The sequence below is a fragment of the Manacus vitellinus genome, unplaced genomic scaffold, assembly GCF_001715985.3.
Source record: "Manacus vitellinus isolate BGI_N305 unplaced genomic scaffold, ASM171598v3 scaffold_9_pilon, whole genome shotgun sequence".
NCBI lineage: Eukaryota > Metazoa > Chordata > Aves > Passeriformes > Pipridae > Manacus > Manacus vitellinus.
Window position 1 is genome coordinate 12,782,290 of NW_021940917.1, and position 144,179 is coordinate 12,926,468.

At 38.8% G+C, this 144,179-nt stretch overlaps 1 pseudogene; it reads right to left on the reverse strand.

Annotated features, from left to right (window-relative positions):
* Positions 1 to 31,387: 31,387 nt before the first annotated feature.
* LOC112841371 lies at positions 31,388 to 94,027 on the reverse strand (annotated as a pseudogene).
* Between the last annotated feature and the right edge of the window lie 50,152 nt (positions 94,028 to 144,179).

Below are 144,179 nucleotides of genomic sequence, written 5' to 3' on the forward strand. Positions count from 1 at the left end.
GACTCTATATTTACTAGCACAATTTAGAAAAAAAAAATAAAAATAAAAAAACAGGACCTGTCATGTAGCTAAATATTTATGAAAATTTTTGCAAAAGAGAAACCACTCAATTTCTGTTTGAACAGATGTCTGGATTCATAAGCATCTCTTTGCTCAGGTTCTTCCTCTAGTTTAGCAGAAATGACACATCTGCCATCTCTCTACTCCCAAGCCCAATAATTAGATACTAAAATTGCAAAGCCAGAAAGTCAAACCTAAGTAACAGAAACATATTTGCAAACAGACTTTCAGTGAGGCTTGTAACCTTTACCTACTCAGAAAGCACAAACAAAACTTTTCAGAGACTTATAATTCAATCATTTACACAGATGAGGGTCAGGATCAGGGAGCAGAGTAACATGGGTGTCATTGTCATGAATATCTGCTGTAGACCTCCTGACCAGGAAGATGAGGTAGAATAGGACTTCTTCAAACAGCTGGGTAAAGTCATATGGTTGCCGACTGAGATGCTCATGTGGAAATATAACTTTTTCTGATTTTAAGTAGTTTGTCTGTAGGGTGAGAGGAATCAGCTACTGACCTCTCCTAATGATAACACTTATTTCATACTGAAGCTACACCATATTGTCTGTAGCAAGGTGGTTGTTCTGGTTGTTGTAGTTTTTTTTGTAAATAGACCCTAATGTTAGTAACCCTGTGCGTGTTGGAGGCATGTGCTTAAATCAGGCTACCTCAGCCAAGATGCATTCTTCTGGAACAATTCCTTTGCTGAGGAAAATGACAAAGGGCCACTAATAGTTATTGTCCCTAAAGTGACTTAAAGCCTGTAGCTGGGATATAAAGGTTATAGCATGGACCAGCTAATGTTAGCGAAAGCAGAAAGAACGTGCAGACAGTAAGTTACTTGAAGTTTGCCCCTGAAAGGTACCTCCAGCAGGTAGCACATTTGTAATGATGCACAGCATCCTCAGTTAGCAGAGATGTAATTAGAAATTTTATTATTAATCGGGAAGCTAAGGGAATACCTTAACATATGGGTAATGTTTTTTGGAAAACTTCAGCAGTGCAGTTACGTGGCAGATAATACTAGTGTCTAGCAAGGCACTACATTTTTTTACAGACAAATATGGGAAGAAATATTTTAGAAAGTATTTTCAAGGCACTGAATGTGTTGATGCCTGGTCTGCCAGGTGGAGAACTGAAAGGTGCCACAAAATGAGAATATTCTGTCATTTCATTTCTCAGCTGAGGATTGGTAACATGGAGAGAGGGGAGAGGAAAAATGAAAGTATTGTAGATGTTCATTTTCCTAATGGCCAATTTGGGAATGTTTCAGGCAATTAGCAGGCAGTCTGCTGATTCAAGAACATATGAAAAATTGTTATACAGAATATGCTCATTTGGGATGCTGGAAAAAGTAAGTCCCTAAGTTATTAAATTTGAACATTTATACAAAGAACAGTAAACGCAATGCTGATAACAACTAGTCTCCTGGCTGGAAAGTTTCATTGAGTAAAATTTCTGCATTAATTTTAATGCTTTCAGAGAACAGTGCTGAGAGCGAGTGAAATATTTCATCCCTGATAAAGAACTGTAACAGCAGATGAGTCCAGCACACAGGATGCTCATATCAGTCACCTTCCCTTTTTACCCAGACTGATAACAACTTAAAACATAAAGGAGTCCCCTATCTAGATCTGTGCTAAAAAAAAATAAAATTGCAGCATAAAGGTTCTACATGTCTGTTCATTTTGATAAGTGGTGTTGCTCTATACTTAAACATTACAGACTTTTGTCTTGTTTATTAACAACGTTTATTTTGTAATTGGACGTATCCAAGTATGCCAGATACAAAATCTAAAATATTCTACTGCTGATAGATTTTGCTGCTTGATGATTACTCCCCATGTCCCATTTGCTGGGAAGAAACTATGTGTCCTCACTCTTTTTGTACTCTGAAATCTGTATCATAAAATATAGGTTTATTATTAATAAGACCAATTCTCTTTTTTTTTTAATATTTCCCTACTAAGAAAATATGCAATCCCATTCCATAATGTTCCTTGCATTACTCTGCATTTAGACTATAGGATACTTAAATATCTGACTTTTGAAATAGTCCCATTCTTCTGCCATACAACCAACTTGAACTACAGGTTTATTCTGTGTTAATACATTAGATTTTATGTTGGTGGTATTAGAGATTCATATTGTAAAATTTTTTCATGAGATAAGATACATTCTTGTAAAATAGATCCTGTTTCTTTAATCACTTTTACCTCATACCCTTTAATATTTTATTAGTCAAACAATCTAATCTGTAATTTGAGTATGGAAAAATAATTTTGAAAAGTCTTGAACCCTAGTAAAGAGAACTAAGACAAAATTAGGAATGTATATTCCACTTCCTGAAATTTATATACCAGTTAGCCACTGGCAAACTTTAATCTTGTAACTCACACAGCAGTGTCCAAAAGCACTTAGTTTTTCTAGGGAACTTAAGTTAAAAAGGTAAGAATTTTCCCTTGAGTAATAATACACATAGAAAAAAGAAAGAATGGAAAGTCAAAAGAATAAAGAAAGTTCAGATTATTTTTCTCTTCTGATTTTGTAGTAACAGGTTTATTTATTTATTTATTTATTGAGTTGTTGTCTCCATTTGTGCTGAAGCTGACTTTATCTATTAGTGGGATCCATAATATGAAGAATTCACTCATGAAGCAATGTTACAAAAAAATTATTTTATGCTGAACAAGCTGCATGTGGAGAGGATCATCTGGCTGTGGAAACCAAGTTGAACTGCAGTAATAAAAATCCTGTGGTGTGTAGAACTGCATTGCTGTATAATGCAGTAAAACTGTATTGATACCATGTATTACAGTTATGTTTTTTATTTCAGTTTATAAGATTGTACACTGCAGTTGTCAGTGAATTTCCTCGCTTCACAAGGGCTTCCTGAGCTGCAAGAATTTAATTCAATTTCAAGACTAGATTGTACAACATGTTGCTTATCCACAAAGCAGAAGACATTTCCTATTCTTCAGAGCTCACAAAACCAAGTGGATAAAGAATATAAGAAGTAATAAATCACCCCCATTTCACAGATGAGAAACTGAAACAGGGATTAAGGTTGCTCTGAGCACACCAGCCCCAGGAACTGAAGGACAGGCCTTATGGATAGACTGCTGTGATAGAACTACAAGTCACCTCTCTTCAAGTCTACCACATCATAGTTATAGTTATTTACAAAGAAAAAAGCCAAAAAACCTCCCAAGAGTTCAAGAAATATGGTCCTATAAAACTATCATCAAGGTCTTTTTCTATATCTTGAATATATAATCAGGGTTTCATTTCAATTATTTTATTTAGAGCTGTGAAATTTCTGAAGCCCATTGACCTGTGAAATGCAAATGGATTTCCCTATAAACTGTCCTTGAGAAACTGTTACTCTCCAAACAAAAATCAATTATTTCGTTTATGGCTTACTTATTTCTTGATGGTGACCCAAGAGTGCTTGCAACAGTATGAAATAAGAGATATAATTTTATCTGTAGGAAGTGTGACAATCTGTTCACGTTTTACCACTTAAGTGATAGTTAAGGGTAGGAATCATTCCATACCATTATTTTCTGTTTACAATATGCTAGGAAAGAATGCCAAGAGTGGATTTTGACTCACACTGGTATGCCCAGGTGCAGGTGAAAATACTGTGCTTTTTACTAGGAAAGTAGCAAGTATTCCAGTTGTAATCAGAATATATTTTTGTTGGAATTGAAAGATCTTCTGCATCCTCAGCAGCATACATGTAGGTAGGACGTCCTGTTTGCCACCACTATCCCCTTCATCAGGAGTTTTTCTAAATATGTCAGTGCTATAGCTCAGCACAGTTAAGGTGCTCTGAGGGGCAATTCAGTAGGCACATTAGGAACAGCTATAATAAACAAGTGACAGGTCCCAGGCATATTTGCTGTTCTTTGCTCCTGAGAGTTGTCCCTGAAAGAATAGTCTTCTGCTTCCAAGAAGTCAGACTAAGCATGGAACTAAATAAAAGGCAGCTAAACAGCAGAATGATAGCTCTGTACTAAATTCAGCCAGGCTTCCTGCAGAACTTACCAAACATTTCCAGCAGTACCTACTGTTATTTTGACACCAGAGAAATCAGAACAATGCTAAGGATGAGACTTAATTTTGCACAAGGCTTCACAGTATAATTAACACTTTTAAAACATAATAAGTCACTGCAAGAGGCCTGGTTACAGTGTGCTATTAAAAATAAAATTTTCCCGAGAATCTAACTGGGATAATGATTGAAAAATGTCTGTTACCCACAGGGCTCTGCTGAAGGACCAGTGGCATGCAAAAATACAGCTAGCTTGCAGCTCAGGCATTTGTAATCCTATCAGCTCAGACCTTTGTTTTCCTGTTCCATCGCCCTCACAGCCACCCACTACAAAGCATTAAACACATGATGAAAACTCCTCCACACCCCAAGACAAATACAACAACATGAAAACTATAGCCCAAAAAGAAAGATTTTTGGTCAAATGTAGGGTTTGATTCCCTAGGTTAGATTTTACTGACACTGGTACATTAAATTTGCTTGCCTGAATGGGGCATGATGTAAAGATACTTTTTCTAATAAGCAATTGTGACCACAACCTGGAACTTGTCATTCACAAAAGTTCATTTGCAAGCGAAATATCTGAAAGTAGAACATAAACCACACAAATCACAGAATTACTATGGGGAAATGTGCTATTTTTTTGTCTAAATTTGCCCCGTGGTTGTCTAGTCACTATGCCAGCATCTTTACATTCAGAATGTGGACCTTAAAGGCCTAAATTTGTACCAAAGCTATGACATTTCTCACCCTCGCAAGCTGTGAGTTTCTGCTGTTGGCAAAGATGCCAATCTCATTGTAAACGTTTATTTATTTGAAGGGAATGAGTTGCATGATCTGAGATTTACTGTAAATGCAACAATATTTGGCTTCATTTCAAATAAATAAATAAACATGGATTTAGTTAATTTAGAATGCTACACGCTACTTGCTGTTGAGTTTGGTCATCTTAGCAACAGCCCATGACATTACAATGAAGGGCATGTCGGTGTGTCCAACATAAAACTTGTTGTTTAGTACTCAACCAGAAAACCTCACTCTGCAGTGAAATGTAGTATATAAAGTGTTTGCCCTGTACATTTCCACTGATGTTTCATGTTTGGCTGTAGGTTTCTAACATGTAAAGCCCTGAAAATAAGAAATGTAACAATGGTGAGTGACAATTTTTATCATTTAGGAATATCTTATAGTCTGAAAGTCAACTGTGATAAACCCTATAGAAATATAGAGGAAACAGATGGTTTTCAATTAAATTCTCAGACCTTTTCACATGATAATGAACTTTTTTATAATCACCTTTTCTGTATTGGCTTATTACTAGGACATCCATTGTCTTTCTTCTTTATGGCAGTCATCCTTAGCAGCACTCTCATTGGTGAGAAATGTCTGTAGTACTTCATTTATTAACTAAGAGCAGCATCTGCTGAAGAGCAGGGCACATAAGTGACATATTCTAAATTTACTGGTAAATCTGCTACAGAAGGAAAGGAGAACAAAGGACATTTTTTTTTCTTTTGAGGACTTAAAAAATATATATAAGAGGGTGTTTTTTTCCTCTATGAATTTCTGCATGTTTGAAACTAGGTATAACAATTTGGGTTGACAATATCAGTTACTTTTTCCATAAGAAGGAAATAAGTCTATGATCTGAGCCAAGGTCAATGCGTAAAGGAAATGAACCTACTGTTCATCAAGAAGCTAAGGTTTTGTGGCATTTAATCATGCTTTTTAATGCTAAGTGGGAATTCTAGAATCTTGAAGAATCAGTGTTTAGAGAGAAGTGAGGCATGACTGCTTTTATCTATGTTACTGAATTAGGGATTTGTAAATAAGCTTTGATATGTGATTATAAAGGTTAATTTGCATTTCTTTCTATGTTTTTTTGAGCTATGTAATGTCTCTAGGGGTAACAATTTCCACACAGAAATATTTTGAGAGTGAAATTTACTGCTGTATAAATTTCTTTCATAATAACTAAAGTTGGAAATTTTAACTTCAAATTTCTTGGTCTCTCAATGAAAATGAAGAATTCTTGTATTAATTTTCCTTAGATATATTACGTGGGGAGTTTTCTGTATCTAAAAATAGATCTGAGATAGACACTGTAATTTTAAACTAGCAAAATAGATACCAGTTTTTTATATCTGGGCATTAAACCTTTGTAAAACATGTTTTAGTAGAAAACATAAAATGTTTCCTGATAAATTTCACAGAGGATTTTGCAATACTTCTATGTAACTCACATTTTAGTCACCAAGATCTCATTTGATTTTATCTTCAGCTCAGTACTCATAAAATGAAGGGTAAATCTTCTTCTTTCAGCACTATATAGTGTTCTCTCTTGCTTTCAGAGATTATCTTCATCTAATATAATCCCTCTACATATCTTTTAGCAAAATATCTGCCTTAGTTGCTTTGATAAGCGATGTGTTTTAAAGAGAATCTACAAGCATTTGTTAAAACCATAAGTATCTTTAAGAGGAAATTAGAAGATGTAGAAAGATGTTCTTCAAATAAATGTAAGTATAAAAGAGTGCAGCTTAAAGAGTGATAATTTATTTCCTTTAAAAATCAAGGTGATCTATGTATAAACTTATACTCAACCATAAAAAATAAATGGCACATTAGAGACTTGCTTACCCTCTGTGGCTCCCAGTAACTGACTAATTGCTCCTTTTGTCACCCACTACACTGATTTTTCTGAAGTTTATGGAGAAACTCCCAAGTCTGAGGTAGAGTAGCTTTAGACTGGCAAAAGGAACACTTATTTATTGTAATTCCCTATTTCAATGACAGATTCTGCTTTTCTGTCAGAGCTTTCCTCTCTTCAAACGAGTTTCCAGTCACTCTGTAAGTTTTCCCCAGTGTTTTGCAGTTTCCAGAATAAAAATATATCTTTTCAGCATAATGAATGTCACAGCATGACTTTTCAGCCAGGATTTCGCAGGGGAAATTAGAAGTGAGCTCACTGAAAGGAGAGACGTGTACCACCTATGGACTTAAAATTTACAATTTATTTATTAAGTAGGAGTATTGTAGTGGGTAGATAGAAATTTCAGTCTAGAGCTTTACACCTCTATTCTGTGACATTCACTGACTTCATGGTCACCCCAGTGCCTCACCTTCCCCTCTAGCTCCCACTAGAGCCATGGCCCCAGGTGACTGGGTGCTTGCTCTGACCTTCCAGCACCTTGGGGTTGTATGGAGTGAATTCTCTGTGGACTCGCAATTCTGCATGCTTCTGTGTGCGTATGGTCCCCGAGAGATGGACTGATACAGTGAAGGTCTCACTTACATGTTGCTTTTGTATAGTCTTTACTCCATGACAAAGGCAATAAATTCTTTTCAGGTTGGATAATCCCCATCTGCTGTTCTGAGGAACGATTCATCAGTTGTTACAATAGTAAAATAGACATGATGCATTGCAAGCAGGCTGCTTCCTTCCCACCCACCACAGCCCATTCCCCACGCTCCCTCCCCATAGGATCATCTTTGCTTTCCAAGGCTGAGAAGTTATCCTGTTGCAGTTGCTAAATCTTTTGCTTTGCAAGGGCCAGTGTCTTACCTTCAATTGTGAGAGAGGAACCTTCCCTTTAGGAACTCCAGCAGAAGTATGATAATGAGGCAGCAGCCTGCCAGACTAAACAAGCACATTTCTTACTGTTTACCTGAATCCCTCAGATTCTGGAATAAGCCGCATTCATTGCAGGAATTGGTATATGGGGTACCCCAGCTTCCCTTTTTTTTTCAAAACTGTTTGATTTCAAGTAACAGTCTTCTGAGGCAGCTTGAAATTCCACAAAGCTCTAAAATTATATATATCTAAGCTCTTTCTTTACTTCACGGAAAGTACCTGCTGCCCTCTAACTCAATATAAAGGGAGAGGATTAACACTTTGTAATTGCTTTTAATTACTTTTTGGTTGCTTCTTTTACTGGTCTTACTGGCAAGATAATTTCAATGCTTTGCTAAAACAGTGTGTGTATATTTTCCCCTGACAGTAAAAACACGATGAACCACAGACTGTTATTCAGTTGTCATGCAGACACAGTGCTTTCTGCAGCACATTGATTTGGTGGAGAGGCTGTCAGAAACATACCAGCTCGTATGCTATATTCACATAAGCAATGGCCTTGGTTCAGAAAGAACAAACTGGCTGGGCACAAGTCACACAGATACACTCAGGTGTTCATGGCTCCAGCTCTGCACAGCATTAGTGTCTATCATCTGGGGATTACTATACCTTGGTTTTCGTCATCTTTTTGTCTGAAAAACATATAATGACAATGGATTTATTACCATTACTCTAGCACTAACACAACCTACAATCCAGATACAATGAATTCCAGGTAGCATTAAGCAAATGGAAGCTATAAATCCTTCCTTGAGTTCACATTTTCATCGCACATATATGGTAGCTCTGCTAGTTCTGTACAATCACACTGTTGTGAAAAGTCTCTTGTGTGTCACTGAGATGTCAGTGTGTCTGCAAAGCATACAAAACTGTCCCCAGTGAATAGTGTGCAAAAGGTATTTCATACTTGGTTCACATAAAGAAAATTAACTGAAACCTAGGTAATATTTGACAAAAGATTGTGTACACACATGCACAAACATATATGACAGCTTGTCGTAGTTTGAACTCCCCAAAAATCCAATTTCCAAATCTCCCACAATTTTTCTCAATGTGAGGAAGTTTTCAGACATAACACAGCTAACAGCATGGGGAAATCATATTGAAATTTATTACTAACACAATACTATAATACATATATATACAACAATTTTAACTATTTCTCCTATGGTAAAGCAATATATATACATAGATCATTCTTCTTTCCCTCTATAAATGTCCAGAAGGAAAGAAGAAAAAGTATTTTCCACTTTCAGGGCAACACAGTCTCTCCTTTATCTTCGAGGCAGCAGTTTCGATTTGTCGTAGTTGGAAAATATCTCTCTCTCTCTCTCTTTTCATTACAGTGCAGGAGTTTTTCTCTCACTCCTTTCAGCCCTTCGGCTCCAAATGAAGGTCTCTCTCTCCCATGGACTGCAAAAGCAGGGACAAAGCTTGCTTCACCACAGTCATATCACAAACTACAAGGCATTCCATGAAAGTCCCTCTCAGGGGGTCAAGTTCCCCCGAGTCAGAATGGTTTAGGGGCTCTCAGTTCAGTTCTTGCCCCAAGCGTTCTAACAGAGCTCCTTTACTCCTTCTCAGTTACAAACGTGGCAGGGGAGGGCCACTTCCCCCACACTACTTGGTCTGATCGTCCTGGTCCAGCTCACAGGACGTCTCCGAGCTCTCAGCTCCTCTCTGTCTCTCTAGCTCCTGCTGCATTTTGGAACTCCCTTCAAATGGAAGCCCACCCCTCCTTCCGAGGAGGGTCTAAAGGTTTTGGGGATTTAATTTCAGTCTTACCCCAAAACAGTCTCTGCTGAGCTTTCTTTGCTCTGTTGCCGGCTCTCCCTCTCTGCAGGACATCTCTGCATCTCTCAGCCTGGCTCCATGCCATCCTGCTGCTCACCGGTTATCTTCTTGGCTTTCAGCCACAGCTCTCTATTCAGTGCTGCCTATGCTGCTGTTTTAGCGTCTTCTGCTGCCTACTCACAGTGGAGAAACTCCCCCAGCCTTTGGCCATGGCACCCAGTTCAGTTTTAACACTACACCAGGTCTCTCGTAGTCCCGGCCGGGGGGACCAGGGCCTTGGCCCCCAGCAGGGCTCGCTGGCCCCTCCGCTCTAATATGTGGTGTCTCAAGCCATGGCTGCCTCTCCTTCCAGCTACGTAATTCCAGGTCTCCTTTCCCGGTCTGTGTAATGTGTTAATTTCGCAGGGGCAGCCTGATTGGCTCAACACCAAGAACACCACTCCCTGGGGTTAACTACTTTCCAACTCCAGAGGGGAAGCTTTTTCAAACTAAGACACAGCTTATACTATGAACTGTTTAGTCTAAATGCTTAAGCGAGCAAAGATCATGTAAGTACATCATGTAAGTGAAGGAAGATTTTCTATAATGCTACTTGCAGTAACTTGCATCTGCATCCCAAGTGTCTCCAGAGGTAAGGCCTCTAAATGCTTCTGTATCAGCACTGATTTGGGAGACTCTATAGAGTTTTTTCCCTCCTTTAGAAATACTGATCCTAACCCAAACATTGGTTTTTCCTACTATTTCTGGTGTGTTGAATGCGAACAAAGAGAAATCTTTGTGCAATCACTAGTGACACTGTCCATTTGAAAAACTCCATCCTGAATCCTAGTAGTTCTGTCATAATTAATATTCACCCTCACTACCAAAATTCATATTAAAGTCTCATCCTTTACTAAGTCAGCCTTACACACTATGGCCTTGACAGAACAATACACTTTTACTAGTGTTTTTCACAAAATTATTGCATATTCCTCTTGATTCACCAAAATGACAGAAAGGGACCCTTTCTTCTTGCTATAGCTGTCTGTTGTGGTTTGATGCCAGCCAGCAACCAAGTACCACACGGCCACTCACTCACTCCCCCAACAGTGGGATCAGGAAGAACATCAGAAGGGTAAAAGGTAGAAAACATGTGGGTTAGATAAGAACAGTTTAATAGGGAAAGAAAAAGTTGCACATACAAACAAAGGAAAACAAGGAATTAATTCACTGCTTCCCATGGGCAGGTAGGTGTTCAGCAATCCCCAGGAAATCTGGGCTCCTTCATGTGTAATGGTGACTTGGGAAGTCAAATGCCATCACTTTGAAGGTCCCCCACTTTCTCCTTCTTCCCACCACTTTATATGCCCAGCATCATGTCATATTATACAGAATATTCCTTTGGTCAGTTTGGGGCCACCTGTCCCAACTGTGTCTCCTCCAACTTCCCGTGCACCCCCAGTCTCCTCACCACTGTGGCAGTACAAAAATCAGAAAAAACTTTGGCTCTGTATAAGCCCTGCTCAGCAGTAACTAAAATATCTCTATACTCTAAACACTGTTTTCAGCACAAACCCAAAACATATCACCATTCGAGCCACTGTGAAGGAAATTAACCCCAGCCAAAATCAATACACTGTCAGATGCAACTTCTCTGAGTCACCAGTCTCCTGTATGCCTCTTCACTCCAAGTCACAGCAGGATGCCATTCAGCCCTTGTTACCGCCAATCTGGTTCACCTTAAATGCTCTTTCTTGCAAATGCTTATAAACAAACATTTATTAATTTGCCTAAATATTTGTATTTAAAATGTTCCCTTTTTTGTTTCAAGTATCTTCTTTAATGGCAATTCTTTCAGCAGCCTACACAGTACAGCCAGGGGCTTAGTGAGGAAGAGACAATGACTATTTCTTAATTCCTGTTCCTGCCACCCCATGTTTCTTCATCATTTGAATATCAGTGGCTTGGATTTGGATGGTTTTTTGCTGTTTTGGATTTTGGGGTTTTTTTAATAGCTGTCTGTTTCTTTCAAAATGCAAAAATCTCCACAGGGACTTATAAGAGCTGGGATAGTTCATTATCCATGCTACACATTTGCTCTACTTTTCTCCTTTTGATTTTTCTCTATTGTTCAAGCACCAAGCACAGAAGACTATTTGGGTACATTATTCAACTATTATAAAGTGTACCACAGGAAAATTATCTGGTCTCTAAAGAGAATGAAAACATGTGTCATGGAAAATGTATAATATTTTTTTCTTCTTCTTACCATCTTTGACTTTGTCTAGCATTCTTTGACCTTTGGTAGCAGAGAAAAAGTTAGATAAAAATAGTTTCATTAAGTAATATTATATCACTTATCTTAAGTTACAAAAGGAATGAAGCAATCACAGCTTTCAAGGATGCATTAGAGTGGATTACTGTAATACCTGGAGGGTCAAGATAAACTTTAAATATCTTATCCCTTCCATCTCAGGAGCAAGCCTGAGGCATTATCTCTTACTCAGAAAACTTGACCTAAATTAGTGACAGAAAGAGACAGGCAAAAACTCCAGTAATCATGGATAATTGGCAGAACAATTCTTCAGCCTTTTGACTGAAGAGATACAAAATAGCATAATCATGGAATAGAAGCTAAACCACTAGAAAATATTTCTCATTATGTGAGTATCAAGCATTTATCTCTAACGTTGTCAAAAACTCAGCTTCTCCTGGACTACTACTCAGATAATTAAAGGGCATAATCTGAATTCTCCAGGCAGTTTTTTTGGCCAAAGTACAAATTTCTCCATTTGCAATTGATTCTGAAAGAAATTCCATCTGGGGTACATGTAAAGTCTCATCGTTGCCTAGTGGCATCTCCATTTCTGTTTTCAGGCTGTGTACAAGATAAAAATGCAGCTCCTTTGCTTCAATAGTAGAATTTTATGCTTTGATGTTTCAGATTTGCTGACTCAGACGTTAGTTTCTCATTTAGAGGATTTTAGGCACCAGATCAGTAATTATTGGGTCAGAACTACCTTGTGAGGAGTGTGTGGGTGTGTGGAGTGGGAAGGGATGGGTCAAACCCCAGGGAGGTGGGGTGGTGTCATATCCCTCATGGTAGCCCCTGGAGCCCACGTGGGAAGCCCTGGAGTAGCTGTCAGTCACAAACAACCCAGGGAAACTATAACACACCACAGCTCCTGGAGCCCCTAAGCCAACTCAGATTGGCAGAGACAGAGATAACACTGCCCCTCACCCTGGCCTGGAACCCCAGAGTGGCCAGGGAGTCAGAGGCCTCACCTGGAGGGTTTGGCCATAGGGACCAGAGCAGATAAAACCACAGACGTGTGTTTGCTTCATGTTGCAGCCCTGCCATTGAACTTGAGGGCTGGTCTTCTATAAAGTTGTGTTATCTGTCTCTCCCTCTTTCTCCTCCTCTCCTCTTGCTCCCTCTGCTTCTCTTTCTTTACTCCTTTCTTGATGCTTAGGGTGGCTTAGAGCTGGAGGGATTGGATCTTGACTTAAGAGTTGTGGATTTATTGGATCTTGACTTAAGGGTTGTGGATTGGTTGGATTTTGACATAAGGGCTGTGGGTTAATAGTATATGCTGACTCGGTATTGTGGAGGAACATTTTTGTCTAGCCTGCGTGATGTCCCTTTGAACTTTGGCCAGGTTCCCTTATTTACTCTCCTAAATTAATAAAGAAATGTCTTGGGAACAAGTCTGTGGTTTATTCTCTTGATGCAATCTTGAGATATTAAAGAACCCTACATATATAAAATAAAACTCCTAGCCAAGTCTGTGAGCCGGCAGCTTCTGGGACTGGAGTCTTACAGGGGGTTGTGATTTATATGAAAGCCTGTGCTCTGATAGGCTCTGGACATGTTAATTTATGTCACCAAAGCATTTTGGAAATCCTCTTTGTAATACTAGAAGGTTCATCATGGTGCACACATACACACACATGTTGGAACATAGACCTGGAGGCACAGCTGTGTGTTAAAGGGTTAACCTGTGAAACTGAAAGTCAGACTTTGCAATATATAATGTTACTATTTGAAACTTTTGCAAAAGCTTTTGCAGCAGTTTGCAGAGAGAAGAGTTCAAGGTCTCCACCACATTCAAATCTCAATCAACTCTTGTTTTTTAAAAGCATCTGAATGTCAGTATCTGGATTAATTACCTATGTTCGACAGACAAGATTTTACTACGTATTTGTATATTTAAAAATGAAGTGGTCAAAGTTTATATGACAATTTTAGAGGGCATGTATCATGATCCTTATAATGAAGAATTTTTGCCATGGGATTAAGGATAGAATTTTTAAAACAATTTCATTTTACATGTGAGTCTTTTGGATAATTCATTTAGTTGTGTCCTAAAGAAAACCCAATAGTGAAGAGGAACTCAGTAAAGTTGTACTAAGTAGTTTGTAAAATTACTGGTAACTGGTTACATCTTAAACAAAGACACATTATTTAGGTACATGCAATTCAGAGTCTCCCTTAAAGCTCCAGCATTCCTAGGGATGAAAAATATTGACTTCTTTTCTTCAAGAAAACTCTGTACAATATTTACTGGTTGATTTAAGATGGTAATTGACTACAGCAAAATAAAATTAGTAGAAAAACTTTCATTAAATGTTTCTGATAGTGGAACTTTCTGTGCCATAGGTAACTGCATTCTCAAGCATTTTAGAAGGAAATCTACAGCTCCATTGTCCAAATAATTTCTAATTTTGCTTTCATCAAATAGTGTTTTTAAGAGTGGGGAAAAAAAAAAAGAAAACAAAAGTGATCTCTCACCAAGGTGAGATTGCAGTACCATTGAGATCAATGGCAAAAGTCGCACTGATATCACAGGAATCATACCCTGTCTGCTGGTGATTTTTCTGTAGTACACAATGAATTGTTAGAGAATAAATACCCTCTCAGTGCATTAGAGAGGTACTTTAAAAGGCAGAAAATAATTTTGCCTTTGTTTTCTTTCAACTTCTACACTTCATTCCTGTTTCCTTCTTAGGGAAAATATAGCCAGTGCTCCTGGTGATGCAATGCTTTGTAGATAAGGTGAATATTCAGGCAAATATTCAGCTTGAAGTTCCACAGAACAGGCTCAGCTTCATCTGCTAATTTCAGAAAATCTCTTATTTGTCATTTGGAATAGGTCACTAGAAGACTTAATCCACTTCAGATTTAATTAACTTTTTTATTATTATTATTATTAGTTGGAATTTTAATAAGGCTTCCAGAAAGCCATGAGGAACTAGGCATTTTCCAAAGCAAATTTTGAGAGGACTTTTGCCTGAGAGAATTCCTTGTTGCTTATTGCACAGGAGATGGAATGGCTGAGTTACTGCGTAGCTCTTCATGAAGATGAAATATCTTCACCTTTCAAAAGCAAATTCCTCCCTAATATTTTCCTCACTGTCTACACCCAAACAGAGACCAAAAAATTGAGAAGGTGATATTACATGTCTTTATAACACTCCTGAGTCCTATTCTCGGGTACCACCTGCAGTCGCAAGTAATTTTTTTTTAAAAAGTCTCCTTAAAAATCCAGATACTAGACTGAATCCTGGTAAAGTTAAGGAACTCAATCTTTTTAACTGTTCAGAAGACTAAACCATGGTGACATACCTGCAGAAAGATCTTCAATCCATTGAAAAATGCAAAATAAAAATTCCTGGTCAAGTATTAAAGATGAACAATTTTAATTAAAAAAACAAATCACTAAGTTGTATCATTGCAGCAATGTGAACCCAGAAAATATTTGTCTTTATGTTTAGCCTTTTCCTCTAATTAGAAGATTAATTAAATTATAAATTGAAGGAAAGAATAAGTAGATGATAACTATTATTTGGTTATATAAAAGCCCATGCTAGATAATCTAATGATCCACTCTGGATTAAAAGAAAAAATAATCCATACATAATGTTAGCATTCATCAGCATGAAAAAAAAATATCTAGGTACTGCATGTTAATGGACTAGTGATAACATTCACATGGATATAAGTTCTGTCAGAATATATGAGTAGCCAACTTGAACAGCATGACAAATAAAAAAACAAACAAACAAGAAAAACCCTGCATGTTTATCACAATCAGGTTTAGATTTCCATATGTAGTTCTTCTTCTGTTTCTGCAAAGCTAAATTAAAGGTTAAGGTAAGTTTCTTTTTTAGTAAAATAAGTAAATTCTCAATTTCTGAAAATAGCCAAGTTCTAGTTATCAACCTGTGTCACTTCCTGATTTATTGAAATGGTCAACAAACTAAATATATTTTGGTCAATATGTTCAATTTTTATTCCTTTTTTTCCCTTTAATTATTTTAGGTTATTAAAAATGGTAGCATTAGAAAAATCTTATTTTCTTGTCACAGCTCTTCATGTCTGCTTTTTGTTAGATTACTGTCATTTGCTTAGTTTTTTTTCTTAGCAAGCAATTGTAGGGGTAACTAAAACTCATAGTCAGAAGAGCCGTATTTACATTTCCAAATATTTGGGGAAGCTTTACCTGGAAGGGTAACAGAGCTTCTCTGTCGTGGCTGGGCTTCTAATGTGGGTGGATGTATCACACACCCATATTCTGAGCAAAACCTGCCAATAAGCAGTCAGCTTATATCTGTCAGTCTTAGTACTTTCTTCCTTGTGTGCAGATCTTGTGCAGAGAAGGGCTGCTGAATCACTCCAACGTGCTGAGAACAAATCATCAGCATTTATTTTATTCTCTCTACTCTTCAAATTATCCTTATATCTGTAGCTTTCCTTCAAGACAGACTTTTCTTATGTACCAATAAATAAATATATCAAGTGGTTATCTCCTGCATTACGACTGGACAGAGACTGATTTTATTCAGGTGAAATTGAATCATGTGAACTGTGCTGAGGCATTTTAGTCCCTTTTGTTCACGGTCCGTGAAGCTACTGGTGATCTGAAAAACTGGCACTTACAGACTGGATGAATACCTTGAGATGCCATTTCTTCAGAAAATGAAACGAAATATGTGACAGGAAAGCACGTAAGATTCCGACAAATGAAAGAAAGGATGAAAAAGCTGAAATAGAAGAAAAAACCTCATGACAAAGGATCATCCTGAAAAAAAAAAGAAAGAAAAAATAAAACAAAATAAAAATTAAAAAAAAAATGACAACCCAACTATTAGAAAACTATCTGAAATGAATGAGGATTATGAGCAGGAGCAGACAGATATACACCCTCAAGGAGTTCAGCTGTCAAGGGAGCACTCTCGAAAATGTCCACATCATGGGCTAGACTGTGTCTCACTCATGCTGTGCCAGTACCTTCATGTCCCACAGGAGCACAGCAGCACAGAGGGTGAGGGAAGGCTGGGGAGTAATCTGCAGAAACTCTCAGGAGAGTAACGGAAATGACAAAAAAGGCACCACTTAGGAGGTACAACCAAGGGAGGGCTCACCCCACAGCAGAACCCAAGCCTCTGCTGCAGCTTTGCAGCATGCTTTATGAACACACAGGCAAGGCCCTAAGTTAATTTAAGGTGCTTGAAATGTTTCTACATATTGGACCAGCACATGTACAGTAAACAACCCTCCACCACAGTGCGGAGGCAGGTGGTTAAATCGGGGCTTCATGTCACATGCAGGTTGCTGAAGCGTCCAGCACACCCGGTGTCTTGTCTCCGCTCCCTCCTCACAGTGGCTAGCTTGCCCATGACCAACTCATAGCACAAAAAGTAACTTCAGACCTTTGTGTTTCAGCTCAGGGTTCTCTGTAAACTTCTTTTGTATCGTTTTGTTGGTCACAGTGCTGGATTTTGTCCTTGCTGTTTCAGCTGCAATACGTCTTCTGAAAATCTGAAGAATTTCATCGCTGGAGCACTTAATCACATTAGCATATGACAATGAGCACACTTATAATTTGTGGAAACCAAAAAAGCTCTTTGGGCTCCTCTGCCTGGGATTTGACCTTGTATGTTTCTGAATCTCCTTCTGAGTACTGAGGGTTTTTATAGCACAGAGCCCAGGGAAGCACCAACTTTGAAGTCTTCTGAGTACCTCAGTCACACTTCAGCTGTAAATAATTGCCTTCTCATCAGTATTTATGTTTGTCTGGAGTTTTAGTCACAGAGGTCATATTTTGCAGTCAGCAAGCAAACACTACTTGTCTTACACTAATTGTCTTATCTCTGTAGTAGGCAGAATCCCCCACAGGACCTCTAGCAGACAGTCAGGTAGGGAACAGGGATGAAGGAATAAAGGGTATAAATAATATGTCTTGGAGAACAGGGTCATTGTAGAAAAGCCATACATTAAAAAGGGTGTTTAATTGCATACAGTGCTTATGTAGGTCCTTTCATCCCATATAAATTTGGACAGTGCATGTGTACCAAGCTAGAATTCCCTATAAAAATATGCAAAACCACCTCGTTGTTTTTCTAAAGACATCTTCAGTTTATTTACCAGAATCTTGAAGATGGTGGACTTATAATAAGCAGAAAGTACTGCTGGCCACTTCAGTATATTTCATTTTTTTTTGTTATTTCTGTCAGGTATTTTTTGCAAACTGTCATCTATTGCATTATGCCTGGGCTTGTAATGTTTGGATGTTCAGATGTTATTAATGTTTTCTCAAATCCTGGACTCCTCAAGTAGCTAGTAAATTACAAATAACTAACATTATTGAGGAGTCATGTGACGTGCACTATCTGTTTCTTCAAAACTGAAGAAATAATTAATTTGTACTTCCTTTCAGTTTTTTTACTGCCTTTAGAGTGGTTTACAGATGCAAACTTACAATGAATGCTGTGACATGTACTAGTTTATACCAGGGTCTAGTTTTTTCTGTGCATGTTCAATTTTAAGCTGTTTTCATGCCGCTTTCAAAGTCAGAATCTGATCAAGAGCACATTTTTATTTCTGCAAAGTTCATTTATTTTGGCAGCTAGAGAATGTAATTTCCTTTAAAAATGGTTGAGAAGTCCCCTCCCCTCTTCCCCTGTCTCCTACACATTCAAAACATTCCAATTTTTTTTCCACAATTCCCTCTATAGAAAATATTATATTTGTACTCTTTGGCAGTGGTGTAGTCAAAATACTAATTTAAATAGAGACAGTAAAGTAAAAGCACATGGGAAGTTGGACTTATTGATTTTTTTCTCTTTAAATGAGACATTTTATGAGTCAAATGATTTTATTGAAAGTCCATATTATCTAGCTTAAGTGGCAGAGGAATTCTTGTTGGTACCAAAACACAAAATTAAATGTAATTTTTTATATTCCTTCCAAGCTGTAAATGTTGTTTTGTGTTTGTTATCAAGGTAAGACTCTTTTCCTCTAATAGCCATTCCATGCTCTTTTAATCCTAGAATCTTAAGGGGAGCTTCACTTTTGGCTGCTATTAATACTATCTGTTTTCCAGAACCAGATGGGATCTCTCCAGAGGGAGTTTAAATCCAAACCGCTGTGGATACTGCAGGAGCTGCCAAACCTCACAACCTCCAGGACCTGTGTGTCTGTGTGTTTGTTGACAATTTGCATGTAATTTGTTATTTCTTTTACACTTTTACCACATTTTTGGTCCTCAGACAAATAACAATGAACCAGCTGCTCTCAGATGGCTTATAGCTCTATATAAATAACTAAAAAAGGCAGACACTAGTGAAAGAAAAGGATTAAGATTATTCAGCTCTCTTATATTTTTACCAGTATTTCATCATTTGTCATGATCCTGAAAAAAATGAATGTGCATTTCAAAGTCTTTTAAAGAAACAAGCAAGAAAAACAGACTACAAAAGGGGCAGAACAGTTTGATTTTTAAACTGGTACTAAATCTCTTGTGTCAGGTCAGCTCAATAGTAAGATCCCTATGGATATTGTGTCACAGTGTCTGATGAGACCTGCATTTTTGTTTGGTTATGTTATTCACTGTGAGCCAGAGCCAGACTCTCTTTCTTCCCCTTTTGCATTATGTGGCTTGTCCAGGGGAGATTTTACAGACTCCAGAGAAGGCACAGTTCATACAGGAGATTTGGGTCCTGCAAAGCATCAGCACATCAGATTACCTGACAACAGCTTTCGTGAAGACAGTATAGCATCACAGCAAAACACAGCTTAGTGCTGAACCACTTCAGAACTTTGGGTAAGGAGGATTTGCTTTTTCAAGCAACTCACAATTAAGTAATTAAATAGTTCATCAATGTTTTCCTGTTGTAAAAATATGTATTCCTGATAAAACAAAATTTTTTGAACACACAGTAGGAAATTCAGTTATGAGGTAAAGAAATTACAAGCTAGGACAGAAAATAAGCAACACATTATGCTTTTGATGAGAGAGAAGATATGCTCTTTGGTAAATGTGACAGACTCTTACTTGTAAGTCAAGATAGCACTAAGTATACAAAATCTTCTGGGATTGCCCTCACAGTTTAAACCTCCTGGCTGTTCAGTTGGATGGAGGTGTCATGAAAACTACCAGCCATTTCAAACCCTCTAGCAGTCTCCTGCACACCTTCTGAATTGTGAGCAGAGGAAGAGGACAGGTAAACACGCCTCGTTTTCGTTTGGATACCAGACATATTCATCACAGGCAACATCTGCCTCCCAGATTGACTTGCTGGTAGGGACACAGCAGATGTGGATTTTGTTTTCTGGAGGGGTTCTTTCCCATGTAAGCAGAGCACAATTTTCTTTGTATGCATTTATTCTTACGCATTTTGTGCTTTGTGTGTCCTTTTTTGTGGTGGCACAATCTGCCTGTTTCAGGCAAAAAGGGTCTGATTGAAGAAGCAGGAATTTACACAGCTGTCCCACCACAGCAGAGACCTGCAGAGGCAGATGTGGCAACGGGAACATGCAGAGGGAAGGTGTGCACATTCAGGAAAACCCACTGATCTCTTTAGTTACTCTCCCATGTAGCTTGGGTAGTAAACTTAAAACCAGTGCACGAGTGGCAGATCTAAGAGAATCAAATTGTCACTGGCTGAATTCATGTCGCAGGGTAGTTGAAATGAAAGAAAAAGTATAACCATTTCCTAGAGTATTAGGCAATGAACAATTAGATATCCAGTTCAGGTCTCCATCTAATTCTAGTTGATGGGCTGTACTGGCCAGCGGAAATGCAGTATTTTTAAGGTATAATTTATTGTGATATACAACCCTTAAATCAGATGTTAATGGTAGATGAACTTTGTGACAGTTTTTATTTTATTTCTTCATCATGCTACATTTTTCTTGTTGTACAGACAGTGTTTTGATTTAAACAACATTTTTTTTACATTTAAAATCCTTAGATAAACGAACTAAGATTAAGCAGAATACAGAGAGTTGTCACCACTCAGTTCCTTGCTCTCTGAAACAGCGCAAACAAGTCTGGCAGATATTACCAGTGTCTTTGCACCTTTTTCATAGACCCTGCATTCAAACAACAGCAAACACAAGTTGCAACACACATCCAAAATTGAGCTAGGATGAAGAAAGTCTACAAGAGGAGAGCGGTTAGAAAAAGTAGTGAAAATGCAATCACACTTTTTCAAGTTTCAAAACAGAATATGGCTCACAGCTACTCCTCTTCATGGGAATCTCGATATTGAACATCTAATTATCTTAAAGTGTACATATGGCAGTGTGGTATGCAATGCTCAATTTTCTGATTATCCCAAAACGGCATTGTAAATTAAAAAAAATTAAACTGAATGGTTCGTTTAATAACAAGACTGGTACCCAGATGAGTTCTTTAATGAACTACATTATTTCTGTGTTCAAGTTCAATTTCACAAAGTGTTTTTTAAAATAAGTCTCACAGTGAGACTGATTTGGATTGTATACACATGCATCCAGAGAGTAAAAGGAATCTCAAAAAATTGTGTGAACTAAAAGATGGCAAAACAGGCTTTCCGTGCTTATTTTCTTTCATGATCTTTGCTATTCACTCATCTGTCCCCCTATTTTCAATATGTGACCATAAACATAAAAAATAAAGATTTTCTGATGTTTCTTTTTAGTTACAAAAAAATTAAAATTTCTGCTAATTCTTTCAGGTTTTGTGAAGTATTCACAGTAGCGTTACTGTGCTGCAGTATTAGCAGCCAGTCAAATGTGATTTTTAGGATTTGCTAAAATATGTCCTATGCATCCGTACTTTGGGATTTGTTTCTTCCAGATACAACTGCAGTTCTTTGCAATTATATTTTCTTTCTTCCTTCTTCTAGGTTTTGTTTATTGTAACCTAGAAATGAGTTGTCTTTGACAGGAAAGTAACTACAAAGGTTATTTCTTCTAAGCCTTTTGGTTTTGTTTTTTTCTTGGTCCTTTGACTAAATACAGGACAATGAGTAGTTTTTATTTTGAACCAAGGGGGAAAAATTGCTAAAATTGAATTTGCATCAAGCTAATATGGAATGGTCACCTGTCTCATTAGAATAAAAACCTTGATTTAACTGTGTAGGTAGCTGAATTCAAAATAAGATCATGAACTGAAAAATTTAAATAAGAAAACAGATCTCTTCTCTTAAAATAAGGACTACTATCTTCAAGGGAACAAAGAAAAAGGGGGAAGGTAGGGAAAGAAAGGGATTTTATTAATTTCTGGGGGGTTTAAAATATTTTTTTCTTTTCTTGACAAAAAGGATTCATCAGTTCTGTACAATTCAGCCATCCTTAAGCTAAGTTTTTTTAATTAAAGAGATTGTTCAAGAAAAAATTGTTTGCTTCCCGATGTCTGAGCCAGTCCTGCTTCCCTTGGAGAAATGTGGGTTTTGCTTTAAGTTTCAAGGAGCTTTGGATCAGTGTCTCAGATTATAAATTCATTACAGCAGGGATATCCCATGCCTTCTCTTTTCACCAATAATGACTCATGATAGTATTTTCTTTACGAAATAGTTATCTTACTGAGAAAAAAATCATCCATAGCTCACTGTTTAAACAAAAATGTTTCATTGAAAATCATTAAAGGTTTCACTGGAAATCATTCCGCATCATTGTTGGGTTGTGTCTGACAAGCACAGTATCAACAATAATGCAGATACATCTGTCAGGCTAGCTGTGGTTTTCTTCAAGTACAATTAAAAAGAAAAACAAACAAACAAAAAAACAACAAAAAAAACAGTAAAATAAAGCTACTCATGATAAGCTGGGGCACTTGACCTATCCCATAAGCAAAAGAACACACTTGTGAACCTCAAATCCCACCATGCCATGTCCCCAGAGATAATCAGCAAAAATCATTCCAGCCTCTGACAGATTGAGTGGAGCAGCCCGGATTTACATGCTCTTTTCTGGATCTCCCTAAATGCTACCATGCAAAACATTGATTGTTAAGTAATATTTTACTCTGTTTTCCACCTTCATCTCTGCGTGTTCACATCTGGCATTAGTGCCTGCCAGTCATTTTGCCAAGCTGTTTTGCCTACATGGGTCAAATGGTGACGGAGAGCCCCTTGTGCATGGGCCATTCGACACCATGTGGAGAAAGGAGACCCCCCTTATTTGAGAGCTGAGCAGTGTGCTTGGAGGAAAAAGGAAGGCTTTGGGAAGAATGAATGAAACCAGCAAAATTATGACGAGGTGCTTTTATTTCCACCTCCATATGCTTACTGAAAAAAAAATAAAGTTAGATATTTCTGATGGGAACCATAGGCATAAAATACAAGATTGATTTCACTGAAAGTCCACTGAGAGTTGTGCTGAACAAGAGGCTCACAGATGAAGAGGGGAGGAATCTTTATCATGCAGGCTCAGAGCTCATGCTGGTAGGAGCTCACTGACTCTGAGAAGGAAAGGAGTGCATGTAATGACCTTCTGAAGTGGGATCTTGCATGATATTTTGCTAACATTTCTCTGTAAGAGAAGAAATCACTTAGTGTGACTATTTACTGCTCAATGTTATGTAAAGGAGAGGCTGTTCCTAAAACAAAACTTTTTCTCTATGGAATTGTAGTTTGACAGTGAAATAAATGGCTTCTTATTAAGTGGTGCTCAAACAGCTTCAGTTTCTGAGGCCTGAACAGAATTTCTGAGACTAGAAATGCTTTGCAATTTTACCCTCTTTTTCTTTCTGTTGTAATCTCAGATGTCAGGTATGGACATGAAGAGATGTATTTTATTCGCACCGATTCTCAGAATAGTGTAATTCACAGAATGCACAGCCTGAGAAGCAGACTCTGAAATGAAAGAAGGCTTCTCATGTCATGATGAAATAAGATGAGGACATGGTCGTGTAATTTCTCTTCTGCACAGATAAGTTAGTTTCAGAGCCAATAAGTGACAAAGCTCCAGTTTCGCTGATTTTCCCCATAACCCCTCAGAGAATCATACAAATGAAAGCAGAACAGTCAGTCCCTGACATTTAGATAGATGGACTAGAGAACCAAAAGCAAGATAACTGGCATTATTTGCAGTACTAGAATATTTTGCAGCAGTGATCTGAAATGTTATATAGCAGCAAATGTGCAGCTATGTTCAAGCATCTTACCACAAATTATTATAGCCATTAGGAAAAGCATCATAAATCCTAACTTCCAAAGTAATAAAGACTTATTTGGTTGAGTAGTCAGTTCCAGTTCCCACCCTTTCTCCCATCTTCCTCCGAAAGTTTCAAACTCACTGACAAATTTCAGTCACAATTGATAGAGAGGGACAGAACTGAGAGAAACTGCAGTGCTGCAAGTTTCTGAGAAATGAAGGAAAAGATTCAAGTGAGTTTTTTCAACAGAAGGTTGACATCTGTGCCATATGTTCAGCTATGTTACCTAGCTAGAACCTATAAGAGATGGTGCCAGAGGAAATGAGGCCCTGAAAAATCTCTGCTTACTGTAGACATGTTTTTTAATGGTTTTTTAATGGTTTGGGTTGTTTTTTCCCCAGTGAAGAGGTATCTTCTTAGTAAAAGTGATAGAAAATTTTTTTTTCTTAAATGGTTTCATTTTCCTGGCTGTCTTGAACCAAGTTATTATAGTTACTATCATCGATTCCTCTTGTTGCTTACTGAAGATTGTCTCCCAAACTCACTCTTACCCCTTCAAAAGCTGAAAGCTGCTAGTATACAAAGTTATTCTTCTCTTGGGCATCTCTTTGTAAGCAATCAATAATTAATTAGGCTCTCACGTGAGGACAGAAGAAAATGTAAACACAACACTCTAATCAACAGAAGGGAGGGCTTTCAGAAGAAGCACCGGGGAATTCACTTTCTTCATCCATTTGGCTGTATTCAGAACACAGTGTGCAATTTCCAGTTCAAAGGGCCTTTATTTTATCAGCTAGACCAAGTCAAGTGACATGGCAAGAATTGTAGGGAGAAAATTCGTGTTCCCACAGCTCAACTGGTATTGAAGCTGAACAGAAACATGGGGGACAATAAAAAGAGTTTTTTCAAATACATTAATTGCAATAGGCAGTATAGAAATATCATTGGCCCATTACAGGTTGAGAATGGTCACCTCACAAAGAGGGACAGAGACAAGGCAGAGGTGTTTAATGTCTTCTTTGCCTCTGTCTTCAACATGGATGATGGACGGAGGGGGTCCATCATCACCATGACTGTGAAAATTATCAACTCCAAGTTGACCCTGAAGGTGTGAAAGATCTGTTGCTCCAACTGCATCCCTACAAATCTCTAGGCCTTGATGGGATTAATCCAAGAATCCTCAAAGAGCTGGTTGATGTCATTGCAAAACCTCTCACAATGATTTTTGAGAAGTCTTGGGAATCTGGAGATGTCCCAGCTGACTGGAAGATGGCAAACATTCCTGATTTTCAAGGGCAAGAAGGAGGACCCAGGAAACTACAGGCCTGTCAGTCTCACTTCAGTGCCTGGTAAAGTTATGGAAAAGATTATTCTGGGAGGTATTGAAAAACGCCTGAAAGACTGCACAGTCATTGGTCACAGCCAGCACAGCTTCATGACAGGAATGTCCTGCTTCCAACCTGGTTTCCTTTTATGACAAGGTAACCCACACAGCTGATCAAAGGAAGCCAGGTGATGTCACCTTTTTGGATTTCAGTAAAGCTTTCGACACTGTCTCTCCCAGAGTACTTCTGGAGAAACTCTCCAGTCCACAGCTGGATAAACACATCATGTGGTGGGTCAGCAATTGGCTCATGAGTGGAGCATAGAGGGTAATAGTGAATGGGGTGACATCAGACTGGTGACCTGTCACTGGTGGGGTTCCACAGGGCTCCATCTTGGGCCCTGTGCTCTCCAATACCTTCACAAATGACTTGGATACAGGACTGGAAGGGATATTAAGCAAGTTTGCAGACAACACAAAACTGTGAGGAGCTGTTGACTCCCTCAAAGACAGGGAGGTCCTGCAGAGAGACCTCGACAAATTAGAGAGCTGGGCAATACCTACCATATCAAGTTCAACAAGGGGAAGTGAGGGATTCTGCACCTGGGACAGACAGAATAGGGAATGAGATGCTGGAAAGCAGTGCTAGAAAAGAGATCGGGGGGGGTCCTGATTGACAGCAAGTTGAATGTGAGTCAGCAGTGCCCTGGCAGCCAGGAGGGTCAACCCTGTCCTGGGGGGCATCAGGCAAAGCATCACCAGATGGTGGAGGGAGGAGATTGTCCTGCTCTGCTCTGCTCTGCTCTGCGCTGGGGTGTCCTCACCTTGAACATTGTGGCAGTTTGGGGCACTGCAATATAAGAAAGATATAAAGCTGTTAGAGAGCATCCAAAGCAGGGCAATGAAGATGGTGAAGGACCTTGAGGAGAAGCTGTGTGAGGAGCAGCTGAGGGCACTTGGTCTGTTCAGCCTGGAGAAGAGGAAGCTGAGGGGAGACCTCATCGCAACTTCCTATGAGGAGAAGAGGAGAGGCAGACACTGATCTCTTCTCTGTGGTGACCAGGGACAGGACCTGAGTGAATGGCCTGAAGCTGAGTCAGGGGAGGCTTAGGCTGGATATTAGAAAGACGTTCTTCACCCAGATTTGGCACTGCTGCCTTGTACACTTCCACTCCCTGGAAGGTCCCCTCAGTTACTTCTCTGCAGTTTGGCAATCAGTCACAAAATTCCCCTTAACCATCTGCAAAATCTAGCCACCTCACAGTGCTCATGATAAGTTTTGTCAGCTTCTGACTGTTATCATCACAGCCAGCAATTTTCTGAGTCATGTCCTGTGGCATCTCATGCTCTGTTCAATTATATTACCCTCGGGTCAGCACCTATTCATTTGCTTGCAATCCTAACAGCATACATAACCCTAAAGATAGATATCTACCAAGGCCTATCAGTACAGATACAAATCTTACCATCATATCAACTAAAACATCCATCACTGATACTTGCACTTTGGTGATCTCCTCATCTGACAGCACTGTGAATTTGCGTGGGGTGTGGCAGAATCTAATCAGCGTCAAAGTACTAGCCTTTTATTGCTCAGAAAAATGCAGAATCAGAAAAGCTCTCACGAGGTTTTTCAAAGCTTTTATATTTCCACATACTTTTTTTTCCTGGAAGTAAATTCCTGGCTATTTCTGTCAAATAAGGTCTATATGAATCCTCTTCCAGGTTACAGTGCAGGGTTCACGAGCTTCTGTTTTATACATGCTCTTTACTAGATGAAAACTTCTCACTGATTGATTCTATACAGCATTAGGTAGCTCAAAGCTCTAGCACTAGGTAGATAAAAGTATTCTCCCATACTTACATTGTCTCAAATAATTTTCTATCCCAAGACTCTTTCACTGTCCTCTTTAATCCTTCATCTCATCCAAATTCAGTGCTAACAGCCCTAAAGAACATCTTAACAGAAGGCATTCAAGATGATTAGGAAGTGCAACATCCCTTCTTATGCAGGCAATAGTTAAAAAAAGTCAGCAGGAAAACTGAGACTAACTAGTTGTAATTGCTGCAACCAGGCATCCTGCCAGTTCCCTAACAGCAGGTTATGTTACATACTCTATATATAGCAACAAGGAGGAGGAATGGGAAAAGCTTAGATTTATCCTGTGTCAGTTCCTCAGCTGGTATGAATCAACAGAATGCCACCGACACATAAGGACCAACCTATCAGCCCTGCTCAGGAGAGGTTGTTTTCTGTCATCTGCAAGTACTCCCAAGAAGCATGGCTCATGGGAGAAGCTCGTCTGACTTGCATTAAAAAAATGATCGAGGAAAACATTTAACATCTGCTTTGAGAGAGAATTCAATACCATGATGAGACCTAGGCTCTTCTCAAGAGATTTCTTTGGTGAGTGTATGGAGATTGATTGTCAGGAGTCTTTGATCCTGTCTTAAAGTTGGCAGGTTTTTGCCTTGTCATGGTTTCAGCATGAAGAACTCAGACCCAGGAAGTTTGCAGGAGAAACTAAGATGTAGTTAGCACAAACCCTTTGACACCTGTTACCTCCACAGATGGTAAGCCATTGAAGAAAGCTCATAAGAAGCACTGAGATATCTGAGATCAATGAGTTGGAGAACTACCTTAACTAAAACCTGGAGTTTATTCTTAAGTAGAATAATACAATTTGTGCCTCCCTAAAGGCAAGGACTACTTCAGAAAAGCTGTTACCTGCTCTCCAACATGAGAGAAGAACCCTTAGGATAGCTCTCGTAACTTATTTTGTCTCTCACACTCCCCTAGTTCCATTAAAACAGGGATCTTCTAGTTTGTTGTACCCTGGATATGCCAAAGAAAGTGAATTTATTGTGTGAGTGGCCTTATAAGTGTTAAATTATACAGCTTATTTCTCAACTAACCAAAGAAGGAACCTCTTTTAGTCTAATTACAGCCAGTAATTCTACTCTCTGCTGTTTGTCTAATTCACTAACATTTCTCTTGGAACTAGAACAGAAACTGTTTCTACTGCAGAGAAATCAACAAATTAATTTAAAAGCGGTGCAGGTTGTAGACCAATCTGAAGTGGGAATACGCTGGCCAATGTCAAAAGAGCTTGAAAGAAAGTTCCTGCATTGTGCTGCAGTTGAACAGTTCTAGAAACTGCGTAATTAGCTATTACTATTTTGAAAGAATGCTTGCACATGCAGAGTTATAGGGAGGTGAGATGTTAAATTTGTTTCCAGCTCCTATCAAGTGTTTCAGTGAGAGCCCCTCTACCCTCTGTTTGGGAGTCAGTGCTGTCAGGGCTGTGCCTCTGGGATGTATGCCATGTGGCAAAGTATAAACACACCTATTTTTTAGGCTGACAGTTTCTCACCTTCTACGAGCAGTAAATTAATCATGAGGATTTAATTGGACTTGGCCATATGACTGTGAGGATAGTTCCAGTCTTAGCAATAAAGAAATGGCAGACCAATCCATTAGATGTATTGCTGGCACTTCAGTCACAATTTAAGTCAATGTTGAGCTCAGTCTCTTCCTCTTCTTATTATCCCAACAGTCATTTGTGTCAGCAGTATCCAAGGATACCTATATTTGCAAGGAATTATGAGCTTCATTATTTTTCTTCATTCACCATCACACAGCGGGAAATTTATATTAAGCATAATCTACACTAAATTCTACCACTCAGAAGCAGAACAGTTGTACCCACATTAATAATATGATTATATTTATATATATATATGAATATACTTAGTCACCATACAGAGTCTCCTAGAGTGTTGTATGAAAAGCAGACATTGGCATAGTTAGTGCCATAGCTTATGGGGCTTATATGAGTTTAAGTAAATTTAGTGAATTTAGTGGAAGCATCTTTTGAGCAGGCAGGCTCAGAGAAAGTGCAGCAGGTGAGTCCCAATGAGGTGTCAGCAGAACACATCACAAGTTTATATCAAGAAATTGAGGTGCTGTTCAAGGCACGAACCCCACTCAAACACGAACAAGTGCCAGAGCAGAATTACCGTTTATTCAAACTGCCAAGGTTTAAATACCACACCTGAACATGTCACGTGACCCTCTAACCAATGACAATCAAATATTGTCTGAGAACCCGGGAGACCACAACTCCCATGGTTCATTGCTACATTCTTCCTGCCACATCTCCCCCTTCTTTTTATTAACAAGTTGAGAAACAATACATTTTTAACATTCTTATTATAACCAATCTTATTTCAACTAATTATAAAAAACAGGGCCTATCGTCACAAGGCCTTTATTGAACTGTTTACAACTTTATTGGTTCGTGAAATATTCAAACAATCTCAAATTACCCAGGGTTTGTAGGTGTGGATACCTTATCCTGAGGGTGACTTTGTGTAATGGCATCATTTTTTATTAAAAGAGGGGAAATGTGTTGGGTTGTAAGAGTGTGTCTGACGTGGTGTTGTTTTGAAGTAGTGTTTAAGACGTCTTGCTATAAAGTGTACTTTGCGTTTCACACACACAGACATGCGTCCACTCAATACTTTCTCATTCATTACTCCGGTGGGCCACCGTTTTCATTCTCTCCTTTTACACATGCACTTTCTAAACCCTTTTTGTGTTTTGACTCATTGGAGGTTTTGGTTCTGTATTGGTTACTGTTATATGTTTCTTTTGGTTCTGTTATTGGTTTACTGTTTATGTGTTTCTTTTGTTCTGCATTGGTTACTGTTTATATGTTTCTTTTGGTTCTGTATTGGTTACTGTTTATATGTTTCTTTTGGTTCTGCATTGGTTACTGTTTATATGTTTCTTTTGGTTCTGTTGTATCATTTATTGCTTCTTTGTGATTATCCCTGTTTTAAGGAAATGTTAATGTAGATTTACACACATAGGGAACAGACCCATATCTCTTTCCCCCCCTTTTTTTTTTTTTTTATGGAATTCTGAAAAAGGATTTATTTTTTCCAACTTTTCACATCTAGTTACAAACAATAAAAAGTAACAGATGTTAAAGAAAAAATAGTATGTGCTTTGAGTGAATAGCAAAGTGCCTGGAAGGCAGCATGGTGAGGAGACACCACTCTCTTTAATTATCTGCCTTAAATCCTTGATCACCTCGTATGATAAAGCTTGGTACTGGGGGCCTTGCCGGGGTCGATGTATAACAGGGCATGCATTTACCACTTTCCAATCACCCGCACGAGATGCTTCCTCCCTGCATTTATCCCATAAACCTATGGAGGGACCTCTACCCAATCCTGAAGCTGTTTCTCCTTCTGTGTCCTCTATAGACTCGCTGTCCATTTGTCCATCATAGTCATTCTCCCCCCTTCCCGGCGAAACACTTGAACCTGGGGGAGGCGGCCTCACTTCCGCTGCGCGGGAGGGGCAACATGGCGGTGCCTCCGGTGCCACTCTCCTTCTGCACGTTGACTGTGCAACTGCTGTGTAACAGTCGTCCCGTAACAGTCCAGGGTTAGGCGCTGCTCTGTAACGGTCCCCGGCTCCAGCAGCACTGCTTGCTGCTCTGTATGGCATGGTCTCAACTGCAGCCATGGGCGCTGGTATAAAGCCAGCATCCCCCCCTGCTGCCATGCTCATGCTGCCAGCCCCCAAGCCATGCTCCTCCACACCACACGCTGCCACTGCACTGTTCCCCCCAAGGGCTCCTCCTCCCCCCCATCCCCCCTGACCAACGTGCATTCTCCCCCTGCCCCACTCGGTCGAAGGGGGGGCTGGGGTTGAAGGGGGGGGGTTGAGGGGAAAAGAGTGAGGGGGGGGGAAGTCCACTCTCCTGGGTGCATTTGCCTTTCTGTAGTGCTTATTCAAGGCTATCATAATGTCCTTCCATGTAGCCAAATTCTTGAGGGCGTCTGTTTCTCCCTCACTGGCTTTTTCAATAATTTTGTTCCCTATTTTCCTCCAAGATGACACTTGACAAGGTCCAGTCAGAGGTAGTGCAGGTTCATGCAACGAAATCCAATATAACAAGTCCCATAACTTACTTTCTTCTATGGTTATGCTCTGTTCTTGTAAAAGTTGAGAGATAGCTTCAGCTGTTTGTTTGATTTTTGGAGTATTTCCCTCCTGACAAGTAAACCACCCTCCCATATTCGCCAATTTTTGGTTACCTCTGTGCTGAAGCTCTGTTGTCCTTTCTTCTGGTCCTTTTTTCTTCCTTTTTTGTTCCTTTTTGCAGAGGTAACCCAGCGCGCTGAATTCTTTCTTTTCTTCCTTTTGGTTTTGGCGATATGGACACCCCCGGACAGGTTCCCCAGAGCTTCTGCTCCTGGTTGCCGGTAACCTGCTGAAGTCCCTTATCGGACGGCCATTTGAGGTGCTGTTCAAGGCACGAACCCCACTCAGACACGAACAGGTGCCAGAGCAGAATTACCGTTTATTCAAACTGCCAAGGTTTAAATACCACACCTGAACATGTCACGTGACCCTCTAACCAATGACAATCAAATATTGTCTGAGAACCCGGGAGACCACAACTCCCATGGTTCATTGCTACATTCTTCCTGCCACAAGAAATTAACACACCTGAGACCCAGATGTCATTTAAGCCTAAGGAAAGAGCAGCACACTTCATTGCATAGGAAGAGAGGAGCAAACCACGGTACACTGACTAGCATCAAATTATTTCCCCCTTCAACTGCCTCGTTTCTCTTGGTTGGGGCTGAAAGTGAGATCACAGCTATTTGCTGTTGCCTTGAACTGGAAGGGGTAGAATGTCTGTCTCGACTTGCACCACAAATGAAAAAAGCAAGTGAACTGAGGAATAAAGTTACTGTAGGTTAAGAGCGAAAATTGCTATCACAAACTTTTTAATTCATGGCAACTACTATCTGTTCAACTACATGCTAGACCTGCTGCCAGGCTCACTGCATTTTTGCTTTCAATCGGTGCATCCAGGGATGCTCCTCTGTAGACCCCTGTATGTTTGTTCTTTAGGTCACACCAAACCCAGGCACCCATGAACAGCTTTCCCAGACGTGGGACCAGGCTCCTAAGGTCTCCAAGCTGAGCTGCTCCCAACCCCACATCTCCTTTCCTTTCTTCCTAGTATATCCTCTGTCCCTTGGCAACTCTTTATTCTGACCTTCTGGAACCTCTCCACTGCTGTCTTAGTCCCATTTCACAAGTTATGCAGCGCAGCCTGTGCCATGATTAACAAACACCTCAAGTAGGCAAGAGTCAAGACATCTGTAGTCCCTAAGGTTCCCTATTTAGCCCTTGGGTCTTTTCTCTCTGTCCTCATTGCCTGAGTCCTGAAGGATGCTCTCCTATGAGTTCTGCAAACCAAAGCAGAGTGTTAGCACTTGAGTATTCTTTGACCCTCCTGCGTTAGCAGCTGTTAAACATCAACTGGTGCATGCCAATAGTGTTATCTTCTCAGTAGGCTTCTTCAGCCTCCACCAAACATGTAACTAGTGCCTCCCTACTTTCTTGAGCTTCATACCTCTCCCTGGAGAGGTCACCCAAGGACATCATATGCTGCTCAGTCTCATTGTTCAGGAAAGAAAGTCCAGAAGGGGTTTCAAACACAAAAAAGTCTCTAGTGAGACAAGGAGCGAGGTACTGTGAATCACAAACATACCTATTCCTCTGAAGGTTTTAGTTTTTAGTTTTTAAAGAACATTCTAACTTTGCTGCTTTTCCTAATCTGTTACCTGATTCACTTTTTCTTTATTCAGGCTTGTTCCTCAAGAGTACTTTAGAGTCAAATAGATGTCTTCTGGGTTTTCTGTATGCAACATATTCATTACAATAACAGCAGAGAGACACTGAGGCTAATTATTTAGTAGGGAGCAACTCCATGTGGTATGCACTAGAGTATTGGATTCAGATACAGAAATTCTGAGGACTCTTAACCCGTGTGACTAAGTCTTTTGCATGACTAAGACTTCTGTCATGCACCTTTTTAAGGTTAGGGTGGTGATATTAGCTTAAAGAATTTGAAAGCTGAAGAGAAAGTTTAGAAATAATTAAGTGGCATCATTCATTGGATTTACTCACATCTTACAGCAGAGAATTCTGTAGTAAAATTTAACTTGAAGCATTTCTAAACAATCTGATGGGAAAGAGGAAAAAAGAAGAAAAAAAAAAAAGAGAAAGTTTTACTGCTTTAACTAAAAGTGCTATCAAACTGCAGTGAGCCAGATAATTTGACTACAAGATTGCTCTAATAGAAGAGAGGTCTGATTTTTCCAGATACGTCAGAACCAAAAAACTCAGATATGGCGAGATCACCAAAGACAATTACATTAAATGCTTAAATGAGAAATATATGTTAAACATTCTTAACCTCCCACCACTAAATTAAACATAAATCTCAGCCAAGAAAATAATTAGGCAGCGGTGTAGGAACTGCAGAGCTGATATCCTCTTCCTCTTTTACTTCAACTACATAATAACCTAAATATTCTCCTTTCTATATATGACTTTCCATTAGATATTTTTTTCCCAGACCAAAAATGCCATAGGTATATCTCACAACAGTTCTTCAATCCCACTTAGTACTGGAACATTTCTATTCAATTCTCTTGTTTATGCTTTTATATACAGGACATATTTGTATTAGAAAAACAAAGTCACAAGGGATCTAAGAGGCAACAAACTGCTGAACTTTCATTATCTGCCTTTAATTGCACATATGGTTTGTTGATAATGATTTCTCATTTCTTCCTCATTGAAAAAAGTAGGATGGAAAAATATTTTCTGATGGAAAAATATGCTTAAATATTAGGACAAAAAATAAAAGCCACACAGATGTAGACTATCAAAATAAAGTTGACCTTTATGGACAACTGTTTATTTTAAACCAGAATTAATAGCAATCAGCAAGTAATTTTTGGATTCTAGTCAAATAGTGAAATATCTACTAGTCCTTTGAAACATTTCCTAGATATAGTGGTATTTATTTCATGTGAATATTTTTAGAAAGAACTTGTATTACTTTATTTCTAGGGGAGGGAAGGGTGTGTTGACCAGCACCCCCAGCTCCTGTTCTGCAGGGCTGATCCCCAACCACTCTTCTCGCAGTTCCTGCTTGTGTCCAGAGTCACTGCATCACAGGTGAAGAATGTGGCACTTGTACTTGTTAAATTTGATGCCATTGATTATTACCCAATACTTCAATCTGTTTAGATATTTCTACAAGGCCTCTCAACCCTCGTGAGGTCAACAGCACCTTCCAGTTTGATATCAACAGCAAGCTTGTTAATGGTACATTCAACTCCCTCATCTAGATTGTTGATAAATATATTGAGCAGAACTGGTCCTAGAATTGAGCTCTGAGGAACACTGCTGTTGGCCAGACACCAGCCAGATGTGTTTGATGAGTTAAATAGGACTTTAGTTCTGTGAACATGTGTTGAGTGTGTCTGATGATTGCATTGTTCTTTATATGCCTTTCAATAGTACCCAGTATAACTTTCTCCATACCTTTTTCAGGAGCTAGGGTTGGACTCACAGGTCTGTAGTTCTTTGAATCTTCCCTCGTGCTCTGTTTGTAGATTGCAATAATCTTAGTATCCCCTCCCAGGGAGCTGTAGAGAGCATTTAGGTCTCCCCTGAGCCTCCTCTTCTCCAGGCAAAACAACTCCAGCTCCCTCAGCTACTCATCACAGAAATTAGCCTCCAGATCCTTTACCACCTTCATTGCCTTTCCACGGACAGGCTTCAGCCCCTCAACATCAATCCTGAAGTGTGGGGCCCAGACCTGGACGCGGTACCTGAGGTGTGACCTCACCAGTGCCAGGTACAGAGGGTCCCACCTGTGGTGGTTTCACTCTAGGCCTTCCTGGAGACCAACTTGTAACCAGGAAGGAACTAGAAAAGTGATCACAGAAGTATTCCATGCTATTCCTTTACGTAACTTGAGGTATAAATAAAGCCAGCAGGAGGGACCTCGCTCTCTTCCTTTCTGGCGAGGTTCGAGAACGGCGGGTCCCTGTTTTGGTCTGGTTTATCTGGAGCCGAGGCCTACAGTGACTGCTGTTATCTGCCACGCATGAGGGGAGAGCCTTGGGCCGTGTCTAGCCATCCTGCCTGTTCGAAGGGAAGTGGTGAGATTTTTGCTAGTTTGCCTTCGTCACTTTGGTCGTCGTCCTTGCCCCTTTTTTGTCCTTCTCCCTTTCCCTTCCCCCCCCTCCTCCTGTGTTGGTATCCCCCTTTGTGTATCTGTCTCAGATATGTGAATATATATATATATATATATATGATATATATATATATTTTTATTTTTTTTTTTTTTTTTTTTTTGCGCTATTATCTTTGGCTGCTTGGTTTTTTTCTTTTCCCTCTCTGGGAGGCGGGTCCTTGTTGTCGAGTTTTGGGGGACTTGGCGGGAAGCCAGCTTGAAACGCACACCACCATAACATCCACTAGCTCTGTCAGTACTCTGAGATGAAAGTGTTACCTCTTTTTTAATGGATCTGTGCTGAATGAACATTTGCATAAGATGAATGAATCAGGTTTTTATCAGCTGAGTGTATCGACCAGTGCATAACTGTTTGTCTCTGAGTTTGTTAAAAGAGTGTAAACTCCTTCCTGTGAACAAACTATACAGACCAGTAATGAAAATCATTACTGACCATGTAAGTCAACTGATGCTACATAATATTAATAACTTGCCAGGTAGTTTCAAATAAATTCAAATAAGTAAATTTTGTATGATGTATTAAATCCTTTAAGAGTTGAATATCTGAAAGAAACAGGACAGTACTGAATTCCAGCATCCTATAAGCCCCATCCAGTGCTTTCTTTTCTTACTACCATCACTGAAACATTTAGATAGTATCTCTGATCTTCTCTGCATAATCACTCAAGTATCACAATCTATCCTTTAGCTCAATGGCTACTACTGAATTATCGACGGAAAAGCATTTGTTTTCAAAGTGCTTAAGTGCTTATCTCATAAGGACTACGACTTTTCTTTTTTCTTTGTCACAGGAAGTTTTTTTTCTTCTCTCCTTGCATAAATTTATTTCGTAGGTCTTGCAGTTTCTAGTTTTTCTTGGTATTAGATCCAAGTTGTAATGTCTGGAATCATTTATATTGTCCCTCCCTCAAGAACCAGGATGGTCGCATTTTTTTCTGGGTAATTATCAGGTAGCAGTATGAGTATGGAAGTAGAAAACCCTGATATCCATCTGTTACCAGCCACCTTCTCTATATGTTTAAGAGCCAGTCTTATTTTTGTCCCATTTAACTGAATCCTTTCCTATTGACCTCTTGGACATGTTGCAAGACCAAAGGCTACCCTCATAGAAGATACTGAATATGTAGTTAGGAAATCATGGAATTTCATTAATAGTATAGAAATATGTTCTTTATATATTCATATATGAACTCTGTAAGTTCCCAATACAGTTCAGTGGACTTATACTTGTTCCTTCTCTAGTTTTCAGGTTCTCACAGAGTACAAGTAATACATTCTTTTAATTTAGAGAGGAACTCCCTCCCTCCAAACATTTCTGATATTTTTCTCTTATTACCACCAAAAAGGCTCAGGTTTTCTAGAACTTTTGTAAGATGTTTTAATTTCATGCTAAAATAAAATGCCCTTCATAATTTTGTTCTGGCATTCAAAGAATATCATAACATTACTATTTTTATATCTGTTAATTGGAGTAGGTTAATAGAAATATTACCATTTCTGAGTCTTATTGAAAAAAGTAAAAAGTAATCTAATGAGAAGAAATTCACAGTAGTGTCTAATCCTGATCTTACTGCAATTTTGGACAAGAAAATAAGTCACTAAAAAATGTTTAAGTGCGGCTTAATTCTATGGGTGTATCTCTGCAAGGATGTCAAAATACATTATATTAATTAAAGGTTACTTCTACGGAGGAATGGACAAATCAAACAAGCATTTCTAGTGGCAGAAGGTATCTTGTTCATACAGCTTCATTATTTTTTTTTCACATCTTGCCTTTCTGACTTCACACTCTCCCATGCAGAAGATTCAGATGTGTAAAAGCCTTTGGTTCTTTGCCTACTGATATGAGTGGTGGATAATTTCCCTTCTCTTCACTGGTGAAAGATTGGAGCCTTTACATGTTGTTAGGATCAAGCAGAATAATTAACCAACGGAAAGAATCAGAAGATTTATTTATTTTTTTTTAGGTAAGAGTAAAATGCTTTTTTGCTCAGTTGACCTGATTTGTTCTACACATCCTGCCAGAAGGCTTAAGATACCTTCTCTTCTCCAATAAAGCTTAATGTGAAGCTTAGTTGAGAAGGGGGAATGAAAACAATAGGGTGCTGACATTATTTCTAAATACAGGAATGGTAAAACAGCTATCAGATTGTGATGCACTGACCCATTTCCCAACACAACAAAAAGGGTTGCAAAATGAATAACATCCTGGAAAGTACTTCCAAGATTGATAGACCTGAACTGGTCTCCAAAGCTGTGAGAAAAACTTGATGAAGGCAACTGGTTTTATTTTTCTTATGATGATATGGGGAGAGTACAATTAGAATCGTCCCACTAGAGAAAAACTTGCAGCTGCACTGCAGCTCCATGACCATGATGGGCAGAAATGCAGAGATGACTCCTGGACTGCTTCTCAGGCTGGTTGCTATGAATCACATAAACCCAGTTTCTAGAGAAGGATGGAGGAGGTAAAGATGCCAGCTGGTTGTACTGAATGACATACGCTATTTCTGCTTACACTGTTTGCTCAGGGGGTTTTGGGGCAGGCCATCTGCACAAAAACAAAGGTTGTTCATGGTGAGCATGTGTATCCAGCATATGTGTCACTTCTATACTGCCTAAAGAACTGTCAGGACCAAGGTGACTGAGCGACTTTGGGAGGGAAATAACAATTGCGTGAATTATGAAGAGATTAAAGACCTAGTAAGAATAATCTATCTCACTAAAAACAAATGCAATACCATGGATTTCAGTGTATTAATGGAATGATGACTTAATAGTTTAGAAAACAAGCTTAGGTATTTTTCTAATAAGCAGAAGTGTAGGGGGATAATATGAGTTTAGATGAACTACGGTTTGTATTCTGTAGCAGGTTCATGGTGTGTGGAAGACATTGGGATTAAGAGCCTGAAACTAATGCCATAGCTCCCATTGAGAAAAAGAAATGTACATTTATCTGACTCAATTTCAAATCCCCATCTTCAAGGAATAGGGCGCTGCCATCCCTCCAAACAGAATGCAGATGCTTGATAAATTAGGTGAGGAAAATCTGAGGACAATTTACATCAGATGGACTTGAAAGCCATTTGATTCCTGTGTATTGTTTACTTGCTTATGTAGATGTTGTTTCTCATCTGGCCTCTTTTAACAGTTTCTTCCTATTTTCCTTTCCCTTGTGTCTATTCCAGCTACCATTGACTAAGCTTGAACAGCACTGCAAGCCTACTCGCTCAGCTTTGTCAAAACCCCAGTACCTTCCCCACATGCCAGCTAACTACCATCTTAGAATCATAGACTTGTGGAACTCTTAAGATTGGAAAAGACCTCTAAGATCATTGGGTCCAACACTGCTAAGTCTACCAACAAACCACGTCCCTAAGTGCCACATCTACAAGTTTTGTTAATGCTTCCAGGGATGGCAATTCCAACAATTCCCAAGGCATACTGTTCCAATGTCTGACCACCATTTTAGCGACGAAATTTTTTTCCTAACATCCAATCTAAACTTCCCTTGGTGATATTTGAGGCCATTTCCTTTTGTCCTATCACTTGTTGCCTGGGAGAAGAGACCAATCCCCACCTGGCTTCAACCTCCTTTCAAGGAGTTGTAGAGAGTGATAAGGTCTCCCTTGAGTCTCCTTTTCTCCAGCTGAAATAACCCCAGCTCCCTGAGCTACTCCTCATAGCAATTACTCTGTATATCCTCCATAGCCTTTCTCTGGACTCATTCCAGCACCTCAACGTCCTTCCTGAATTGAGAGGCCCAGAACTGGACACAGAACTCGATGTGCAGCCTCATCAGTGCCACATACAGGGAAAGGATCCCTGCCCTGGTCCTGCTGGTCACACTATTTCTGATACAGGCCAGATTGCCACTGGCCTTCTCGGCCACCTGGGCACACTGATGGCTGCTGTGTCCAACTGCTGTCGACCAGCACTCCCAGGTCCTTTGTCACTGGGCAGCTCTCCAGCCACTCTTGCCCCAGCCTGTAGCACTGCATAGAGTTGTAGTGACCCAAGGGCAGGACCAGGCACTTTGCCTTGTTGAACCTCATACCATTGGCTTTGGTCCATTGATCCAGATCCCTCTGCAGCAAATCCTACCCTCCAGCAAATCAACACTCCCACCCACCTTGTTGTTCTTTGCAGAATGGCTGAGGGTGCACTCAATACTCTGTTATTAAACAGAAATGACCCCAAAGAGAAGGGCATCTTGGTATATGACCATGTGATGCTGGGAGTAGAAATGCAAATTATCTTTACTTTAAAATAACCATTTCACAGCACAATTCTGCTCTTCTTTCTCTTTCAGCCTGGGTTTTCCTCCACTGTACCCAAAGCATTTCTTAGTGTGGATATCACCTTGTTTCTCTCCATGACAGCTAATTTCTTCCTTTCTCATCCAGGAGAAGACACCTGAAATGTAGAGGTGAAGATTTTATGCTAAAACTGAGTTTTTTATGCATCCACTGAGCTTAGACTATAGCAATTTTAAATACTAAATAATTGATTCTGGAGGTTACTAAAGGTAGAAGAAAACAGGTTCTCAGATGTAGCATCTTCAAAAGAAATTACATCCACAGAGGCCACCACTAATTCTGCTGTCATCACCTCAAACTGATCACTGTACTACTGTTTTACTTCTAACATAGTAAAAAGAAAAAGAAAAAAATCACATTCAATGACTCAAAAAAAGAAAAAAGTTTGGGTTTCAAACCACAGTCACTAAAAGCGGGCTCGCTGACTCTATTTTAAAATTGTGACAAACTTTTGAACTGGGAAACCAAAAAACTTTTTCTTTATTTAACTATTTGTCTCATCATTTTATGGATATGAAAAATATTTAATCTGTAAAAATATTTATATTAAAAATTCTAGAAATTTTAAAACAGTTATATCAAGCCATTTGAAAGTTCTCTTCCAGAATTACAAGAAACAGTATTGTCCTGACTGTTATTACAGAAATGTTCAGACAGCTTTTTCGTGTGTTTTTAACAAAAATCCTAAGTCTAAACAGCAAAACTGCTCCATTCCCAAGAGTTATCCAAAGTCAGTGTGACCTTCGTTTTTGTTTCCTAAAAACTACCGTTTTCACTTCTTTAATTACAAGATTAATTTATTTTAAAAATCAGCTCCTTAGATAATGGGGAACTGTATATGTTTAAAATATACAGTTATTATTGTCACTAATGTAGCTTCAGGAGTGTTATATACTTATACAGGGAAGCTGGGTGTGATCATATTAAATGAATATATTTTGCACTTGATTATTCTTCTGTGTTTGTCATATAAATTGGAAGGAGGAAAATAATTTTCTCTGTTGGAGCATAAAACAAATTAGACATAATGGCACATAAAAAGCAAACCATAATCACCCTCTTGAAAACGAATGCGTTTTACAGGATATGTAGCCATTAAGCCAGTCACAACATTTTAAACCTACTCAGTTCAACACACCTGCAATCTATTCACTTTCCGATGGCAGCATTTTTTGAAGCTGGCACTGATAATTAAATAAATTGTACAGTGGGAATCCTAAACTCATCTTGCATGGCAATGTGCCAGATTTTTCTTCCTTTGTCTTCAGTATTTCACTAAACATTTTTTGTTCACTCTGTAGTTTTTTTATGGTATTTCCTTTAGAGATCAGGGGTATTTTTATTTTTCGTTCTGAACACAGTATTAACAGATGAGCTTAGAAATAGTCCATGGATGGGGTAGACATTATATTGTAACTTAGCATGACCAAAGGGAGCAGGGAGCAAAGCTGAGGGTGACCAATATAAGCTGCTATGGTTGAATGCCAAGGAAAACATTGCTTCATACCATACTTCCAGAAATACTCTTTCTGTTAAATCACTTCATGGAAAAACACTGGAAAGATTTTCCGTGACAATTTTTTACAACCTTCCAGCTTCATTGAAACAGTTAAAGGGCAAGAATCTTTTTTCTTTCCTCCATTTACTTCCAACTACTAAAGGGCATACTTTCATGTCACCTCTAGATGTTTCATGACAGCTTTTAACCACCATAAATGAGTTCTCATTCAGCTGATGATTGGGAGCACAGAAGAGACTTCTGTTACTGATCAGGCAAAGGTCTGTTTCTGGAAAGACCGTAGTCACCTTTATGCCCTGGAGCTCTCAGATTCATTTTCACTTTTAAGCCCATGCCCAAGTGATTTGCAAAATAAGCAATATTAGTAAACGTGCCTCCAAGAGTGAAATTTGAGCACCACTGGAGTTTTCCCACTTATAGCCAGAAGAGTCAGATTGCACCACAAGTGATCAGATATGATGTTTTAGAATAAAACACTTACATTTTAGAAACTCTGTAGAGTTTGACTGTGTTTATGGCTTTGGTGTCTGAAAATCCTGGGGTTTTTAAGAGCTTTAAGTGTGGTAAATTACTTCAGTGGAATCGGTATTTACTTCTGGGGAAATAGTCTCTAGGTACAACACTCCTAGGGACTGAATGAAGAATTCCTCTAACAAAAGGTCCACCTAAAGTCAGGAGGGATGAGGAAGCAACATCTAGACGGAAAGGTGGCTAATCTCTAATAAGGTGTGTATGTTATCATGAAGTTACACTCGCACACCAAAAAAAAAAAAAAGGGAAAAAAAATAAGAAAAATAAAAAGTCACCCTGAAGCACAGATAACATGATCTATGCACAGCAGAGAAGAGGGATATTGAAATTGAAGTCAAAATCCTTAGTAAAATACTCTAGTGTCAGCACACAGGGGGTAGCACACCAGCAAAGAAGGGCTCCGAAATCCTTCTGATGTTATGGTTAACAGGTATTTTTCATGTTATTTAGTTTAAAGGTGATCACCTCCAGATAAAGAGATGTGACAGAACCTCTGCTGGTGGTGCAGACGGATCAGACTCTCTATATGAGATTCTGGTAATCTCCTTATCCGATAAGAGATACAGAGAAAATCCTTCAAGGCTCAATGAAGAGGAATTTCAGAAATATGAAGGTAAAGCGCTTTCTATCTTTCTCAATCTCAACTGAGGAAAACATTATTTGATAAAGATTTTTTTTCTCTGAAAAAAGGAGATGGAACTGCCCTTTATTTATTTCCTTGTAAGTTTACTGTGAAATGTCAGGGCAAAATCAGTCATTTTCAGGAGGTAAAATTCACAGGTCATCTTGAGGAAAATATTAAAGATGGCAATGTAAAACTCACTGACAACTTTGACTCAAGCCTCAGCAATGATTGACTGTGAAACTTTTCTACATCTGATGTTACTGAATTATCAAGGTGTAAGCTGAAGTTTTTTGAGAAAAAGATTTCTCTCAGTGGTGGGTGCTCAGAGAATAAAATTTAAGACAAATAATCTATAGGCCACACATTACCAACGGCTTTCCAGAGCATTTTCAGTCTGCTAACCATTTTGAGTAGTCTACCATGAACATCTTCATTCTGATCTCTCCTGCAAAAAGAGAGAGAAGGGATACACAACTGGGCTAACCAGCAGGGCTGCAGCCAAGTGTTGTGCAACTGGTATTATTTCCCATCGCACGTGGCAGGCACCATGGTGATGTGTGCCTGAACCCAGGTCACAAAGCCCAAAGGCTGGCTCAGCCAGCTGGACCTTGGTGGGACTCTCTGAGGAGCACCTCAGTGCCACAGGGATGGTCCAAAAATCTGGGCAATCATCTCCCAAAGGGTGCCCCTGTGGGACTGAGTAAGGTGCTAGTGTTTTGCACCATTGAAGTCAGTGGAAATTTGATCCCAAATAACAATGCAGTCATGGTTTCAGGCCACAGAATTTAAGTACTGGTGGTAGAAAAATGGCTTGCAAGCACAGCTGTTGCTCATTCTTGAAGATATTCTGTGAGCAATATTCTCTGAACAATTCCTTGGAAGAAACAAGACTGATAAACCTGGTAGTGATTTTGTCATTGCAAAACAGAGAGTATTTCCATATATTTTCTCATTTAGAATTATTCACCCACTTTTGATAAATCAGCACCCATAATTTTCTATAGTTATTTTGCCACAAATTTTTATTTTGTTCCCTTTCTCTGTTTTGTACCTTGATCAGCCTAAAACTTCTTGAAGGGTTGCATTTGTTTAACTATTGTAATCATCTATTGCAGGCAACATTCAGGCTACCACTTAATCTTCTGCAAAGACAGCTCAGTTATAGCCCAGTCCCCCCACTGCACTTAAATACAGCAGGGACAATGGGATGTTTTACAATAGGTTTTCTACTTAATTCTTTATTGTATTTTCTGCTCTCTATTGATTCTCTTTTTCAGTCTGACAAAGGAGGTTCTCCAACAGTGACTCCTGCTCCCAAGCCCCAGCATACCTCACCTGCACTCTTGAACCATGCACATGAACTTGGATTTCCTAGTGCAGCAGCAACACACCAAAACAACTCTTTTGCTTTAGAAGTGATGTGTTTGAAGTGGTATTCAGTTGGAGGTATATTAATTTTGAAATCCTCATACAGCTTGAAGTACCAAGTTTTCTTTATAGCTAAACGTGTTTTCTTTGCTGTCAGCTTAGTTCCTTTAGGATGAGTATTGCAATAACATAACTAATTTGCATTTCTTGAAAAGAAACTTCAATAAACTTGGGGATAGATGGCCCTAGACTCCCTGCATGATCAGCACAGAGACAGTCACCTCCAGACCACACTTCAAAATCAGTCCTAAAATCTGCAAAAAATTGACTAGTAAAGCGTTTTGAGACTGGTCTCCCAAATTAGGTGATGAAAATTCCAGGTCAAGAATGCTGGGCAGCAGTGAAACAAAATTTTAAACATTATGCTTGTAAACTGGAAAGAAAGGTTAACAAAAATCTACCCAACTGGTAACTGGGTAGATAGAAGATAGAAGATAGAAGAAAGCAAGTTCAGTTTTCATAATATACTTGCCTTTAGACAAAGGAAGATAAACACAGCACAGTTTCTACATTATAAGAATACTAAACAAATTATTCCAACTCAGGTCTGATAGTCTAGGATACTCAACTCTGTAAGGTTTTGAGTTCTCTTTTATCAAAGCCTATTATCAAAGTTATTTCTGGCCTGAGCTCCAGCCAAACACCTTGCATTTCCAAAATGAAGAAAATGGAGATGGCCAAATGACCACATTCCTATTGATGTGAGAGAGGACAGTAGTTAGGCTTCACAGTTTATGTCAGCTGCAGAAGTATAGGCAACACTTGATCCATTACAAATATCTCAAGGACAAAGCTGATATTTAACAAACATCCCAAAGCAGCATATTATAGTATTTACACTTTGAATAGTCTGCACAACAGTATTTTTCATTCTGTAACTGAAGTACTGAAGTCTGTGTGACTAAATCACAGTCTAACCATCCTATCCACAGTCTGTCCAGTCCCACAGATTTCAGTATACCAATACAATTTCTATTTACAGACAAACACCAGAAGAATAACCGAAGCATTGTCTCTAAGCCTTCAAGACATCTGAAAACAGTCTATAATATTAACTCGGTTATCCTCTATATCATGTGGGGAAGAAAAGCACAGCTTTGTTCAAGAGGGATGACAATCCCTTCAGAAGTGGTTGTTGCCCAGTCTTGGTTCAGCACCAGGAGCCAGACCACAATGAGCACAACCAGCCTTTGGAATAATCTCTCCAGGGAAGCAGTGGATTTCCCAATATTAGACACTTTCAATATTTAGCTGTGCAAGGTGTTGGGCCATCTTGTCTAGACCATGCTTTTGCTAAGAAAGTTTGAACGAGGTGGTCCTTGGGGTCCCTTCCAACCTGGTATTTTACTATTCTATGGCCTTACCCTGCAGAGGAGTCTGCGAGCAAAGGCATGGTCACCTGAGCCCACACACAGGGCAGGTGTACGTGTCTGCATGTGCCTCCAGAGAGGGACACATGAAAAGATACACCACTTCTGAGCAGAGCTCTGGCTTTAGAGGCTGCAGCAGGTCAGAGCAGAACTCCTAGATTCACTGAAAGAAAAATAACATTGATTTGACTGTATAATAAATATATTGTAATAATATATATTTTATAATAAAAATATAACAAAAGGCAGCTTTATTACTGCCATCAGTGGAGTTGTTTTTCACACAGAATTTTGTCACGTCTTGCCATAAGAAGCGTGCACTCACAGTTACAATTGCTTTTCCAGCACCTATATTTATAATTTCGCTCTCTATCTTTTGCAAATAGAGGTAAACACGGGACCTACTAGGGACCCCTCACATAGAAATGCCTGGAGCAAAAATTCCTAGAACATTTATACTGTTCATGAAAGACAGCTCAAAAGTTTCCACCCAAGCTGAACTCATTTTACAGGTATCTTGTCCTTTCGACAGCTAGATGGAAAGGAGATGGGTAGGAACATATAACATTAGTTCAGAAGTCCAAGTGCCATTTTTGTGATGTCTCACTTTGGATATGCAGCTGGCTATACCTGCAGTCTGGTCCTGTCCAGATTAACCTTCAGACAAATTGCTTCAGTATTTCTGATATGACTCTGATGTTAGAAAAGCACACACAGTCACCATAGTGCTGTTGGACAACATTTACCTAACTCAGAAAACAGCCAGACTGCCATTCTGCACACGTATTGCTAGATTAGATGGAAAGATTCACTGGGGATATGATACACTGAGATCTGATGTCTATTTTTTTTTTTTTTTTTTTGCAACTGGAGCAAGAACACATAAGACTCCACATTGTAATAGAAAAACAAATAGGGTTACTGTCATTTAAAGGAATACAGGTTTATTTTATTTGGGTTTTTTTTAAATGACCCTTAGAAGAACCTGATTAGCTTCTTCCACAAAGAAATAAACATTTGGAAATGGCTGTATATTCTTTATCTGAACAGCTATGCGAGACGGTAAAAAACTGGTGCAATCTCAGGAATAAAATATTTGCGGGGGGGTTGTTTTGTTTTATTCCATAATCCCGCAAAAAAAATCATTTTAGTTTAAATTATTTTCCTATATATGAATATATATACCTGGCAACATAAGAACCCAAAGAATAAGATGGTCTGCTTCCAGTATTCAAAATTTACCTTGTTTTCTGAGTCATAGAAACATGCATGTTTTATTTTGACTGTTGTGTTATTTTGATATAACTGTTTTACAAAGTCCCTTCACAGGAGTCAGTTTACTTCCTTATTATTTTATGGCTTTTATTTCAGGAAGTGAGACAATAAAATAAAGAAAGAGCATAGCATTAGGTTGGATTTTTGTGAACAGTGCAGGTTATTTTGAGTAAGTCTAAACCAAAAAACAGCCTACTTTTCTGAATTATGAACCTTTATGTTCTGATTCTTTAGCTGAATTCAGCTTTTGTCTCCCTTGGAGTAAATGGTGACAATCCTTATCTACAAGGGAGAGGAAAAGTAGAGATCTTTATTATTAATCGAACCTTTGCAGCATATAATCTTCTGCTGAAATCACCAATCTGGCTCTGGGACTCTTCTCTACAGCTTCTATCTTCCTGAGTATTTTAACTTTACGGAAACTGACCATTTGAGGAAGGGTGGATGGATTTTCTCCTCTGCTTGCATTCCATGTCTAATGCCATGGTATATCAGAAGAACAAGAGGGTTAAGACACTTTTAGTACTGTTCTTTAACTCTCCAGTTCCTTCAAAATCAGCAATATGTCTGCATTTTTATTCCCTTGGCACCTTCCCTTTATTTTTTAGACATATACTTCATGGCTGTTTTCTGAATCACCTGTTCTGATTTCTCACACTATTTCAAAGATGGATAATTGTGGGATTTGAGGGTGGGGATTTTGTTGGGTTTTTTCCCTGTGCTGCTACAAATTATATTCAGTTGAGATAAAAATCAAACACTCCTCTACAGATGTCTAATTAAGCTCATTCTAAAACCTACATAATGTGGCAGCTACTGCTCCCACAAGGAGAAAAGATACTCCCCATTTGTGCCACCTTATTACAGTTATTGTGTAATGATAGATTCCTTACATACTATAAGCATAAAAGTCTTTCTGTATCAGCTAAATCTTTTTATGTCAATGACATAATGTGAGTATAGCATTGCTCCATCTGTTCAGGACAAAAATGTTCATGCACTGAGCATATTCACATTTATTTATGTCTATGTAACAAACTCTTTCAATTAAGCAGAATATACTCAAAGGAACAACAAAATGCAAAGGTAATAGATACTGGAACAACATTCGAAATCCAAAGATAGTATATGCTTCACATGATATCTGCATTCAGGCTTATAAAGGAGATTTTCAAGTCTGAATTTTCCTTCTACGAACTAAAGAATACCACAACTTCAGGGTTGGGTGCTGATGACAATTCAGTCAGCATTCACTCTGGTGAGATACAGGAAGTCTTGTATTCAAAGGAACTTTTTTTTCCACAAGACACTGAAAGACTTTTTCAATATACTAAAAAGAAAGATAAAAACTTCTTTAATGTTTAAGAACAGCATTTGAGATCAATTTAGCTTGCCCATCATCTTCAGAAACGAACCTGAAACCCTAAACACAAACCTGGGAAATTTAGGCATGCTGAAATGTGGAAATGTGAGGATGTTTTTAACCCCAAAACTCAGAGACAGAGGATTACTCCTCGGGAAAACAGGTAAACAAAGAATGAATGGTAAGGAATGAACAGAACAAAGAAAAAAATCAGGGAGTAGCAACTAATGAGCTTTTCCTGGTATATTAATGAGATGTTTTGAAATAAGTATTGGATGACATGTTGCACCAAAAGTGGTGGACCATGGGGCCTGGACCACATCAATTTCCCGGGAAAGCCTGTCTCCTTCACCAGTGACACAGTCCCCAGTGTGGAGCTGAGAGCTCTGGAAGAAAACATGCTTGTACTCTACCTGGAATAGTACAAGCACACAGACAGAGGTAATTTTTTTAAAATAATACACACATTCTGTGTAACTGTTTTCTCTTTCGTGATTGAAGACAGTCTGGTAGGACAGGAGTTTCCCTTTCCTTGGTATGGCATGGCAATTAGGAGGAAAAAAGTCTTCCTTTTTGCTACTATAACCAGTTGTACTTCACCTCCCATGTCTTGAACCAGAAAAAAACCCTGAGAATTATGCAAGGGTTTCAGGCAATTCTTTGCCTACCATGACAGTAATAGGGAAAGGAATGTAGACTGGCACGGTGATACCCGGGAACCTCTCTTTCTGGATTCTGGGAATGTGGAGAGAATAGAGCCACCAGGATAGCTGGGGGCTGGACCCTGGGATGTACAAGGAGAACCTGAAGGAAATGGGCTGGTTCAGCCTGGAGAAGAAAAGGGGAAGGGAAGATTTAGCTGCTGTTTCCAAACACCTGATGGCATTTACAAAGAAGGTAGAGGTGCATGAAGGTAAAACAAAATGCAACAGAAACAAGCCAAGACACAGTAAATTCCATTAAATGTAAAGAAAAACATTTTTAGAGTGAGGATGTATGGGGAAGAAGAAGCAGGATATGAGGAAAAGAATTTAATAAATATTCTTCTCTGCAGAGACTGCTCTCTCAAAGCTTCAGCAGAGCATCAAAACAGACTTCTGCTCATTGTTTTCAAAAAGTGTTTCTGATTCACTGGTGGTGTTTGTGGTGAGTTCTGGTTCAAACATTTAATTTGTTTAGATATATTTTTTACCATCTCTGGTTGTCATTATTTCATAAGTTAAATGAGTGAATTATGCTCTCCTAGAACAGTCTTAAACTGCTTCTGGATTTTCTTAAACCATGCGGTTCTTGTGTTTGTCCTTTTGGGCAGAGCTTCAACAATCTACCCTGAGGAAGATTTCACTTTCTATCTGCTCTTAATTGAGCAGTCTAACTGCTTCTTTCCACCAGTTTTGGTGTTCATCAGATCTCTCACTGAGGTATTTCAAATCATTGATATGACAGAAAATGATTATTCACAAAATGTTTTTGGCCATTTATGTGTGTTAGTGAGTAAGCTCACACAGAGACTGGTAGGCTCTAATAAGTGAGCTATTAAGTCCATTCCAGCCATCTTTCTTGCATACATATTTAAAAAAAAAAAAAAGACAGACTAGGTGAGGGTTGGCCATGACTACTTGTGGTTTTATAACCTCTGCCATCACTTGTGCATTTGCTGTTGGCACTTGTGATTTGTTTTAATACAGATACCTTGATTTGCTTGTTTTCACTGTCCTGCTGAGTCTCTTACAAGGCCTTTTGTCATCACTGTTGTTCAACATCGACAAGACTGTCAGGAAACATGAACTGCTTGGAGCGAGATGGAGGCTGACAGCAACAGAGCTTGGCAGTGCTCTGTGTGCCCTGGTAAACAATTGTAACCTCCTGGCTATTATTTCCTGGCTCAGCAAAACCTCCAGTGCAGTATCATGGTGCCAATCTTTTTGCCTCCAGCTGGGCTGTGCACAGATACCGCTGCTGGTAATAAAAGAAAAGGAGCAAGATTAAGACCAGGGGCTGAAAATTTTGAGTGGACAGCACACACCTAATTTGACCCTGATGATGAAAGACTGAGAGACTACACTCAGGGGTGTAAGTTTTATCCTGAAACCCACCTTTGTACATGCATGTATGTTCATTGTGTTTGGTAGAGAACTGTCTGTGAAATACAACCGTTTACTTTCCTAGGGTGACTTCAAAAACAAAAATTCATAATGCCGTCCTAAAATTTCCTGCTTTTGGGATCAAACCATATCTCGACAAAATAGTTTCTTCCCAAGCAAGGGAATTATAAGAAGTAATTTTCCAATAGTATGATAAAACTACAGGGATTTACACCTACCATTTCTTAGTACAGAACCACGAGCTGTTCAGATTTCCCAGAGTATGACCAGCTTATTCTACATGTTTATATGTATGGGAACATGGCTATTCCAAATTTGCACTACTTGAGAATAATGCCATGTAGACATCCCAAAGTCATCTTTCTATTAGCAATCCCACCATGGAAAGGTTTCCACAGCTGGGAGGAAATTTCATGGTTAGAATTGAAATGGAGACAAGAGAGAGGGCACGTGTAGCAGAAGCTACTCAAGGTTGCAGTTTCATAGCCATTAATACAGCAATCAACAATCCAAATTTAATCCAGGTCAGCTACAAACACAAGATTGCATTTTTGACAAATTAGCTAGAGGATGCAGTATGGATTTCTGCTGAATGCAGGAGGATGGATGAGAGCTATCTGGTAAAATGCCTGGGGGAATACAGCAAACTAGTTTTTTGCTGCCCTTGTCTTTCTCCAGGTTCCGGGGCTTTGTGCTTTGCTTCAAATGGGGTAAGGTAGTTGAGGCAAAGAGAAAGAGGGGAAATAAATCTGTATCAGTTCGTGCTGTACTGGCCTCTTGTATTGTGCATTTCATGTGGTTTTGGCATTTGAAAGCTGGATTTGCTGAAAGATCAACCCATGACTTCAGAGCAAAACTATCACCTTGTGAAAAAGGGATTGTGCCTTTTGGATATCAAAGAATGCCCCCCAGGCCACTTCACAGACCATCATGCAGAGGGAACTACAGGATGAGCATCTGTAGAACTGTCTGGCTCTGTACCACCAGAATAGGCATTGTCTGTATCATGATCTAATTTTTAAAATATCTTGTGCTGTTGCCACATCCTATGGCCTGATTCTGCACCCTGTGAGCTAGTGGCAAAGTTTTATCCACTCCAGGTGGAAATAACTCTAGTTTCCTGACTTTTTGTAGAATTAATTTCTCTTAATGAGGAGGTTTTAACCATTTCTCACCAATCAACCTTTAAGCTTTTTTCCTACATCACACTGTAAATGTTGGAAACATGAACAGAAAAGTTGTAACAGGAGCACTAAAATTTGCAGTGTCACAATCCTCTTCCACAAATGCCATTTCCCAAAGATAAAGTCCCTCATGAGGGTATCCCAATCAAAGCCTACACAATTATTAGTAAATAGGTGTTAAATAACGAATGTGAAGTTTGCCAGATACCAACAGCCTATTGCAACAAGCATAAATCTGAAGCAATTGCAAAAGCTTGTCAATGCTCTAAGAATAGGTACAAGAATGGTCAAGGTACAAGCATAGATAGAAGCACTGTCAGCAAGGCCAGATAACTTGAAACTAAGCGTAGTTTTTCGGTGTGTGTGAAGTTACAGTTTAGAAAAAAAATGTCTTAAATGCAGTCTGATTCAGACAAGTAGGACCACTCAGAAAAATGTTCTAAATTTATGTCTCCAAGGGTTGTATAGTCTCTAAACCGCAAGCTGTGTCCCTTTGTTAAGAGTTTGGGAGTGGAGGAGGTGGGGGGTGTCTGAGGTAGAAAAAGTGGTAGCAGATAACAGAAACTTGGATGTCAATGCAAAAAGAGATGAAGAAAGAAAATTCTCTGAAGCTTAACACATAGTATATGTTTTAGAAAATTCTGTTGGGGATGAACCGCAATATCCTGCGTCACTGCAAAAAAGATACTGCTGTTTATTTGGATTTTAGCTTTGTACCTTAATTAAGGTCTTGACTGGTAAAAATTTCCTTTTCCTTCTGGTATAGCTTTACATAACTTTAATAGCCTACCACAGCAATTCTGAAGCACAGGTACTGCATGAAAACGTCTCTTGCCCTTGTTAAGGAGTTGTTTTCTGAGTTACTTGCCAACCTGCAGACACTATGAATTTGTGTGGAAACCTTGAGCATTCAGCTGAAAAATATATTTCTTCCCCTAGATAGACTTCCCCCAGCTGTGTATATAAGTGTAGGCTGAGACAACTTCAAATTAAAAAAAAATAAGCTGAAGATAGGATTAGGAGTTACTTTCAGAAAGTATCTGATCCTTGCTTTGATTACTTCAGATAAATTTCAGAAGAGTCACATATCACTGAAGAGGTCTACCATTAAATGGTAGGAAGGGATTTTTAAAGTGAGTGGTGAATCCTAGAGTGCCTACACATTATATTTTCATAATCTTCCCATAAAATATTTAGATCCAGTCATTAACAGAGACAGACAGACTGTCAAACTAGAGCAGCTCTGTTATAGCTATAAGGATACATGGAATTATCCCAGGATATAAGAATCACAAAACTGCTGGTAACCACTTTTTCATTTCTTACAGTCTGTTTCGTTTCATCTAGCACTGCATTTCCAAGGTTTTGTTGAAATTCTAAGCAGAGATATTTAAATATTATCATTATTAAAAAGGAAAAGAAATATGCCTTCACAAAAGAAACAGCTGAGTATTTATCTTGAGGTGTTCTGTCAGGCTTCAGTAAGCAGCTAAAACCATTGTTTTGAAGTAAATTTTCCTATTTGAACAGAAGGTTGAAAGACAATAAAGACCCACAATAAAGACCATAATACATTGGCAGTTTATCATTCATAAATGCAGAAAGCTCAACCGGAAAAAGTGTGAAAAAATGCCTTTAGTAAATAGCTGTCTAAATTTAGTTCTCTAAGCATGTGCAGAAGTATCTAATTAGCTGCTGTATTTTCAAAGTTGCTGAGCAACAATCAGGTGCTCTCAACTTCTGTGTAAACCACTTAGATAAGCAATGAAAACTTAATCTTTGTTTCTCTGAAAGTCTTGTTGGTTTTATGTGTGTTTTGAGTTTTTATAGAAACATTTAAAAATATGGCAATAAATACCATTAGCTGGCATGACTTGCTGTGGCATCTAAAACTTGCTTATTGTTTTTCTAGTGTGCAAGAGTGAGAGAAACAGATTAACATAGAATAATCAAGCAGCAGGGGGAAACACAGCTGTATCTTGCTTGAGGCTCTTACCTAATTTGCACCTGTTCCCTGATTGTTTTTTCAGAGTGTTTCACCTATTAATGCTCTCCAGATGCAGAGGCCAGGTTCCACGATTTTTTTTTTTTTTAAATGTACATAGAACAGAGAAATTCCACCTATTTAGACTTCATTAATACAGACCCACTCAGCTGACTCACTGTTGTAATTGCAAGGAGGTTTGTGATTAAAATATTCCCTTAAAATAGTTTCTTTTTTTCTTTATCCTGGCCCACATATTGAGTTTTGAAGGAAAAATCATTTATCCGACTGGTGACTTTTTTGTCTCGATGAGAATAGAATACCCACTCAGTAACTGCTTTCACTGATCTATATCTGTTTAGATAAATTTTCTGGACTCTAAATTCAGCTCTAGTGTCTTCTCAATAGTTGACAATCCCCATTACAAGTTAGCAAGATTTACAAAGCAGAAAATGTAGCAGTATTGCTGTGTAAATTTGCAGCTAAATCTGCTGGCAGCAAGAACAGCCCTGGGAAGGACTACATTATGATTTAATATAGAATCTCACAATTCCTGGTTGGTTTGTTTTCTAATTATTATTCATACATACATTATGTGACATTATTTTAAAAGGATACGTTTAGTGTCTAATATTTATGAAATTTACACCTTGCTATGCAGAAGGCATTATTCTTCATCGTGTCTGACTACAGGCAAATTCTGAGGGGAATGTGGCATTCCCCTCAGCACACACCAGAGAAGGAAAACAATATCACAGCCTCTGGAGTATTAGGACTGGTAGCATTAGAAAGGAAAATTCCATCAGTTAACTGTTATTGTGACTTCCTTTATGAATGATTCAACTTCATTTGTCCTTAGCAATAAAAAATTCATTTCCCAGAAATCTACACAAGGTAAATACAATCAATGTAAGGAAATAATGTAATAATGTAATAAAAAATTATAAAGGAGAGGAAAGAAAATATAAGAAGGCTGAGAGTGGAAAGGAAATTCAACAGAAAACTTCCAAAATTTTATGGTTTTAAATTAACACACTTGCATTTTCTTCCCTTTTCTTCCCCTACCCTTTACCCTTCCCTTTCCCCTTTCCATTTTCCCCTTCCTCCTTGCCCCTTTTCTCTTACTCCTTTTCTTTCCCTTTTTTCCTTTCACTTTTTCCTTTCATTTTCCTTTTGTTTTTCTTTTCTTTCTTTTTCTTTTCTTTTCTAGAAAGTGCTTTCTACAGAATAAGTCAAATGTCAGCGTGCTCTCAGAAAAGTGCATTTCTGAAAAGATTGAATTTAAAAATGTAGACAGAAACAAGGGAATATGAAGAGAAAGGAATAGAAAGGAGAGATCAGCAGCAAAGGAGTGACATTAGACACCAGAAAGAGAACAAGTCTGATATCGTCTTGTTTTGTCATGAGAGGAATCTGAGACCTTAAATTCAGTTTTGGCATTCCCACAGGTTCATGAAGTTCTAAACAGGTACTATTCTCTCAGCTTTTCCTTTCTTCTCAGAAATTTTTTGGTGTACTGTCGCCTAAACCAAGGATGGAAAGCAACACTGGTACAGATTTATTCTTTACCCACTTATAGGAGGGCTTCATGTAATTAAAAAAATATGTCTATTAAAGTTGGTGGCTACTAACAGTCCATAGAGAAGACTACAGGATAAACATCATCCTCTCAAGGATTAGGTTTCAGTCTGTGTCATAACTCTCAGGAAAAAGATTTGTGCTTGTAGGTCAGTTTCCCATATTCTCAACTCCTATCTAGATTTGTCAACTGAATTTTAAGATGGCATTTAGGAATAGTCATTTCACACTAGCATGTTTGTCATGTAGATACTCACAGGACATTTATGTTTTTGCAGAAGAGAAACTTTCAGTTGGATATATTTGGCTTTGCAGGAATAGCTGTGGCTTACCTACGTGTCTCATGACATACATGGGGTCCTTGTCCCCATATGCATCAGTAATGGAAATAGCTGTGTAAGCAGTTAGCCAGCAATTAAAAATACAGAAATTCAATGTATTTTTCAATTACTTGATGAGTTCTCAAGTCTCAGATATGGGTAAGCTAGAGCTGGTTATTAGCATCCAAATGGATGCTAATATGCCAAATGACAGACCCATCTTACTTCTGTAATTCTTTTATTCAGCACTGCTCCCAATAAGTAGATATTTTATTGATTTATTTATAACTGCATAAATAATTTAACTAATAAACATAAGTCTCCACTTTCTTTTCTAAACCTCAAATACAGTATGTTCCAGGCTAATGCACAATTCTTAGATCTATTCTAGAGAATATAATTACTATTTTTAGTATTTTTCCTATTATTTAATCATATTCTAAACATTTCCCCAAAAAAATGGCGAGTCGCAGTAAAATTATATTGATATACAGGGAAATCTATTTGTACGTCATGGACTAAAATTGGTTTCTTGCTGTTTAATTAGAAAAAGGGTAAGGATTACCTGACAGAAAAACTAAGGGTATTTAACATTAATTTTTTTTTTCTGCATTATATGAATCAGATTACAAAAATATTACAAAAACATAGAAACAAAAAGGAACAAAAATGTAACATATCATGGGAAGATGGCTAGGGCTAAAAATTAGAGGAGACTAAAAATTATAGGGTAAAATCCAGCTGCATGTCCCTGGATGGAACATGGTTGGCATCCTCCACTAAAGGTATAACATGTGGCTAACAGTGTCTAGGAATCATGATCTGGAGAATCTAAAGAACTGTTAATCTGTGCTTTATACCCAAAAGGTAGAGCTGAAAGTATTCTTTCCTCTCATTTAAAAAAAAATTAAAAAAATAAAATCACAGAATTTAACAGATACCAAACTATGTGATCATATGAACTACAGTTATACTATTGTCCCAATCTTGTCATCTGTCAAAATACTAGGAAACACTCATCAGCTAAAATGAAGTAAAAACTTGTATAAAAATAAATAATTAAGAACAGGGAAAAGAAGCAAGACAAAATTAATAGCACACAGATTACAGACATTTTTCCTTTGAATAGAACAGGTCCAAGATACCATCATAGCAGGAAAATGTAAATGTTTGGAACTGAAGAAAAGCAAAGAATTTTCAGAACCATTGTGATCAAAACCACTGCAGGCACAGCTGAACAACAAGTCACAGAGCAAGAATCAGACAAGCTAAGAGACCTCACTGGAAAGCAAATGCTGTGAGAGGACAAATCTCCATGCTGAGACCAGGAAAGTAATATCAGGAGAAGACATACATGAGCAAGCACTAAATTCAAGGAGTGACTGATAGAAGAAATAAATGGATCTACAGTGGAAACAGAAATTCAAGCAAACAGTGCTGTGATAGGAAAGCACTTATCATGGGAAGAGTGAAACTCCACGTGGAAATTTCAAAGTAAGAAATGGATAAGTCAAAAGCAGTGAAGGAAAAATTCTTACAAATGTGTGCAGCCAAAAAGGCTCCAACTTTCCCTTGTCAGTAAAGCAGATAACAACATTCTTGAGAAGCCTTCAACAAACACCATTCAGCATCAAATTCTGAGAAAATAAGGGACAGTCACTGTAATTAACTTAATGATAACATGAATCTAGGAAAAAGTCAGAAGTACAGAATGCAAATGAACTGATGAAAACAGAAAAGCAACAGAAAATAATGCAGCGACAGCAGACTTGGCAAAAAAAGCATTTTCTGTACCACTTCACTCACGCTGAAAAAGCTTTTAATCATGATCAGAATATCCCAACAAGAAATTTGCAACTACTGTAGCAACTGCAAAGGTGGCTGTGTCCTGTAGACACAGAGTCTTTCGAAAAGCAAAACTGCATGGAAAAGAGGAAAAGATATATGCAAAGCTGAGAGAGATGGCCAGAGTATGTAGAGGTCACAGGTAGGACAGTTATTCACCCCAAAGACAACAGCAGAACTGTGGAAGACAGCTGCCTCTTCAGACCCTCAAGGATAATGACCTCAAGATAGCATTTTACAGTCTTCCTCAAATCTCCTTTTTGAAATATTAAATATCACAAAGCGAAAAAATTACAAGAGTTAAACATTTCAATTATCATATGAATCAAATATATTCCGTAAAAACAACAAATAGAAAACAAGTGAAGGAAATTTTAAATTGTAATTTGTACAACATAACAAAAGGATGTGAGGAGAAGCATCTCTCTGACTTCTCTCTGAAAGTCTTTCACTGGACTTAAAATGTCTTTAGTTCCATGCTAGATAGTGAACATGCTAAATCAGCTGCAAAAGCTTTTCTTAGGCAGGTCAGAAGTTGTGACAGAAAGGGTCAAATGAGACATTGCTCCCAAGTTTCATAAGTCATTTGATTTTGATAGTCTAGTTTACACCCAGTTTGTCATGACAGTCATCCTCAGTCTGCCATCTGAGCTAGGGTTCTGTTAGTAGCTACCTGCTTTATCATAAAAAAAAATCACATAAAATAGCCAAAAGTTGGCTATTGCATGTAGTAAACTTAATGGTAAAACTCTGAACATTCAGCAGTTAAATGACTGAGTCTGATGTCTATCAGGGGCTGTTAATGTTAGAGTAGGCCTTAAAGACATGTACAGATTGCAACACAGAGAAAACCACTGTGTGTGCAATCCCACCATATCCAGATACAACAACACCCAGTGCACTTTTACATTTTTGTAAGATAGAAAATATACAAAAAGAAAGGTGAATTATTTGGCTGAAAGCTATTGATGACTTCTGAGCCAGAATTAAATCACTGACAATTTACCTCCAGTCTCCAAACATTTTATATTGTCCTGTAGTTGTATTCATTATTAAGGGAAAGTGGGGGGAGAAATGATGTAAAATAACCTGTTCATATTTTTCAAGAAAATAGGCACCTGCTTCAAGTTTGCAAAACTAATACTGTAGAAAAACCTTGGAAAGCAAGGTCTTCTCTTCCTTTTCTAAGTATAATAACGACATATATAATTTCCCTCTGAGCTGGGAACTCTCATCTAAACACTCACAATGGGTATTGCAGTGGCTTGGACCATAAAAAACAGTAAGTGAATCCTTTAGAAGCAAAGAAGTATTAATATGGACAAGCTGTAAGTCAGGAAATGAAGCAAAGAAAGATAGTCACTTGTCCTCAGTCAGCTGAATAATACACAAAGGAACCACATCCAGCTCCTTCAAGCATGAGACTAACAGTCTAGCTTCTAATTCCCCAAGTCTTCTCCTTTCTCTAAGGCATCTGACAGAAAACTTCTGGTCACTGTCAGTTGTTTTTGCTGTTTTCTGTGAGTGTGACATCTGCATTGAACACTTAATTAAGGCCAACTCAATTCACAGAGATTACATGAATGGCCAGCAGCTGCCAGTGGTTCCCAGCCAGCACCAAAGGGGGATAGATTTTAAACAATGTTAACAATGGCAAGTCCCCATATTATGTTAGTAGTTTCCTTAATTGGCTATTACTTACACCAAAGTGCCATGCTCTGCAATATCACTGCACTTTGCCTGCATGCATTACTCCTTCATGCAAGCATACCTGGGAGCATCTTTTGCCCAGTATTCAAAAGCGCTATAACACTTTGAAAGTCCATAGATAAGAACATTTGTAATTATTATACTTTGTGCACACCATTATCTTTAAATAAGGTGCAGCAAATTGTAGGTGGATTAAAGATTAGGATAATTTTTCCCTCACTCTGTATTCACTCGGTGCAGGAGCTATTCTGGCTAAATTATCCTTTCTGGTGTTTTAATTTGAGTCTGACAGGGATCTGAGCTTTTGCTTATGTGTGTGTATGAATTATGCCTATGATAAGTGTTTCTTTTCCTCACAAAATTGGAAGGCTAAATTAATATTCATTAGAAGGTAACAGGAACAAATAGCACAAAATATTTTAGAATGCTAATTTAATACAGTTCCATATGCACTGCAAGTCTTTCTCACTGATTGGTCCTTTGTTTTCAAGTTCCAGAGGCTTTGAAATAGAAAAACAAATTTCCACAAAAGTAGTAATATTCATTTTGTCTATTCCAAGATCTTAATTAGTATGTGCAATCCCGTCAACATGGAGCCTACTGAAAAAAATACAGCACATTAGACCTTGATGGAAGCTCAGAAAGGACCTTGTATCAAGGTCCTTGTATTAATAATCTATCAAGGCAAAATGAGCAAATATACCATAATCTCTGACTAGTTTTATTATTATTATATTGTGATTAATACCTCATCTTTTCAAAGGCAATTAATTTTCCTGGAACTTGCTGTGTTATATAAAGGTTCAGCTTATAGAAAGATGGGGGGAAAGGGTGAAATAGCTTTACTTTACAGTAGTACAGGTGCCCACATACACACTAAATTCATGACCCGTTTTTATTTTCCTAAAAGTCCATTGGCAAGCATCATAATAGAGAGAAAATAAAAGTGAGAAGAGCCCAACGCTTTGCTTCTAAGAAAAAAAAATTAAAACAGATGCTATTTATAACCTTTTTTCCCTTTACTATTTTATAAGAAACTGATGCTTGGATTATAGTTTTTAGTGCAGAGCTGAAACAGGCAGTTGTGCATACTGATCAGAAACAAGAGAGCTTTGACATCAGTGTGATCTCAGTGCATTCTAGGGGAGAAACGAGCTACGAATGCCATCTGCTGGAGAAGGGCTTGCTGGGCTAAGAGGCGATGCCTCACAACAGCTTTGGGCTGGGTACAATATCTGAGACTTTACATATTATAAGAATTTTCGCATTAGCTCTGTTAGCTGAAGCAACAGTCAATGCTCATTTTGAGGGAAGAGGTCTGTTCACCTTTCTTTTCTTTAAATCCAGTATTGCTCAATGAAGGTTCAACGTCTCTCCTGCTGTGTGATGGGAATGAACTGGGTGAAGCAGAATAAAAGTGATAAAATGTACTCTTTTGAGCATGGTTGGGATAAGAAGATAAAAACAACTCCTCTTCGTGCCAGTGCCTTTCAGTCAACGAGGCTGGTGAAGGGACTCAAACTAAAGTCCTATGAGGAGAGGCTGGGGTTGTTCAGCCTGGAGAAGAGGAGACTCAGTGGCGACCTCATCACTCTCTGTAACTCCCTGACAGGAGATGGTAGCCTGGTGGGGGTTGGTCTCTTCTCCCAGGCAACTATCAGTAAGACAAGAGGGCACAATCTTAAGCTGTGCCAGGGGAGGTTTAAGTTGGATATCAGGAAGAAATTCCTTACAGAGAGGGTAATCAGGCATTGGAATGGGCTGTCCAGGGAAGTGGTGGATTCTCCGTCCCTGGAGGTTTTTAACGTGAGACTGGATGTGGCACTTGGTGCCATGGTCTGGTAACCACAGCAGTGTTGGATCAAGGGTTGGACTGATGATCTCAGAGGTCCCTTCCAACTCAGCTGATTCTATGATTCTATGATACACCTGTAATCAGGTGAGAACCCTGAGGAGAACCAGTCTCTCTGGACTTACTGAATTAGAGCTGGTCCAGGATGTCATGAATTAAGTATTCTGTAAAAGTCTCCTTAAGACTTGTTGCTTTCTTTAGGAGTGGATTAAAGTATCTTATGCTGAAAACTTCCAGGAGTTATGAGTTAGTTTGATCTAGTCAACCAGGGTCCTTTTAAATCAGTAGAGAAATCAGGTTTTTACAGAGAAAGATAAATTCCAACATCTGTCATAGCATGGGACAAACAGCCCTGTAGGGTATCCGTTGAAGACAGCAAGTATATGCTATGCAGGTTGCTTAACTGATTCCAGCTATCTAGTCAGTACTCTGAAACAAATCCCACTCTATCAATCTTTCTCCACAAGAAATCAAAAGGATTTTGGGGAAGCTGATTTTAAGTCACATGGTATGGTTTTACTAGTGTAAAATGTACTGGACAAATAATTTTGTTAATTTCATCTTCATAAGGACACTTTGCTTTCTCAAAGGATGAGAACAAGGGTCTCAGCAGATAGTGCTCCATGAGATAGTTATGGTCACCGTTCCTAATGTGGGAAGTAGAGGTCCCTGATCACCCTTAACTGCCTTAATCATAGAACAGTAGTTTTGGACACAGATCAGGTTTACATCTTATCTTTGAACTTGGCAGACCTGGGCCTTAATGCTTCTGACATTTACAATCCAGAGGAGCTCCCTCTTCCCTGCTGCTTTTATGAACTTCCTATCTCCTACCCAAGTACCTCAAGCTCTCCCCACTCCAAATCCAGTCTGGGTCACACAGGTGTTTCCAACTAACTAATATAATATACAGCTGAAAGTCACTAAACAATCCTCTTTACCTTCATATAACTATGGACAAAACGCTAACTAGCCCAAAGCAGCCAAGCTCTGGTGATTTCAGCACTGGTCCAGCAGTTCCTATGCAGGGATTTCAAAGCAGGAATACAAAGGACACTTTAGATCTGAACACAAAATGAGAGATGAGAGGAAGGGCTGATCAGTACATTCAGCCGTTTTCTTAAGAGCAGCCGAGTCTGAATCTCCTCTTGATTTGCTGTAGTGATTGCTTCCCCAGCAGGAGGTCTCAAGAGATAAGATAAAATGAAGCCCCCAGACAGAGGTGAAAGTCAACCTCCCTTGAATTAAAGGTGGGAAAAGAGTGGGTTATAATGGCACTGCCAATAACGAAATGAAAAAAAAAAAAAAAGCTCCAAAGGATCAAGAAGATAGATGAAAAATGAGAGAAAAGGTGAGACTAGCTATCCTGGGGATATGAAGCAGTTTATTAATCTTAGCTCTGCTAAGTCAGCACAGTCAACTTGTGCAGCCTACAAATTAGCCTCAGGTTTGGTTTGATGATTGATGCAACTCTGTTACTAGTCAGTCAACTGTTCAACATCTGCCTCTCATCTTCTATGTAAGGTAGTCCAAGCTTTCTGCTACAGGTGCTGTTACGCAACAAGGCTGTCCTAAATGAATCCATCCAAAGATAAAATGAGCTTATTGAAGGCACTAGGGTTTTTTTCAGACATACAGTTTTACTGAAAGAAAACAGTTATGTTCTTTTACATATTTGAGAAAGGCAGAAACAGAGAAGCTGCCTAAGGCTGATAGCAGATCAGAGCTAGGTCATGCAGAGGTTGAACTATTTCATTGATTGTAAGAAGACACACCAAGCTCTGAATTTTATGGAATGTGTATTTTTGTAAGAAAAAGTATGAAGCAAGAGTTACAAATCCAGTTCTTGAAGGCAGAGTTTACTGCCTTCTGGACAACCATTTGGATTAAAGGGCAAGAATGTTATTTGCTTCTATTGTGACCCAAAAAAAAAGTTTCATGTATGATTTAGAAATTACACAGAAATACAAAGAAAATCTTTACACAATTTATGCATGATCCTCATTGTAGTAGAAGCAGAGAGTTTTGTGATCTCTCATATAATAACTATCTCCTTTTGTTATAAAAAATTGCAATAAGGATTTCAAAAATTATAGAAGGCCACATGCACACTACGCAAATGATATCATTCATTAAGGGACATTCTTCTTACAGAAGTCCACACTTTTCTTTACAGCTGAGTGCAAAACAGACAGATTGTTGAAGGATGATGATAAGTTGCCACTTCTCTTAAAAATATTTTTAAATGTAAGCAATTTTTTTCTTCTGTTTCACAAAATCTGTTCTTTTGGATACTGAAATAGGAAAAATACTTCCAAAAGTTTACACAACTTTGTGACAACACATGTGATGAAATTCTTTATGTCTTTTTGCTGTTCATGTGATCTCATGGTAAGCATCTCTCCCAGCCACTGGTTATTAGCTGATCTATAGAAATGAAGTCACAAAGTCTCTAATTAACTACCATGACTCTTTGAATCAGCATATATGTATACACACACATACTCATATTTCACTTTTTGTACCAGCTGTTTATGTTTTTATTGGCTGTTTAATGATTATGACTCTCAGTTTAGATATTTTCACTCCCTTGCCCATAAAAGATGTGTATAAACTCAAGGTTTAAATTCTTCTTTATCAATACCTTAACTTAGTCTTTTCCCAATGAAATACTTCTGTCAGTGTGCCATGAATTTGTATCAAAGGATTGACACAAAGTCTGGCTGTAAAACTTTGCAATGAGGTGTGGCTGGATTACAGCCTATGAGAAACCAAGGTGTCTAGAAACTCCAAATAGCAGAGGCTAGAGGACAATATGTCTGAGTTTACATGTGCTTACCTAAGACTACTGCTGCTGCTAAAGATGCACCTTTTTTTTTCTGACCAGGGGTGCTTTTTTCCTAACTGCATGCAAGTCATTAACAGTACCCCAAAGAAAGGGAAAAGCATGCATTAAAGTCAACATTGAATAAGTATTTCTTTATAAATTTCACTGTAAGTAGCATTAAAAGAAGATACTTCATGTAGCAAGTTAAGAATCCTAACACTATAATCCAAAGACCGTCTAGTTGAAGGGAAATTATAGGCAGCCAGCCTGTATTAAATACACCTGTGCTTCTTGCTCAGGTAATTCTCATGAACCTCTCTTCCTTGTCATTGCGTCAGTTTTTGTGGTCTTTATCAATCTCTTAAAAATTGTAAGTCTCTAAGACTATATTGAAGTTTTTAAAAGACTATAAATATTTTTTTAAATATTTGAAATCAATCTTCACTTTTAAAAAAAAAACCAACACGGTCCTTAAAAGCGGAAAACTAAAACCTAACTGAAGCATTTAGCACAGATACCACAATTTTGTATTTGTGGCATAATTTTAACTCAAAGGCAGCGTAATTGAGACTGTAAGGAGTGTAAGAAAATATGTAAAGACAGAACAGGTCATCTCCTGGCTTACACAAATGAGAAAAAGCCAGATGAAGTCAATTGAGCCACTTCATGTCCCAACAACGGAGTGTTCCTCTCTAGGCACTATTATGAATGTCCATGGGGCAATCATCATTACAGCAGTTGATAAAAGAGTCTCTAGAATAATGTAGCATCTGATGTTGAATGAAATGCTGCTAAATGTTGCCTGAGGAACAAGAAATGACTGGGGGTTTGTTTGTGTGTTGCCTTGCATGACAGCTTACGTTCACTCCCAAATGCATCATTAGCTGAAGTTTGCTCATGGCAAAAAGACATCTTCATTTTAAGAGCAGCACAAATTTTTAAAACAGTGAGATGAAGGCTTAGTCTTACTCCACTTGTATATATATATATGAGGTTATACTTGCTCTTGACTGCAGAAGACAAGTGGGAGGCACCATAGTGAAGATGGACCTCATCAGAAGACAGTTGCTCTGTGAGACACTTATGATCCCCCAGATACACATTTAGCCTTTGAAAGACAACATCCCTTCCAACAGTACTTTGCAGTCAGAGTATCACACTGCCACAGCTAATTCAGAGACTGCACTGCAACTGATGCCAACTGATTAAGATGTTTATTGATTAATGAGCAAACCACGAGGAAATTGGTAGAGAAGCAAAAGAATACATTATCTTGGCAATCATAATAATTATATAATAATGCAGACTATTACGCTTGACAATACAGCTATTAATTACAGCTCTTAAGTCTAATGAATCACATACCTGAGCACTACTAAATTACAGTTCTCTAAGTATGGAAGTGCAAATCTATTTCCCTTTACACCAAATCTGGACAGTATGTCTCTAGGGCAGGATGACCCTTCAGAATTCTGATGATCTTGGGCATACAAGTCAGCATCACTGCTGTCAGTTGGCATCCACACTCCTGCCAGTCAAGGATCCATTCTTTTACTTTTTTTCCCTCGTAATTTTAAAATTTATTCTCTACGCTCTCTGAGTTCAGACTCACATTTTTGCCATCCTTCCACCCTTGGTCTTCCTCCAAGCTTCTCCCAACAGCGTATTCCTATTTGCCTTTTCCTTGTTTCCTCCAGTTTTGCCACACTACCAAAAGTAATACCTTTCCCTAGCCAATGTTAACCACATGAAGATTACTTCACTATGAGTGTATTTGTGCTCAAAGTTCTTCCAAGATTGTCCATCTCAAGTTTTGTTCACCTTGTTCAGTTACTGAACATTTTACTTCAGCTCTGATTCCCCTGCCTCAGCTCCTACCAAGCACGAGCAGGTTCTCACCGTATGCACCAATTGTTTACATAGGAGGGCACCAGAGCAACTTGGTTTTCACACTTCTGCCCTGGGCACACATCTGCCCTCATCCTTGGTAGGACCTCGGCTGCTGTGCAGCTGTGTGTCCCATGGGACTCAAGTTTGGGCTGGGTTAGCTGCAGCAGCAATAACCCCTCAGCCTTAAAAAGAGGCAACAACCTAAGCACACTTTTCAATCACTGCTAGTAAGAATGAAAACTTCCTTTATTTCTTTTTTCAGTTCAAATATGACTGCTAATCAGCGTGGGCACAATAATGCACCTAACTCACATCTTAATTGCCATCTTCTCCAAGCCAAACTCAGGGGCTTTCCAGGAGGTGAAGGTGATCTTGAAAAACTGAAGATAATTTTTTCACTTTGAAATCAGTTCACATAACAGGATTTTTTTCTTTTCTCACAAAAGAGGTTACCAAATCAGTCTTTCTTCCACCAGGTATTTCAAGTTTTCCTTGGACCAGTAGCTCATCAATGAACTACTAGTGTTTATAGTCTTCCTTTACTGTAAAAGCAGGATGGTCAGGTTTTTCTTTGTTTGGTTAAGGCTTCCTTTTCTGTTAAACTTACCTTTCTTAAGCATACCGGCTTCTTTTTTAAATAAGATTTCAAAGTGCTCACTTTCCTAAGTCATCAGCAAATAACAACATTTTTTTCATAGTCTGATTTGTCCAGATTGAATTTTGTAGTTTGAAACTGTCTTAGGCCTAAAGACTCTGAACCACCCTTAAAAGGCCATTAAAGTTATTTGATAATTACATAGAAGATAATGATTATTTATTTATTTTTCTATTTATTTATTTTTCATTTAAGAAGAAAACCACCATCTGGCCCAGTTTTTCTTTAAACACAAAAGAACCTCTTGATGGTCAGAGCAAAACAGTATCATTAAAATGACCCCTTTTCCTGTGCAAACTGTTTAGTGCTGGAGCAAAACATTCAGCTTGGAAACATGTATTATGTATTACACATGCTAACCTACCAGATTCCTTCTTTCCTCGTGGGAAATTACCCCACATGCATAACCTCTGGCAAAATTCTGGCTTGCGTGTTTTTTTAACTTTGCTGTAGAAGTAAGATATCCCACAGGTTTTGTGTTGCGGAAAATTTCTCCCCAAAATCCTGAGTAACACAGAAGTGTTCTGTCCTGCTCTTCCAGAGAAGAGCCTTTGTGATCTTACTGTGAAGTGCACCATGTGCACACCCCACTGCACCTCTTTGCTCAAGCTGGAGATGTTGCTGATGGCACTGGCTGTATCTAGACAAGGAGATGCAAGTTTCCAGAGCCCAAATCCAGAAGAATGCTTCACCTGTCTCCCAGATGTTAGGTGGAAACACCCTGGTGCTGTATACTACTGGTTTGTATGGAAAAGATACGCAGGCTGCATGGGAGCCTGTACATGCTTTAGTGAATCTTTGGTCTGAATCACTGGAAAACTAGACCTGAAGGTGCATTACAAGTAAAAATTAGTACAAACTCTGAGTTTCCGGTTCTTGTCTATCATTTGGGATCATGTTAGCATGCCAGATCAGCCTGGGCCTTGAAAATGGTTTAGCTAAACTACCCATCACAACCTACTCCCCCTAAGGTACAAAAGGATTTTCACTTCAGACAGATGATGTTAAAATATGATTTAGGAAAATTCCTTTTCCAAGGAAATTCAAAATTATTAAGTCAGACAGTAGAAATACGAAGTGTTCACATGTAGCTCTTCTGCCAGCATTGTCCTTGTGAATAGATCCTTTCTTCTTCAGTAGATCTACTGCAGGTTTGAGCCCAATCACAATGGACTCTTCACTCTGGTGCCTGAGAAGTCCCTACCTTTCCTGGTTGAGACCTCCAAGGTCTGCTTTTAACCTTCTTATTGTCCGCCATAGCCTGTAACACCCTAGAAATTCCCCTTGTCTGGACAGGTTCAACTTTTTCCTCTTGGACCCAAGGTCACCTTTCCCTGGCAATGACCTTTTCCAAACCTAGACAATCTCCCTAGAGTAGTAAAATGTATAACTGAGACTGCTCAAGAGGATTACCATCAGCCCCAACGTTTCTGCTCACATAGTCTGTCAGGACTACTGAGACTGTGTTAAACTCTCCTGAACCTCTTGCAAATGGTGTCCACTTGCAGCTCTGCTGCAGTGCATGGTTGTGTCACCAGTGCATGGTTGTGTGCACCAGGAGGTGTAGGTAACCTTCTTGGCCTTCACTCTTTCTTTATTACTTCATGCCATATTGCAATAGAGAATGTTCCTCTGCAGTTTGGCAAGCGGTATCTAATTGTGATTGATTATTGATTGATCTAATTCATTGGTTAATTAATTTATCTATTTAATTGATTGACCTAAATTATTTATCTAATTACGTTCATGAAATATCAGATCTTAGCACACAACTCAGCAACACAACCCGCACAAGACAGTGTTCTCCTGCTCTTGTTGCATGAAGTGCCACCAGAGTTTCTACTGACCCAGGATGTTGTAGACCTTTGCTTTCCCCTCTGCTGCCTCTACATTCCCATCCCCTCCTTGTTTCCCAGTTTGGCCAACAGATGAGTTACTTTCACAAGATAAACCACTGGAGAAAATAAACTCTTCAAAACCAAAAATGAACAGGAAGGACAATAACATTAGCATAAACAACTAAGGACTGCAGGAAGCACCACCAAGCCAAACACTGAATTCTCTGTTCTCCCTCTTCTGCTGTCTCTTTCCAGTTCTCATCTTTACTGTTTTCCCTTTTACCTTTATTTCCTGGTCTGAAGAAAGAACTTTTTTTTATTCTTTAAGTTTTGTTTCCTCTTTGGAAACAGCTGGGAAGAGCAATCAGTTCCACCATCGAAATAATGGTTGCAAAGAAGCAGTATAAAGATTTTGCTAAGGAGTGGAAGTGGCACAGCTGTAAAATTTTTCTAGCCAACAATAGCAATATTTGTGGTGTTCAGGGTCTGGATTCCAGAAAAGGAGGATGCTAAGAGAGATTATGACTAGAAATCCCTTCTGCAGTAAGTAATAAATTTGTTTTGTTTAAAAACAGCAGACCTAATTCACTTCGTAAGAATTACCAAAAGGATTTTGATACTTTATCTCAGCAAGTGAAAGCACTAACATGTCATTTCACAAAACAAGAACTCAGATTGACCAGGCTAATTGGAGACAATGGACTATGGTTTTTTCCAGTGTATGTGTGTGTGTATATATATATATATATATGTATGCATATACATACATTTAATGTAAGAGTATTTGGTAGAAAACTAATTACTTGGAAAAGAGCTCTTAGGTCTTTATTCAATTGCATACAGTAACTAAGTTCAACAGAGATAGAGCAGTCAAGAAGCAGATTTGAGGTGCCACTGTTCAGACAGGAGCTCATTTCAGGAACACTACTATATCCAAGTATACACTGCACTCAGTCATTTTCAAAAGGACTTTCTAAAAAACTGTATGACCCTAAAATAAAAACTGTGGTGAAGCTTAGGTTTGGAGCAAAAAAAGCATAGATAAATTCAGTGAGTTAATTTATGAAGACTTTTACATCAAACAGGCAGTTTCAGTGGTCTGCCCCTCATAAAAATACATGTGTCCCACAAGGATTTCTTTAATCATCCAGAGACTGCACTGTAATTCAGCCTAACCTGCACTAACCTTTTTTTCCCTAGCCAGTTCAGAATCACAGGATCACAGAAGGGCTTCGTAACGAGAAGGTTTGGTCCCTGGAAGAATAATTCCATGAAGGAAGCACAAGAAAAAGTCTTCAGAAAGATTTAACTTCTCTTATGTTCTGTGGAGGCATAATCCACTTTGTAACTGTCCCAAGACTTAAGCTTACTCAAAGCCCAAGATTATAAAAAGTAAATATGTAGCTTCTGGCCTAACACAGTTAAGATATGAAAGGCAAAACAAGTACAGAATCAATGGATGAAAAAGGTACTTCGCAAATTTTTACAGAGTTGAGTCATCATCCCAGGAAGTGTAGATGTGGCATGCCTCATTGGTGGACTTGGTAGTGTTCTGGTAATGATCTATGGGGGACCACATCTGGTGCAGGTAGCTCAGTGTGCAGCTGCACTGCAAGCCTCAGGCTGAGTTCTGGGTTAAAGCCCAAGACAAGAGGCCATGAACTGCCAACCCTTTGCATAACAAAGGGCACAAAGACCAGGTGCAAAGCCAAGGGATTGGACACTGAGAGACACAGCAGGAGCCAAAGACTCCAGAGGAGGAGCAAGACTGGAGCTCATTTGGACTGTGAGGGTATAAAAGCCCAGAGGTTCTTTTGCTGGGGGTTTCTCCTCAGAGGCACCAGCTCAGGCTGTTTCTGGGTTACTGCATCATGAATAAATTCCTTTATGGAACAAGGTATCTGAGACTCTGCTATGGGAAACATGGGACCGAACAGTAAGAAAACCTGGTCTGACTGTGTGAGTGGGATGTGTGGGGAGTTGAGAGAGGCAACCATGGTCTCACTGGAACCACCCATTGTGAAAGGACTCGGTCTCAGCAGTGACAGTCTCTGGTAGTGGGAGTGTGACTGCCAGACTGGTCCTGAATGGTCAGACTGGGAAGTTTCCTTAACACGTTGAGCTCAATGATCTTAAAGGTCTTTTCCATCCTAAACAATTCTGTTATTCTGTGAATCTAGATACTAAAAAATCTTCCAGATAAGGGGCAGGAGGAGCCTGACTCATGTCTTTTAAGTAAGAGTAAGAATAGCCTTCTTGCAAACACTGAAGTGAAAGAGAATTTGCTGAGCTTTTCTCAGACGTGCCACCAAAAAAAATATTCTCTGAAGAGCAAAAAGTTTAGAATTTAAAAGTTTAGAAGTTTTGTTTGATTGTTTGGTTTTGTTTGTTTTAGGTTTTTTCCCAGAGATACAAAAAACACAAGTCTGAGTAGAAGAGGAGACACATAGATAACATCAGGTATTCTGTTCACAGGAATAGCTATTTTTCTTTGACTTTGGAGAAGCTACCTGAGTCCATAGCAGCTATGAATATACAGCATATTTTCAACTTTCCTATGTTCTTATCTATGCTCTGAGTCTTATTCATTTACTGGTCCCCACTGAGGAAGTAAGGAGTGGATATGAAGGGACAGTATAGCCTGAGGGCACCATGGAGAACTACAGACAGATGGGGACATAACTTCTAAAGTTTTACCCTAACACCTGCTCTGCTTTCCAGCAGAGCTGAAATAATTGGCCAGTCAGGAATTCAAGTGAACTGACATTACAATGAACAAAAAGCCAGCACTGTTCTTCCATCTCCAAAGCTGCCTATAAAATGTTATTCTTATTAAAATATTTTCTATACCCATCGTAACACATTGCAACTGACATGAAAAGAAAGTGATCTCAGATAATAAAAAGACAAAAATACCACAACGCCCAGCTGTAACAGGACCTGTAATAGCACCATTTTGAAGAAGAACAATTGTATAGAATGACATTATGTTTCCTTCTAATGTTGGCTTTGCTCTTCAGACAATATATACCTTCTGCTTGTTAAGTATGAATAGAGGAGCTACTGAGAAAAATACAGGTAGGTGCTATGAATTGTTAATACCTACTTTTGTTCATCTGCCAGGAAGAAATCTAATCTCTAAAAGTTTGAGAAAAGATCCTGGGAGTTAGTAAGGGCTACTCCACACATACTTTTCAGATATATTCCTTTGTTTCTGTATGAAGTCTGTAAAATAATAAGAATATGGTTCCTGGCATGCTTATTAGTTTTTTTCAACAACAGTGTAATTTTCAGCAAGAGTCTAAGCCAATAAAAGACAGGTACATTTGGTTACTATTAGGGAGAACAAAGTAAAACAAGTAAAACACGACACCATTAACAGTTACATTTTAGCTATGATGATTGCATTTTAATGGTTGCAACCAAAATTATGATGGAATGACAGCAGAGAAGAATATTCTGAAATTCAACCAAGGCAAATTCAGTGTCCTGCACTTGGGGAGGAATAACTCCAGGCACAAGTATAGGCTGGTCTGCTGGAAAGCAGCTTTGGAGAGAAGGACTTGGGGGTCCTGGTGGACAACAAGCTGTCCAGGAGCCAGCAGTGTGTCCTTGTGGCTAAGAAGGCCAAAGGTATCCTGGAGTGCCTGAGGAGGAGCACTGCTGGCAGGTCGAGGAGGGTGATTCTGCCCCTCTACTCAGCTCTGGTGAAGCAGATCTCGAGTGCTGGGATCCAATTCTGGGATCCTCAGTTCTGGAGCTCCTGCAGAAAGTCCAATGGAGGACAATAAAGCTAATTAGGGGACTGGGGCATCCCTCCTATGAGGAAAGGGTGAGGAAGCTGGGCCTGTTCAGTCTTGACAACAGGCGACTGAGAAGGGACATCATCAATGCCTGAATGTGTCTGAAGGGAGGGTGTCAGGAGGATGGAGCCAGGCTCTTCCTGGTGGTGCCAAGCAATTGGACAAGAGGTAATGGGCAGAAACCGATGCACTGTAAGTTCCACCTGAATATGAGGAAGAACTTCATTACTGTGTGAGTGACCGTACACTGGAACAGCTTGACCAGAGAGGTTGTGGAGTTTTCCTCCCTGGAGATATTCAAGAACTGTCTGGACACAATCCTGTGCCATGTGCTCTGGGATGACCCTGCTTGAGCACGAAGGTTGGACCAAATGACCCACAGTGATCCCTTCCAACCTTACTATTTCTGTGACTCTTGATTCTGTGACAGTGTTCTCCAATGTCAAAAACACAAACTGCACTGTTTTAGTATTTCTGAAATCCCAGTTTTATAATTGCTCCTCAGGCAGAAAAAATTCCGTGTATGGTCTATGAGCTTTAAGGTACATATTGCAAAAAGGTATTTTGAAATAATAAAAAAAAAGTTTAAAAGTAAATGATACTATATGAGTTTGAAGACAAGCATTTGTGTTTCTATCACAGTTAGTGGTCAAAACATGATTGAATTCACAGGTACAGCATAAAAAAGAGAGCTCAGTTTCTGAAAGACCAGATGGTGCACTAGAAATGTGGGCATGCTAGGATACAAAATAAAAAAGCAGATTAGTGGATCTAGTCTAGTGGTTCCATACAGTCTGTTTAGATTTTAGATTTTTAGTTTAGATTTTCTCCTTGTTTTTCTTCTGGGAAAAAAACAAAGTTGTGGACAGGATGATATTTGGGTACCTAAACTTCCCGATTCTTTTTAATACAGTTGTTCTGGAAACGTTTGATAAATTTTTCTTTAAAAATGCAGATAAAAATGAAGTTTGTTTATACAATTTTTTTTTCTAGAAATACAGATTTTGATTAAAATGTCTGTGAGGATAAAATTTGTTAGAATAAGTGAGTCATTTTCATGCTACATGAGATGCATCAACACAAACCAAGAGAAGAGAATAGCACCCGAATGTCCTTTGCTAAAGGAGTGCACTCTGATCTCTTAGTCTTTAAATCTCCTTGGTTAAACATCAACTGATCTTCAGAAAAAAAATATCTTCAAAGGTTATGATATTTTTCCAGTGAAAAGTTGGGGAAAAGTCTCTGTGGGATAGGAACATGCAAATCTGCTTGTAAGTTCTTCCTTTCATTGTGAAAGTGTAAAACTACGAAGCATAAACCCAAAAATTAAACTTACTTTACCTCTTCTCCATTGCATATATTCTTATCCCACTGATCTGTGTTTCCTGATTTCCTGTGTGCCCCAATTTCCTGTCACGTCTTCTGCTCTGCCCACTACCCTTCGTTGTCACTTTCCAAAGCAGTAGGGACAGTAAGACTTAGTTTTGTGTCTCCTGCACTTTCTACAGAAATAAAAAGTCTCACAGTTTTATCATCTGATCTCTTAGTCCCCTGCTGGGCTAGATTCATCATTATGGAAGAGAGCGGAGCAAGAAAACTTGAGCTTTTGCTTTCAGTCTTTGGAGGTCTCAACACAACCCATAAATAATGGATAGATTAATTAATATTGGTGAAAGATTCAGATAGTATGGTGATAAATGTTTGCAGTAAAGCTCATTCATTAGGGTGCGTTCAGAGCCATTATTCCAACTCTGGAGAGCAAAGTCTGCCCTCAAAGACAAACAGGAAACAACACACTTTTCCACTGAAGTAAGATAAGGACATAAAACCTCTTATTTGTCTATTGAATTAAAGTTAATTTTTTTATCCTTTAAGCTCACCTTAAAAGAAATTAGGTCAACTATTCAGAATTATTGTATTATATTATTCATATATTTTTAATATATCTGGTGCAAAAGTAGTAATCTTGTCACCACCAGAATTATGGGGGTTAAAAAAAAGACAGAATACTGTGTGCTTCCAGTAGAATATTTTCAGCAATTTCTAGATAGCTGATGATGTACCATTACTTTGCATAGCATTCTCCACCACATTAGACATAACATGCATGTAGGAAAATCTGACATAATATTATTGCAAATCCATCCAAATATTCCATACTATCTCCCATACAACCCAATGCTCATCAGATTCATTGTGCTTAAGATCTCAGGATAACATAATTCATTCTGGGGATGAATTATACATCATTGAAAGATTTATTATGAAATTTTCTCAACCGCTGATCTTACACTGAAATTTCTGAAAAGTCTTGGGAATCTGTGGAGAAGGCAGTTACTTTTGTAATATATGGTCAAGATGCAATCAGAAGGCAAAGACTGACCACCTATAGAAGCAACAAATCAGCACATGGACTTACATTTCTGAAGAAAGAACAGTCTTGGCATAATTAATGACCAAGCTAGTAATATGTCACAAATTATTATGAGTCTAGATTTAAAACTTTGTGAGCTTTGTATTCCTCTGTATTATTCTATGCTTCTTCTAGATCCATTTTTTAAGTATAAAATATGTCATTAGAGCTGGTATAAGAGAAAATACTGTACAATAATATAAATGTATTTATACATGCTATTAGAGTATTGATGTGACTGGTCAAAGAAGTGTAGATTGTGACACAAAGTTATACTTACGGCATTAAGATGTAACCTAAAACATCAACAGACAAGGAAAATTCTGAACAAAACCAGCCTAAATTTATAGAACAAGAGCATACCTTCAGTTTTATCGAAGGTGGCAGAAGTTATAAGAACTCAAAATCAGAGAAGGGTTATTTGAGTGCTTTAATCAGCCAGATGGTCTTTCCCTTATCAACATGGAAAGAGACTTGCTTTAACAAGTAGAGAATAGGATAATGAATAATCCACAGTTTTTCACAGAGAACCTTGTAGTAATATATGAAAAGTTAAAGAAATAAGAGTCTAATAACTCTACCTGACTATGTATGACTGAGTGAAACAGAAGTGCACTATGATATGAGTTACTACAGGAGGATTTATTTTGTATGGGCTTTCTTTGCAGACCATAATTTACTGTCAATACAGTATTTTCTAAGTAGCTTCACAGAGTACAGACACAGTACAGATTGTAAAATGCTTCTCAAGATTTGGGAATGTGATTGGAAATAGTGATTCCTATCTCACCTTTTTTTTTTCTCTGGGGAAAAACAATACATAATAAAGCATTCTTAAAGAACAATCGCTTTCTAATTCTATGTAGTGTTATTGATCTCCTTTAAAATAAACCTGAGCTAGTTTGCTGCCAAAAGTTTACTTCTTTTCCTAAAAAGTGAATTTCTAACCACTGAAACACAGAAACCTGGGAATGAGAAAAAATCACAGCTGAGTACAGGATCAACATGTTGAGAATCATAGGAATCTAAATATGGGAAACACAGGAGAAGCTCCAAACAAGTGACTATCTGAATTCTTTGCAAGGAAAATAGGGGTTTAAGGTACCTTTCTTCTGGTTCACAGAGACACAAGCATACTGAGTGTTTGCATCCTGCTGCAGGATCCCAGCAGATTGGTGAGAGGTATTTTCTGTTCCTCCCATCTGTCCAGATATTTGTCAAAATGTGGTTTTATGAGCAGAATCTAATTCTAGACATTCATTTAGGCCTGTGAAGAATTTGTCAGTCCACCACGAGGGAACAGAGTGACAAAGACTGGCCCTTGAGAGAAAAGTGCAGCACACTTGTAATCCCTGCTCTCTTCAGAGTTCAGCAACAGGGAGAATGAACACAGGTACCTGTCCTTCATGAGTGAGATATATTTTCTAAGGAACAGTGATCAAACAGAACCTTTTTGAACATACAACCATCACATTATGCAGCTGGAAATGGCAAGTGTTCATCAGAGGCTTTTGACTTCAGGGAAAGAAGACTGAGCTGTCTGCCTTCCAGGGTCTAAGGTTTTTTCTTTTCTATTCTTCTGGTGAAAATTACAGTAGTCCAGGGAACCAGAGGATTCTCTCTTTTTTAACTTCAGACCCAAGAAAATGCACAGGGTGGGGAGCAGAGGTGAGGAGTGAGAGCTGCCTGAGAAAGCTGTCCTGTGGAAAGGTCACACTGGACAGTCTAATGTGGATGAACATTTCACATCTGTCTTTGTGCCTGGCATTTCACTCTTTGGTTCACATCTTCCATACATAACTGAAGTATGTCAGATGATAAAAAGTAAAATTTCCCCTCGAAACCAATCATTTGTCTTTATGAAAAAAGATCACAGTGAGCAATAGGTGTTAAAAAACCCTTTCTAAGCATTAGCCTTCTGTTTTCTTGTTGCTTATTCTCTGTGCCATACCTCTGGCAAGCCATCAATGGCTGCATTCATGATTTACACCTTGTCTACATCAGGAGATGTACCAAGGAAATGTGAGGATTTAGACACCATCATCCCCACATCTGTCTTCTGTCAACTGAGTACTCCCCTTGACCTAAACCACTTGGTTCCATCTCTCACAATCACTGAAACTGCTGTGTTTAATGCTTCCCATATGCCTGGGTTGGTTTTATGTTATTACAAGTTTGAGTTTCAACTTTTTGGTTGAGGGAATTCTTTCTGTTTGTTTTTATTAGTAGTGGTATTATTCTGCTTCAATGTAAGCATGAGAACATGCTTCCTGCCAGTTTCTATGAATGCAGTGGGAAACATTTGCAACATCTGGGGCTCAAAGGTATGTTTCTTGGCCATGATGTTGCAGACTGCAAGAGAGATGGGAAAAGAAAATGCGTGATGCAGGAGATGTTTCCTTCCTCACCTCTCTTTGCTCATAAATAACTGTTTCTTTGATAACGTACAGTCCTGCACTCACTAACTGACTCAAGCTCCCAGAGCACTCATGTTTCTGTTAAAGACATGCTTCCTTTCTTACTCATCATTTTTATCCACATTGTGACACTATGAAGCCTTTTTTTTGTCTGTGGAAGCGACTCCTTTTTTTCCTCAGTGCTCAAGTCCATGAATCCACTAGAGCATCAGGAGAAGAAGACAGCCCTTCCCATTATGCTGTTCTGCTCCTTGCCTCAAAGGTTTTCAGACTCCAGAAGCAGGCACTGCCCGGTTTTGTCATGTGATGGTCTGACAGGCCAGACTCTCACATCTCAGGAATGCCTCCTGGACTTTGCTTGAAAAGTGCCCTCAAATGAGGCAACCCTTGCTGTTCATACAGACTGGAGAATGAGATGCTGGAAAGCAGTGACAGGAAAGGGGGTTCTGGTTGATAAGTTGAATCTGCGTCAGCAATACCCCGGCAGCCAGGAGGGCCAACCCTGTCCTGGGGGGCATCAGGCAAAGCATCGCCAACCAGTGAAGGGAGGGGATTGTCCCACTCTGCTCTGAGCTGGAGCTGCCTCACCCTGAATATTGTATGCAGTTTTGGGTGCCACAATATAAGAAAGATATTAAGCTGTTAGAGAGTGTCCAAAGGAGGGTAGTGGAGATGGTGAAGGGCTTTGAGGGGTGACTGAGGTCACTTGCTCTGTTCAGCCTGGAGAAGAGGAGACTGAGAGGAGATATCACAATCTACAACTTCCTCATGAGGGAAAGAGGAGGGGCAGACACGGATCTCTTCTCTGTGGTGACAAGGGACAGAACCTGAGGGAATGGCCTGAAGTTGTGTCAGGGGAGGTTTAGGTTGGATATTAGAAAGAGCTTCTTCCCCTAGAGGGTGGCTGGGCACTGGAACAGGCTCCTCAGGGCAGTGGTCACAGCACCAAGCCTGACAGTTCAGGAAGTGTTTGGGTGATCTCTCAGGCACATTGTGTGACTCTCGGGGATGGTCTTGTGCAGGGCTAAGAGTTGGACTTGATGATCCCTGTGGTCCCTTCCAATTCAGCATACACTGTGATTCTGTGAAATAATAGAACAACTTCTGACTTTTCATGCTTCTGCCTGATTTCATCTTAGTCAGGAATACACAGGTTTTGGTCAACTTAGAGACCACTGTCTGGTTTCATAATTTATACAACATTTCAGAGGTCCAAGGGTGGTGTGAATTTAATTAATATCTACAATTATCCACAGCTGATCAAATATAACTACACTAGTTTAATGGAAAAAATCTTTACATGAAATTAATTAATTCATTAAAACAAAATAAAACCAAGAACCTGACTAGTGGTACTGTAGCCATGGAAATAATAATAATAACAACAACAAAAATAACAATAACAATAATAAGGTTCACAATGGAGAGTCATTACTGAAGGATGAGGCCTAGTACAAAGATAGAGCTAAAAATAACATATAAGTAATAGGTTTCTGTACCTAGAATATACAAAGATTAAAGGCTTAAGAATTAACTGATGCTATGGATTTCCAGAAGGGTTTGGAAGAATATGCTTCATGAGGTAGAAAGTTAATAGCTTCCCTGTGAAACATTGCCTTTAATAGTATCCAGGGTCACAAAACAACAAAATACCTGCAGTCAAGCAGTGAGTTCTGGCTCAGATTCACCTCAGACTTAAATTATGGGTTAAAATTTTATCTAAAAATTTCAGGAACATATGCCCCATTTTTGCAAAACCAGCTCCAGGTTTCAGCAGCTTGTACTTCAGTGACCACACTTACACAAATGGACAGGTACATGCTGCTTGAAGGAGTGCCTTTCCAGACCCTGATCCAAACCCAGATTATGTCCCTTTTCATCTGGGAAACATTTACAAACACTGCTGTCGTTTTGGTTTGGGGATTTTGGGTTGGAGTTTTTTTGCACAGCTTATCTCTGCATTTCCTATCACACATTTTTCTCACTGAATCTGCTTAAACTTACATTCTTTAATCATGGACACTTACAGAAAAGGCTAGGGGGAGATGGAGAAGAAGTTGGGGAGGGGTAGGGTCCAGTGTTTTAATCTGGGTATTTCTTAGGCATCGCGTCTGAGTAAGTATAGGGATGATACCTGGATTTCCTGGTGATCAATCACACTTCAGGCAGTGAGCACACAAGTCAGAACTGATAATATCTCTTCATGGCATATTGTTCTCTGCGGCAAAATAGAATTCAGTTTTAAATTCTCCTTTTCATCCATCAGAAGACAAAATCAGGAGCTCAGGAAAGAGCATAGCCCAAGTAATTCTTATATCTGAACAGACATCAATACTTATAGACCTACTCAGGATTTACAAACACTGCACAGTAGGGCATCGCAAAACAATATTGGCTAAGGATCAAAATGGGTTATAAGATATAATTGGTCAGGAACACCGATTGTCTGGCATTATGGAATAACAGTGATCATTTTGTACAACAGGGCGTACATAAGGCAACTTTGGAAGTAAAGAGAGGCAGAAACAAAGTCTCAGGAAATAGTATAGCCTCCTCTTACCATGTCACATGCACTCACTGGATAGTAATTCTCGGCAGAACTACATGTCTGTGCACATGGATTTTTTGTTGTACTGGCTTTTCATACCCTCCTGCATCAGATGTCTCTCATCCTGATGAGATCCAGGCAACCTTTACAAAACACAGCCCAGACAGTAGTGCCCAGCCTAAACATCCAGGCAGGATTAAAAGCACAGACAAGAATGTATAACACCAGCATTCATGCCCCGAACCTACTGCTTCTAGAAAATCTCTGCTGGCACTTCTGTTTATGCAGTAATGACTATCTATACTCAGTCTAATATCACAATGGTATACAACTAAAACTCACACAAGTGAGAAAAAGGGTGCACAGCTCATCTCCTCAAGACTTGTGGTTAACCAGAGATATATGCAGTGGTGGAACACTGCATTACCCATACCCATGTCCCTCCTATTCTTTTTGAGCTTTTCAAGCTTATTTTATTCTTGAACACCAGCATAAACTAAGTCCAAACCTACCTTATTGTAGGAGTCCTAGAATTTGGTGCTTTCTTTGAATGCACATGTTGCACATTTTCGGCCTTCCCATGCTCAGAAGTGTCTTCGGGTAGTGAGGTCTGAAGACTGACACCAAAAATAGATAGTGAGATTAGGTTTATTTAAAATATGAGTAACTGTTACATGGATTGTGGTTTTATGTCTAGAAACTCTTTTCTTTAAGTGTTGTAACACCACTTGACTAATAGAAGGTAGCCTATTATGTTAAAACTAGCCATTGTAGCTGAAGCAACAGCATATTTTATTGGAACAGATGTTCTGCAAATGAGCAGGGAGTAAGGAGAGCAGTCATTGTTTTGATGTTGTTTAAAGGGCAAGAGTGATGCCAATCATAATTACCATCTGCTATAGCACATAAAGTATCCATATGCTCTTTATATGGCCCCAAAATTGATTTGAACTGCCATACTGAGATTTCTCATTGGAGGACACTAGTTCTACATACCCTTATTAGCTCCTGACTGACAAGAGCCCTGAGAATAGTTAACACAAATGTCTCAAAATCCTGGCTCAAGTAGTCACAGATTAAATTTAGAGTAGGTCAACCTTTGCCATTCTTTCCTGGATCTCCTGCCATGATAGCATTTACCATCTGAAGTCAAAGCATACCAGGCAGCTGTTCAAAAACATAAACCCAATCTACAAATCCCTATTGCTGTACTCCACAGGGCTTGCAAAGTTTCTCATGGCTCTAAAAATGCCATGTTAGAGCCCACAGTCTTCTGGACATTGACTCAGAAACCAACTCTGTATTTAACCTTCCATTCCCCACTTTCCAACTGAAATGTGTTTGCTCTTTCAGCTGAGTGCATTTCCAGTAATATTTCACATACTAAAAAGAAAGACCTCTCTCATCTATCCAACAGGCAAAGGAAAAACTATTTTTAACCTTGCAAATCCATTGACCTCTTCCTACTTTGTGACTAGATCTTACATAAAGCCCATGAGCTTTCCAATAAAATTTTGTGTTGAGTTAACAAACGTTATCATGAATACAAAGAAAGAAGTCCAAATTCATCTACAACAGAAGACAAAACAGTCTTCCCTCACATTCCAGCTTAAATTTAGGACTTTTTTTTTGCTTGCACAGAAAATAACAAAACATATCAGCTCTATGGAGATATAGTGATTATCCATTCATTCACATGGTTTTTTCCACAGCAGTCCAAATAATAGGTGTCTGAAAGAATGGTGCCATACCCAATATAAAATAATAGTGGTTCAAATGGCATTTGTTGCTAAGTCCAGTCACTTAGTGACAGGCTTATTCTACAAAGAAGTTCAGCTTATATTTCCCCTCCTTTCCTTATTTTATCAGACAGGTTTTCACTATTACGTGATTGTCTAGTTTTAGAATCCACTTGCGATTTATCTGGTAGCAAAGCTTATGGAATGAGTTCCAAAGCTAGATTTAAATCTAGATTTAAACAGGCCATCAGATTTTTACTTTGGGTATCTTCTTGCTGTTCTGTTAATGATAAGGCATGAAAAGGAAAATTTTTGACATATTATATCCTTTTTTTTTTTGCAATTTCTTCTTATAAGGCTGTAAGCAAATTATGTGGCTTAGAGGTTTCTGAGATACTTGTTTGGACTCAGCCATAGTTTAATGGTCTACATATAAGAATTTGGCACTGTGTTCCTGCAATTTTTTATGACATCTGAGAAATGCCATTAAAGTTCCCCTGGCACAGACACATCTCTGCGCTTTTAAGGGACTGTTACTGAAGTGCACTGGGGAAATAAACCAGCTTCTTGGGCTTCTTTCTTTTCCCTTTATCCTTTATAAGGGGTTATTACAACTCCCCTTTCATATTTTTATTTCACTTATTTACCTCTTGGGCAAAAGTATGACTGAAATATGATTGGGACATTCACTGGGAAAAAACTCCCTTTAAATGAGGGATAAAAGACCATGCCAACATCTTCTACAAATAGCCACAGAGCTACCACATAACCTCCCACATTTTGTTGCAGTAGCAAAATTACACACAACTCTTCTAACACAAACATGCAGAAAAATGTGTGTGCTAATAGAGATGGTGAGGGAGGAAATCTTATCAATATAACAGTATTATGAACACAATTACTCTCTCCTTCAGGAAAGAGCGAGATAGAAAGCTGATCTCAGGTGACAGATTGTTAGTCACATTATGTATTCTAGAGGACATTCAGCAACAATAGTGATCCAGTAATGAAACTAGAAAAGAACTATTGCAGACAGTGCATATACTTTTAGTTGAAAGAAATAAAATCAAATCCTAAACAGAAAAAGGACAAAAAAGATCAGCTCCTATGACAACTGTTGCAATGTGTAGCTCCTTTGTATGGTCATTATACTTTGAGTACACTCCATTTTGCTTTAGTTTATTTTGGTTTATTGATCTGTGACTAAAAAACTATACATTCGTGTGTGAGAGGTTTTACAGAAGCAAAATTCATTTTATGTTATCATAGATACTCATTATTAGGAAATTGTCTGTTGCTAATTTTTATCTGTAATATGGTTCACCAAAAGCTTAATTTTCTTTGCTCAGCTGGAATATTACATTTATTGTTCTTAGTAAGGAATGCACAGAATTCTATGTAGAGCAAAATTGTGACATGGAAAGTTGTCTGTAAGGAGTAAAAGGCAGTAAGAATATATCAATGATTTACACTAATATTCATTATCATTCTGAAAAGTGGTATAAAACCATAAATAGTTGTAGGGTTCAAATTGTTTCACTATAATTATTCTAATTTACTGTAATTAAGACACTGAAAAAAAAACCCATTGAAAGAAAGCCATAACATCCTGTCAATATCAAAGAATCACAGTCTTGTATTTACACAGTATTATTAACCAGACCCCTGAGTGAGCAGGACAAAGGCACAGAAGACACGCTTAAGAAAATTATTTATGTATTTGTGTAGGTGTTTATAGAGGAAGAATTTTTAAAATATGGTTGTGTCTGTACATTTTGTCCTTCTTTTAGGGTCATCACTGGCATTAAAATCAATAGGGCAAAAACCTGGATAAGATCTCAAGGGCCCTAGCTACATGTAGAGTCACCATCAAGGGCTGTACATCAGACCAAGCTGGTTCACTATTATTTTCAACTGTGCAACTGGGAGACTGTCCTGGCCTCTGCTTCAGACTCTTAAGATCCATGAATAAATCTGAAAATTCATCAACCAGCCACCTGTGGTGTTTACCCATTCTTTTTCTCTTTCAGGCTTCAGTTTTCTACAGGAAGTTACATCTGTGTACAGTGTTGAGCCATGCACACGTGGTAGCTCAGTGTGAGCATGGCCCTTGTGTTTACTTGGTAACTAAACAGTGCTAACACGCTCACAAACCTATTGTTGATGCATAGTCAAAGCTTTAGCTGTTAGATGGAAAGAGAGGAAGGAAAAACTACTTTTTTTTTTTTAACTCACAAAGGATGGTGAAATACCTGGCTCTGATAGAACCATTTCACATTGACTGACACTATCATTCTAACTGTGGGATGGGTGTTTGACCCTCTTGCCTCATATCAACAGCCCAGGAAATACAAGGGAGCTTGGAAAGGTCAGGAATTATCGGTTTCTTGTTTTGAGAGATTAAGGTGCACATGAGGGATGCACAGGGGGAGACAGGAAGGGAAGGTGTCAGGATAACACATTCATTACTCAGACCTGGATGCTTCGAAGCATCTGCCTGAATTCTTCTGTCAAAAACAGCTCATGTATTTCTGAATACCCTTCTATCAAGTCCCTTCTGCTACTGAACAAAATACTTGGAAATTTGCCCCTGCTCTTGGCTGAAATTATTTCTAGGCCATTTGTCTCAGATGTTACATAACAGGTATTATAAATTTCTATATGCTTCCAAACCACTATACAATCTTCAATTGAAAACCACTAAGTGCAAAATATCTTTCAATATAATAAAAAAAACTAATATGTGAAATAGGCCTGAAAAACCCTCTTCATATATAAAATGGGATAAGGAAAAAAGAATGTCATTTTCTTGACAGGCCATGATTCCTTTTTTATGTATAATCACTGGTTTAGACAGAGAGTTTCCTTTTTATGAATGTCAAAGTATGACAGGACAAGAGGAAAAGAACTAAAAGAACAGGTCAGAAAGAGAAAACAATCCAGTGTCTTAGCAGCTGACTGGCAGGAAAAAATCCACTGAGTTAGGAAAGTTTCTCAGCACTTAGAAATGCTTCTGAAAATATCAAGTCTGGCGTGTTCCAAGGCTTAGACTATGATAAATTTTCCATTCTGTGACCAGGAATATTTTGGTTCTTTAAATATTCACTGTAATCACTATATGTATCTATCTGTATGTATAGCTGCATATATAGACATGTAAGTACATTTTTTATACTATATTTGTAGCACTGTGAAGTTGTTTATATATTGGTAAGAAAGAAATCCATCTTTAGCTGGTTGGGTACTGAAATCAACTGCTTCTGTCGGATTCAGTGCGTGTCCACCAAAAGTAAAAGACATCAAGCTGTAAGTAGTATCAGGACATTCATTCATGTACCTTGGACAGGTGTATGAATCTCTCCAAATCAAAACTTTCCATCTGCACAGATATTTTTCTCCCCATTTACTTGTGTTTCCCGTTTACAGCATAAGAACAGCCTGCTTTAAGCACAGTGGGTATCCTTATTTCAACGGGATCACAGAGCAACAACACTAATGATGAAAAATAACAATACAGGTTCACTGTGTTTTACAGATGTTTCCAACCTGCAAAGAATGTGTATGCTCTCAGGAGGCTAGGCTGCTTCATGATGACAGCATGCAGCAGGATGCCAACATACATGCTGGGAAGGGGCATCCACAGAGTTGTAGGATGGCCTAGGAATCACCAGGAAAGTCATGTAGCCCATCCATGTGAGGATGCCTGGCAGAGATTTTCATCATAGAGCACAGCTTCCTAGTCCTAAAGCATGTACCTCATTCAGCACTCTTTTAGGTCAGACCCTCAGTAACTATCACATCCCATGTGACCCGGGAAAACTTCTGGTTTATGACACTGAGGCTTGTAACTCTCAGGTTCTGGATCTCTGGTAAAGCTATTTTCCAGTCATCTTCAGGGAAGATAAAACAATTTATGAAAAGCTAAAGTACAGGTCAGTAAGAAAAATAAGCATGGTAAGAGGTACTTAAACGGATTCATACCCTGAAGTAACGCACATACATATCTAGCCAGATGTACCTTTCTTGAAGCATAGGCAATACCTACATAGTCATGTAAGCCTATACAACATTTCAGCAAATCTTCTACAGAGTCCTGCTGAAGATCAGTGTAAGCTTATGTGACATTACAGAAGATGGAATGAACAAAAGGTTTGCGAAATCACAATTTGCTATTTACAATTTAAATCTGTATTTCAAGAATATCAATTTCCCATTAAAAACAGACTTTAGAAAGCAGGAAAAAAGTGTCTGCAGGTTTTAATCCTCCTTGAAGAAAAAGTACATCTCAGAGGTACTCTTTTCCATTCATCAAAAATGTTATAAAACAGCACAAGGCAAAGGATGTTATATTCAATTTCTTATTCAAATGGAATACCCTTCTTCTTTTCTCATTAATACGCTCTTCTTCCAGTCTTTTTACCCACATGTATATATCTTGGCAGCAACTACTTCAAGAGTATTGAACATAGAATCACAGAACCACAGAACCAGAGAATATGCTAACTTGGAAGGGACCCACAAGTATCATTGAGTCCAGTCACACCATGTACCTGAGAGTGTTGTCCAAACACTTTGTGAACTCCCTCAGGTTTGGTCCTGGGACGACTTCCTTGGGGGAACCTGTTACAGTGTTCAAACACCCTCTGGGAGAAGAACCTCCTTCTAAGATACAGACTAAATCTCCCCTGATTCAGCTTCAGGCCATTCCCCTGGGTACTGCCACTGCTCACCACACAGAAGAGATCAATGCCTGTCCCTCCTCTTCCCCTCACAAGGAAGTTGTAATTGCAATGAGCTCTCCCCTCAGTCTCTTCTTCTCCAGGCTGAACAGACCAAGTGACCTCAGCCACTCCTCACACGGCTTTCCCTCAAGGTCCTTCACCGTCTTCCTTGCCCTCCTTCGGACACTCTCTAACAGCTTAACATCTTTCTTATATTGAGGTGCCCAAAACTGCACACAATATTCAAGGTGAGGCTGCCCCAGTGCAGAGTAGAGTGTGCACATTCCCACGTGAGTCAGACTGAAACAAAGGCCATTGAGTTTCAAAAATCCCCCACATTCCTACTGAAAGAAAAGTTTTGAAGGCTGAGCAGGATGAAGTTCAAATAAAAGGATGTTCAAATTACCATGTAAGGGCGTGGGGTTACGAGCGAGTTAATACGGGATACTTGTTTGCGTAATGGTCGCGGTGTACGTTGGGAGTTGAAGTTCTGATGGAAGCCCACGAAAAGTGTCCCAGAAGGAAGTTCAAAGTGATTGGACAGGACTGCACTGACCCCCCCCCCCCCAAGTTTTGTTACTGCGCCTTTTTCAAATATAGGAACTTATTCAGCCATTAATAAAGGACTCTCCATTTTCCAGCATCCCAAGAGGGTCTCGTTTATATTCACTGCCACATAAGGGTGTCTTTAATACTAGTACAGCTCACACCTGGGCTCAAAGTCACTTAAGCACACACTTGGTTCCCAGCTGCAAGCACATAGTAGGTTTGGCATCAGATGTTGTGTAGTTGACCTTCATCTGTCCAGCAAGACTAATACTTAGGCTTTATTGTACATGCATTGACTGCCTTATCTCACCTGTGATCTCTTGCTCAACATGACATGCCTCCTGAATCATTTAAACCTGTCTTATGGGACCCACATTTTACTTGAACGCTATGCAGGTAGAAAAAATGTGTCCATGATATTTGATAGCTATCAGTAAGACAGAAAAAGACTGCAAAAAGATAGTTATGCAGGAAAGGAAAAGTGATGTAATGAGAAGACTCTGTCTTTTCTCTGACAGGGTTTATGCCCTGTAATTACAGGAAGATGCTTTCTCTCTCTGCTATCTCTCCTTTTTAATACCAGGAAGCTCATATTTCACATGTGAAAGAAGTTGAAAAAGATTTAATTAAATAGCAACACATCTTGGAGAAAATATACCCTGAGACACTGATGTCTTATCTTTAGTCAAGCCAAATGGACTTTAACAGGGGAAATTGTTTGCAAACTGTAATCCATCAGGCAATACTTATAGGGTTTATCACCATGGACTGCATATAACAGCTCATCACAAAATAGCAAAAACCACAAAGCATGCTTTGAAGACTGAATGAGACACAAAAATAAGAGGCAGCCTGCCAAGTCTGTGGCAATGCATTTTAATAAGATGAACTCAATCTCTTTATGATTCTTGAAATTCTTGGAAAAAGAACTGCATTTTTTTATTCATTCCAAATTATTTTTCCTTCTATTTCCTGTGTATATTGCATCTATGGTGAGATTTTGAGAAGACAGGGAGACATGTTTCTCTTAGTTTCAGTCTAAAACTGAAAGATTGACTATAACTATTCTTAAGGAAACTAGAATCAATTCACTCTTTATGCTAGTCCCAAATACAGACTTATTTTATTCTTTGTGTTAGACTCTATTGCAAGTAATATTTCATGCAGGGTTACCATAAAGGAACTACCCCAAACTTTTATTAATTTCACATAAACATAAGGTGATGAATGGATGTGTTTATGAACATGTGTGCACTCAGAGAGGACAAGGGATGATTACCTGGCACCTGAACAGAAAGCCATCTGTGGTAAAGATTGATAATCTGAAAAGCACTTCTGACCCTGATGAGTCCAAGATCAGAATTACCACCTGCCTACAGTGCCATGATAATGCTACTAAACTCTGCAGTAAACTGTGCAAACTAGTTGAAATATTTGACAAAATCATTTTAGAGGATTTCTAATTAATTTTGCTATTCTTGGGTTTCTTTGGGACGAGACATTGAAATAATGTTTTATTTGTTGTGGAATTTTAAAAAATCATAAAATATAATGTTTCAAGTTGCATAACTCTCAGTGAAAAAATGTATTGAAAATTATTTTTCAAAAACATATTTTTGTTAAGAATGGGATATATAAATACCTGCATCTCTCTAAATTCTAACAGAGAAATGTGCTGCTTTGATATTAAGGGCTCAGTAATGTGCTTTTAAACATATATATGCTAAATACATTCTAATTTTTACTGAATTTTGTTATAAATTGAAACAATTTAAACTTATATTGATTATGGTAGCAATTGTACAAATGCATGATATTTGAAAATTTGTGGCAGTCAGGTGAAGTTCTGGGTGACTGGAAAAGGGGAAACACTGTACTCATCTTTAAAAAAGGTAAAAAGGAGGACCCTGAAAACTACTGACCTGTCAGATTCACCTTTGCGCCTGGGAAGATCATGGAACACATCCTCCTAGAAGCTATGCTAAGGCAGAGGGAGGACAGAGAGGTGATTTGGGACAGCCAGCAGGGCTTCACCAAGGGCAAGTCCTACCTGACCAGCCTGGCGGCCTTCTGTGATGGAGTGACTGCATCAGTGGACAAGGGAAGGGATCCAGATGACTTTTATCTGACTTTCTGTAAAGTTTTTGACAGTCCTTTACAACATTCTTCTCTCTAAACTGGAGAATGAAGAATTTGATTGGTGGACTGTTAGGTGGATAAGGAATTGGCTGGACAGTCACATTGAGGGTAGTGGCCAACAGCTGAGAGTCCCAACAGACATCACTGACAAGTGTTGTCCCTCAGGGACATATATTGTCCCTTCATTAATGACATAGACAAAGGGATAGAACGCGCTCCCAGAAAATTTGCAGATGACACCACACTGAGTGGTGCAGTTGAGTTAACACACCTGAATGATGGGATGGCATCCAGAGGGACCCAGACAAGCTCCAGAAGTGGGCCTATGGGAACCTCATGAGGATTCACAAGACCAAGTGCCCAGTACTGCACCTGGGTGGGGGAAATCCCCAGTATCAGGACTTGGGGTGCTGGTGGGTGAGAGACTGGACATAAGCCAACAATGTGCACTTGCAGCCCAGAAAGCCAATTGTATCCTGGGCTGCATCAGAAGCAGTGTGGCCCACAGGGCAAGAGAGGTGGTTTTGCCCTTCTTCTCTGCTCTGGTGAGACCCTACCTGAAACACTCTAGGGTCTAGCTCTTGGGTCCTCCACACAGGGAGGACATCGACCTGTTGAAGAGATTCCAGAGAAGAGCCATGAAGATCATTAGAGGGATGGAACACCTCTCTTATGAGGAAAGGCTGAGGGAATTGGTATTGTTCAGCTTGGAAATGAGAAGTATTCAGGGTGACCTAATTGTAGACTTCCAGTACACATGAAGGGAGCCTACAAGAAAGACAGAGACTTTTTATAAGGGCATGTGGTGATAGGATGAGGGCAAATGTCTTTAAACTGAAAGAGAGTAGATTTAAGTTAAATCTCAGGAAGAAATATCACATCTGTGAGGTGGTGAGGCACTGGAAAAGGTTGCTCAGAGAAGTTGTGAATGCCCCATTCCTGAAAATGTTCTAAGCAAGATAAGATGAGGCTTTGCACAATCCGATGTCCCCATCTACACCGGTGGGATTGGTGCTAAATGATCTTTAAAGTCACATTCAATCCAGGCCATTCTATGATTCTGTGGTATGATTCTATGAGAGAAAATCATGTTAATACTTAATTTCTTCAGTGACAAATAAAGCACAATGTTACCTTGGTCCACAGAATGTTTTCTAGTACTCTGGCATAGCTTTGTGTAACTCAGCATTTCAGAAATATGCAATTGAATAAAAGAAAATAGCCAGTTGAACTGCCTGTAGAGGAAATGTGATTTATGTACTTTGCAGTTATAAGAGAAGAGAGGAAAACAACACAAAAAAATCACAAAGTGCTTTCTTACTGCCAAAAGCTTTTTCTAGTACTTCTTCTCTCACAGAACTTTTGATACAAAATTAAACAAAAGCAGGAACACCTGGTATGTAATCCTTGAGTGCCTTTTTTCCCAAAGAAAACTGCCATTAATCTGCATAAGGAGTTAAATACAAAGGAGGATTATCAAAGTTTGAAATTGTCTGAAAACATGTACAGTATTGTTTTGAATATTACTACGACACATGTAGCTGGTGCAAAATTGACTGAATCAGACTCACAGCAAAATGCATGTCTGAAAGGTTTCAAGACTCTGTTATGCTGTTTCCCAGACCCACCACATTAAAAGCTTTCAAAGCCATGCACTGAGAGCTCTCAGATTGAAGGCAGAAGCTTGGCTTATTTATAGATTGCAGATTTCAGCAAGGATGGAAAACGTGCAAAATATTTAGCTCTCCTCTTTTTTGCTGCCCAAGATGGCCCAAAGACAACCAATTATTGAAGGGGCTGGGCAAAAAGAAAGGGACAGTCATAAAGCTCTTGTTATGATATTGTTCCATTACTCTACAATTATGAATCATCCAACACAGAAACTGTTTTGAAAAGTCTACTTTGCAGAAGAAGGTTTGATATATCTTTTATAGATATGTTTTTTTCTGTCCTGAGGAAATGACAAATAAATCTATCCAGTTGAAAGATGATGATTATACCCTCAAAGTATGTAGCAGTCATAGTACAGAAAACTCCAGAACAATAAAGAAGAGGGTCTAAATAAGGCCATTTGGAAGTCCCAAACCCCAGGATTTTGTTAGTGTTTTTTTGGTTTTTGCAGATTTTTTGCTTATGGCACCAAGAAGGGTTATTTTTGTGCAGAATAGTCAATTTCAATTAAATCCTCCTGTTTAGATACTCAAGAACACTTACAGACAGAAGGTGTAGATTGTTTTGCTTTTTTCACCAACTAAAGTACAACTTCACAGATTAAATTAGCAGTTATATACCAAGGGCCAGGTTTTCCAGTTATGTAGATACCATTTTTAAAAGCTCTTGCATACTCTAAGGTTTTTAGTTGGGCATAAATTACATTTGTACTCCCTTCAAGGCTCCTTAACCTTCTGGAATGATGACAGTTGATTTACATAAATGCAAACCCAGCCCCCAAATTCATTACTGTACTTGGATTGAAAGCTTCTCAGTAAAGACAGTTCACTGCAGAATATGCCAGTTCACAATCTGTCACAACTTTCCTCTGCATCTCCTTTCTTCTCTATGTCCGCAAAATTTCAGCCCAACCTCTGAGAACTTGACCCACCACACACCAGCACTGTAAAACAGAAAAACAAATCCATGAGGCCATGGAAGAGGAAGCTGCAGACCATCAAAACATATGAGGAAGACAATGAAGAAAAATATTTTTTATTTACCAAGAGTTCTCTCCTCTTGAGTAAATTTCAAGATAAGGAAAGGTAGCCCACTATGAAGTGCTCTCAATCTTTCATGACTAGAAATTTGAACTAAATTACTAAGCTGCAAATTTACAGTGACTATTCGTGTGGTAGTTTCATCTTGCCAGTCATCTCTCCTTTTAACTATGCTGTTGTCTCCCTCCCATGTACCTGACAATATAGTGGCCTTAGGTAGCCCTCTCTTTCCATATGCATATATATATAGATATCTTTCACTGATTTGCATGTATATGTCAAGAAGGTGACTCCTTGTGGGCATTTTTTCTGTTCAAGCTAGTAACCCTAGGCCAACATCTTCTGGATGTCAGAAGAATTTCATGCATGCTACTCGCTAACCAATGTCTGCATTAATTTCTTGAAAAATTCTATGCCTTAAACTGAAAATATTCAACATGCAAATCTCACTCTTTCTCTTCTTTTACTTTGTTTATCAAATAATTTCTGAGCCTCAACACAGTATACATTGTCCCTATCCCACCTTCATCTGTATCATTGCTACATTTTGCTGCATGAAAATTAGAGTTAACCAGATGTGATGCATTTATTAATAAGAGTAAATACTTACATGTATAGTTATTTTGCCTATGATTACATAAGCCAGGCCCTTTATTTTGTCAAATGCCTAAAAACTACATTTATACAGTAATAATCTTATTTTGTCTGTACACCTCACATTCTAAGCCAACTGTTTTAAATTACTTTGTTTATGCTAGAATAAACCAGAAATGTATAGGGTTTTATTTAAATTGAATAAGATTAACAGCTTATGCTGTATCTTTTACGAGCACAAATACACACTCCTGTGTGACACTCAGATGTCCTCCTTCCTAATTTATAAAAGGCAAAATTTGCATAAGAACAGGTCTAAAGTTATGCTCTGCAGAGTGCCAGTGGGAAGGCACTTGTGTTTATTTAATACTTAGGCTTAACTGGAACTGTTGAGCAGGAATATGTAAGTAGAAAAAAGGATTTAAATGGTCTTTTGCTACTTTCAGCAAAATTGACTTCATTGTGTCATTTTAGATGGATTTTTTAACAAAACTATTCTTAAAGTGGTTGAAAGTTTCCACTGGCTACAACATCGGCTTTAGAAAAATCCAGTATTAAAGAAGCCTTTCACTAAAATACTTAAATAAATGGTAGTATGAGTTCTTATGAGAGTAGAATATATTCCTCGGGGGAAGAAAAAGTAAAAAAAAAAAAAAAAAAAAAAGGAAAAAAAAAAAAAGGAAAAAAAAAAAAAAAAAAAAAAAAAAAAAAAAAAGGAAAGAAAAAGAAAGGAAAGAAAAAAATAATATGTACAAACTTTTTATTGCTTAATCACATGTATCATTTGAGACAATACAAAAACTTCCCAATAATTCCATCATTCTTTCGTACTTTAATTTATCAGACAAAAGCAAAATGAAATCTAGTGGCTGGAAAAGTTCAAAGTGTCCTCAATATTATTTATCTTCCCCCTGTAGAGGTACTTCTCTATTGATGGTACTTATCCAACCCTCATTATCCAAGAAACAGAAGAATATGCTCAAGGTCAAAAAGATAAATTTGATAAAGCAGTCAACAACTGACAACAGCTTCTGTGCCAACACCTTAACATGTGGACCACTCTTCCTCTATGGTGTTCACCATTTTGCAACCAAATCAAATTATCACAAGAGGGAAAAATAGAAAAAAAATCATAAGGTTCTTACTGTTTTATACTGACTTTCCTGAGGAAAATGCAGGGTCAGACTGGGCCTTATTGTATCTCTCCTGTGCTGGACAGATACACATAGACAGAATCATTGTAAAAAAAAAAATTAATTTAGTAAGGTCATTTTTATAGGGTAATATTTACATGGTAAACTGAAGCTCTCAAATACATGGACCGTTTGCTGCCCAGGTGCTGACAGGAAACTCCATCACAAGCATCCAAGTGCCAGTATCTTCAGAAGAATTAAACAGTATGTGCCAAACTGTCACTTTGGTCAATTTTTATGCCCCAGCTCACCCTATGGCCCTATGCAACTCCTCTGGCATACACATGACCTTTGAAATTGATTATCTCCACTTTCATGTAGAAGACTGTCTGCATAAGCACAGACAGTTTCTAGTGAGTACTTAAAATCTCCATATGACTTGTTCACAACCTTCTTCCACAGTAGGATCAGCCTGGGGATATCCCTGCTGTAGACCATCCCAAATATTCCCACTGAGAAGGCTAATTAATGCACCTCAGCATACAAAAAGTGCCTAACAGGGACCCTGAGCACAGTGGGGCTCCATGGTGTGGGGAGTGATCCCCACAAGCTCCTTTACCAGTTGATCAGTTCCTCTGCTGTGAATAACCACTTTGCCTCATGTTGGCCCATCATCTTGAACCAGCCTGGTGTGCAAACTACACAGAGAGAAGGAAGTGAGGACTAACTGCATGGAGCAGGGACACAGGCAGAGCCTTGGTACACAGATACACCACAGCTGTAACTATCATTCAAACTTGGACTTCATTCTCATATCACAGTTGTAGCTTCAATAGTACGGAGTGCCCCATCTTGGCACGCTCTTGTGATTTATTCCAAAAGTTGCTTTTTTGCCCCTTACAACAACACTTAGTACAGATTAGAAAGTATGTTCTATTTTTACCTTAAGGAAGTATCAACAGTCAACAGAACTCTTGTAAGACCTGTAGTGCAGTTGGAATAATATGAATTATATGAATGGGAAATGAAATATCATCTGCCTTGTTTCACACAATCACAGAATCAACCAGGTTGGAAAAGACCTCTGAGATCATCGAGTTCCAACCCATGACCCAACACCACCATGGCAACTCAACCATGGCACTGAGTGCCACATCCAGTCTCTTCTTAAATACCACCAGGGATGGTGACTCCACCACCTCCCTGGGTAGCCCATTCCAATGTCTGATTACTCTCTCTGTAAAGAATTTCTTCCTAATGTCTAACCTAGACCTCCTCTGGCAGAGCTTAAGACCAGGCCCTGTTGTCCTACTGCTGGTTGCCAGGGAGAAGAGACCAACCCCCACCTGGCTGCAACCTCCTTTCAGGGAGTTGTAGAGAGTGATGAGGTCTCCCCTGAGCCTCCTCGTCTCCAGGCTAAACAGCATCAGCTCCCTCAGCTGCTCCTCATAGGGCCTCCAATCCCTTCACTAGCCTTGTTTTGCCCTTCTTTGGACAGTCTCCAGCACCTCAGTGTCCTTCCTAAACTGAGGGGCCCAGAACCGGACACAGCACTCCAGGTGTGGCCTCATCAGCGTTGAGTACAGGGGAAGAATCACTTCCCTGGTCCTGTTGGCCACACTGTTCCTGATCCAGGCCAGGATCCATTGGCCTTCTTGGCCATCTGGGCACACTGCTTCCTGTTGATTAGAACCCCCAGGTCCCTCTCTGTCTGTCTGTTCTCCAACCACTCTGTTCACAGCCTGTAGCACTGCAGGGGGTTGTTGTGGCCAAAGTGCAGGACCCGGCATTTGGTCTTGTTAAACATCATACCACTGGATTCAGCCCATTTATCCAGCTTGTCCAGGTCCCTCTGCAGAGCCTTCCTACCCTCCAGCACAGTGACACTCTCCCCCAGCTTGGTGTCATCTGCAAATTTGCTGATGGTGGACTCAATTCCCTTGTCCAGATCATCAATAAAATATTAAAGAGAACTGGGCCCAACACTGATCCCTGGGGGACACCACAAGTGACCAGATCCCAACTGGATGCAGCCCCGTTCCCCACCACCCTCTGGGCCCGGCCCTCCAGCCAGTTCCTAACCCAGCACAGAGTGCCCCTGTCCAAGCCGTGGCTGCAGCTTTTCCAGGGTAATGCTGTGGGAGACAGTGTCAAAGGCTTTGCTGAAGTCCAGATAGACACATCCACAGCCTTCCCCTCATCCACCAGGCGGGTCACCTGGTCATAAAAGGAGATCAGGTTGGTCAGACAGGACCTGCCCTTCCTGAACCTGTGCTGGCTGGGTCTGATCCCTTTTCCGTCCTGTAGGTGCTGTGTGATTGCACTTAGGATGATCTGCTCCATAACCTTACCAGGCACTGAGGTCAGGCTGACAGGCCTGTAGTTTCATGGATCTTGCTTCCGGCCCTTCTTGTAGATTGACATCACATTATTCAGCTCCCTGTTGCTGTCTACCAGCCCAGGAATCCAGCTGTCCTGAGGGCAACCTTTCATCTTGTTGAAAACTGAGGCAAAGTGTTAAGTACCTCAGTCTTATCCTCATCTTTAGTGACTATGTTCCTCTCTGTGTCCGACAAAGAATGGAGGTTTTCCTTGCCCCTCCTTTTGCTATTGATGTATTTATAAAAACACTTTTTGTTGTCCTTAACAGAATTGGCCAGATTAAGTTCAAATTATGCTTTTGCCTCTCTAATTTTCTTTCTACGTGGCCTAACTACATTCCTAAACACTTCATGAGTTGCCCACCCTTTTTTCCAAAGGCGATAGATTCTCTTTTTTGCCCTAATTTCCTGCAAAATCTCCCTGTTCAGCCAGGCCGGTCATCTCACCCACCAGCTCACCTTTTGGCACACTGGGACAGTCTGCTCCTGCGCCTTCAAGATTCCTTTCTTGAAGTATGCCCATCCTTCCTGGACCCCTTTGTTTTTAAGGACTGTTTCCAGGACACTCTCCAAACCAGCTTCCTGAATATACCAAAGTCTGCCCTCTGGAACTCCAGGGTAGAGTATTTGTTGGTTGTTCCTTACCTTCACGGAGTATTGAAAACTCTATCATTTTGTGGTCACTGTACCCCAGATGGTCTCCAGCTACCACATCTCCCATCAGCCCCTTTCTGTTTGTAAACAGCAGGTCTAATGGGGCCCCAGCCCTGGTGGTTTTATTTACAAGAGGAAATTATCCTCTATACACTCTAGAAATCTCCTAGATTGTCTCTTCTCCACTGTGTTGAGTTCCCAGCAGACACCCGGCAGGTTAAAGTCACCCACAAGAACAAGTGTTGGTGATTTTGAAACCTCTGCCAGCTGCTTGTATAATAATTCATCACCCCCTTCATCCCTGTTGGCCTTTTTGGCCTCGCTCCTGATTCTGACCCACAAGCACTCAACCTTATCGTCTCTGACCTCAAGTTCTACAGAGTCAAGAGACTCTCTAACATATAGAGACACTTTTCCACCTCTCCTACCTCGCCTATCTCTTCTGAAGAGCACGTAGTCACCCACTGCAGCATTCCAGTCATGTGAGTCATCCCACCATGTTTCCATGATGGTGCTCACATCACAGCTTTCCTGCTGCACGATGGCTTCCAGCTCCTCTTTCTTGTTTCCCAAACTGCATGCATTAGTGTACATGTACTTCAGCTGGGCTGCTCATATCACTCCTAACCCTGGCTTTCCACCCTTAGGCTCTTCTCTGGAGAGCCTGGCTTCAACCCCTTCCCCCTTCAAAACTAGTTTAAAGCCCTCTTGATCAGCCCTGTAAACTTATATGCTAGGGTTCTTTTGCCCTTGCTTGATAGATGAAGCCCCTCTGACTCCAGTAGGCTTGGTACCATAAATTTTGACCCATGATTAAAAAAATTCCACTGGTGGCACCAATCCTTTAGCCACTTTTTGATAAAATGGGTTTTCCTATTCCTCCCCTTGTTCCTCCCTGCTACTGCAGGAATTGAAGCTAACACCACCTATGCTCCTGTCGTATCAACTAATCGACCCAAAGCCTTAAAGTCCTTTTTAATTGCCCTGGTACCTCTTTTATCGATCTCATCACTGTCAACCTGTATCACCAACAGTGGGTAATAATCAGAGGGATTAATTAGCTCAGGGAGTCTCCTGCTAAAATCCCTCACCCTGGCCCCAGGAGGGCAGCAGACTTCCCTGTAGGATGAGTCTGGTCAGCATACAGGGCCCTTAGTTCAGAAGGGAATCACCTTCTGAAGGGATATGATAAACAATAGGAAAAGAAGGAGTTGAGTAACAAGGAGCAAAGCAAATGTTTACTCTATCACTGTTGGAATGGACAAGACAAAAAAATACTTCTCCAGACTTCTGGAGAGCGAAAGGGTTATGGGAGAACAACCAGTTATGGGAGAACAACCTCGGAAATAGATCCACATCCTTGGAAAGTAAAAATGAGAATAATTCAGCTGAATGACTGATTAAAATACTGGATGAAATTGTAAAATCAATTTGAGTCTGTGACAGACAGTCCAAAGGTGATACATCTCCCCTTACTTTAGGTATTTACAATGCTGACATCTACATATGTCCAATTTGTCTTTCTTTACATGTAATTAAGAAAATTGGGCACTTCTGTGGTATGGTGCATCTTGTCTATTTGAGGTATTTTTTTAGCATGTAGTGAATTATCACTGCATATGCCATTCCCTGTCAGTAAGACACATAATACAGTTACCACCATTGCTGTAGAGGACTATGTGCAGCTGTCTCATAGCTGGCAAGGTAAATTCAATCCTCTGAAGCCAAGAATGGCAAGATTTGCCTTCAGAGGGAGACATAGCGGAAAAAAAATCCTTGTTCCTTTTTGTAAAACTTGGATTCTTTGGGGGATTGTTTTAATTACAGCAGACTGATCTAATTTCTGATCTGTAGAAGGACAAATTCAGGCCTCAGGACTTAACTCTTCAATTACCCTGATACCAATATAAAAAGCACAGCTCTACCTTTCAATAATTAAAACCATAGCTACTCTTCTGCCAGGTTTCCGTGGTACAAGTGAGATCTGCTGGATTACTGGGCTGAGAATTTCAGCCAATGTCATTGGCTGTTTTAAATAGACAGCTGCTTCTTCCAATATAACACTTTCATATAGAGTCAAATAGCCTTTGAAGGGAAAACCCGTTTTCCTAATTCTAACAGACTAAATATTTTCACTTTTCAACTTACATTGTTGGTCTTCACATTTTTTATAGCACGAGGGCTTCAGTCTCAATTATTCTTCAAAAGGTCAATTGTAATTCTTGTAAGTTCTTTGAATTGTATTTCATAGTTTATTCACACTGAGAATTGCTTCTTTTCTTATGAACTTCAAATTGATGAGCTAAACAAATTCATACAACTTTACCTTGCAAAAGGTACTGTCTTTCTAATGTGTATCCAAGTGGAAAATGTAGTAGTCGGGGTAGTAGTAGTGCATGGTCATTCTTCTACAGATAAGACCTAAAATAAAACTTTGTAATCCCCTGTAAGCCTAACATATGAGGTAATATCCTTTTAAAGAGGCTCTCAGAAATTGTTTTCATACAAAAGGTTGTGCTTTCAAGTTTGATTTGAACCTCTGGAGTTTTCTGCTTATTGTTGGTAATATTCAGCTTCTTTAGTTGGTTGAAATTTTCTCACAGGTTGCATTCTCTGCAGCTCACAGATGTAGTGCAATATACTCTACCTCTTTCATGTCATGAAAAGATTGTGCTACCAAACACAGTTATCTGTTTGCTCTCATTTTCCAGAGCACAGCACAGCACAATTTTAGCTTAGCAAAGAGTTTCCCAGGCATGGCTACCAACTGCAGCAGTCAGACCTTCCCATTCTTCACAAGACTTCAGGCTTCCAGCAGATAAGTTATAGCATTACTCAAAAGCACATCAGGTTTGCAGTCAAGAGAGTTATTTCTAACTGGGCCACAATGAAACTGCTGGCCTTTCTAGAAGGAAGGGTAAGAAGACTGCTCTGAGAGAAAGAGGTAAGTCTACACTGATCAACCTGCTGCCAGCAGTCCCACTTATAAATTGCATCCATCAAGGAGCAATGGTACTACTCTTCTTCAGCATCTTTTCTCGTCTCATCTGTGAAATCTTCAAGTGATCCATTCTGTTATTTTTTAGGCAAAAATGTCACTAGAAGGTGAATAAACTCTTATATAGTCTATGTCAAACCATTTTGTTGTGCTGCCTTGTGTCGCGTTAAACCTTTGCTCCATCTCTTAAAAAGTATTATGTAAAAAAACAACCAAAGAAACCCACATAAAAATGCTGATAGTACACTATCTGAAGTAAGGGTAAACACAAAATCATAACTTGCTAAATTGAGAGCAACTTTGTGTCAGGTTGGAGGCTGTTGTGAACATTAAGTCTTCCAGTCTATTAGTAAAATGAAATCCCACTTCTCAAGTAATCTATTCTAATGGTAAAGCAGGGAAGAGTGTTAAAAAAAAATAAAAATAAAAGACTCAGTATCAGCAGTAATTCTTCAGTGCCCCTCGTGGAAACCATGCACTACCCTAGTTAATTTCATATGAGTTTGGCGCAAAGTACCCGAAGGACTATCTTTCACCCCACCAATTCTGACACATTTTGCACTATATTTTCTATTTTTTATGTGCTTATGAAGCAACCAGCCTATCCATGGATTCATATATTGATCTAGGCTCAGTGGTGCTGAGACATCAATTTACTAATCAGTGTCTGCTATGCTTTATATTACCTTCCAGTTCTCCCACCATGCAGCAAAAATAGCTCAATTATTTCAGGAGCAGTACAGCAGGTGATATTATTCTGTATGGTGGCAGAATGAATTGCTCCCTCCAAGGTGTTTAACAGCAATCATTTTCCCAAGCATTTTATTACAATCAAGTTCTTCTCTTTCAGCATGATTTTCAAAGTGGGAGTACGTTGAGTACAGAGGAAGGAGGGCCCGGTCAGAACTGCTTTCAGACCTCTAGGGACTGGAAAGGCTGAGAGATAAAGCCTGGAAAATTCAGACACGTCTCTAAATTAGCAAAGCATTTTTGGATGGATGCACCTCTCTGCTCACCTGGCCTTCAGCAGGCACTCCTCCAAGAGCACTGCAGCACTCCTCTGCAAATCTGCTGCTGAGGGTTACTGCTTTAGGCTTCTACAACAGGGCTGTAGCAGGAAAAAAGAGAGGAAGTTCAAAGCCAAGGCAGCAAGAAGGAAGAGAAGGAAAGGTCTTGCAATGGTAGCATTTGTCTGAGATTTTGCTGATCTGAACAGCAGGATAAGCTCTCTGAAGAGCCTGCTGTGATTTTGAGTAAGTCACCAGTCCCCAGGATGCCCTCTTCCTTATGCAGACCAGACTGTGAGAGAAACTCACGTTGAAATTTACTAAGTCCCCTCATAATCTTCTCCCAAGAGCAAAAGCTAATTTGAGTTGACTCTAAAATCCTCTTCTTCCACTGTCTCTTCCCCCTTTTCTCTTTAATTTTGAAGTACATACTAACCAAAATTAGGTACAGATAAAAAAATTTGTAAATTTCAAAATAATTTTTCTCAATGTTTTGTGAAAGAAGAATTAACATAATAATTTCAAAAATGTAAAATTTAAACACAGACTTTCTTATTCCCCATTCTCCTCTTATCTATTATCACTGAAACCATGCAAAGTTTAAAAACTGTTTGAGAAACTCAAGAGAAATGCACTCTTTTGCATAAGTTAAGCATCTCAGCTTTTCACTTGGCTTAAACTAACTTGTTTCTGTCTCTCCTGAGGGATGAGAATGAGAAAAAAGAGAGGTAGAAAAGTGTGGTTAAGGCACTCATTATTTCAGAGAAGTCCTTCTATTGAACAGAAGGGAAGTGATACTGGGTCTCTTGGTATATGGCAATTGGAGGAATGAAAGTAAAGTCAATCTGTCAATTACTTAGGCAGTGCTAAGAGCTTAGTAGGTGCAGGGTGAATATGTTTTCCCCTCTAGTAATTCTAACTTCACCATGTGCTGATGTCAAAACCTAATGTGCACCTGTTAAGGGTTGCATGCATCTTGCTCCAAACTGGCATAGATTTCCTATGAGAATACAGTACTTCAGACAATTGCGTTCACCAGCAGTACCTTGGAACATCACTGTACCAATGCCCCAGATATCAGCTATGCTCAGTCATTTGAGATGAGAGGAGAATGGTGGGAATGGCAAAATGAAGAATCTGTAGATGACAGGGTACCATCCTTCGCATACAGAGGACAACACAAACTTGTCTTCATTCTCGGTACTCAAAAAGCAGATAAAAGAGGGGTCCTGCAGCCAACCCTATTCTGACTTCTAGTAGCTTGATAAAAGCAGCTCAGCTTGGCAAATAATTTGTTTCATAGTTTTATATAATAATGTTGAAAATGAGTCGCAAAAGATCATATCCTGGCAAAACCTAGCTCCAAATACTCGCTTGCCTTACAGGCAAGGGGCTAGAGTACCTGGAAGATGGGTCAAACAGACTGCCTCTAGCCTAATATAAACCTGCATGACACACCCTTAATAACAGAAAATGCAAAGATCTATTAACAAATGCAAAATATTAAACAGAGTGTATCAGTTTGGAGGTATAAAGAAAAGAGGAAACACTGCATAAGTTGGTGTGGTAGTTTGGCCTAGGCCTTCCTTGGTGACCAGGAAGTAACCAAGGAAGGGTCCAGATTTACCTAGTATTCCCTACGATTTTTACGTAAGCTGGACTATAAGAAGAAAGGAGGAAAGGCCTTCGCTCTCTTTCCTTCCGGCGGCTTGGAGGTGCAGGTTCCCTGCTGTTGAGTCTGCCATGTTGGGGAGCGAGGCCTGGTTGGGCCTTGCCGACCTTGGGAGACAGAGGTTGCCGGCGAGCGTTCCAGAGCGACTCTTGGTTGTCCCAAGGAGAGTAGTGAGATATTTCATTGCTAAATCATGAGATATATATATATATATATTATTTTGCTAATCGGGATATATATATATATTTTATTTTGGTTTTGTTCCTTTTCCCTTCCCCCTTCCCTTTCCCTTGTGAAATTATATATATATATTTCAATTGTATATACCTGTAACATAAGTGTAAATATATTTATATATATATTGCTTTAGGTCTCTCTCTCGTTTCGGGTTTTCTTGGTTGTTTTTCTCCCTCTTCTCCCTGAGGTTTGGGGGGCAGGAGGGGAATTCCTGTGGTAAGGTTTGGAGACTTGGCAGGGAGCCAGCTTCAAACCATATCACTTGGGTTCAACTCAAAAATACCAGTACAACTCACTAAGTTTTCCTCTAGCGTTGAGGCATACCTCTGGTGCAGGTAGATCAGTGTGCAGCTGCACTGCAAGCCTCAGGTTAAGCTCTGGGTAAGAGCCCAAGACAAGAGGCCATGAACTGCCGACCCTTTGCATAACAAAGGGCAAAAAGACTGAGAGACACAGCAGGAGCCAAAGACTCCAGAGGAAGAGCAAGACTTGAGCTTATTTGGACTGTGAGAGTATAAAAGCCCAGGGGTTCTTTTGCTGGGGGTTTCTCCTCAGAGGCACCAGCTCAGGCTGTTTCAGTGTTACTGAGCCATGAATAAATTCCTTTATGAATGAAATGTCTGAGACTCTGCTATGGGAAACCTGGGCTCAAACTGGTAAGGAAACCTAGTCTGACTGTGTGAGTGGGATGTGTGGGGAGTTGAGCAGGGCCCTTGTGGGCTCGCTGGAACCACTCATTGTGAAAGGACTCGATCTCAGCAGTGACAGTTTCTGGTGGTGAGAGTGTGACTGCCAGACTGGTCCTGAATGGTCAGACTGGGAAGTTTCCTTAACACTGGCACCTGTCTAAGTGTCTCTTGTATTTAATGAGATACATTAAGTTCCATGTTACATCTGATTCACATGACATTTAGCACACTGGATATTCTATACTAACACATTTTAATTCACATATATTCAACAGATTTAGAGCTACTGTACCAGCAGGTTGACCCTTAAATCAAAGGGGAGACAGCATTTCAGATTGCTGAAGAAATTGAAAAATACTTTTCCAGTTTGTTTTGGGCTTCGGTAAGGCTCTTCCAGCAGATTTGTTTCGCATCTCTCATGACATATTAAGCAAAAAAAATCAGATAGTTAAACTAGTCCAGGTAAAGAGGACTGATGACTTGCACACTGCAGGATGGGATTGATCTTTCTACCATTTGCATATCAGCTAGCTGAAGTATTATTTAACTGCATACAGAAAATCCTTAAAGGTCAGAAGTAATGGAAATATAGCAAAAGACAGTAAGCAACTACAGGGAAGATTTCTGACAAAAACAGTCAGCCACAGCAGATGCTTGCACAACCTTTTACTTTTCATTGCTCTAATATATACACACACACAAAAGAAGATTCAATGTTGAAGTCAAGAGCAATGAGATTCAGGAGAGGACCCCTATGTTTCGCATGCTGTTCTGTATCTATGAAACACTCAGAAGCAACAGGAGTTTCCACTGACTTTATAGAGAAGCATCGAAGGGAGCTTTCTTCTCGCACTCATTTTTTTTCAATCTCATTGAAACCATTGGAACAATGACAGAAAGGTTTCTACAAAGCATCTCTTGACTGTTAAACTTATTCTGAGCTATTCAGCACTAAAGATAGAGATGCAGTGACTAGTGATAAAAAGAAATACAAAGTGGTTTTAAATTTAAAGAATCAACCAACAAAAAAAATGTCATTATAATAAAGTAAAAAGTGATGAAAGAAGGAAGAAGGATTGATCTTTTTTTGAGTTATGCTGTCTTGGATTTTTTCATCACACATCTCTCATTTCTGCTTTAACCAGGTGTGCAAAAAAGTGCACCAACAATTATGAATTACTATAATACACCAGGGGATCATCTACAACATTAAAATAAACCTTTTGTATATCAAACATTTAAACACAAATCTTCTAGAAGTCTTAAGTGTACTATTTACCATAATAAATATAAGAAGAAGCATGACATGCAAGGTAGTGAGGCCATCCATATTTTTTTCTTGAATATCTGTTGTCAGTCCTGCATAACTTTATTATTGATCTGGGCATGGGAATCAAATGCACCCTCAGTCCATCTGCAGTTGGGTAGGAGTGTTGATCTGCTGGAGGCTCTGGAGAGGAATCTGGACAAACTGGATCTATCTTCTGGGGTCAACTGTATGAAGTTCAACAAGCATAGTTCTGAGCCCTGCTCTTGGGTCGTAACATCCCTACACGACGCTACAGGCTTGGGGAAGAGTCGTTGGAAAGCTGCCCAGAGGAAAATGACTTAGAGGTGCTGGTTAGCAGCCATCTGAACGTGAGCCAGCAGTGTGCCCAGGTGGCCAAGAAGGCCAGTGGCATCCTGGCTTGTATCAGAAATAGTGTGGTCAGCAGGACTAGGATAGGGATCGTCACCCTGTACTCAGTAATGGTGAGACCACACCTCAAATACTGTTTTGGACCCCTCACAACAAGAAAGGCATTATGATGCTGAAGCAAGTCCAGAGAAGGAGGTGGGGAAGAATCTGGAGCACAAGTCTAATGAGGAGAGGCTGAGGGAGCTGGAGTTGTTTAGCCTGGAGAAAAGGAGAGTCAAGGGATGCCTTATCGCTTGGTAAAACTACTTGAAAGGAGGTTACAGCAAGGGAGGGACCAGTCTCTTCTTCCATTTTACACGTAATAGGAGTAGAGGTGACGACACTGAGGGCATGGACCCAGTTGCGAATCAAGTTTATTGAGAACAACAGCATCTTATATATGCAGTTTGAACAGTAACAAACGACCCTCAACCAATCACATCCAAGTACTCCACACAGCAGGTGCAATGGTATATCAGGAACTACAACTCCCAGAATACCCCTCCGCATTCTTCCTGTGACACAAACCACCACAGAGAGGAAATTACCTCTTGATGCACTGAGGGGGAAGTGGGTGGGGGTTTAAATTGAATATTAGGAAAAATTTCTTCAGAAGTTCTTCCAAGTTCTGGAATGGACTGCCCAGGAAAATGGTTGAGTCACAAGCCCTGGAAGTATCTAAAAGATATGTAGATAAGGTGCTTAGGGATATGCTTCAGTGGGGGACATGCTTCTATATTAATGGTTGAATTTGATGATGTTAAAGGTCTTTTCGAACCTAACTGCTATGATTTTATGTGATAATAAAAAAATTAGATATAATCCAGGACTTCCCAAAGGCAAATGTGAAAAAGAACAGATGGGGAGACAAGTAGCCAATATCAATTTCTATTTACTGCATTGTCGTCTACAACACTTTCACGAGGGGAAGCAAAGGGGCAGGCACCAATCTCTTCATTCTCATGACCAGTGACAGGACCCAAGGGTCAGCACAAAGCTGAGTCAGGAGAGGTTTAGGTTGGATGTCAGAAAAAGGTTTTTCACCCAGAGGATGTTTGGGCACTGGAACAGGCTCCTCAGGGAAGTGGTCACAGCATCAACGTGGCAGAGTTCAAGAAGCATTTAGACAACGCTCTCAGGCACATGGTCTGACTTTTGGGGTGTTCTGTGCAGGGCCAGGAGTTGGACTCAATAATCCTGATAGGTGTCTTCCAACTCAGCATATTGTATGATGCTACTTAACAAGAGGTAATGATTTCCAACTATCACATGTAAAAATTTTTTTGTCACAGGGATTATATAATCTGTAGTATCCATTTGGTTACATCAAATGAATATGATATTTTACCTATTCTCTTATATAAGCTGCTCTTATTCTACACATGAAGATAGCAAGGGAAGCATGCAATAGCCCAGTTTTGTTTCTTCGCACTTGAAAGTATGTGTACACAATAATTCCCATCAGAAGGAACCTATGCACTTCTTCATAGTTAACTAAGTCTCCTGTCACAGTGCATGACTTTGTTAGACAGTACCATTTGGAAAGAAACAGACTTGGTTTTGCAAATCTGCTTACCTATGGGTTTTATGTTAGTTTTCTATTTTCATTCTGTGACTATATGTCAAACATTTGCATATGTTTCCTGCATATACTTCATTGTAGTACAGGAATTTGCCATATTCCATCAAAACGCACATACTCAGCTTATTGTATGATTAAGCAGATGATTAAATTATTTAGATTCTGGTGAATTTTTTAATTTTTTTTAATTTCCCAGGTCATTTCTGTGAAGCAACACTTGCATCAAATGCATTCATTCTCCCTTTCATTGACATCAAAGCTCACAGAGATGCTTATGTGTGAATAGATGTATTCTGAGTATTTCTGAGTTTTGATCTGTTTAGTTATTGTTGTATACATGTGGAATCACATACAAGATTAAGTCGGATAAGATCAGTTAAATCTGTTGTCTACAAATCCAACAACAGGTAGTGGGGCTTTCACTGAAAAGCTAAATTCAGCTCAGATTACACTTCCATAAGGGTGATGTATCTTGAGTACTTTCTAGTGTGGGAGAAAATGGTGGCATTCTCCACGAAACCAAGATTGAATATTTGCGAAATAGTGATGTAATAGTCAAGATAAATATCTACTGAGTCCTGTAGAGCCATACACTAGTTTTGAACTTAGTTCATGACACATTTTTCTATGCAAACTGCAGAATATTTAGTTTAAAACTAGACCATACTGGTTAAATGTAGTTTCAACTGAATTTAAAACAAGGAAACTAGGGTGCAAAACAGAGGCAGAACATGAGGACAAACTCCTGTTCCTTCCAGCACAGATATGATTCCCTTCCTTTCAAATTTTCATCTGTCTTGACAGTCTGTATCTACCCAAATATAAAAGGCTTCTGAATTACGCACGCAGGCAAGGAATTTACAATCTTATTGTCTGACAAACATATCGGGCTCAGTGTCAGATTACTGCACAGAATACAAGAGCCACAAAAGTTTCATTTAAAGACCTTGAAAAAGGGTAAGGGAAAAGTCACAGTGGAAGGGCAATTCTACATATCTATCACTGTAGGATATTTTTACTCTTTGTTTGCCTCCGCCTGACACCAACACTCAAATTTACATACAATCATTGGTGACAAAAAACATGCTTACTTCTTTTTAACCTTGGCAAGCCAGTAAAACAGACTGATTGGAAATAACAAGAGCATATACCCTGAAATGCTTCCTGCATCTCCGAGACAGAATCACTTATTTTTGTAATTAAGGCCTAGAACAGAATCTGGAACCCTGCTCATAGTTCTGTTAGACTATGGGACTGCCTGAAATTAAAAAATATACTTGATGAACTACAAAGCAGGCAGTGACTGTAAGGAATATTTCTTAACCACCCGTGTTTCTTTTCCCACCTTTGTCAACTTTTCTTACAAGTTCAGAGCTTTGGCTGTCATGGCTGGAATTAGGTCCTGACAAGCTACCTTTATTACTGCAACCCTCCCATGCTAAACTGCTTTAGTTTAGGAGGTGAAAGCAATGTAGAAAGTCACCTCTTCCCAATCAGGCAGCTGCCTACACGGTGACAAATAATTTCCTATACCAAAGCAGTTAGACTGTTCAATACACCATTAAGTGCTATTTCTCAAAAGGAGTGCCATCATTTTCAGAGCCCCTGGAATGCATGCAGACTTCTTGTGACTAGAGATCAAACTGTTGTTTCATTGTACCTTTTTTAAAACAGGCAATATTTACTGCTTTGACATGCTTCACAAAATACCTGAACAAACACTTTTCAGAAAACAGGATCATTTGCTTTGAATAGTTCATATTGACTGGTCTGAATTAACTTAAGCCTATCCAGTCACAATGAATACCTCAAGTGCATGTCTGTCAGTCCCCACAGAGAGATATATCACAACATGAAGATATTGACTAAAACAGGGTTTTTCCCAGAGTCTTGGGTAAGCTGCTGCTTCTCCTTATTTCCAATCCATAAAACAAGAACTGCATATTTATCATATTCAGACAGCAACAAAACTTTGTCTCAACACCCTTTGTCAAAGAGCTCTGCCATGGGACTTTATCTAAAAAGCTAATTCAAGCAGTAGTGACAATTTTTTTTTTTTTAACTGTACCTCCTTAGCCACCAATCAGATTAGCATGCATCTGTCACCTGTCTTTGAGGCAGGTCATCAAACAAATTCTCTTTCCAGGAAGTTTTATAATATCTAGACAGAACCATTCATAAAACGACTCATTGCACCAGGGACTTCTTCATTAACAGTAATTATGCAAACCACCATGCCGCATAAGAGCCTGAGATTACGAGGTGGGTAGCCTGCAATGCAGGGAAAAGTTTGCTAATTTCTGGAAAACGATTAAGATTCTGTTTCTGGCTTAGAAAGAATAGTAGAGGTACAGTTATCCCTGCCTTAATTATTATTTTGCCTGTTTTCATAACTCAAATCATCAAATTAGGCCTACTGAAGATTTTTCTAGGTTCAGATCTCCCTACATTTCTGCAAATTATGCCAGCACACACCATAGCTCAGTTTCTTTCTTTAATTACTGGTGTCCAATTACATTATATGATATTACTCATTGTATGTAAGAACTAATCAAGCTTGATTCCTGAGACAGGCAATCATGCTGGCCTTTTCATTGCAACAAGCAGCAGTTTTATAAATACCTATATATGGAAGCACAGTCTTTATTAAAATCTAACAGACTTTTGAAAACCCACATCGGCACCCCTGCACCTACCAGGAGTATACCATTGCTGATGGCTGAGCTCTTTGGTATTCCTGAATCACATCCCCAGGGCTGTGACACAACATCCCCAGGTCAGCTCCCAAACCCATTTGTCAACAGCATGGTTATGTGTCTGTGATGCTTTTGGACCAAGCGGTCACCACCACAGTGGGCAGCTCTGAACTCTGTCCCATGGTAAGGCTAGGCTTTTTCACAAACAAAGCACTGAAAAAAAACCACTCTTAAAATGCTCAGATGTTTAGTACACCCCTAGTAACATCTGTACTTTTTAAGTCATGCCTTCACAAGCACTTGCTGTCAAGGGAATTACTTACAGATAAAAAAATTAATAAATTACTATGTGTTCTCCTATAGTTGAATAAAAAAACAACTTTTTCCATTTTAGTTTTGCACGTAATGCAAAAAAAAAAAAATTGTCGAAATAAAACACATAATTCTGATCTGGATCTAAAAAGTATCTGGTCCACCTTTCCATGGAAATTTCCCCTTCTTAAGGTGGGGTGAGGGGGGAGAAAAAAACTACTAGTATGGACAATTTAAGAAATAAATGCATTCATCTTCTTAAAACTGACTTTATATTAAAGTCATCAGGAATCAGTTTAGCAAAGAAGAGCCTCCTGGAGACCTTATGCTGGTGGTAGTCTCTGTTGAAAACAGACTTTAATTTTACAAAATGTTACCTTGAACAGCTGCCCCACTTCTCCATGGAGCAACATGTGGTGCAAAGGCATCTCAGCATGATCCAAATTAATAATATTAGAAAAGCAAAAACTGATATCTTTTTATTCTCTTTCAAGATAGTGGAAAAGAGGTATGTAGGGAAGAGAGATACATAGAAAAATTCACGGGTATGTTTTCCAGCTGTGTCTGTATTTTTGAGCTTTGCTTCTACTTGAGGAAAACAGGGGCAAGAGTGACAAAAAGGATACAAACATCGCTATCAGTGATAAAAAGCAATAAACAGTATCTGTAGGTAGAAATTGAATATAAGGTTAACAGCAATTTTTTGTCCCCCTTAGGCAAAATATTACTTCACTACAGCAGTGATTCTGCTACTGACTTAGTGAAAACTGAATTTTATTTTTTAGATTGGATTGTTTTCTTGGGTTCAGACTCCAAGCTTTACAATCTGCTCAAGAACATCACATTCAAAAAGTTACAGTGAACTTACATTTTTGAAGCCAATAAGAAAAGTAAATAAGCCATAAAGATCACTTATAAGAAATTATCTAAGAGGCAGCAAAGCAAATGCAATTATGACAGGCTGTGGGAGGTGATTTCAGTGTTTTTGCAGCAGTCAGTGCCATAAATCTTTCCCTTCTACCATAAATGGTTTTGTTCAAGAACACACTTCATCCAGGTGCCCTTTTGTCTTTTTATACTGTGAAACATTATGATAGAAGGAACTGCTTGCTCAGCTAAACAGTCTTCTTTTTTTTTTCCCTCCTAGGACATTAAGAACTTGTGTCGTCTATTTTAAAAACAAGATTCATTTTAATTCAATGTTCCAATCAAGGTCATGGATGTAATGCCATATTCTTTATAAACCTTGTTTAAAAGCCTGTGTTTCATTCCATGTGCTCTTATTGAATGTAATCTCATTGTTCAGAAGCACAGTGTCAACACAAACACAAGAAAAGGCTTTTTGCTATCTGGTATAACAACAGCGCAATTGCTTGTGTAAATGTTTGCAGATTAAGTGTTTACAAACTGTTAACACATAATATCTAATTTTATTACTTGCAGACAGATTAGATAGATAATTCCAACAAAATTGAAAAAAAAATATTTGACTGAATATACACTGAGAAATAACCAAGACAAAAGGGTATTTTAGCACCTGCTACCTTTTCTCTGATTTATCTGCCTCTGCATTCAGAGTAGGTTGATGCGCAGCAGTGGATTACAGCTGGGAATCTTTCACCTCCATCAGTCTTACCTGGCCAAGGCCTTTCAGATAGATAGGTAGGTAGATAGATAAACAGACAGACAGACAAATGGTTGTAAATTTCTTGAGAGAAAGATTCCTAATAGATATTTTCAAGCCATACTTAGAATTCAAAGTCCCACAAATGCTTCCAAAAAAGTTGCCTAGGGTTATAATAGAAATTATTAGTAAATTTCTGAGTTTCAAAGAATTATGTTTAACTGAAAAATGAAATATGAAGACCTTTTTTGAGAGCACAGTGAAGGTGAAAAGCAAATACAGATGCTATCAAGTTTTTCCAATATGATAAGATAGTTCTTTGCCAAAAGTGTTACACCTGAAACAATCTGCACTGACTTTGTAATTGCCATTATTTATGTTAGTATAACACTGTGGTGCATCTGATTCATAAAAATACAGCCTTTTTTCTCTATGGCTTTATACAAAACCTCCCGGAAACAAAATACTGAAAAACAAATCCACTTGTGGTGACTGATGGCCTCTTACCTGCTCAAGGAGTTGAATTCAGTAACTGTCTGTTAAATAGGTAGTCTCTGAATCACAGAATCAAACAATATGCCGAGCTGGAAGGGACCCACAAGGATCATAGCCCTCCACAAGACCGTCCCATCCCCAAGAATCACATCATGTGCCCGAGAAATCACCCAAACAACTCCTGAACCATCAGGCTTGGTCCTGTGACCACTTCCCTGGGGAGCCTCTTCCAGTGCCCAACCACCCTCTGGGGGAAGAAGCTCTTTCTAATGTCCAAATTAAACCTCCCCTGAGGCAACTTCAGGCCATTCCCTCAGGTTCTGTCACTGGTCACCACAGAGAAGAGATCAGTGCCTGTCCCTCCTCTTCCCTTCACAAGGAAGTTGTAACTGCAATGAGTTTTCCCCTCAGTCTCCTCTTCTCCAGGCTGAACAGACCAAGTGCCTGGAGCCGCTTCTCACATGGCTTCACCTCAAGGCCCTTCACCATCTTCGCTGCCCTCCTTTGGGCACTCTCCAACAGCTTAATATCTTTCTTATATTGTAGCACCCAAAACTGCAAACAATATTCAAGGTGAAGCCACCTCAGGTCAGAGCAGAGTGGGACAATCCCCTCCCTTGACCAGCTGGTGATGCTTTGCCCGATGGCCCCCAGGACAGGGTTGGCCCTCCTGGCTGCCAGGGCATTGCTGACTCACATTCAACTTGCCATCGACCAGGACCCTCAGGTCCCTTTCCCAGCACTGCTTTCCAGCATCTCATTCCCCACTCTGTCCGTACATCCAGGGTTGCACCATCCCAGGTGCAGAATCCCACACTTCCCCCTGTTGAACTTGATATGGTTGATACTGCCCAGCCTTCTAATTTGTCAAAGTCTCTCTGCAGGACCTCCCTGCCTTTGAGGGAGTCAACAGCTTCTCCCAGTTTTGTGTTGTCTGCAGTCCTGCATCCAAGTCATTTATGAAGATGTTGAAGAGCACAGGGCCTCAGATGGAGCCCTCAGATGGAACTCCACTGCTGACAGGTTTCCAGTCTGATGTCACCTCATTCACTGTTAACCTCTGTGCTCAACCCGTGAGCTCAACAGTTTGTCCAGAAGTACTCTGGGAGAGACAGTGTCGAAAGCTTTACTGAAATCCAAAAAGGTGACATCACCTGGCTTCCCTTGATCAGCTGTGTGGGTTACCTTGTCATAAAAGGAAACCAGGTTGGAAGCAGGACATTCCTGTCATGAAGCTATGCTGGCTGTGATCAATGACTGTTGTCTTTCAGGTGTTTTTCAACACCCTCCAGAATAATCTTCTCTATAACTGTACTAGGCACTGAAGTGAGACTGACAGGCCTGTAGTATCCTGGGTCCTCCTTCTTGCCCTTATTGAAAATCAGGACAATGTTGGCCAGGTTCCAATCAATTAGGATCTCTCCAGATTCCTAAAACCACTCAAAAATCATTGAAAGAGGTTCATAGCTATGCTAATTCTCTCCACCACAAAATACTAAAAAAGCACAAAGCAGAACATAACTGCCAACTTTGGGTCTCTCAGTTGGTCTGGTTGCTGATGCTGCTTCAAATCCAAGGCCCATAACTAGAAAATTTTTTTCTCTTCTGTTTTGATATCATGATATCTCACCCAGACAGCCTGTCTGTGTTAGCTAAACTCAAGTGCTGTAAAACTACATCTGGAGATACTCAGCACCATAAAAGGCAGCTGTAAACTGCTTAGAGTCTGCTGTGCAGACTTCATGCCTTAGGAGATTTTTAATGATGGCAAACAGCATACATCAAGATGAAAATACAAAACCAAAGAAAACAGCAGTAAAGGTGACTATTGAAAAATAGAAGGGGGGCAAAGTGAATACAGCTGAAGAAAAAAAAATATTACTCAGGAATATTAACACAGTTCATTGTGTTAAAGCACTTCATTGTGAGGCTTTTACATCCCGTATCTGCCAGTGTACTGAGTTTCATTACAGGGTAGCATGGTTTGGGATTTCCACGGGTATGAGTCTTTCAGTCTTCACCAACAGGTAGTGCTCCACTGGCTTCCATTATGTTGAACTCTCCTGTTCACCCTGAAGCACCGAACTTAGATAAGATATCCTCAAATTTCACTTTTATTTTCTGTATGTTTAAGTGCTTTTCCATTTCAGTTACATAAAAATGCCACAGGTTAGTGGTGGTATGGCTAATTTTCCCATTTTCTTTGCCTCGCAAATAGTTACTGCCTCATTGTCTCTGTTCTTTCTGTTTAATTAAATCATTTGTTGTCTTGTCTCTTTTTTCTTTTTAAGTACATCTACTTCAAAAATTTGGTAAACAAGTTCTACAATTAAACAGTTGGGTTTTTTTTTCCTGTAGATAAAATTTATGTAGTATTCATAATGCATTACCTATTGCTCATGTATAACCCAGCATCGTAATTAAATTATTTTCCAAAATTAACTTTGGTTATGTAGTAGCTGGAATTCAAGATCTAATTTAATGTTAGATTAGTGAAACATCTCCTCCAGGGATAGATGCTAGAGAGCTAGCAGAACTCCTTCACTGTACTTATAAGTGCTGTGAGGATTGGCACGCTCCACTGACTGCAGCAGGCAGCAGTCAAACTACTTGGTTCCTTGTTCACAGCCCCAGAAACTGAAAAGAAAGAATGAAAAAATATATCCTCTGGAGCAAGCAGTGTGAAAATGTGTCTTTACTGTACCAAATAAAACAGAAAAAGGTCCGCATGTCGTGGGTTTTTTTGCACAAGTCTAAATCCAGGATTTCTGGTGAGCGCCCAAATATTTTTCATAGCCAACACATTTGAAGCCATTTTCCCTGTTTTCCTCACCCTCTTATCCCTTACATTTTGGTCAGATCATACAATGCAAAAGATATTGGGAGTGTCACAGGAGTAAATCAGGCTGAAAAAGTACCAACGCCTAACTAGAAAGGAACAAAGACAGGAGAGCTTGACCATACCCAGTTGCTGTGTATGGTGGTTGCTGCAGTGAGTGTAAACCTGCCCTTGAACACAGCAGGGGATTCACAGAGGGACAGAAATTGTTATGAATTAATGGAAGTCTTCTGCTGCAATGGACGCCACTAAAGATTTTTAAAGCATCACAAATACAGCTCCTAATCAGTAATAAAAGTTGCCGCTTAATAGTCTGCAAGCATATTTCTATCCAGCTAATGAAAATACTGGCAGAATACTAAAGTAATGAGCAGTTTCATGAGCAACTTTTATATTGAGGTAAAATTGCAAGAAAATGTTCTTGTCTAAGCAGTTGAAATTGCCAGCCAAAATGACCTGCCAATTTCCAAGTGCTGTGCAGATAACATATTTTAACATTTAGAACATGAGTACTTGAGTGCTCATGCTCAAAAAAAAAAAAAAAAAGGAAGTTAAATTCTTTAAACTGTATAGATGACAAAATCCAGTTAGGTGATAATGTGTTATTGAGACAGGTTATTGTGCTTAAAGCATGAATCACAGACCTGACTCTCACTGAAGTGTATACAAAATGAATCCCCAGGACAAAAGGGGAGAGGCGTGCTGCTTTGCTTTTAAACCTTCAGCAGCATTTCCAGAAACCCATCCTGCCGAATTTTGATTCCCTCTTACATATTTTTGTGTTATGAAGTGGAAAGCTGTCTCTCTCTAAACTTCTGTCATATGTCATGTAATTTCTGTGCTCCAGTGTCACTACATTATATCTCGTTAAAGGACTCTCACAATATATGATGTTATTAGGACAGCTTCTGTGCTTTTCTTTAAGGGTGATAAATTTTGAGGTGTCAGGTGTTCGTATTTCTCTTTACTCTTATGATGAGGTGAATATTTTATCAATACTCATGTAGTACTGAAAGACTCCCAGGGTATGAGAATTATTTTGGCTGCAGAAGTAAATCACATAGGAGGTAGTGCGTTTTTGGAATAGCAGTTGAACAAGAAGGATCTGCATTGGTAATGCTTTTTCAACTCATTCCAGTTCATTCTCAACAATAAATAATAATATTTTACAGGAATTATTTTAGTTGCATAACTGCTCTGAGTCTTCATTTAGTGCTAGATGATTATTGTAGGTGGTCAAGTGATTGTCTCCATAGTGCTATTCATCCCTCCAGGAAGGCGATGCACAACCCTTTATTGAATCATAAATATGAATTCATGTGCATACATATTTGCACATGGATCTACTATTGCAATCTGAAGAAATGCTCCCTTTCAGCTGCATAAAAACAGAAATCTCACGAAAGGATGTATACTGCCCTTCTGCTAAATGAAGGTTCGAACTAATCTTCTAACTTGGAGTATTTTGTGTTCCTTTGTATTTCTTCTGGTGGCTATCAACTGAATAGTTGAGCAAAATTCACTCTGAATGCACAAACCTGATACTACTACACATCCATTCTGGGGCAACAAACAGGTTAGGTAGACCCCAGTAGTTAAGATAGCTACTGGGTATGACAAAATAGAGACAAATACATGTTTCAAAAATTTAGGTCTGGAAGGTACCCATAAAATCTGCTGTATCAGATCCTTTACCTAATGCAGCTGCTTTCCTGGATTTTGAGGCTCAGCAGCATTTAGGGCAATCCCTAGATAACTTAAAGGTGTAGAAATACTTCCAAGATGATCTGATAATCAGCCTGACCCTGAGCAGTATATCTAATGTTTGGAGTAGAAATAAAAGTAGAGCTTCTGGCATTACTAGGAAGAAGATAATGATGCAGAAATTTATCCTTTACCTCTGTCACCAGCTACGGGGAGAAAATAGATATTTACAGAATAGTCCGTGCTTATAAATGAAATGAAACTTTTACTAAGAAAACCTGGTCTCAGCATTCTCTGCTTTTTAACAGCTGGCTGGTGAATTTTGTTTTTTGGCACCTAAACAAAATTATGACACCCCATATGCAGTGAATTAAAAGTAATAAGCAAAATTTTAATTTAAAAGCTTATTAAAAGTAAAAAGCAAAATTATGATACCCCATATGCAGTGAATTAAAAGTAATAAGCAAAATTTTACTGAATGATGCAACTGCATTGATAACTTGCTGTTCTTCAAACAGCAGCAAAAAGACAGCTCAGGATGATCAGAAACAATGCAAAGGAGTACTCTCTGATAAAACCCGCTGTTTTTTTATCCACTGGGCAGACATCTGGTCTTACTACTGAGAAGGATCCAAACATGTGGCCTCCAGTGGCTATTACAAAGTGATTAAATGCCTAAAGCTAAAAGCAAAGGACCTTGCAATTGTTTTGACTCTTAAAGCCAAAGAAGTGTTATTGTGCAATTTATTGCCTCAGGTACACTGTGCTAGGCACAAAGAACTATCCTGTTTTTATAAAGCTACCATGTTTGAAAAGGAGCCAGTCTTCAAATAAGGTGAAAAATAGTCAGCCTCAAGAAACATGCACTGATTTCTTCTGGGCAATGCCTATTGCATTATTCTGAACTATGTCTAACAAACAAAATGCTGAAATAATAGCAAACTGGGACATTTTAGTACCTAGAACATCATAACAATACATGCCTAGTGACAAATTTCAGTTCCAATTCCTCACATGCATTTAGTTTCGTTCCTTGGTGCTGTTTGTATATAGGGAAATTATGTTGCACTTTAACTGGGCAATCCAATGCTTAAGCTGTTTAAGATCCTTTGAAATCTCTGAAATCATTGCCAATGGCAACCTAACAGTCTCAGTAAGATCCATCTCCATTTCTGTAGCTACTGATTTAAATACAGGTTTCTTTTGTTTTCTGCTGTAAGAATCAAACTTTCTTTTTAAAACTTTATTGCTATTGTTGTTGTGACTGTTTTGGTTTGATTTTTATTGTTGTCATTGTAAATCAGCCATGCTGCCTCAGCTTTTACAGAGTTTTGATGCTAGAAAACAATTTTCACTTCACAGACCTAAGGATGTTTGGCATAGTATCCTCCTGGACAAACTGTCCAGCACAGAGCTGGATAAACATATCACACATTGGGTGAGCCCAGAGGGTAATAGTGAATGGGGTGACATCAGACTGGAGACCTGTCACTGGTGGGGTTCCACAGGGCTCCATCTTAGTCCCTGTGCTCTTCAATGTCTTCATAAATGACTTGGATGCAGGACTGGAAGGGATATTAAGCAAGTTTGCAGACAACACAAAACTGGGAGAAGCTGATGGCTCCCTCAAGGACAGGGATGGTCTGCAGAGAGACCTCAACAAATCAGAGATCTGGGTAATATCAACCATATCAAGTTCAACAAGGGGAAGTGCGGGATTCTGCACCTGGGATGGGGCAACCCTGGACGTACAGACAGAGTGGGGAATGAGATGCTGGAAAGCAGTGCTGGGAAAGAGACCTGGGTTTCCTGGTCAATGGCAAGTTGAATGTAAGTCAGCAATGCCCTGGCAGCCAGGAGGGCCAACCCTGTCCTGGGGGGCATCAGGCACGGCATCGCCAGTCGGTCGAGGGAGGGGATTGTCCTGCTCTGCTTTGCACTGGGGCAGCCTCACCTTGAATATTGTGTGCAGTTTTAGGTGCTACAATATAAGAAAGATATTAAGCTGTTGGCGAGTGCCCAAAGGAGGGCAGTGAAGATGGTGAAGGGCCTTGAGGGGAAGGTCCATACACTGAAGGGGGTCACAAGCAGTTACCAGTAAAATAGGTTATAATAAGATAGATATATGTCCAGTATAATTTACCTAATTACTGCCCAGGTTGCACATGTGTGGAACCTCATACAGCCACAAAGACAATTTGTCACTCAATGTAACCCAAGACTAAAGCTTATGTGGGACTTTAGAATGCATGTGTCTTAAATTTCCTTCTGTATTATATATCAATATGTATTAGCTTATGCAACTACCCAAAGAGAAGTAAAAAATATTTAGTATATAAATATTATATTTCTACATCAGGTTCCTGACTGAACAGTAACAAAGTAAAGCATAATCTCAAGTACATTAAAGTTACACAAGATAACACAGTAAATTGGGGTCTCTAGTATTCCCAATGCTTTGAGGTTGTCATCCTTTCACCTCAGAAAATGCAAGCATTGCTCACTTAAACATTTAATCACTTTACTGTAGAATAATTATGTGGCTCACAATTAAACCAATTAACATTTAATTAAACATAACAGTTAAAATATAAATTAAAATTAAAACATAAAAATTAAAATAAAAAAATAATTAATTTGGGCTGAGGCGCAATTAGGTAGTTAGCTAGTTGGTTAGTTACTAGTGTCTGGTATGGGGCTGTGATTTAGATTTGTGCTGAACACAGTGTTGATAAAAGGGAGATGCTTTTGTTATTGCTGAGCAGTGCTTGCACAGTGCTAAGGCCTTTCCTGCTTTTCATACTGCCACATTGGCAAGGGAGCTGGGAGTGCACGGAAAGCTGGGAGGAGACACAGACAGGACAGCTGAACCCAACTGAGCAAGGACGTATTCCATACCATGTGACGTCGTGCTCAGTAAATGAAGTGGGGAGAAGAAGGAAGAAGGGGAAGACATTTGGAGTGATGATATTGCTATTCACAAGTAACTGTTATGCATGATGGAGCCCTGCTTTCTTGGGGTGGCTGAACACCTGCCTGCATGGGAAGTGGTGAAAGGCTTCCTTGCTCCTTTACGCAACCACGTTAGAAACGTGGGTTTCCCCCTTCAGGTGTCAACAATTCAGTTCAAGAATATTTAGTACCAAGAGAAAAATGTTAGCCACCCTGGGATGTCAAGAGAAGAGTGTCTTAGAAAGGCAGTGTAAAATTACAGCTGTGCTTTACAGATGAGGCTGTGCAGTTTCACATACGCACAGGGTAGGAACTGCTGTTACAGTCTGACCTTTGTGGCTCAGTCCTTTCATGTACAGAAAGGTGACCACATCCTAGTAACACTTCCCTGTTTCCAAAGAGAAAAATCTCTCCATATATTTACATTCCAGAAACATATTTTCATTAAATAGCTTCATGAATTTTTTTTATACTCAACTAAAGTTAATGTGGGTTCTTTTAAAGAAAAGTGTCGGTGTAGCTGCTTAGAAAGAAAGTGTATAAAATGGTGTGTAATTTCTCCATATGGGTGTCTCCTAATTTTTATTCGTAAACTGCTACTTTTTCTAAACTGACAGAAGAATATAAACTTGGTCACTTCTTCTGGTGAAAGTGGGTTTTTTTAAAAGACTGATGAAGACTATTCACTTTCTTTCTTGATTTATTTAAGAAGTGTGTCTGGACTTTGGAGAGTGCTACAATTTGCACATACAGTTAAATTCATGGCCGGGTTTCGCGAACAAAGATTTGGGAAGGCTCTATCCACATTTGTTACAAGCACGCCGGTGGCTTATGAGGCCAATATGAGACAGACATATCCAATTGCAAAAGGCACAGCAGAAAGACTCCTTAGGTGGTATCTTCTGCAGGACACGGTTCTTTCTGTGTTGTCTTTTCTCCTCGAGAGTGATCCTGTGTGCATTCTCAAAGGAAACGGCAGTGTTATAGATGGTGTGTCTCCAGGCCTCCTGATTGGAGGCCAGAGTAGACCAGTTATGATGATCAATATGGCCAAGGCTGAGATGTTATTTCAGGGAATCCTTGTATCTTTTCTTTGGGGCTCCTCTCTTGCGGCCGCCGGTGGCAAGTTCACCATAAAGCAGGATCTTAGGGAGGCAGTGGTTGGTCCTTCATCCTTGAGACGTGCCCCGCCCAGCGCAGCTGTGTTCTCATCAACATGGCCTCAATACTTGTGACTGCTGCTTGTTCTAGAGCAGATGTATTAGTGGCATAATCTGACCAGTGGATGTCTAAGATTGTTCAGAGGCAGCGTTGATGGAAGTGTTCTAGGAGACGCAGGTGGTGGCAGTAGATGCCCCATGATTCGGAACCATATAAAAGAGTGGACAGCACTGTGGCTCTGTAAACACTGATCTTGGTACTTTTCTTCAAGTGTTTATTTCGCCAAACTCTTTTATGGAGTTTTCCAAAAGCACTATATGTCTTTGCTAACCTGTTGTCTATCTCCCCATCAATCTTACCATCCAAGGAGATGAGGCTACCAAGGTAATTAAACTGCTGGACTGATTTAAACTCTGATTGGCCAATGGTGATGTGGGGATGATGGGGGACTTCCTGAGGTGCAGGTTGATAGAGAACTTCTGTCTTCTTTAATCTGACTTCCATTCCAAAGAGCTCAGCAGCGTCTGCAAAGCAGGATGTTAAACGCTGCAGAGCTGCTACTGTGTGGGCAACAAGAGCGGCGTCATCAACATAAAGCAGCTCCTGGACAAGATGGTTTAAGGTCTTGGTGTGGGCCTTCAGTCACCTTAGGTTAAATAGGCCTCCATCAGTATCGGATGTAGATACCGTCCTGACCATCGAGGTCTGCCGTGGTCACAGTTAAATTGAATTTAATCTATATTTCAAATAAGCCGTTATTATTTCACATTTTCTCCTGATTATTTTGTTTGTTTGCCTGCATATGCATCGTGGAAATTTATACATATATACAATTTTCCAATTCTTCTGTCAAAAACTAAAAAAAAAAAAAAAACAAACCCCAAGCCTCAACTACATACAAATCTGAGTCTTCTGGATAACGATGTATTTTTGCTGAGTACTCCATGTTCAGAGGTCAGGAAATTATATTATTTGTGTATTTATTTGTGTATATATAGTATGTATTTAAAGCTTATTTGCCAGCAGGAAACAAAGCTTCAATTTGAGAAAATCATTAGATAGAAAAACACTTTCCTTGGTCAGCTGAAAACAAAAAACAACGTTATGTTGCAACACCAGTAATTACAAAACATCACCATACCATTCCAGTTTTATCTGATACTGTTTTAGGAAAAGGAAGTTGATATAAGATTCTGATTAATTTTGTGATTTTTTTTTTTTAATATTAAGATACAATGCTAATGTAGTAGTTTAAAATCTCTTCAGATCAACATCTGAAACAAAAAAAATGATCTTTTGTTCTGAGTAACAAATACATGAAACCAAAATTATGATAGATAAGTGCAGCCTGGCATGAATTAGACGCATTCCAAAAGAAGCTCTAATTTTTATATGTATGGTAAGTAACATCCATTTTAATAGCCTTGATTAAATTTAAGAAGTAGCTAAGGCTAATTCCTTCCAAACCAACCCTCGCCCCTCTGTGCATTACTATGAGAAAGTCTGAATCATGGTTAGAATGAAAAAACAACATAGATGTCCCCTCAGAGACAATATTTCAAACTTATTGTCCAGATTCCACCAATCCAATTAGATTATTTGAAATGATAGCTCATAAATTGTTAATATATTACCTGAAAGTGAAGAAAAATACTTATCTCATTTTTCCAGCCTGCTGGTTCAGTTTCTGCACTTTACAATAATTTGTTACAAAATTTTCATTTTTCCATTACTTTTTATTGTTAGTTCAGAAATAAAATCCTATTAACAGAGGATTTATGATGACAAGATAACTACAGTGCAGGTGCGGAGAGGGTGTGAATTTAATGACACACAAATAAAGTTTAATGAAATATTACGAAATGGAAAAAACATAAAGTCTGAATAAATCTCACTGGTAACTATGTATTATAACTCTAAGAAAAGAAAATACACAAGAGAAAAAGGTTATAAATATAAAGAAAAACCATACACAGAGCAGACAGCAGAACTATCAGATATGGTAACACCGTTCAGACTTAAATTCTTAGAGATTTCCTCAAAAAATTCTTGAACCTTGGATCTGTATCCCAGCCTTTGTTTTTTCTCAGTCTGTGGAAGAGTATCTACCAATAAAGAAAACAAATTAGTAAAATATCAGTAAACCTAAATGATACAGATTACATATTCAGAATGGAAAGTAGCAAAGAGATGGGACAGATATACTGTAATGGACCATGCAATAAAGGAATGTTTCAAATGCTGCATTCAAAGATGTGATTTATTTTAAGCCTTCCCTAAGATTTTGTAGTGGAAAAAAACTGCACATTTTTAAACCAATATCATGAGCATAAAACTGCATTGGAAGGAGGGAATTTTCAGGAATGTCTAATGCAAATCACAAAGAATATGATAATCTACATCCTCAGGAGGACATGAAACCCAAATATTGGGATAGCTAAAAGTCAAAGAACAACATACAACAGCATTAAACAAGAATTTCTTTATAATTTGAAGACAATTAATAACCTTCACTTTCATACTTTTTTTCTAATATAGTCCTCCAAAGGAATATTTCTAGTAAATCTGTGCAGTTCTGTAACCTGCATATAGTATTTATCTTTCTATAAATGTCACTGCAAGGTCAGTTGTTCCAAGTCATCCAGAGACAAAGAGGAAAGAAGTACAAGTCTACTGCCAAATTTGACTAGAAATACTCTACCCTGGGTTTTGAGGAAGTGGCAGCTGTTGCTTGTACATTTATATTTCTGTCCTACCATTACATTTTCATTTGTTGAGCTGTGTTACTGAAAATCATTTTCTACTCTGCAAAGAAATTACTTCTAAGGTGCCTCTCCTCTCTGTATTAAAACTCAGACACTGCATAAGGATTAAATCAGATACAGGGTTTGATTCATAGATAATTGCATGCAAGCTCTGATAATTATAAATGTGTTAGAGGATTGAAAGTATTTGCAAATACTTCAGCCAGATAATTTATAGAGAATAGACTGTTCATAAAATAACCAGTTCAGTTATTCATTATAAATTTTTTAACAATTTACTGTGTGTAATCACATGTTATTCTTATACATACATCTCACTTTGGAGGCAATAAGTTAAGTTGACTTTGAATTTGACAAAATAGAATAATTTCTATAGAGAAAAATCAGATAATAGTATTTCAATTCATTGAGAAGGCTTGAGACAAAGGACATTACCAAAGGGAGGAAGTGTAATTATAGATCATTCTGCCTATTTCTATAAAAATTATTTGTTGCACTGCATTACCCATTCCTTAGGGAAATTACAACTTTATTTACATACATAAAATATCTATTAATAAATATTTCAACACTGATCTAGTTCTGTTTGTTGAAGAAAGAATATCGTTCTTGCTTAAGGAGTGTGGCAGAACTGTGAAATACAACTGTTGATCAATGTTGACTAATAAGATCGACCTGGTATGTTTTTGAGCATGCTATTTGAGAATGCTGTATTATTATCTCTTCCAATAGAAGATAATTTTAAAATATTTATACCTTTCAAAATATTGCTGAAAATAACAATGCTCAGAAGTTTTGGAAGAATGACATTTAGGTTTCTCATAGGTCTTTTGCAGCTACCCTTATTATTTTTGAAATGCAGTGAAAGATTCATGAGTGTCTTACATCAGGAAAACTGTGGCTTCCTGTTACCTTTCCACCTCTTTTAATGCTTTTTGACTTTCTTTTCTGAAAATGTCTCCTGTCTAGAGCCCTGCTACAGTCTTTGTAATTTTAAAAATTATTTATTTGTTTAATTTTTGGTTTGCAGTCTAAAAAGACTTCGGTGACAGAAACAAACTGCACTAGGATAGAAACCTTTTTTTTCTCCCTTAAACCCAGCCAAAAGGGGGGAAAAAACAAACAAACAAACAAACAAAATAAATCTAATATATCCAATAAATCCAATATACTGGAAATGTGTGAGCACATGGTAAGAACTTTGAAACAGTCATTATTCAAATTCATAAGGGTGATGCTATTAATAACATGTATTTCACTTTCCTGGAAGCTTTGGACAAGACTATGCATTAGAAGGCATTCTGGAAGAAAAGGGATTGATATGGGGGGGAAAAAAGGAAAAAGGGTTAAGAATTACCCAGGAGAATAAACAAAAATCTTTGCACAAAGAGAGAAAAAATATTTCTCTTTCTACGATATCAAATCAAGGTATGAAACTCTACATCACCAGATAGCATGGGTGCCAAAACTAGGTATGTTCACAAAGCAAGCAGAGGAGTTTACAGAAGAAAATCCCTTTCAGAGTCACAAAGCATAAAGGTATTCCCCAATTTTGCAAGAAGTTGTGGTGGGTCTGCTGAGCCGGAATTTATTTCTCCACAGTAGCCCTCACAGTGCCATGCTGTGCATTGGTAGCTAGGGGAGTGCTGATAACACACCCATGTTTTGGCTACTGCTGAGCACGGCACTGTAACATTCCTTCTTAGGTCCTGGGAGGGGACACAGGTAGGCCAGCTGACCCACACTGACCAAGGGGATGTTCCATACCATATGACATCAACCTGAATATAACAGCTGAGTCAAGGAGCAGGACCAGAGGCACTCGTTTTCTCTGATGGCTGCCTGCTGACAAGCTGGAGCCCTGCTTCTCAGAGAAGTGGCCAACCATCACTGCTGATGGGAAGTAGAGATTGACTGCTGGCTTCTGCTTTGTGCATGCGCACGCTGCTTTTACTTTCTTTTTTGCATGAATATAAACTGCCTTATCGCAACTCACGATATGTGTTGTTTTCTTTTCCCACCTTACTCTCTCCCCTGTCCAGCTGGGAAGGGGAGGGATAGAGGGGCTGGCGTTCAGCCAAGGGTGAACCTACCACAGTAGTTTGCTTAAATCTGCTTTGTCGGATGTTAGAATTAGAAGGGGACTTAATTCCATCACCTCTTTACCACAAATACCTTGCACATCCTTCACTTTAAAAGTTACTCATAGTTTAAAATATTTTCCCTGGTATATTTTTTGCACTGTGTTGTGGTTTAGGAACGGTATTCCATAAAATTTAATCATTCCAGTAAAAAGAAAATCACACAAAAGGCAAAGATTATAGGCTAAGGACAGTTTACTGGAAACGCAGTGAGACAAGAAAAAGAACAGTAACAGCAATAGCAGTAGTAACAACAGTGCACGAAAGAGGGTGATTGACATGCAAAAATGCTCACCATGCCCAGGACAATGAAAAACAACAGTGGATGGACCCTCTGCCCACCATGTTTTTCCTGACCACAAACCATGCCCACCTCCTTCTCTCCTCCAGCAGTACAAAATAACAACCTAGACATGACCATACAGCTCCAGGCTCTGCCCCTCATGGCTAGTGTGAAAAAAATAACTCTTGTCCTGACCAAAACCAGGACAATTGCCAGTGTATGTATATTGAAAATCTCTTTATTTTTCTGTTTCAGATTTTATTAGAGTTGTTGGAAATGTTTTCTGATTTCTACCATTTTGCATGGTAGAAAGATGTTTTAATTGTCAATTTAGTGCTTTTATTTTTATTCTTTTTCTGTCACTGTACCTGTTTTTTTCCTGGAAATCAGTGAAAAAATATCCATCCCTACACTCCATTGAGAAGCTCTAGAGAGAGTCCACTGTTCATTAAGAGAGGCTTTTTGTAAGTTTCTTCGTCACCAACATTCATTCAGGTACCAGCCTATTTATGAAAACTTTGTCTAAATTTCTGATGTTTCTGAGTCTCAATTTCTCATGGAAAAGTCCACCCGAGGACAGTGGGAATACAAAAGAGTTCATGAGAAGATTCATTTCAAACAGCTTTTAATTCACCCAAACTCTTGAGCACCTTCCAGTGTGTGCAGTGATTTAATCCTCTTGGGCAGACAGCCAGGCTACAAAGCAATCCTTTTTGCCACTGAAGGCTGCTCATTTTCTAGCGCAGAAAGAGTGTCCCTTTAACCTGGAGGAGCTGTCATCATGCAAAAATAAAATTAAATAAAAGCAAGTGCGAATTCTTTCACTGTTATAAAAGGTTTCTGCACGGTATCTTTAATGTCAAAGGGTATGCCAAATGTTAAGGAGTCTGTGTCATTCCCACTCCTGTTAGTATTTGATTACCTGCTGTGTAAGAAGTGGAGAACTAGGAATCTATTGTTTGATTCAGCTTCAGTTGAAATCACTAACCACTATAGTACATTTACATAGCTGGTTTGGGGTGAGAAGGAGATAGAGAAAGGAACTGGGTCTTATTCTGACATGCACAAATACAGTGGGGAAAAAAGTTCTTTCACTGTGTCTACTTGCCTCTTTAACTGAGCACAAATGATGATAACACCTTGAAGGAGAAAGAAAGGAGAAGTATATTTTCAGATGCATGCTTGCATAGAGTTTTTACTTAATTCAAGTTGTCCTTTCAGGGTGAGTACAAAGAAGAAAGGATAAAAATGAGAAGAGGAATTTTGAAAGAGTGACATCGTTAATTACAAATCTGCGTGTGTAGATCCTAACTTCAGTTTGTACCTAAAAAAAAAAAAGTACCTATACTTTATTTGGCTTTTTCTAGTGCAATTAAATGTGAATCTTATAACCCTCAAAAGTTCTATTGTGATGATAAAAGCACCTTGAATTGAAAGCATCTTTACTCAAATTTGAATTGACCCGTTCATAACATTTCAAAAACCATTAAAAAAGAAGAGCAGAGTGTGCAGGAAAGTTGGTATAGCTTTGTGTAACTTGTAGAGTTTTTTCCATTGCACTTTTCAGGGACATTTTTCTATTAAAAAAGAGCCGGGATGAGAAATGTCAATTCGCTGATGCTCACAGATGTTACGCAGCTTACCCCTGTGAAGCATAGAATACTAGTCTGTATTCTATGTTACTCAGTTCAGCCTTCTCTGAACTTTCATATTTTTAGTCACTTTTTTCCTGCAGCCATATGTGTGCGACTAGTTAATATTCAAATTCTTTTATGTGCAATAGAATCTGTGAAATTATGTACTACTTATGTTGCACAGTAAACATGAGAATACTTCCCTACAGGTTCAAAATAAGAAAATGAAAGAGCTTGACAGAAGTACCTTTCTGCTTCTTGAGACCAAATGTTTATATGTTCTCTGCCTTCAGTGTTCTTATGGCTAGTCAAACATTTTCCTTGGACTCACACCATCAAACTTCTATCAAGAACATTTAGAAAGAGACTTGAGGCATTCCTAGTTCCATAAACCAGCTACTGTTCATCCATCATAATCTCTGCAAGTAAGAAGTTCTAATAGCAAAACTTGAATTTCAGCTGTTAAAGTTTTCCTGCTTGAGATTATGTCATTATCCACATTTTCAGAAAGAATCTGGGATCATTATATTCTTTTTGCATGCCAGGAAGTTGTCGTTTTTGGATTTCTAATGCATTCCTTGGCCTCCATGATAAAATTTTCCTTCATTTGTTCAGCTTGCTAATGCTCTGCTCCAAATTTCAGATATGAGCTTCCTACTCTCCCTGCAAAAGGTCCAACCAGAAAGCAGTTCAAACAAATGGATCTGTAGCTTTACAGAATTTCAGAACCAAAGTTTAGCTACCCTTTTGCAGAAGAGGCTGTAATTAACTTGGTGGTTTGGTTTGGTTTGGTTTGATGTAGAAGTCACTTGTGTTTCTGATCTTTCTAAGATGTCTCTAGGAGCTACCTCCATTGGAAGAGCAATCTAGCATGTCAGCAAGTGCAAAGCAGCTATATGAGGAAAGGACTGCACAAATAATGAATTCTCATTTCAAAAGATCCCCTGCTATTTCTGCATTTCCCAGACCTAATTTTTTAACTGTTGCCTTTGCTCTTCCAAGTGGGCATCTGCTGCGTGACTGCTACTGCCCACTGATAAACACATACTCCCTCCTGAACTCAGACAGAAGTTCAAGTGCTTCTGTTATACATGTATTGTAAGTATGCTATTCAAGTACAATAAATAATATTTAAATAATAAATATTTAAATTATAAATTTAAAGTGCTGATGAAGTGTAATGACAATAAATTGTGTTTCCACAGTTCTGCTCTTACTCCTATTGGTTTAAATATATGTTTGGCAAGAAAACACATCTCATATTGAAAGGATGGGACATTTCAAATACAGAAAAGAGATAAGTCAAAATTTGAAAACTATGGGATCCTTTGAAAGTGTTATACTTCAATATCTAGTACCTTTGCACTTCTAGAAATGTGTAAGGGACAAGTACTGGAACTCAGACACAGGATTTTCTAAGATACATCCAACTCAAATCTTGCTGGTAGGAAGGAATGATCCATGATACTCAGATTAAGATTCTGACTTCTCATTTTTGCAAATGATGTTCTGCAGTCCCTGCTTCAGTAACACTGCTAAGCAGCTCAGAATGAAATATTTCATTCTTATGGTATTCAACAGGGATATGTTTTTGACACAACTGTTATCAAGCTCATTTCCTTTGTGAGACATTATTTTTCCTTGAGTTTGACTATTATTGACATATATTTAAAAATTGGGCTTTTTCATTATATGTCAGCCTCTACAATTTACGGCAGTCAAAGCAAAGACTGTGTTAAATATTTGGAAATCTCCTGTTCCAAAAAGGTGTCCTGTTTACAGGTACTCTGGTAGGAAATCACACTACCCAAAGGTAAACCTGGAGGTCAACCCTCAGGTCATTCAAAGATCAGAAATTACCTACAGCTTCCTTCATCGCAAGTTTTCTGCATAGGTGCTACAAGGCCAATATGTCCTCTTATTAATTGTGCTGCACAAGCATCTGGATAGCCCACAAATTCTCATTAACAAGTTATGAAGATTTAGGAACTTTAGGTCTTAGCTTGATTCAGCAGGTGATTAAAAAATAACATCTATTTCTACAGTGACAGAGCACAGAGACAGGTAGAAGGGTTACTTGGATTTTTGCTATTTTGACACAGGATTTACTGTATTGTACTGACACTGGCCACTGGCTGCAATCATAAACCCCAGGAAAGAGCAGCACATATGCTTAGCTGTCTGATAGCTCCTCTACAGGTCACTGATTTTCTGAACTGCTGATGCTAAGACACAGCTTTGAAGGTATTTGACATTGCCATGTCCATGCATCCAGAAAGGCTATACTTCACGTGGTACATGCAGCTCAGATTCACTCATCCTTCGAGTGTCATGGTGTTTTGGGCCTCTGTAGGCTGCCTGATAACTCAGGGCCTTTTCCCAAAATGTCACATTACTCCTGCTTTCCCCCCCACCACTTACTCCCATCACCCACTACCCCAGAGCAGCCCTCTGTGTTACAGGGGCCAGGACCAGAAACAGGAAAAACACATCTCTATCCACCATCAAGTGAGTTAAGAAACGGGTTTTCTGTGAAACAACATCTCAAAACCAAGATGTTTTAATTGAAGGTTAAAAAAGGAAAATAAAAAGGCATGCAACAATCACAATACCCTGTTGAAAAGGGCAAAATTTTGAGCTTAGAGAGAGAGCAGAAAAATGCAATGGCAGAAACAGACTAGACAAAACTTTTAAAAAAATGAAAAGTACCCCTTCTAAAAGACTTAGAAATTAAGGAGTCAAATCATCCCTTTACCTTATGACATTTCATCCTCAAGAACACGACCAGTCAGATGCAAGAAAAACAGGCATAGTTGCAGGTTCTACCCATACCTAAACAAAGTAAGTAACAAAGCAGTTTCTCTGTGAAGTGCCATGATGATTTAATACCTACTTGTGAGTACAATTTTTCAAAAGGAGACGTTTAACTTTTATTCCTAACACGAGGACTTAAGAACTGATGGGAAGACTCTTGCAGACTTTGGTGAGTCTTCTTTGGAGCCAGCCTTCACAAATGAAAGGTGTTGAAGATCAGTCGCACCCAGTAGGATATTCAAAGTTCAGAGTTTTTTACATAATTGTGCTTACACATGGAGGGAACTACAGCATGCAAGTGTAGTTCACAGTACTTGGTTTGATTAGCTCTATAAATATTTAATCCTCGTCTGTGTTCAAAGAAAGCCCAACTGCAATATCTAAAGGAACACCACTAGATCTTACTGTAAAAGGTGTGAATTCTTTATTTGCTTTAAAGTAAAACTGCTCTCGAAACCCTAATATGACTGAAGCATGTATATCTGTATCACTGGACAAAGAGGATATTATGTGATATTCTATGCGACTTTATCGCATTACACTGATGAATGAAGTGTGTAAAATTATCTCAATGGTGTTCTTCATTAACATCAGTTGCTCTACTTGATCACTTAGGTGTAATACATGTAGTGGTAGTCTGTATTTACATACAACTTAAAATCATAGAATCTTATCACAGAACGGTTTGCATTGGAATGGACCACTAAGGTCACCTGGCTCCAAACCCCCTGCCATGTGCTTGTCATCCTGATTAACAACTCTTTATTTTTTTCTGACTATTTCTAATTAGTGGACACTTGTCACTCCACTTCATGCACTCTAATTGACCTATGAAGAGGGTGTCTTATATCAGTGTCATCAAAAATGATAGAGCCAGTTTGTTCTAAAGAAGTCACAAGCTCCTTTTATATGAAGAATAGTCAATTAATGGTTTTAATATATGAATTAGTTATGTTAATATCTTGGTATAAAAATATTCTTACTTTCATAATTTGTCCTCAGAAAAATAACTCAGAGATAAAAAATAAAGTAATCTTGTGAATAGGCACTGTATCTTGAGTAGATAATGTAAAAGCTAAAAGCATTCAGCAGAGCTGGCAGATTTTAAAGGATACTATAAGAAAGCATGACAAGAAAGTCTCTCTCAAAGAAGTGAAAAAGACAAGAAATGGCAAAATACAGCTCTGACCAAATTTTAAAGGACATCTAACTCCTAAAATCAAAACATAACAAAAAAAAAATAGCAGGGGAAGATGACAGAATAGCACAGGAATATATGAATATAAACCATATAGATGGAGGCACAATACAAGTTAAAACTGGACAAAGATACTAAGCATAAGAACAAAACCATTATACTGCATTTACAGAATCAGAAAAGAGTTAAATTGAAAGTATAGGCTCCTTGATTGTAGAGCAGCAGAGAAAATAAGTGTGGAAAGAGAAAGCTGTGAAGTATTAAATGCCTTATGACTGAAGTTTTGAAAACAGAACTAATTGCATGATTGATTTTAATGCAGAGATAGGAGCACAAGGAAAGAGTATTGAGCAAAGTCCGATTGAGTTCAGAAACCCAAGTCAATTTATTATCTTTGTATAAGAATATTCAAATTTATTGAGAATAGTCGAGTTAATACAGGACAAGCTAATAGAAATATATGGAAAGGAGGCAGGTGTTAAACCATTGTTATTATGGACTGGTTTCATGTTGGCCAAGACCATGTGTAAGGTCACATGTTGATTCCATCATGGAAAATTGAGAAACTGCAGATAATTCATAACCAATTAAACTCCCTAAGTAGTTTCCTATCACATCAAAAGGCTATACAAGTGGCATCCCATCAGTCCTTCTTAGATATAATCAGTCTTTTTCTTTATGATTTGAGTGATGCAACACTTCAAACAGTGTGTAATTCTAGGAAGCTTTGTGAGTTTCAGAGATAATGCAGAAAACATACATAAAAACCCTCATATGTCACGCAGAAAGTGCCAAATGTAAAAAGGAGATCACAAATAAGTACATATGAAAGCGATAAATGGTGGCAACAACAATGCTGTGAAAGAAACCATTCCAGTTTATACTAGCAGGCAAACTGATTTTAAGTTAATGATGCTGCTTGAAGAAAAGCAGATTTCAGTCAAGAAAGTATATCATCAGCTGTACTTTTCAGAAGGTGTGGGAGATAACCATTCAGCCATATACAGCAGTATTGAAGCACTGGATGAGGTGCTCTCAGGTTTTGGCCCTGTGCTTAAAAGAGGGAGAAAATCCAGCAAACAAATTATGACATGGGTCTTGAACTGTGGGGAAATGTCAAAGAATCAGCTTTATTTTGCCTGGAAAAGAGAAATATGATATGGGAAAAGGTACTTGTGTTAAAGTTCTGCTGGAATAAAGGGATGAGAAATGAGTCTTTCACCATTTGGAGCAGGTAGCTGAACAGTTAGTTGAAACTGCAATAGCTTGGGTGAGTGGGAAAAAAAAAACAACAACAAATTATCACTGTATATCTGGACCATGTACCATGTATGTGGATCAATTAATTCAGTAGTCTGTTTTCATTATTGAATATTGTGTTCAAAAAGCAAAAGGACAGTTCCAGATTTACCCTGCTACTTACATACATTCCAAAACTTAAGCAAAAATCTGTAGATAGAAGAGAGAAAGGCTATTCTTCATTCAGGACTGCTTTAGCAGTATAACTTTGCATTTGCAATGATTGAGATAGACAAACATAACATACATTTTGCAGGGTAACTGTGACCTTCTGTACACAGTGTACACTTCTTAAACTGAAACTAAAGTACCAACATTTCCTTGGTTTCTGTGTATTTTATTGATTTACTTTAACCTTACCACTATGAAAAAATTCACAATTTCAGTTTCTAGATGATTTACTTTTGAGAAACACTTTAGCGACAACCATTGTACAATTTCATTGTGAGCCTAATTGAGAAAAATATTGCACAGATTTGCCAACAAGTGGGGCACATTTATGTCAGGGGCAGCAATTCTATAAGACAAACAAATAGCAAAACCAGAATGTTAGGAACAATTACCATTCCAAAGACAAATACTTACATAAGAAATATTTCTATTATTAAACTAATGCTGTTCTATTTTCTTCTGAACTCTACAACCCTCCCCCCAAAAGTGATAAATTTACCCATAATGAGGTAACATGTAAAAGTAATCTCCTGATGCAAAATTTTTATTAATACAATAACTCTTTCTAAAGTCATTAAATCTGGTGCTTCCTCTGCACAATTTTGGAACAGTTTCTTATTTATGTAATATGCTCATAAAATTTCCTGCTTAGCCCAGCTGAGCAAAAGTGTTGCTCAAGCAAACTTCAAGCTCATTGATCATTATGGAGCAAACAATACAGTGTGTTTCATCTGTGTTTCTTACTGGAGACAACATTTTGCTTGAAAGCAGAGACTCTGTGAGTTCTAACACAAAATGTGTTAGAGTAGCAATGGATGCCTGTTGGAAGAGTAAGAATAAAAAAAAAAAAAAAGCAAGGATAATCTGGGATAACTCTATCTCTAAGAAACAATACAAGGTCCACTTACTGAGCACATCAATTAAGTTCCAAAGATCCAGCAAACTGCAGATAAAATCTGCTAAAGTTGCTGTGCCTTTGGCGAACGTGCTTTAGTGAGTTATATAGACTAGCAAATATCAAAGCAAGTTCTGAATTAGCTAAATATTGGGCTATTTTTTTTTTGGTTTAGTCAGACATTTCTAAATTAATTACTTGAGAATTCTTTGTATAAATTACAATAATTAGAGAAAGGAAAGGAAAGGATTGGGTCATTTAGCTTGCAAAGAACAGGTTGTCAAGTGGAGGTACAGCACAGGGAGAGAGGAAGGCAAAGGTGAGAAAGAAGCCCCATCTCCAAAATTTTTTTGTGTTTCACCCAAAAGAGACTGTAGTCACCCCAGCTCTGTTCCTCTGATGTCACTGAAGAAATTCTAAGTGACTCTGGGGATTACTGGTCTGGACTTGTGTAAAATCCTTAGTTACATTTAAGGATCTAGTCTGAGGACTAAATTAGACAAGTCAAGAGCAAGACTCCTGGAAATCTCCTGCTTTTGCTCAGAGAAGATCAACTGCGACAACAAGACTGGCCACCAATAGTTTTGGCAAGATGGAGAGTCTTTAAACAACCTAAAAAAGTGACTATCTGTGGTGTATATTAGAATTAAAATGCCTTCATTTAGTTCTGTTGAAGGAGTAGCAAGTGTAGAATTGCTATGGCATTTTCTTAACAAAAATGCCATAGAATATGGAAATTCTCAGCAATATGAAGAGGACTAAAGGAACTAAACACTTAATAATGAAGAATGGCATAATTTTAAAACCTCACATTTTTAAAAACATCTGCATTAACTAAAAAAATAATTCTCATTGTCTTCTGAAACATTTCATGTAGAATCCTCTTGATTCTGGAAGACATGATGTGAGTATATACGCTTGGCTAGATTTTGGTTCAGGATTATGACATCCCAAATGAAGGAACAAATAATGCCCTATCAAATAACGTATCAGCGTTTCAGCTTCCTTCAAAGACAGCTTTCTGTCAAAACAATAATAATAATAAAGGACAAATAACAATCCAAGCTCATGAAAATATCTCTACAGATTAGGATCTCATTTAGCTTTGACAAGAAATGGCACATAAAATTTGCTTAAATAGTAAGGCTGGCAGACTTTCTGTGCATACTGTTCTTTTGTCATCCAGTGATTTTCTTAATGATGTCTCAGTGTTGGGAAGCTAGCTGGATTACAACTTTGAATTAGTGCTTCATGATTAAGGCTTGATATCCTTTCAACAGGAAAAAATATTAATGGAGCATATGATATGTATGATAAGATTAATTTATTCAGTGAAAGATCACAATGCTTAAGAGAACAGTGGGAAGCTGGGCAGTGTTCAAGCTCTATAAAAGCACTTGAGTGGATTAAAAAATAAGCCCTGTAACTGTAGTTATAGAATCTGTAAAAAGACCATTTAAGAATATGGTAATAGATGAGGGATTTTGTATTTAAGTCCAAATGAGATTTTGTGCTGTCATATAATCATAGAATCATTTAGGTTAAAAAAGACCTCGAAGATCATCAAGTCCAACCATTAAACCAGAACTCCCAAGTCCACCACTAGAGCATGTCCCTAAGTGCCACACCTACACATCTTTTAAATACCTGCAGGGATGGTGACTCAACAACTTCCTGGGACTGGGGCAGCCTGTTCGAGTGCTTGACCACACTTTCAGTGAAGAAATTAAGAAATTTTTCCTAATATCTGATGTAAACCTCCCCTGGTGCAACATGAAGCCAATTCCTCTTGTCCTGTTGCCTGGAAGAAGAGGCTGACATCCATCTCAACATAACTTCCTTTGAAGTACTTATAGAGAGTGATACGGTCTCATGCCAGGCTCCTTTTCTCCAGGGTAAACCACCCCAGTTTCCTCAGCTTCCCCTTATAAAACTTGTGCTTCAGACCCTTCACCAGCATCATTGCTCTTCTTCGAACATGCTCCAGCACTTCAGTATTCCCAGGGTCCTTTTCCACTGGGCCAATTTCCAGCCACTCCACCCCAAGCCTGTAGCAATGCATGAGGTTACTTTTGAACATCATACAATTGGCCCCAGTCCATTTGGACAGCACTCTCGGGCACATGGTATGATTCTGAGGCTGTCCTGTGAAGGGCCGGGAGTTGGACTTTGATGATCTTTGTGAATTCATCGTGACTCAGAATATTCTGTGATAATGTGAAAGCAATAATTTCTGCCAGATTATTACTGTTTCAAATTCATGAACTGCCTATTTCTCCTCCATGGTTAACATTCCTAGATAGTAGTCAATGAAAAATTTGCAAACACAGAGAAATTATATGTTCTTCCAGAACTGTTCCTTTAACTCTGTCCACCAAATGTTTTAAAGCAAATAAACATTACCTAAATGAACAGTTCATTCCTGAAACATTAAATTCTCGGAATGGAACAAAAATTTTCTCTGAGTTCCTTTTTGAAGCCATGCATTTAGGTATCTTTTTTTAAACTGAGCCTCCGCCAGCAAAATGATATGGCTTACTTTCACTCAGCAAGGACAACAATGATGTACATTAACAAAAGATGCTGGGGAAAAAAAAATATATATAAGCTGAGTTAAAGGATGATAGAAATAAAATTCAACTAATTTTTCTTTATTTCTCAGCATTTCGAATCTAAAAAAAGGTAACTGTAATTACTTAATGAATTTAAGTCGTCCTAAGGGTTTACTCATTTTAATCAAATGACAAATAACTAGATGTGCATGAACCTTGCAGTCTGAGTATGTTTTAAAGTCATAGGCTAAATATTACAATTCTGGCATACTCATGTGCAGTGTACATTAGCAATTCTCCTATCCCAGACTACTTTAAAAAGTAGGAAGGCAAAAACATAGTGAAAAGCTGTGTTTACAACTGTGCTCACTCCAGTAATTACTGACTTTAATGTTGCAGTATTCAATAACTTTTTTATACCTCCATGTGTATATATACACATGTATGTGTATATATATATATATATGCCTTTATATATGTATGTATATACACACACACATATATATATACATACACACACACACACACACATGTATATATAGTTTTAGGAATGGTATTCCCAAATGTATTACTCCCATTTAAAAAAAAAAAAAAAAAAGAGAAAAACCACAAGCCACTCCCTGGTGAGAGAGACAAAAGGCAGAGATTACAGGCTGAGACAAGAACAATTTACTGGAAACAGCAATGGGATAAGAAAACAAACGGTAACATCAACAATGCTCTGTACAAAAGAGAGGGTGATTACATGCAAAATGCTCACCAAACCTAGGTCAGTGAAAAACAGTGGCAAACAGAGCCTCCGCCCACCACACTTTTTCCCCTCCGTATCCCCCAACTTGCTTCAGAAGCAAGAAGCCCTGGAAGTGATCTGAGGTGGTACAGAAGAACATCCTCGACACACCCACACAGAATGACAAGTGAACAGACAAGGGAAATTGGCTATTTTGTCCCTTTTCTCGAAGCCACATTGTTGGACTACACCGACTACTGCTCCTATTCCATTGATATTCCGTATGCAATGGTCTGTTTAAGTGGACGGGGAACATCTGTTTCACCTCTCTTGTTTAATGTGAACTATCACCAGATAATTGTAAAATGAAGAGCTGTCTATAAATCAGCAAGGGACAGGAAAATAAAAGATAGGAGGTACAAGATTATTTAACTCGCAGTCACGCAAAGGCAAAACTGGGGGGAAAAAAGGAAAAAAAAAGGAGGAACAGTTAGTGGAGAGGTTTGCTGGTTTCAAAATTGAAACAGTCCAGTCATAATCAGAAGCTTTATTTTTGTTAATGTGAAAACAGAAACGTTCAAAATTACGTATTTCAAAAAAAAGTGTGCTCTTTTGACAAAACATTGTTCCATAAAATGTAATTTGATCATCTCCCATCACTATACTAACTGACTTAAATCGTATCTCATCTGCAGAACGGCTGCTTTCATCTAGGCCTACAAAAGTAAAACTGTCAAAACATGACAAATCTCACTTTTGCTTGTTAGCTTTCATTTCCAGTTACTCAAGGCTGTTATATATGAGTTCCCACACTCCAGAAGGTGAACAAACATTTTTGGTAGAACAGCTATTGGCTTTGAGGTATATTTTATGATTCGATTAGCTTTTTTGCCACTCCTCAGTTTTAAAATAAAAAAATTCTTTTTTTCACAAAATATAGGTTTTTGATCAAATTCATTTGTCTCCAAAAAGTTCTAGTCGCATCACTTCAAGTTGCCCAAGTGGACCCATTGAATGCTAAATGGGAGACAGTCAAAATAAACAGGTTGTGAATTGCCCATAAAATAACCTCTGCTACTTGGCAAATACATAGCAATAGTAAAACACATTTGCAGAAATTAATGCCCTTCCCTCATGGATTTAATGGGTCTCAACAGACACAGCTCATGTGAGCGAAGCTTGTGAATCACTAGGAGCAGAGAACAAGGAGCTAGATCCTTTGTGAGTGTTGTCTGCAGTGAATTATTCAGTCAACTGTATTTGCAACCACCTGTGATGCAAGTGTGCTAATAACTCCGATCAGCATTAAATTGCCTTCCCTCCCTATCCCCACTGATGGTCAGAGAATATTGATGAAGTCATATACTGCAGCATTTAATGTTTATTTAATTAGCAAGTGCTCCACTTGCTAATTGCAGGGTTCCCTTCATGAATCAAGGTAAGAACACTTACTCTTTAAATCCCATGAAGGTTACGTAACTTCTCAGGTTCATTTCCAGTGCACATTCACCAAACTGAGCCAACTCCATCCCAACAGAGCAACTCTTCCTTCAAATAAACATGGCTAAATGTGATAAGTTATGAAAAGAGTCAATTGAGTGTTTGAGTATATTTACAAATAAGTGTCATGCATGGAGAGAAATGGGATTCAGTAAACTGACTAAAGATTTTAACCTTAAAGTTATAACGCATGTCCTCAACAAGCAAAGATGTAATAAAAAAGGGGAAAGATTACTGTGGTGGCAAAGCCAGGGTAGGATTTTATGTGTGAGTAATAGTCCGAAAACACAAGTAGTGGCTTTTGGGCTGGAGAAACATCCCAAAAAATTCAAAGATCCTAGGTTTTGCAGTCCAGACATCTAAAAAAATCCTTGGAAAGTCACTAAATCAAAATGTGAGGCATTTAATTGGAAAAATATTTGAGGAACAGCTTTGGGCTTTTTGGTGGGTTTGGAGTTTGGGGTTTTTTTTCATTAGTGCTTTAAAGACGGTAAAAGGGATTTGTTAGTCTTGCTACTAGGAGCTTTAGCTCTTCTGAGTCTCCCAAAGGAAATCATCTTACTCCATAAACAGCAAAGTCCTGAGGTCATCACATACAGGTGTAGAGAGACAAGCTTCCACATGTTCCTTTGGCCTTGTGACAAATACCTCAAAATGCTTAGTCAGCCAACCATTCACCCAGCATATGTATTGCTCTCCACTTAGAAAAGCACAAAGAAAGTAACAGTGGTTGAGATGAGGGTAAGAAATCAGACAAAACCAAAGTCCTCAGATCAGCCTTATGTAAGAGACTTTTTCCACGGTGATGGTATTTTTTCAAAGTGAAATATAGGATCTGTAACAAGAGTGCAAAACTCATGGGACACCAAAGCATAAACAGAAAGTCACAAGTTTGAGACCACTAACTGGGGACCACTTCATCTGATGGCTTAAGGTAGCAAGTTTCAGAGTTAATTAAATCCTTTATACTTCAATTGCACTGCAAGGTCACAAGCACTGTCATCAGCTTTCATAGCTGCCACATAAGAAAGAGTAACTCTCCACAGGGTATGGTTCAGACAAATAGATGTTTCGGAGCTTTAAACTGAAGGTTAGAGCCTGACCAGCTGAACACAGAGCATAATAAAAAGACTCATTAGATTCCCCTGGGGTGGGTAAAGACCAGGACAGACAGAGTCTAGTGCTGGTGCTGTTGCCTGCTGCCCTGCAACAGGCATCCTTTTCTTCAGAGCACAGGAGGCATAAAGCAGTCCGTGATCAAAACTGTTCCACATTACAGCCATACTGCTTCAATTTTTTTGTTTGGAGGGTTAAGTTGCAGACTGAAGGGTCCCACTGTATAGTTTTCATATCAGTGCATGGTAGAAGTCTGCATGGCATTTAGAAGAACCACCAGGATAGTAATCTATGTGCAAGCCTGCATAGATAAAGGCAGTAAAAACTGTACATCAAAGTATTTTAAGCTCATCAAGACAAAAGCTGTTACCTTGGGAGGAAAATATGTGATGCTGTAAACTCAGTTCTACTGTGCACGAAGGCGGTGAGGGACCAGTAAAGGGCAGGATGTCTTACAAATAGTCTGCCATGGAGGCATGCTGGAACTTTTTTATGTGGGCTGCAAGATAAACAAGGTTTGTACCAAGAGTTCTAAATTTGTTTTGACTAATGAGGCTTATAGGTACAGATTGGCCAGACTGGCTGAGAATCTAAAACAAATTCCCCATGCATTTGCTGTGAAGCTTTCAGTAATTTCTTTCATGCGCACTCAAATCTAGGGACTCCCTTCATGGAGCCATTCAGGGAAAAAAAAAGAAGCAGGCAAATGAAGCAATGTTGCTGTTAAATGCACCATAAGCTGTCCACAGTGACATCCAGGTCAGCTGCACACAAGCATAGCATTTGAGCATTTGAATCTGTTCCACTGAATACTTCAGCTTTGCCAAAAATAGCAAAAAACCTGATGATATGTAACTCCACAAGTCAAGGAAAGCCATTGTTTCTGCTCTTTGCTGTTGCTTAAATAACTATCTGCGGTAAACGAACCACAAAAATAACAAATGGGACTACTGCTTTCTTTTCCAGGCAGAAGAAACAGACAGACATCTTCCATTTATCAAGAGACATCTAACCAATGTTAGGTAAATTGAAAAGAACCACAACAAATTTGAAATAATGAATAGCATTCTGTGTTGCTTATGGCTGCATTTGGCTGCTGAGGCTTTCTTGTTATGTCTTTTGTCCCACATGGCAAGTACCTGTCTCTAAATATAGAAAGGCAGGAGGTGCATAAACTGGAATTTTCCAAAAAAGAGATTAAATTCCATCACACTTGCAGTAAAGGTTTGCACATTATCAATCCAGATAATCTCAGATTGCATTTGTCATGGAGTCCTCATGCAACATGATGGCCCTGCACCCACAACCAACATCAGGCTATGTTCAATGGCTGCTTAATCTCCTTTGGCTGCAGAACCAAAGCAATCAGACTTTAGACCCACATGCAGACATCTAAATTTATTTTCTCCTTCCATGGAGGTACCCTGTCCAAACTGACAGGATGAACTGTGTAAGTTTACAAGATGAGAAGCACCTACAAAGGCTAACAGAAAATTGTATTTAGCACATAGAAATATTAAGATGATGAATAAATAAATTTTCTATCTAAACATTATTATTATCGGAGTTTTGCATATTTATTTCCAGCTATTAGAAGTACATAGACAAACAGGTGTGTTGGTATTTGAAGAAATAGACAGAAGAACACTGGTTTAGAAACAGGAACCTTTGCATAAGAAAAAACTGAAAAAAGCTTTTCTGTTTCTAGAAACTTAATTTGCAAGACAAGTCGTTTAGCACTAAAGATTTAACTTAGATTCCTAAGGACTATGTGTTTTAAGCTTTAATTTTCTGTAAAATGTTTTGATGTCAACAAACCAGTAAAAAGACATATGTTTTGTTGCATACACTGGCTTCTCTTGAAGCTCTCTGCTGTTTGCTGATGTTATGACAGTTCCGACTTCCATGGTATTAAGCAGATCTAAGATTTGGTGCAAGAGTTACAGCATGTTTATAATACTGTTTGCCCTTTCATCAGGGAATGTATAAATGTATAAAATTAAAATTATAAATTGAAAGAAAGGGAATTTTCCCTCGTGGTACCTTTTTTTGCCTCTACCGCACTGTCTCTTTGCAGCTGAGTGCTGTAGCTTGTATATCCTTTCCCAGGACCACCAGACTTTAGGTATCTTGAAAACAGTTTGACCAGAGCACATAGATATATTGGCCAAGTCTGTCGTGCAGTATTATTGCTCTCAATTTACCAGAGGAAGGAAGTAATTCTTAAATGAATAAATACTCCTATTTCTGCTTAAATGTTTACAGTTCATAACATCTGTTATTAACAGGGTTCCTTGAACTGACCAAAAATGAAATAATCATTAATCAACTCAAAAAGACTTTAGCACCTGTAAATCACTGAAAAGTGCTATTCATCTTAAGAAAGTTCCTCTATTCACATTTAACCCAACGTGAGATTTAAATCAAGTGCTTTTTAAGAAAAGGCTAGAATGCAACTAAATACTTCAATTTCTTTTTGGAATTGCTCTTCTTCCCAAAGAATGAGATTATGAATATGATGACAAGATATTCCACTTCATGGCTTCAGATAAAATATTGGAGTATGTCACATTTCATCTCCTACCTGCAAATACAACAACATTTATTTGGCAGCTACAAAGTTGACCTTCTATTTCATCCTTAGCAGACCATACAGATGTTGTGAGACATGGTGGACAGCACGGAGGAGAGAGCAGGTCATGCACAGCTACCAAAGGCTTTTAGTCCAACCTTTTAACCTCTTGTACCTGTCAAACCACTCTCTCCTTATCGATGGTAAACCATGAGCATTTCAGAGCAAGAAGAATTTGATATTTGTATGTCTCCACTGAACACAGACAAACTCAGTCATAACCAAAATCTGTCACATTTTAATGCTCCCTTCTGAAATGTTTCCAGCATTGTTCTTCCAGATAAGAGAATATTCATTTATTAGCATTTGTTCAAAGAAACAAGCAGTTTCAGATGAGAAGAGCATCCACTGGAAATAAACAGGAGCAAATTATGGCTATATGATTTGCTGATTAGAAAGATTAAAATGGAAACACTGGGTTTCATAGAACAAGGGTATTTTCTTTCAGTTTGGAATGATGATTGATCCTGATTAAATAGGGATTGAGGTAGGAAGGGAAACTGCAACCCACTTTACTGTGATATTCTGGAATAAGGCTAAACATTACAAAGGAAAATTCCTTTCCTGTCCTTACTTAAAAACTGTTCTGCCATAACTAGTGCAACTTTGGGAATACAGCTTTGCATCAAACAAGGCTATTTCTGGCTTATACAATATTTGCACAGAAAAATGAACCATATCTTTAAAAGAAGGAAAATAAAGTGGAGAAGTATCTGGAAAATTCTTGCCTTAAGGCAAATTACCTTTCATATGAAGAAGTTAAATAAAATAAATAAATTAATTAATTAAAAAGTTGCCTCCAGTTAAAGCAGTATTTAAGCTCATAGTAAAGTGAGGGAATCTCTTTTGCTCCCTCTTATTCATTCATTTGTCAGGACAGGGTCAAATTTGCTCTTATGTGTGCAGCATTACCACATTATAGCACAACTCCATAGGTCCCCCTCCTACAATCCAAACCACAGGTTTATGCACAGGCTCAGAAATTACAATAAGAGTTTGAAAGGGCCAAATCAGACACGCTGAGAAATCACTTTAGTAACTGGGTCCTGGTTGTCATTCTTCTACAGCTTGTATGAAATTTTCACCTATCAGTGGGAATTTTTCAGAAGAGGGAACAATCTCATCATAAACTCACAGAGAAAAAAACACATAAACCAATGACTGAGGAAGCTAAGACCAGTTGTAATAGCCAAAGCCACTTTATTTTTTTTTTTTAGTAGTCTAGATTTCAGTTTTGAAACTGTTTCAACTGTAAAGAAAGCATGTTTTAGAAAAAATCTCACCTACATTTGCATGAACTCTTAAAGATTGTGCAAAGAATTATCTGACAAATAACTGCAGTGCTCAAGGGCAGAACAGCTTATCACAGTGGCTGAACTCTGTCAGTTTCCTCAGTGTACTTGAATCTCTTTACTTAGTTTAGCATGGGACTTCAGGCAGAGTTCACAGGTAAAACATCACCTGTCATTGTGACAACCAAAGGTTTTCATGGCTTTCTACAGCATCCAAGCACTCCAAAAATTAAAGAAAGCTGGTCATCCCCTAAGAGACCTTTCAGATCCCTGCATAAATGCTGCTAACAGCAAAGCATTTGCATGAGCTTCTCAACTGCAGTCTTAAAAAGGCATCAGAGGAGGAGGGGATGATACTTTCTCCTGCCCTTCATTGTTAATTTGCATTTCCTTAACATAGACACCGTTCCCTATCTCTTGCATTGCCTATTAAAAATATCAGACACGTGGTGCATTTCTATTTGAGCCAATATAAAACCATCTACCAAGTTAGAGCTCCTGACTCCATTTGCAGATATCAGTCTTGCTAAATGAGATCTCTGGCATCTATCACATAGATCATGTTCTTTTGTTCCCCAGTAAAATCTCATCATAATTAGTTTTTGATAAATCAAATGCCTGCCTTAACAAAAGGTTATACTTAACTAAATATCGCATAATGCTCTAGTTGGCAATTATATGGATTAAGGAGGAGGAATGGCAAAAACTCTGACATTTAGAGCAGTTTATAGGTCTCCTATCCATAGAAGTAAAATACAATTAAAGGTACAAACCCTTGACAAAGTATTCTATATATATTCTATATTTTATGTATATATATGTGTGTGTATGTGTGTACATATATATATATAAAAGTTTCCTTAAACAGTTCATTTCCACTCAAGGATATATATCAGTGGGCAATCACTGTATGACTGCTGACATGATAACTAATTTTCTTAGAAGTGACATGGAATATGCAATGTCCATGGATTTTTCACTGGGATATTGTGTGATGTTTTCTGTACGTATATACCTCGTACTGCAACTCTGGGAAGTTGTCCATTCCAAGGACAGTGACAAGGGGCACAAAAGAAAGGACTCATCATAATCCAACTCAGGCCTGCATAGTCTGATGATGCACAGACCATGTGATGTAACTGAGCACTGGAGGCACATTGCCTCTGCTGAGCAGACTGAGTCAATGATTGGGGCATCTGCACTTGCCATTTATTTGGTCAAGTCTCCAGCCTGCAGATACTCCATATAATGCAACATTTCTCCTGTTATCTTCAATAGCAACATTCATGTTCAGCAGAGTGTCTCAGGCACTTGCCTTTGGGGTGCCCCATGATGTCTCAGCATCCCTGTGCTCAGTGCTGCCTCCAGAGCAACGAGAGGCACACTGTCCACTGCTTCAGCCCAGGCTTGACCACCATCAGCTGCCACCCACAGAGCTGCTGCACAAGCAAGGATCTTATGAGGCATGGAGCAAATACATCTCCAGTGACTCACTTCCTTGGTAAGAAAAAAGAAAATTGTCACTTTTATTTTCTCTCCTCTGGCTTTTAGAGCAGTGTCCATCCTGCTCAGTGAAATTGCCTTCAGCATCACCAGACAGTTAGGCTCTGGGACAGCTATCACGGTCATAGAACCTCTTTTCTCTCTTGCAAACCTGCCTGTGTACAGGTCAAACCTGAGGAGATTCATGGCTGTCATTTGTCTGCTTGGGCTTGCCACGTCCTACATGGATCAGTCAGTTAGGCCACTCTGGAGAACAATTCCTAATCCTTTTCAGTCAAAATAAACTGAATTATCTTAGCACATTTAATGAAAAAATATTAGTTCATGCATTCATAACTGTTGGGGTTTGAGTGTTTTACCCACCTCAGAAAGCTTCATCTCTTCAGAATGATTGCTCAGTAGCTCATATTCAGGTGTTTTGGTTGCTTCCCTGGCTTTTATTCTAATTCATTTACTCAGATTTCTAATGTAATTGCTCAATAGCACGTGGTCCAAAATATTTGAGAGACTGTCTAGCTTTTCTGCAGATCAGTTTCTTAACAACATAGCTGTCATGACAC